Source organism: Mobula hypostoma, chromosome 12, assembly GCF_963921235.1.
Source record: "Mobula hypostoma chromosome 12, sMobHyp1.1, whole genome shotgun sequence".
NCBI lineage: Eukaryota > Metazoa > Chordata > Chondrichthyes > Myliobatiformes > Myliobatidae > Mobula > Mobula hypostoma.
The window spans coordinates 60,176,102-60,303,633 of record NC_086108.1 but is presented as its reverse complement, the minus strand read 5'-3'; the positions used below and the strand labels follow the sequence as shown (position 1 = coordinate 60,303,633).

Sequence of the window (127,532 nt, the reverse complement as noted above, 5' to 3'; positions counted from 1 at the left end):
CTACAACCTATGGACTCATTTTCAAGGACTTACCTCATGTTCTCAATATTTATTGCTTATTTATTTATTATTTTTCTTTTTGTATCTGTGGTTTGTTGTCTTTTGCATATTGGTTATCTGACCATCCTGCTGGGTGTGATCTTTAATTGATTCTATTGTGTTTCTTGGATTTACAGTGAACACCCGCAAGAAAATAAATTTCAGGGTTATATGTAGTGACATATACATTATGTGCAATACTTGCATAATAAATTTACTTCAGACTTAGTACTGGATGTATATTTTACTGTTGTCTAGGTGCTCATAAATCTTATTTCTAAGAATTTTCTCCTGTAGCTTCCCAACCACCGATGAGACTCAGTGGTCGAGATTTTTCAGGATTATTCACAACTCACTCCTTAAATAATGAAGCAACATTAACTACTCACCAGTCCTCTAGGACCTCACCTGTGGCTAGAGAACATGAAGATATTGGTCAAGACCCCAGCAGTATTGTTTCTTGCCTCTCTCAATAATCTGGGTATATCCCACCAGGCCCTAAGGGCTAGCTAGCTTAATATTGTGTGCAATTTTGGTCCCCTAATCTGAGGAAAGACATTCTTGCCAGAGAGGGAGTACAAAGAAGGTTCACCAGATTGATTCCTGGGATGGCAGGACTTTCATATGATGAAAGACTGGATCGACTAGGCTTATACTTGCTGGAATTTAGAAGATTGAGGGGGGGATCTCATTGAAACATATACAATTCTAAAGGGATTGGACAGGCTAGATGTAGGAAGATTGTTCCCGATGTTGGGGAAGTCCAGAATGAGGGGTCACAGTTTGAGGATAAAGGGGAAGCCTTTTAGGACCGAGATGAGGAAAAACTTCTTCACACAGAGAGTGGTGAATCTGTGGAATTCTCTGCCACAGGAAACAGTTGAGGCCAGTTCATTGGCTATATTTAAGAGGGAGTTAGATATGGCCCTTGTGGCTAAAGGGATCAGGGGGTATGGTGGGGTAAGGCTGGTACAGGGTTCTGAGTTGGATGATCAGCCATGATCATACTGAATGGCGGTGCAGGCTCAAAGGGCCGAATGGCCTACTCCTGCACCATTTTCTATGTTTTTATGTTCTTTAAGACATTTCTTTGTTCTTCATCTCAAAATCCTCTAGCACATTAGGACACTCCACACTGATCTCTCTGTCCTCCACGGTAATACTGAGGCAAAATACTCATTTAGGTCCTCAACCATATCCTCTGTGATGAAACATTATATGTTCCTTCATTTATCCCTGAGAGGTCCTATCCACCCATAGTTATCTCCTTTGCTCTGATGTATATACAAAGTGCCCTGGGATTCTCTTTAATTCTACTTTCCACGGACTTTTCATGCCCCTCCCACCCCACACTCTCCCAATTCCTTCTTCAGTTCTCTTCTGGCTTTTTTTAAATAATCCTCAAGAGGTCCATTTGATATTAGCTTCCTAAACCGAACATAAGCATCCCTCTTCTCCTTGATGAAATTCTCTCTTGACATCCAAAGCTTCCTTACCTTGCCATCCTTGTCCGACTTTACTGTACCTGTCTGTACAGTTGCTCTTTAAACACCTCCACGTCGATACAAACTTGCTCGTGGTTCACAGTTCACTCTCCCTAGTTCCTGCCTAATGCCCTTGTAATTTGTCCAGCTCCAAGGTCCACACTTATTCTTATCTATTTAAGAACTTGTGATCACTGACTGTTCTCCCACTGAAAGATCAGTAACCTAGACATGCTTATTACCAACGTCCGATCCAGAATGATCCCTCCTCTTGTAGGTTTATCCACATATTGATTTTTAACAAACCTTCCTGGGAGCACCTAACAATATCCATCCCATTTAAGGCTCTTACATCAAGGAGATCCCAGTTTATATTAGTGAAGTTGAAGCAACAACCTTGTTGTTTTTACACCTTTCCTTAATCTGCCTGCATATCTATTCCTCAATGTATCAGTGGCTATTGGGAAGGGGTGGGGTGGGGTGCATTGCATGTCAGTGATGTTGTGGGGATGGAACTGGACTCTCTCACGGTGGTGTCTGAAAAGAGGATGCTGTCTAAGTTGCATGCCATCTTGGTCAATGTCTCCCATCCACTACATAATGCACTGGGTGGGCACAGGAGTACATTCAGCCAGAGACTCATTCCACCGGGATGCAGCACAGAGCGTCATAGGAAGTCATTCCTGCCTGTGGCCATCAAACTTTACAACTCCTCCTTTGGAGGGTCAGACACCCTGAGCCAATAGGCTGGTCCTGGACTTATTTCATAATTTACATATTACTATTTAACTATTTATGGTTCTATTACTATTTATTATTTATGGTGCAACTGTAATGAAAACCAATTTCCCCCGGGATCAATAAAGTATGACTATGACTATGACTATGTAGTACAGTCTCATCAAGGTGATTGCATCTTTCATATTGTTCAGTTCTACCTATACAGGATCAGTGGATGAACCCTCTATTATGTCATCTGACTGCAGCTATGATTAATAGCACAACTCCCTGTATCCCCTTTCTCCCACTACTTCTCTATTTTCTCTAAGACATCAAAACCTTAGAACATTTAAACATCCATTTCTGTCTTTCTTTCAACCAAGTCTCTGTTATGACTGCTATGGAAAATTAAATCAATGCCCAACTAATGAAAAAATATTAATCTACTAATTCATTAATATATTGTACATCAGTAACCAATTTGCATAAACATTCTCACAGCACATTTTCAGATTAATAATATTATGGTCAAGCTGTATTTTTTGTTAGATCAAAGAATGAGCAAATTTAAATAGAATTTATTAGAATAGCTTTCATTTGTGTGTCCAATATAATGCAGGAAATCCTCTAGTGTTCATGATGGTTCACTTAAACACGAACGAACACCAGCAAGATATTTTTAAAAAAACATGCAACACAGATGTTTTACAATCTTGAAAGTAAAAAGATTGCCACTTTGCTCAACTGCATCAATGAAACCTATCATCGAAGTCATGATTTCAACATAAAAGTTTAATTGTGAGGCAACAATTCTTATATTTACTTAAACAATATAAAATGGCTTGTAAATGAGTTTAAAGGTTCACCCATGTCATATCTGCCACATTTAACTGATTATTGGACTTTGAATCAGGATACATGGAGGATGTTGAGGGTGTGTTTCTATTGAATAGCTTTCTCACTTACATCCAAAAAAATTTCATCAGAAGAATTCATAAAGGCAAAAGGCAGATAAAATATTTAAAAAGTTGCACTGCCAAACTTGATCTTTGGCTGTCAACTGCTTGAATCAGGGCCTCCAAGGAGCAATTTCAATGAATGACTGCTTCAGTGGAGCTTATTGTCAACCCACACCTTCCTTTTGTAACAGGCACAAACAGCTGTTTCACTCTGGTCAAATTCAGAACCATCATATTAACAGCTTAGAAGCTTTGAAACAGAGAAGCAAAAGGATCTCAAAAGCAATTAAGTTGGCAAAACACTGAGAAGTATTTCTAGGGATCTGAATTCTAAGCAGTGAAGAAGGGCCTTGATCAGGCCACACTGATGAATTAAACATAGAAGAGATAAACTGAACACAGAAATGACATTAATGAAAATAAATAGGAAAGATTGAATGAATTAGTGGTTTATTTTCAGAGGAAAGAGAACATTTTGAGATGGCTAAATGGAGAACTAAAAATGGTGAAAGTGTTCATCGATTTAGAAATGGGATTCTATGTTTACGTCTCCTGGCTTAAGATTAATCCTCTTTCAGAAAAACTCAGAACCACGAGCCACAAATATATAATCACGACTGGATTTATAATATTAGAGAGTGAGAGAGAGAGATTGCGTCTTGTCATGTCCTAGGTATTTTCAAAAGGAAAATAGACCAACATTACGAAATAAGGATGAAAAATTGGTGCAGAAGACTGAAAAGAGTTGGTTGGAATGGAAAGGCACTTGTGTGAAATGAAAGCACCTACACTGAATTCCTGTACTATATCTTCTACGTAAATCAGTGCCATTTCCCAATTTCCAAGGATAGATCACATCAGTACCAAAATGCTGTGCAAAACTATGCAGGAAGTGTAATATTTACTATAAATGAAACAATCAATAGCTATCAAAACTGATGCAAAAGGAGAATCCTACTTGACAAACCAAAGTGGAATGTGCCAGAGCTTAGTGCTGATGTCCTTCTGGTTCTTAATTTCAGTAAATGCCTTTGATTTAGCAGACAAATTTAATAGTGTTTCCAGATGCCAAAGCAGGAGGTATCAAATATAAATTACGGGATGAATCGGTTTGTATGTAGACAGGTCATTAGCAGATGAGATTTATTACTTAAGTTACAAAGCACAAGACATACAAAGGAAAAGTAAGCTTCCTGTGACAGTCATGGGTGAAGCTGAACAAGCCTTGTGAATATTTTCAATCAATGAGGAGCAACAATCAATAAAATAGTATATTGAGATATTTAGACAATACAAAACACAGGCTGGATGTGATTAACTTTTATAATATTCTGGTCAGATATCATAATTTAATTCTACACCAGCTCTGGAGAGTTGCAAGAAACATACAGCTTTAGGAGGCAAAATAGAAGAGGATCAAGATATACAGATATAGTAGGGATGCCAGAAACATAACATAATCTTTGCAGCTCTCTCAATTCAGAAATCTAAATTTACCTCTTGATGTAGGCAAACTGCAGGTGTAACTCCATTCCTTAAGAAACTTGTGAGGGGGAGAAAAAACAGTAAATTATTCAACTGTTAATCTAATTTCTATTATGGATAAATTATAAGAATATATAATTGAGAACAAAGCACTTGAAGAGAAATACAAGTAGCTTAATATTAGCCAAAGAATTTTTAATAAGGGTGGATGCTTCTAATAGATGAATTTATTGTACAAGTAGGTAAAATAATTGAGGATAATATCTTTTGGAAGTAGTATACAGAGCCTTTTAAGGGTTACTTATTAAAGTTGTTCTGAAGTAGCTGTTACCCTTAAAATTTTAAAAGTATTATTGAAAGATGGATTTCAATGCAGGCAACACACAATCATCTGTTGTGGACCAGGTATACAGAGGAATTAAATAACTGGTATTGCACTTCCCAAGAATATTGTTTATTTGATTGCTTTGTGTTAAAGAAAATAATAGCATAGATGTTACAAACATTTTCTGTTCTAAGTACAGATGACCCCTAAAATGAGAGAAAACTTTAGAGATGACGACAAAGATTTCATCACATGATTGAAAGTATGGGTTCTATTTTCAAAGTAATTAGATCTGAGTTTGAAAGAGCTTTGTTCCCCTTGGATATAAAATGCTATGGAGCCAAGACCAGATGGACAGATTTATGACGTAGTTTAGTCAGAAAACAACATTGACACCGCTGACCATGAATCTACAAATGATCATCCCATTGCTTCCTAGACAGTTAGCGACCTCATTTCTTCAGATCTTCCCTCCCAAGTTTTAGCCTTATGGTCTGCAAATGTAACTTTTACTTCCTTTTTAAGATCCACAAAGAGAATTATGCTAGTAGCCCCAAAGTGTCAGTTTGTTCCTTTCGCACAAAATTTCTTCCTTCTTGACTATTTGTTCCCCCTTTCTCCAGTCCCTTCACATTTATATCCACAACACCGCTGATTATTTCCACTTTCCTGGTCCTCACTGTGCCAAATCAGGATAGCATCGAGGTTCACACATTTTTTCCCTTGATCTCTAAATCACAACTGTAAACTCGACAATTCCTTTCATCCTACAGATGTTGCTCGAACCACTTGAGTTCCCCCAACAGATTATTGATAGTTTAATCACCTTTGGTGTCAATTTCCTCGTTGGTCTCACAGTCATCTGCTCCGTTTCCCACTGACTATCCTTTCGAATTCACCTCAGGGTTCGGCCTTCCATGAAGCAACCCAGACACCTCAACAACATCTTCTTATATCCGATTTCCTTGCTGACCCCTGGAGTTCTATCAACCGCAGGATTTGTTTTGCCGGAGACAAAGTTGAAGCTACAAACTCTGACAGACAAACAACACTTCCGCCAACCAGCTTCCCTTCCGTCTTCTTCCACCACCCGGAGCTCGCGCGCTCTTAGCACGTCACACCGTCGCTGCATTTCTGACGTAACCCGAGCACTGGCCAACGAGGGGATCCGATGTAACGGGGTGGTGCCGTGTTACTGTTTGGGACGGTATCTGCGGGTTCCTTCTCTCCTCTCTCCTTCCTTCGTTTCACCAACTTCTGTCACCCTGTCTCCTGGGTTATATGTTCACTTACGAACCGCTGCAAGCTGGAGAGCAAGCACGCGCAGCTGGATGTGCAGTATAAAGCGGCGACCCCGCAGAAGAAAATGAAGAAACGGAAGGAGCTGAATGCGCTCATCGGTCTCACCGGCGACGGCAAGAAAAAGAAGTCGAAGAAAAGCTCCGGGCACCAACTGCTGCTGAGGACCGAGCCCACGGCCTCGGAATCAGAATCGTCCTCCGATTTCGACGAGTTCGCTGAACCGGCCTCCGGCTCCTTCTTCGCAAAGTAAGAATGAGCGCAGGATAAGGCCCTTTAACTCAAACTGCGTTTGAGATGTTCCGGTTTGGGAACGAAACGGCGTCGTGTGGTTCTCTGGCATGTAGTTGAAGCAGTATATTAAAATACGACTTGCTACGATGACCCAGTTACTTGACTTTGGCAGATTTTGCAAATTTTCTGCTATGAAGCAGTAACCACAAGAAATTCTTCCGATGTTGGAACTCGTGAGCAGCACACACAAAACGCTGAAGGAATCCAGGCTGTTAGGCATCTATGGAGGGGAATGAACAGTCGACTTTTCGGACCGAGACCCTGACTTCCTGGGTTCCTCTAGCATTTTATGTGCGTTGTTACGAGAGTAGTGCTTTAACCCCACCTTCCTTAAAAACTGGCTCGTCACTATCTTTAACCAAAGCATGTGGGATGCATTCTGTCCCGCACCGTGTCCTTTTATTCCTCCATGTAGACTTGCACTGACTGCACAGTACCTAATTCCGAAATATCCATTTCAAAGTTCTCCGTGGCCATGACCCTTTGCATTTTCAGTCTGTTTAAGACCTGTATCCAAGTTTCTCCTGGGCATTGGTTATCGATTACTGTTTACGGTAGCTTCACCTAAGATTTACAATTTTAACTAAGCTTTTGTTAATTTCAATTACTAACGTTTTAATTCAATATGCCTTCTGCTCTTTTAAACTATGTATGGACGTTTTTGCCATACTTTCATCACATATGAGAATTCTTGAGTTTATGGTGTGTAATTTAAGTTTGACAATGTATAAGGCCCTTTTATTTCAAAGAAGACAGCCCATTTTAATAGACATCAAAAGTAATTAATTTCAATATTTTGTCGTGATTTGTTCCGTGTAACTGGAGAGCATGTTCAAATTGATCGCCAAAAACAGATGGGAGAAAAAAAAGTGAATCCAGAATTGATAATAAATTCTACCATATTATGGAGGGAAAATCTGAGGAAATGTTCTTAGTGGCTACCTGTTTTAGGTGTGGGGTAGGTGTAATAGGATGAAATATTGCATTTTAGCACAAAATCGGATGACGCTCTCGTATAGATTGTTTCCTTGTACAGTGGTTGTCATTTCCGCAGGCTCTTAGAATGCAAAAGTGTGCACAATTTTAAGAATCAATCTATAGAATACAACTTTAACTGGATATTTTTATCACTGAAGTAATACTTTTCAAATGTTAGGTGTATATTTTATTTATTGCCAATAAAATTAATAGCAATAGAATTGTGGAGTTAACATTGTTGTCCTTACTTTAGTTTATTCCGATATCGTATAAACTAAATGGATCAAAACTTCAGTTATTTTGTTTGAAGTTTCCCGATTATCCGTATGCATTTCAATCTTTGCCTTTTGTTCTTTTGCAGGGCAGGCTATGTGAAATGCTGCAAGATTTGTTATCCACTGTGCGCATTTGTTATGCTTGCTGCTTGTGTAGTAGCTTGTGTTGGTTTGGTCTGGATGCAGGTTGCTCTCAAAGAAGATTTGGATGCACTGAAGGAAAAGTTTAGAACATGTAAGTAGAATTGGAATATGCACGTACAATCAGTCATAAAGAAGTGTTTTTTTTAATGTGTAGTTTGGGATATCTTGCACAGAGGCCAACTAGGTCATACTGGATCTGGTGTTGGTCAGTTGATAGTCTTCTTGATGGCATTTTGGAGATATTGAACACAACTCCCTGACCTATTACATACCTATGGACAAGGTTAGGAGCAGACACTAAGGGAAAGTATTTAACTAGGTGGGAGGGATCATTACAATGTTAAGAAACTTGAGAACATAAATAGAGAAAACTTGATCTCAGGGAAATGCACAGCAGAAATGTGGAGATTGTTTTGGGACCACTTGCATGGGGTTTTGTATAAGTTTGACCCACTGAGATAGTGAAAGAATGACAGGGTAAAGAACCCATGGTTAATAAGAGAGGTGGAATATCTAGTCAAGAGGAAGAATGAAGCATACTTAAGGTTTAGGAAGCAAAAATCGGGCAGGGCTCTTGAGAATTATAAGGTAGCCAGGAAGGCACCTAAGTTGTGACTGGAGAGCTAGAAGGGCCCGTGAGAAGGCCTAACTTGTAGGATTAAGGAAAACCCCAAGACATTCCACACAAAGAACAAGGGGATGACAAGAGTGGTAGGAGAGCTTGGGAATTAAGGGGGAAATGTACCCAGAGCTGAGGAGGTAGGAGAAGTTCTCAATAAATACTTTGCTTCAGTGTTCATCAGGAAGAGGGACTTTGTACGTACCTGAGGTCAGTGTGGAACAGGCTAATGTGCTGGAAGAGATGGTGTTGGAGCTTCTGAAAAATATTATGATGGGTAAGTCCATGGGGCAGGTTGGGATATACTGCAAGTTACTTTAGGAAATGAGGGAAGAGAGTTTTGAGGTATTGGCGAGGTGATAATCATTGTGTTCTTGGCCACAGGAGTAGTATCAGAGGATTGGAGGGTGACAGATGTTGTTCCGTTGTTCAGGAAAGGTAACAGGGATAATCATGGGAACTGTACACCATTGAAACTTGAGTCGGTGGTGGGCTGACTGTTGGAGAGAATTCTTAGGGGCATGATTTAAAAGCATTGAGAAGCATGGGGATAGTCAGCATAGCTTTGTAAAGGGCAGGTAGTGCCTCATGAACCTAAGTGACTTTCTCAAGTGACAAGACAAAGTTTCAAAGGTAGAGTAGTAGATATATAGATTTTAGTAAGGCATTTGACAAGGCTCCCCATTTTGGGCTCATCCAGAAATTCATGAGGCCTGTGATCCATGGAAACATGGCTTCATGGATTTGAAATTGGATTGCCCACAGAAAGGAGGGTAGTAGTAGATGGAGCAACTCAGCTTGGCATTTGGTGATCAGTGGTGTTCCACAGGGATCTCTCCTTGGAACCTTGCTGTTTGTGATTTTTACAGATGATTGGCTGAGGGAGTAGAGGGCCGCTTTAGTAATTTTACAGATGCTATGAAGGTTCCAGGTGTTGTGGATAGTGTAGAAAGTTGCTGTGCGTTACAAAAGGATTTAGACTGGCTGCAGAGTTGGCAGAGAAATGGAGTTCAATCCAGAAAGTGAAATGATATACGTACTTTGGAAGATTGAACTTGAAAGCAGAGTACAAGGTTAATTACAGAACTTTTGGGAGTGTGGAGGAACAGAGTCGGGTCTAAGTCCATTGATCCCTCAAAGCTGCCAGGCAAGTCCCTTAGGGTGGTTACGAAGGCATATGGTGTGTTGGAATTCATTAGTTGGAGAATTGTGTTCAAGAGCTGCGAGGTCATTTTGCAGGTATCAGTAAGACTGATTAGAGAACACGGAATATTGTGTTCAATTCTGGTGGTTTCCTCATTGTAGGAATGATGTGGAAGCTTTAAAGATGGTGCAGAGCAAATTTATCAGGGTGCTGCCTAGATCAGAGGACATGTCTTATGAAGAAAGATTGAATAAGCTAGTACTGAAACACAGTGCTCATATCTCAAAACACATGGAGTTTCTGTATTGATCACTTGTATATCCTGATGAGCAATAGTCCAAAGTTGGTGTTGTGAAAACTACAGAGGTACTTTCAGCCCATAAGTAGTGACTTCATTCAGACTTCAAGACTTCATTCTAAATGTTGCGGGGTAGTACCTAAGTTGCAGCAGTACTAAGAATTTGATTTAGAATGGGGAAAAGGCTACCAGGTTCATATTGTTGCATGCTTCCCTAGAGATGTTGTGTATAGCCCAAGGTTATTCCTGTTCAAAGTAAATTTATTATCAAAGTATGTATATGTTACCATATACCACCTTGAGATTCAGTTTTATTGTGGGCATTTACAGGAAAAATGAGTCTGGAGGTTATAAAATCAGCTCCTCATTGTGGTGAGTGAAGTTATCCTCTCCAATTCAGGAGCCTATTGTTATAGGGTAATAACTGTCCCTGAACCTGCTGTTGTGGATCCTAAGGCTTGTGTACCTCTTGCCTGATGGTAGTAGTGAGACGCAGGCTTGGCCTGGTTGGTGGGAATCTTTAATGATTGTTGCTCCTTTCTTGTGGCAGCACTCCATGTAATGTACTCTATGTTGGGGAGGGCTTTGCCTGTGATGGACTAGGCTGCATTCACCACTTTCTGTAGCCTTTTCTGTTGAGGGCATTGGTGGTTCCATAGCAGGCTGTGATACTCTGCATTGTACATCTATAGAGGTTTGTCAAAGTTTTTGGTGACAAGCTAAGTTTGCAGAAACTTCTAAGAAAGTGTTCTTAGAAGATGTTGTCATGCCTTCTTTGTGATTGTTCTGGGATGGATCCTCTGATCTGTTAACATCAAGGAATTTGAAGCTACTCATCCTCTTCATCTCCATTCCCCGAATGAGGACTGGCTCGTGAACCTCTGGATTCTTCCTCCTGTAGTTGATAATCAGCTCTTTGGTTTTGTTGATGTTGAGTGAGAGGTGGTTGTTGTGGCACCACTCAACTGGATTTTTAATCTCTTCCTATGTGCTGATTCATCATCACCTTAGATTTGGCAAAATACAGTGGTGTTTGTTGTCAGCTAACTTAAGTAGAGCTTTGGAGCTGTACTTATCCTCACAGTCATAAATACAGAGTGATTAGAGCAGAACACAGCCCTGTGATGCACCTGTGCTGATGATGAGTATAAAGGAGATGTTATTACTAATCCATACGAACTGGATTCTGCCAGTGAGGAAATTGAGGATCCAGTTACACAGAGGTACAGAAACCCAGGTTTTGCAGCTTAGTGGTAAGTTTTGAGGGGATGATAGAGTTGAATGTCAAAAACTAAAATAAAAGCCTGTAGGGAAATTAAGATATTAAATTCCAGATAGGTAGACTAAAGTGGTGAGTTTCTTCAGAAGTAAACCCTGCTAAACTTTTTCACAAACGAGAAAATCTGCAGATGCTGAAAATCCAAGCAATGCACATAAAATGCTGGAGGAACTCAGCAGGCCACGCCATCTATGGAAAAGAGTAAATAATCGACCTTTCAGGCCTGAAGAAGGGTCTTGGACCGAAATGTCAACTGTTTACTCTTTTCCATATATGCTGCTTGGCTTGCTGAGTTCCTGCTGAACTTTTATTTAAATATTATTTTGACTAGAATATTAATTTTAGTTCAAGCTTTCTAATTACAGGCTGTATAGTCAATGGGTTTATGGTAAGTTTTGAAGTTAGCTACAGATAAGGATAAGTATGGACCTTGCGGGAGAGTATTATCTTGGAGCAGGGCAAATTATGAGTGTACTTGGCAGGAACTAGGGAAGATTTAATTGGAAACAAATGATTTGGGGCAAATCCACATCGGACGTGTGGAGGGTGTTAAAGTACCACAGCACAGAGTACAGGACAGGTATGTTCCAGTCAGAAGGAAGGACAAGGATAGTAAGGTAAGAGAACCTTGGATGTCGAGGGAGGTGATGAAGTTAATCCAGAATTTAAAAAAAAAGAAAAGTGTGTAACGCTTCAGAAACCAGAATCAAATGGAGCCCTTGAGGATTATAAAGAAGTCAGAAAAGAACTGAAGGGAATTATGTGTCAGGAGGGTCATGTAATGTCCTTGGGAAGTAGGATTATAGAGAATTCTATACACGTATCAAGAGGAAGCAAATAAGTACGGAGAGGGTAGGACCACTCAAGGATAAAGTGGGGGGGGGAGAAACATGTCTTGGATGTGGGTGAGGTCCTTAATGAGTACTTTATATCAATATTTACCAAGGCAAAGGATGTGGCAGGTAGGGAGATCAGTGCCGAGCGTATTGATATGCTAGGGCGTTTTAAGGTAAAGAAGGAGATAGTTTTGGGTCCATTATAGAATATTAAGGTGGATAAGCTCCCAAGGCCTGATAGGATATACATCTGGTTATTGAGAAGGCAAGAGAAAAGATTTCTGGGGCTTTGATAAATTATCTTCATGTCCTCTAGCCACAGACAAGGTCCCGGAGGACTGGCAAGTAGCTAATATTGTTTCATTATTCAAGAAGGGAACCAGCGATAATCCTGGAAACTAAACTCGTGAATCTCGTGTCTGTGGTTGGGAAGTTTCTGGAGAGAATCTTAGGGATATGAGCATTTGAAAAACTATGCCTTAATTGGGGAGAGTCAGCATGACATTGTATTGTGTCTTACTAATTTGATTGAGTCTTATTGACGAGGTGACAAAAGTGATGGGTAAACAACATCCACCGCTCTATCTTTGTCTACATGGATTTTAGTAAGGCGTTTGACAAGGTTCATCCAGAAAATTAAGATGCAAGGGATCAATGCTGAATCAGCCATTTGGATTTAGAGTTGGCTTACTCAATGAAGACAGAGAGTGCTGGTTGCAGGGACTTGTTCGAACTGGAGGTCTGTGATTAGTGCTGTTCCATAGGGATCTGTACTAGGTCCTCTGCTGTCTGTGATGTATATAAAACATCTGGTTGAAAATACAGATGGGTGGATAAATTTGCCGATTATATGAAGATTTGTGTTATGGATAACTTAGACTGGCAAAGAATAAAACAGGATATGAATTGTTTGCAGATATGGGCAGATGAGTTTAACCTGAACAAATGTGCTATTTTGCATCTTGGCAGATCAAATGTAAAGAGAGAGTACACTGTTAAGGGTAAGACCCTTAGCAGTATTGATGAGCAGAGGGATCTTGTGGTCTACGTTCATAGCTCTCTGAAAGTGGCTACACAGGTTGATAGGGTGGTTAAGAAGACATATGGCATGCTTGAGGCATTGAGTGCAAAGGGCAGAAAGTTATATTGTAGCTTTATAAAACTCTGGCGAAGCCACATCTGGAGTATTGCATATGGTTCTGGTTGCCCCATTAGAGAAGGATGTTGAGGCTTTGGGGAAGGTGCAGAGGCGGTTTACCAGGATGCTGTCTGGATTAGTGGGCATGTGCTATAAAAAGAGGTAGGACAGATTTGGGTTCTTTACTGTAAAGTGATGGAGGGACGTTCTGATAGAGGTTTATAAGATTATGAGAGGCATAGATGGACAAGATAGTATCTATTTTCCAGTTCTGAAATATCTGATACTAGAGGGTAATTTCAAAGAAGATGTGAGGGGCAAGATTTTTACACAACACAGTGATGGTTTCCTGGAATGCACTGCCTGGGTGGTGGTGGAGGTAGATATACTAGGGACTTCTAGGCATATGAATGTGAGGAAAATGAAAGGATATGAACATTATGTAGGCAGAAGGGATTAGTTTAGTTGGCCATTTAATGAATTGAATTGATTTGCACAACATTGTGGGCTGAAGAGTCTGTTCCTGTGCTGTACTGTTCTATGTAGAAGGATTATACAGGGGGATGAATATAAAGATTTCCAGCTAAGTGGCATAGATTTGGAACTTGAAATGGGGTTGATGGTTGAGGTCCAAACCCTCTAATACACTGGAAATTCAGAGTCTTGAATTAATGAGCTGCAGATACATTCAAATTATGTCCATGGCAGCTGGATGTTCTACATTCAGTTAATGAAATGAGCATGGAATAAAATGCTGTAAAAACCCCATGTAGTTCTTCAGAGAAGTAAATCTGCCATTTTACCCATGTTTTAACAGTCCATGGAAATGGTGAACTTTTCACCTTCTCCAAGGAAGTGCGATTATCTTAAAACTGAACAGACCACCATTGACCTAAATACTTAATTTGGAGAAGGCAGGCACACTAACCTGGGCGATCCTGCTGAACCACTTCATTACCATTGGGAATGTGACAAGAATAGCTAGTGTTGTTCCACAGTTCAGACAAACAAGAGGCTAAGCTGTCAGTTGTGTCGAAATATCCTTTTCAGCAATAATTGTCCTTGGTTGATGGGGTCTTCCAGTCCCATTAGATTGACAAGTAAAAGGGACAGCATGCATGTTTCGTTGTCCATACACATAAGCTTTCAGAATTGACACTGGATCTCAGCATTTTTTTGTTCTGTCATGTTAAAAAAAAGTTAAGGTATCCTCCAGATTGCCATCTACTTCAAGCTTATCAGCTAGAGACAGTAATCCTCTATATTGAGCATCAGTTGGTAGAAATACTGAAAGCATTAAGATAAGGAATAGGTCTGTAGCTAGATTAGATTCTCCAGCCTGTGGGAGAAAAAAATTGCACCTCCGTAGGTCAGCTGTTGCAGCACCAGCTACTCGGGTTCAATTCTGCCGCTGTCTGCAAGGAGTATACATGTTCCCCTGTGACAGTATGGGCTTCCCCGGGTACTCGGGCTTCCTCTGGTACTCCACAGACAAGTGGGCTGATTGGTCACATGAGTGTAATTGGATGGCACTGGCTTGTTGGGCCAGGAGGGCCTGTTACCATGTTGTATCTCTACATAAAAGCAATAATATGTGATAGTGGCGTAGTTTTACACAAATTACCTGTGCTGCCGGGCAGCTCCGGCAGCCTGGTTAAATCATCAAATTTTGTGATTGCATGGGTTTCTCCAACATGCTGTGGTTTTCTCCCACAGCTTCAGGATGTGCTAAGGGTCTCAGCCCGAAATGTCAACTGTACTTTTTTCCATAGATGCTGCCTGGCTTGTTGAGTTCCTCCACAGCGTTGTGTGTGTGTGTGTGTGTTGGTCAATTGGCTGATTTTAATAATCCAGGGAGCAGGTGGGTGGTAGAATCAGGTAGATTTGATTGTCAAATGAGAAGGGTTAGGTTAGATGGAAATAACTAGGGGAATGAGATTTCTGAGAGCCGCTATAGATGCAATGGTATGAATGGCCTACTTTCTGGAATAACAAATGAGGTGAGCAAAAATGGCTAGGAAATTCATGATTAATAGGATACTTAAAAGTATGGAGAATCAGTGGGAATCTATAGTGCAAGTTCACAAATATTTGAAAGTAGTGGGAAAGGTAGATGGGTAGTTAAGGCCTGTAGCATGCTAGCCTTTATTGGTTGAAGTACAGGACATGAGCATGGACATCATAGTATAAAAACATTAACTTTGACTTCAGTTTGTATCATGTTTGTATGTGTACTGTTTTGGACACCATATTACACAAATACATTAGTATTGGAGGAGTTCAGAGGACCTATGAAGGTGCTACTGAGGTCGGAGAATTATTGTTATGAGGGGAAACTAGGCTGTGGTGTTTTTCTCTGAATGAGCGAAATGGAAGGAACGTTTGGTCATGGTTAAAGGAAAACTATTTCCTTGATATGCTAATCAAAACCTAATTGTCCTAAACACATGAGATTCTGCAGTTGCTGGAAATCTGGAATAACACACACAAAATAGTGGAAGAGCTCAGCGAGTCAGGTGGCATCTATGGAGGGGAATAAATTGTCTATGTTTTGGGCCTGTTTCAGGATTGTAGAGGAAGGGGGCAGAAGCCAAATAAAGAAGGTGGGGGGAAGGGAAGCAGGCAGGTGATAGGTGAGACCAAATGAGGGGAAAGGTGGGTGGATGGGGCAAGGAGGGATGAAATAAGAAACTGGGAGGGGGGATAGGTGGAAGTGGCTCAGGGAAGAAATGGAAAGAGGAAGGAACCAGAAAGTGTGATGGGCAGCTGAGGAGAAGAGGGTAACCAGAATGATGAATGGAAAAAGAGAAGGATGGAGGAGGAGCAATACAGTAAGTTAGAGAACTTGTTATTCATGTCGTCAAAGTTCAAAGTAAATTTATTATCAAAGTACGTACTTGGAACAGCACAGGAACAGGCCCTTTGGCACACAATGTTGTGCCAAACCAAATAAATTACCCTAAATTCCGGTGTATAAGCTGAGAATTTGGCCCTAAGTTTTGGTCCTAAAATTAGGGGGTTGGCTTATGAAGAGGGTGCCAAGTTTGGAAAAACGAATACACGGAAGACAGGTCATATTTATTAGCTATTTTTGAGTCAAATTCGTTTCACTGTCGACGCATGAATTCTTTGAACGGTTTGTTTAAACTTGCATCTAGTGGCTGGAGCACGGACATCAAACCACCGGGGATGACTGCAGTGTCCGTATCTTCAGCTTTCAATGCTGCTTTTGTCTCACCTGACAAGTGCGGTTTGAACATGTCCCAGACAAGTAATGACTTTTCCTTTCCAAAACCTTCAGGACATTGACGCCACACCTTTTTAACCCACTTCAAGCAACCCGCTTTGTCCATCCAGCAGCGTTTTGGACGTAATCAACAGCATCCTGCGGGAATTCTCTGAGCAATCTTTGTTTTTTGTCTCAACACAAGATCACGTCTGTTCATAAATCGGGTGCACCAACTTTGCATAGCTTTGAAATTTTCACTAACCTCACGGTGTTTTTCGGCCCATTTCAAGGCTTAATCGCGAATCATTTCTCTGGTAACAACGTATCCAGACGATCGCTGGTGATTCACCCACTCTAAAAAATTTTTTCTTCCAGTTCTGGCCACTGGCATGTTTTCCCGCGGTTTGCACATTCGTCTTTGGCATTTCCCTCAGCGTGTCCTATGCCTTTCTCCACTCTCTCACTTGTTTCTCATTTACACTAAACTTCTTAGCAGCTGCAGAATTATTCTTTTCTTAGCAAAATCAACAACCTTCAGCTTGAAGCCAGCATCATATCACATTCGTTTTAATCTTTTGTACATGGTGGTTGTAAACTCAATACTGAGTACACGTACTGATCCCGTCACCCCGTGTTATGTTTTAACGAGATTACGATGGGCTCTAAATAGTTTCATGGGGCTCTAAATAGGGGTTACATTTCAGAGGATTCTTTACCATTGGAGACCTAATCCAAAATTTCACTCCCTGATTTATTTATTAAGAATTTGCTTATAACGCTCTACAATGTGTAGGCCTGTTTTCTTAGCAGGTACTGGTTCACAAAATTTCCAGGTTCTGGATCCGGCAAAGCTGAGTACCGGCATGTGAGATCTTGTGATCTTTTCTGGTTAAATCAGAATTGGTCAAGTGTTCAAGTCTCATTGCAGAGAATTGCATACAAAAACTAAGGCTTACATCCAGCATAACAGTTTGAGAATGATACTGTCCGAGCCTCCAGCTTTCACATAAGGCATTAAAATTTAAGGCCCTGCTCACCATCCTTAAATAAATTTGAATAATATGCTATTCCTAGTCTTAGTCAAGATTTATCCCATATTTAACATTTGCCTAAACGGATTGGCTGTTTGTTGTGTTGTTTGTTTTTGGGAACTTATGAATTGTACAAGCATATTTTATGGTCTGTTTAGAAATGTATTTTTTTATTCATCTGGTTCCTTCATTGAGGTTAAACTGTTGGTGTGAATACAGTGTCTGACTGGATAAATATGAAATCTGTTAATAAACATGTAGCATTTTGCCTCCGAGTCAAACGTCAGTGGGTTCGAGCCTCATTTTACAATAGTCTGAAGTTTCACTGCATTACAGTTGGATGCTGCATTGCAGTACTTAGAGAGTATTGTACAGTTAGGAAAGCCCATCTTTAGGCGCAACATTAAAGGTTCAAAGGACCAATTTAATGTCAGAGAAATGTATACAATATACATCCCGAAGTACTTAGCAAACATCCACAAAAACAGAGAAGTGCCCCAAAGAATGAACGACAGTTAAACGTGTGAACCCAAAAGTCCCCCCGCACGTAAGCAGCAGTGAGCAACAATCCCCCCCCCACCCCCTGTGAGGTCTTTTCTCCCCCACATGTGCATATTTTAAAATATTGCCTTAGGAATTTTAAAAATCATAATTATATGTGCTATATATGCTGTGTGCTGTGTATGACTGTTGGTATTGTGCATTGTACTTTGGTCCCAGAGGTACACTTGTTTCCTTTGGCTTTACTTCTGTGTGTGGTTCAGTGACAATTAAACATGATGAAAGTTGTGGGATGTGATTTTAAAGTCATGGCCAGCTTTTTTCAGAATCTCAAAATACAATTAAACAGTCATTATCAGACTTGCTGGTGGGAGCTTGCCTTGTGTGAATTGTCCATTATCTTGCCAGATTACAATAAACACACTATGAAAAGGGGTTATTGGTTTGCGGACACTTAATTATATTCAGAAGTTATGAAAAGCTTTTGTGATATTGGAGGGTGTACAGTTTTGTGATCCAAGTGTTATGTAATGTCTTTGTTATTATAAAATATGATAGTTATTACTTGGCCTTGACCAGGGAGTTGAACAGATTCCGTTGCTGGATACATTAAAAACATAGAAAACCTACAGCACAATACAGGCCCTTTAGCCCACAATGTTGTGCCAAACATGTACTTACTTTTGAAATTACATAGGGTTACCCATAGCCCTCTATTTTTCTAAGCTCCATGTACCTATCCAGGAGTCTCTTAAAAGACCCTATCGCATCTGCCTCCATTGCCAACAGTCCATTCCACGCACTCACCACCCTCTGCGTTTTTTTTTAATCTTAACCCTGACATCTCCTCTGTACCTACTTCCAAGCACCTTAAAACTGTGCCCTCTCGTGTTAGCCATTACAGTCCTGGGAAAAAGCCTCTGACTATCCACATGATCACTGTCTCTCAGCATCTTATACACATTAAATCACGAAACAAGCTAATTGGGGGTAGATATACAGTCAGTGGAGCAGTTTGTAGTATGTAGACAGTTACAAATAGAGAAGAATAATGAGGAAAAGATATTTTGGTTGCAGGGAATAAAAAGGATTGTAAATTGATAGACATGCTGAAAGAAAGCAGAGTAAAGCTGTGTTTTTGTTACTTGCTGAGAAAGGCAATTATTAGTTTAATATAATAGCTGTGCTGATTTTCACTATTTTCAGTCATTGAGCTGTGACACCATTTTATATTTTTAAAATTTGATCTGTTTGGAATATAAGAAAATCTCTTTGAAACTGTAATGATTCATTGCAGCAGTTGATCTATTTAGATACAAAATACAAAACTCAGTGCTTTACAAAAGTAACTGGACTAACTCTTTGCCTTCACAAATGGAAGCACTGATCAAATATTATATGTTTGTTACATTCCATTGTCATAACTGGCAAGATTCCAGTTTTGTTTGTCTCATGTAAATTGAAACATACACTGAAATGTGTCGTTTGGCATTAACAACCAGTACACTGAGGGTGTTGTCACACATTCCAGTGGCAATATAGCATGCGCACAATGCTTGGCAGAAGGACACAGAACACAACAAACAATAAGACAAAAACAGCAAAAACAACCCTGTTCCCATGCATAAACACAGTCCTTTAAACCCAGGACAGGCCTCTGGCCCCAAACCTTCAGTTTCCAGTGGACTCGGACTCAGATCTGCAAACATCAGGCTTCAGCCTCCTCATCCGACTTGCAGACTCAGCTCTGGCCAACAGGCCTTGACCTCCGGACTTCTGATTGATTCTTGGGTCTTAATTCTCAGCATCGATCCCAAGACACGCCAGTCACTGAATACTAGGTCTTGAACTCCAGACTCAATGATCCCAGGACCCTGAACCCTGTGACTCACTCTGTTCTTACTCATTTGTAAACCCAGAGGGGTCATTGGAACTCCTTACCTCTTTCTGCATGGAACTCTGACTCCAGAATCTGTCAACAACTCACTGACCCCGGGAAGGGGAGGGGGGAGCCTTTGTTCACTCACTTCTAGTCTGATGTCCCAAATCTGCATCCCTGGTTTTCAGACGTGGAGCGAAGACTTAGACTCCAGCCTGACCTTTAATTCGCCTATGTCCTTTTCCCTAAACCCTAACCTGACCCTAGTTTCCCTCTTCTGTCCCACAAAAGTTATATTTAAAAAAAATTAAGCAATTAGGAAAGCACAATCATAGTTGGGTGGTGATTACTTAGAATTGCTGAGGTTAAGTTGCACATCTGCTGATGGTAGGAACACAAGTACAACTGCTCTTTTAAATAATTTTTCAACTGTTTTTGTTCCAGCTAAATGGCTCTATTTACTGATTGCTGGCAGTAACTCTTGACTTCAACACATGTCTTCAATGTGATTTATGTGGTTGACTGATAAATTGTGAACCCTATCCTCCTCCTTTTACTTTCTGCCCTAAGTAATAATAGGCACATTCACAATATGAATGCCAATGTAAAGTGTCATGAGTGATTGCTGTATGTTTTGTTCGTACAGGGTTTTGCATTCAGCCTTCTATTACCTTTATTCTTCTGCAGTAACAAAGTTGTCAGAAGCAGCATTTATGGGAATGTATTTGCCCCTATTAACGAGTTTCCCTCCTGGTAATTCTGATTAAAGTAGGTTTTGTAATGTTCAGTTATTTTCTTGTATTTAGATGTAAAGTTTGTGCCATCAAAGCCTGCACTCAAATCACTACTGCTCTGGTTTTCCATTTCTTTCATGAATATATATTTGAGAGCATAGATATGGAGCAAATCAGCTTTTCCATTGGACTTGTGCTTTTCATTTGATCTTCCTTCAAATTTTAGTTTTAAGACTAAAACATGTTTTTGTCCTTGTAGTGGAATCTAGTCAAAAGGCCTCGTTTAGTGACATTCCAAAGTTAAATGAAGATCTTCTTGCAATCCAGAAGGATCTTACTAACCTAGATGCTGGTGACAAAGGAATTAGCAAAATATGGACCAACATCACAGAACTAAATAAACAAGTAAGCAAATGCGCGGTGTCTGCATAATGGAAAACATAATGGCTCAGAAGAAAACAAATAATTTATTGTAAATTTGGAATATGCCAAATACAGTTGCAAGAAAAAGTTTGTGAACCCTTTGCAGTTACCTGATTTTCTGCATTAATTACGCAAAATGTGGTCTGATATTTATCTATGTCACAATAATAGACAAACACAATCTGCCTAAACTAATACACAAACAGTTGTACTTTTCATGTCTTTATTGAAAACATTTAATCATTTATAGTCCGGGCTGGAAAAAGTTTGTGAATCCTGTATTTAATACCTCCATCTGTAGCTGCTGATCAGACTTGCACATTGGTGTGGAGGAATTTTAGACCATTCCTCCATACAAAACTATTGCAGTTCATCAATATATCTGGGATACTTTGCCTGAACAGACCTCTTCAGGTCATGCCACAGCATTTCAATTGGGTTAAGGTCTGGATTCTGACTTGGCCATTACAAAACATGAATTTTCTTCTTTTTAAACCGTTCTGTTGTTGATTTCCTCTTGTGTTTTAGACAATAGACAATAGGTGCAGGAGTAGGCCATTCGGCCCTTCGAGCCCGCACCGCCATTCACTGTGATCACAGCTGATCATCCACAATCAGTATCCAGTTCCTGCCTTATCCCCATAACCTTTGATTCCGCTATCTTTAAGAGCTCTATCCATCTCTTTTTTTGAAAGCATCCAGAGACTTGGCCTCCACGGCCTTCTGGGGCAGAGCATTCCATATATCCACCACTCTCAGGGTGAAAAAGTTTTTCCTCAACTCCATTCTAAATGGCCTACCCCTAATTCTTAAACTGTGGCCTCTGGTTCTGGACTCACCTATCAGTGGGAATATGCTTTCTGCCTCCAGCGTGTCCAATCCCTTAATAATCTTATATGTTTCAATAAGATCCCCTCTCAGCCTTCTAAATTCCAGAGTATACAAGCCCAGTTGCTCCAGTCTTTCGACATATGACAGTCCCGCCATCCCGGGAATTAACCTTGTGAACCTATGCTGCACTCCCTCAATAGCAAGAATGTCCTTCCTCAAATTTGGAGACCAAAACTGCACACAGTACTCCAGGTGTGGTCTCACCAGGGCCCTGTACAGCTGCAGAAGGACCTCTTTGCTCTTGTATTCAACTCCCCTTGTTATGAAGGCCAGCAAACCATTAGCTTTCTTCACTGCCTGCTGTACTTGCATGCTTGCTTTCAGTGACTGATGTACAAGAACACCTAGATCTCGTTGTGCTTCCCCTTTTCCTAACTTGACTCCATTTAGATAATAATCTGCCTTCCCATTCTTACCACCAAAGTGGATAACCTCACATTTATCCATATTAAACTGCATCTGCCCACTCACCCAGCCTGTCCAAGTCACCCTGCATTCTCATAACATCCTCCTCACATTTCACACTGCCACCCAGCTTTGTGTCATCGGCAAATTTGCTAATGTTACTTTTAATTCCCTCATCTAAATCGTTAATATATATTGTAAACAGCTGCAGTCCCAGCGCTGAACCCTGCGGTACCCCACTGGTCACCGCCTGCTATTCCGAAAGGGACCCGTTAATCGCTACTCTTCGTTTTCTGTCAGTCAGCCAGTTTTCAATCCATGTCAGTACTCTGCCCCCGATACCATGTGCCATAATTTTGCCCACTAATCTCCTATGTGGGACTTTATCAAATGCTTTCTGAAAGTCCTGGTACACTACATCCACTGGCTCTCCCTTGTCCATTTTCATAGTTACATCCTCAAAAAATTCCAGAAGATTAGTCAAGCACGATTTCCCCTTTGTAAATCTATGCTGACCCAGACCAATCCTGTTACTACTATCCAGATGTGTCGTAATTTCATCTTTTATAATTGACTCCAGCATCTTTCCCACCACTGATGTCAGGCTAACTGGTCTATAATTCCCTGTTTTCTCTCTTCCTCCCTTCTTGAAGAGAGGGACAACATTAGCCACCCTCCAATCCACAGGAACTGATCCTGAATCTATAGAACATTGGAAAATGATTACCAATGCGTCCATGATTTCTAAAGCCACCTCCTTAAGTACCCTGGGATGCAGACCATCAGGTCCCGGGGACTTAATCAGCCTTCAGACCCAACAGCCCATCCAACACCATTTCCTGCCTAATATAAATTTCCTTCAATTCATCCATTACCCTAGGTCCTATGGCCACTATTACATCTGGGAGATTATTTTTGTCTTCCCTAGTGAAGACAGATCCAAAGTACCTGTTCAACTCATCTGCCATTTCCTTGTTCCCCATAATGAATTCACCCACTTCTGTCTTCAAGGATCATTGTCTTGCATCATCCAGCTTCTATTAAGCTTCAAGTGATGGACCATTACCCTGACACTCTTCTGTAAAATGTCTTAATACAATTTAAAATTCATTGTTCCCTCAATGATTGCAAGCTGTCCAGGCCATGAGGCAGCAAAACAGACCCAAACCATGATGCTCCTTCACCATGCTTCACGGTTGGGTTAAGGTTTTGGTATTGGTGTACAGTACGCTTTTTCCTCAAAACATACCAGTGTGTATTTCTGCCAAAAAGTTGAACTTTTGTCTCATCTGTCCACAGAACATTCTCCCAGAAGTGTTGTGGAATATCCAGGTGGTTGTTTGCAAACTTGAGACGTGCAGCAATAGTTTTTCTTTTGGAGAGCAGTGGTTTCCTCTGTAGTGTCCTCCCACGAACACCATTCTTCTTTAGTGTTTTTCTTGTGGATAAATGAAAACTCATGAGCACTCATGTCTTTAGAAATGCTTTTGTGTCCTTTTCCAGCTGCTCCTTCTAAGGCCCTCTGAAAGTTGTTTTGATTGAGGTATGGTGCACATAAATTGATCTTCCTTGAGAAGAGCAGGCTCTGTCAGTAACCTGACTTCGTGTGTCTTTTTTTATATAGGGTAGGGCACCTCTACAATCCACACCTTCAGTCTCATTGATTGGAACACCTGACTCCCAGAGATTCACACTTTTTTGAACCTGGACTGTGAATGTTTAAGTGATGTACTCACTATTGATGAGTAGTAGTACAGCTGTTTGTGATATTAGTTTAGGCAGATTGTGTTCGCCTATTATTGTGACTTAGATAAAGATCAGGCCACATTTTATGAATTATTAATGCAGAAAAGCAGGTAATTGCAAAGGATTCACAAACTTTTTCTTGCAGCTGTGAATATTCATTTATTTGAGTATTGGTCAGTAAGGTGGCAATGAATATATAACCAGATGAAAATTGAAAGCTGGGGAGGGATCAGAGGATGGCAAGGAGCAAAAGAAATGATGAGAGCAAAAGGCTTTTAAAAATACCTGGAGAACACCATCCATAGTTAGTGATATTTTGTATATGGGCAGATCAGCAGGAAATGAATATTCAATTGGACAATTTCTGACTTTTTTTTCTAGATCACTCTATCTTCATTTCAGGTGACATACTATCTGCTGACATTTACGTTAAACCAACTGACACTCACACCTACCTTGATTAAACTGCCTTCCACTCAGCTTCTTGTAAAAATGCCATCCCTTTCTCCCAGTTTTTAAGCTGTCTATGCTGCATCTGTTTTTAAATTGAGCCTTTCCATTCCAGGATGTCTTGCAGAATCCTTTTTCAGGAAATATAGCTTCAACTCTTGTGGTTAATGGAGTTGTAATTTGCATTCCTCCATCTCCCATACTTCTGCTCTCACCCTACTTCCACCCAGACAGAACAGAGTCCCTTTGGTCCTGGTCTTTCACCCTACCAGACATGGGATCCAGCACCTCGTCCTTTGTCATTTCTGTGATAAGATCCCACCATGAATCACATTTTCTCCTGCGCACCATTTTCTGCTTTCTGCAGGGACCACTCTCACTGTAACCCTGTCTAGTTCATCTCCACCTGTTCACCCCCGCTCGTCCCCTACGGCACTTTTTCCTACAGCTCATCCCTTATCACCATCCAGGGACCTAGATAGCCCTTTCTACTGAAGAAGAGATTCACGTGCACTGCCTCCAACCTTGTCTACTGCATTCACTGCTCCAAATGTGGCCTCCTCTACAATGATGAGACAAGTGTAGACATCATTTGGCAGAACATGGGTGCTGTATCCACATTGGTCATCCTGATCACATTGCATTTCAGCTCCCCATTTCCACACCTACCTGTCTGTCCTCTATGTTTTCACTGCCAAAGTGAGACCAAATGTAAACTAGAAGACATTGTCTCTTATTCTGTCTCTGGTCTACAAACCAATGGTATGAACATGGGATTTTCCAATTTCAGGGAACCTGTGGTCTGTTCTCTCTCCTTCTGATCCACCTGGTTCCATCTGCCTATTACCTACACACACATTGAGTCTCCTCCAACTGGTTCCAACTGCCTATCATTCCTCCCTTATCACCTTCCTTCCTCATCAGATAGCAGCACTGTAATCTCTTGGGTCTCTACTTATCACCTTCCAGACTCTCTCTCCAGCTCTACCTCTCCTCACCCTACCTGGCTCTATCATCTCTCTTACCCCTCTTCTTATTTCTCTTCTGTGCTTTCAAGCCTGTTACAGTGACTCATTATGAGCTGTGGATATCTCCATAGATGCTGGCCGAAGGTACGTGGAACAGGTGACAGAGGAAATGATAGAGAGGGGTACAGTTGAAATGTTTAGAGTCATGGAACACTACAGCACAGAAGCTTATCAGGTCCATGCCAAACCATTAATCTGCCTGGACCCATCAACCTGCACCTGGGCCGTAACCTTTCATATCCTTCCCATCCACGTACCTATCCAAATATATTTTGAATGTTGAAATCAACCCTGCATCCACCACTTCTGCTGGCAGTACACTCCACGCTCTCACCACCCTCTGAATGAAGGAGTTCCCCCACATGTTCCTCTTAAACATTTCACCTTTCACCCTTGATCCATTATCTTTAGTTATAATCTCATTCAACCTCAGTGGGAAAAAGCCTGCTTGCATTTACCCTATCAATTTTGTATACCTCTATCAAATTGGCCCTCAATAAAGCCCAAACCTATTCAACCTTTTGCAAGTCCTCAAGTCCTAGCAACATCCTTGTAAATTTTCTCTATATTCTTTTCATCTTATTTACATCTTTCCTGTATGTAGGTGACCAAAACTGGACAGACACAGACCTCCAAATTAGGCCAGATTATTGATATAGATGACAAACAATAATAGACTCTGCTCCAATCCTGTGGCACACCACTAATCACGGAAATCCGATCAGAGAACTCAACCATCTAATGCCACTGTCTGGATTGTCCTGCAAAGCCAATGTCTAATCTCATTTACTACCTCATTTTGAATGCCGAGCGACTGAACGTTCTTGACCAACCTCCCACGGGAGTCCCTGTCAAGTAGACACGTCCATCCTGAAAAAAACTAAGATTAGTTCGACAAGATTTACCATGCACAAAGCCATGTTGACGATCCCGAATCAGTCCCTCTCTATCCAAATACTTGTATACCCCCTCCCTTGGAATACCTTCCAATAAATTTCCTATCACTGATGTCAGGCTCACCCTTCCCAGTATTTTTTTTAATATATTGTATGATACTTGGGGTTTTTAAAGTGCGATATTCCATTGTGAGCAAGCATGATTACTACTGAAATAGAACAATTGTTAAAATTCTGAGAAGTCTGTTTTGTTCTGATGCTTCCAGCTCTTATTTATAGCCCCACTTTATCTCTTCTACAGTAGCTTATCTTTGCTTCTCTGATCTTCAGCCCATTCTTTGCCTTTGTCTGTATAAGTGCCATGTTTCTGATGTTTCACTATTTTCATTACTTCCTAGCTAAGTCTAATGTTGAATCTGCCTGTTTTTGATATTCAAAAAACCTGATGAATGCTTTTAATTTATGCAATTTATTTGCTATGCCTGTTTAATATTATTTAAACTTTTGAAATTTGGTCAAATTTTCCATTGCTGCTCTCAAAATCTGCACATTGGCCAACTTCAGCAAAAGGTATTTATTTTTGGCTGAAGCCAACAATTTGCTGGAGTTAAAATATTACAAGCTGAAGATAATGTTTGTGTCTGATACTGGCACATAAGTGGAAGAGAGACTGATTGTAAGATTTTTGTTTGACTTCCAGCTTGTACTTAAATGTAACTCAATTCACATTTTTGTTTTCTACCAGATTAACCAACTGAATTCAGCTGTTGCTCATTTAAAAGCCAACGTCAAATCAGCATCTGATCTAATCAACCTTCCAGTCACTGTGGAAGAACTCCAGAAGGTTTCTGTACTTTTATTTGCTTGATGTAATTGACTGAAATCACTTGCGTCATTTTAAGTTTTTACATCAGATAAAGCAGTTTTTCTGTCATCAATGCAATTACTTGTTTTTTTTATGCATGATTGATTACAACAGTAAAATATATTTGATATCTCAGTTGGGATTTAAACCTAATAGGTTAAAGATAAAGGAAGATATTAAAAGCAGAAGAATATATTACAAAGGAGCTTTTTTATATATAGATACACACAATAGGCTGAGAATAGTTTTTTATATCACTTGGCTATCATTTGATCAAACTCTTGCAAAAACTGGTCTGCAGAGCATACATTGAATATATCCAATGTGGTCTTTGAAAATCAATTAAGAGATGGCCTAGCAAGATTCTGTGTTTTATTCTTGAGGAGGAATCCTAATATTTCAACTATATGTGAGTGAAAAACAGAAAATAGGTGTACTTTGGCATGATTACACTAGGGCAGTTTGCAGAGAAGAGTAGATCTGTGAAAACAAAATTAATATGTACACTTCAGAATTTTGATCCCTTTGGAGGCTGGTCACAGTGGGAGTGTTAGGTAAAAATCATTTATGTGGGGTTCCAGAAGAATAGGACTTGTGTTGGATGCAACAGTGGACTTGGCTGTAAGGATGGTTTTGATAAACTGCCACAGTGAAAAACAAATTCAATATAAAAGCTGTACAAGGTATAAAATCCAATCTATCAGTTTAAAAATGCCTGTAACATGTAATTTGCTGATTTATAGATTGTTGAAATGACTCACTGAATAGACAAAATATGTAGACTCACTCCACTTGTACACGTTCTCCTATTGTAGGTATAGAATGTTTTGTTGGAGTTTAAACTAATCAAATTCTTTATCCAAGAGAATTGTGGGAGCATTTGGCCATTTGACTTGTTCTGTCTGAAGGAAACAGCCAATCATCACTTCTGAATAGCAATTTGGGTTGAACCATAAATGGATTACTATCATCCAGAAAATTGATATTTAAAAATGGTTATGCATATTAAACTCTGGTAATATTTGGGAACAAATGCTTCTGATTATAAAACTTTTCAAAAAAGCTGTAAAATATAAATATATGTGGGGAAAAACCTGAGTTCATTACATTGATCATTACAGAGTGTTGCCACAATTGGGAGCACGCTTACTAGTGTTCAGAATGATGTTGGTACTATAAAAGCAACCTTAGAAGATCAGAAGAAAAAAATGGAGACACTTCAGCAAAATGAGGTAAGGAATGCACTTGAAAGAAATGAGGATGAGAGTATTTCAAATCAAGTGATTTTATTTTTTTTCAGTGTCATGTAGAATACTCACTCACTCCCTATATCCTCCATTTTGTAATTTATTTGTCATACTGGAGTTGCAATAAAATAGGTTGCTTTGATGTAATGGTGTTCTATTTTTGCTGTTGACATTTCATCAAAATAATATCTGAAAGGAAGTAGAAGAATATTACTGAGATTTAACAGTAAATTCTTCAACTTTTCTATCAGTCATAAATTGTTAATTTAACAACTTCTATCAATATTGCTTAGTGATTAAACAGGCTAATCGTCAAAGTACTATTTGGAGATTTTACCTCAATTACCCTTTTGAATAATAAATCTGTTAGTTTCTGGTGTTGATAATGTAAACAAAACAGTCTAATTTGACAAATTAAAATTGTTCTGTATTTCTGTAGATGGGTACATTAAAAAGGGACAAAGGTTAATATGCAGGAAGCTGCCATATCATGATTTACCTGTAATAAGTTGGATCTGTGTATATGAGTTTAAAGAAAAGATAAACTTGTTGATTTACTAACTTTTTCACATATATTCTGTAAAACTGAATCTAATCCTGTTTCATAAATTTTTGAATAGTTATTTGTGAATTCTGCAAGAGTGTTTTTGTTACCTGAAAGGCTAACATTTACAATACAGGGGTCACCTGTCTTGTGTAGCATTATGTCATTCAGGAAAAGAAAATATCAGGTTCAATCTCCAGTCTGATTGGTTTAGTCTTCCAAACTTTTTCCGATAGGCTTCTCATCCCCACTGGCAATTGTTTTGTAGGATGGAATACTAAATGGATTGTCTTTGATGTTGAATAATAATGTGGATTTTTATGCTTGTAATATTGTTGACCAGTTGGATGCAAAATGGAAATTGACAAATTTTAAGCATAATTTTTCTTTGGTTAATTTAAAAATCCTTTCTTACCTGAATGCATTAAAAATAGCAATATTACCCTGAAATTGAGTAACGTTTTCTGTAGTTGGGGCATTCCATTTTCTCTGCCAGTATCAGATTTAAAACTGGGGGAAGCATCTTTATCCAGCTAAAGTTGACTGTCAGCTATGTACGTGGCATCCTGTTTTCCATTGGATTATGCTAACAATTTCTTTGCTCTTCCTCATTCTCTCTCTTACTTGCCACCATTCAGTTTAGCAGCTTAATACAGGCAATTCCCATTGAACTGCTGGCATTAGTCCACACAGTCTGACCTCCTAGGTCCTTTTCTTGAGAAAAAATGTGTGTATCTGGAAACCTTGCGTTCAAAATAGGCCTACCTTCTTTTGAGTATCTGAGAAACATTCCATTTCTGCTGACATCCTCTCCAATTCCTTTATGATGAAAATGTCACTGCTCCATTTTGTTTTCACTCTGATCTAGAGAGTTTTATCAGGTAAATGTTATCCTCTTGATTTTTGTAACCTGTCTTTCCTTCCCTTTTTGCATGCACTTTTCTAAATCTTCTAGGTCATCTAGATCCTGTGCTTTGTCTCTCACTTCCTACAAAGGCTGCACCCTTTGCTTTCCTCTTTGATGTATCTATACTAATCTATCTTTATTTTGTCTACACCTGGTTTCCTGAATCTTTGCTCTTACCATTCACTGTTTACATGTAGTAATTCCCCCAACCCCACAAGTCACTCCAGAATCCCAGTGTAATATACAGTTTCTATTTTATCCTGCCTGCTATTCAACACATCTGGAGTATTTGTGTTTACTTTTCCAATATCCCTTCTTTTACTTTAGTACTGTATGTTTTCAGTACAATTGCAATAGATATGGTGCTTGTCAATTCCATGCTAAAATGCTTTTCCATCTGGGATATCGATTTATGTGCCAAGCTGAAGCTACCATACAGTAAATACTGCTCCAGTGTGACCTCTAAAGAGGCCAAACACATGGATGACATCTTGGGTGAACATTCTGTTTACCTGAATGATTGAATTGATAGTACTTTTCCTTCTATTAGTCTCATTTTACCATTTGTTCCTCACTGTTCTATAAAAGACTGTTTTATTTTTCTGGCTTGTTTTTATTTGCTTCCTGCTCACTTTCGACACAGGAAAATGCACTCCAATGTAGGAATAGAAATAGGCTGTTAAATCCTTAAGATTCCTAATCCCAAGATACGGATACAGTGACTTTTGCTATGCCGTTTAATATCTTTTGATTAACAGAAGTCCATTAATCTCCGGGATCTTGGGGTCCCTATCCATAGATCCTTCGAAGTTGCTGCGCAATTTGATAGGGTGGCTATGAAGGCGTATGGTGTGTTGGTTTTCATTAGTCATGGATTGAGTTTAAGAGCCATGAGGTAATGTTGGAGCTCTATAAAAGTCTGGCTAGATCATACTTGGAATATTGTGTTCTAAGTGTGAGGACGTGAGATTCTGCAAATACTGGATATCTTGAGCAATGCTCATGAAATATCAAGGAACTCAGCAGGTCAGGAAGCATCTATGGAGGGAAATAAATAGTTGACATCTCAAGCCAAGACCCTTCATCAGGACTAGAAAAGAAGGGGGCAGAAGGCAGAATAAAATGTAGGGGGAGAGTGAGGAGTGTAAGCTGGCAAGTGATAGTTAAGCCCAGGTGACGGGGGAGGTAGGTGGGTGGTTCAGAGAAAATAGTCGAGTTTGTCCATTCTCACTTTATAGCAGGAGTTCCCAACCTGGGGTTCCAGGATCCCTTGCTTAACCGTTTTGGTCCATGGCATAAAGAAGGTTGGGAACCTCTGCTTTATAGTTAGTGTTCTCTAATCCAGTATCATTCATCCTGGTAAACCTCTTCAGCACCCTCTCAAAAGCCTTCCTGTAACATGGTGATCAGTACTGAACACAGTCCTACAAATATGTCCTAACCAAAAGTTTTATACAACTGTAACATGACTGACTTCTATACATAACATCCCTACATCTAAAGGTACAGACCTTCTTTACCACCATATTTCTTTTGTGTTGTATCTTTCAGAGAGGAATGGACCTGCACCCCAAGACTCCTCTGTATACCAGTGCCCCAAAGGGTCCTGCTTTTTATTGTGTACTTTTTTGCATTTGAGCTCCCAAAATGCAACACCTCACTTGTCTAGATTAAACTCCATCCGCAATTTCTTTACCCACATTTTCAACTGGTCTGAATCCTACTGAAGCCTTTAACTCTATCCAGAATTTCACCAATTTTTGTTACTATCTCCAAACTTATTAATCAGATCCCCTACATTCTTGTGTATATCACACACAAAACAAAACACATGAATTGCAAACATTTTATGGAGTACAAGGCCCATTCTGGTATGCTTTAGGGAAAGAGTGTCAAGGGGTTGGAACTTGGCCTTTTGAATGTCTACAACTGCAACCATCATCTGCATATTGCAGCTAGGCTATTGGAAGTTTGGATGACCTTGGCTCTTGTGTAGTCACAATGAGTTGAACAGTTTTTCATTAGTAAAGAAGATTAATAACACTGAGTTTATTTGATGTGGGTGCAAGTAAAGTACTGCCTTATTTGACTCTGACCTTAAGTAAGATTTGGCTCCGTTGAAGACTTTTTGACAACTGTTATAAATGAGAGATGAATCCTTGTGGGCAGCTGAATTCAAGGAGGATATTCCACAATTGTTTTTTGATTAATTGTTGCCATCCCTATCATATCTTTGAACATTTTCTAAGGAGAATAACACAGCCTTTCTAATCCAACGAAGCAAAATTTCCTCGTTCTTGGACATTCTTTACATTCTTGAGAAGCTTCACATTCTGGTGTATAGTGACTAGATTTGGACACACTACTCAAGCTTTAGCCTAACCAAAGTTGGGATGCTTGCATAACCTGTTTTATTTTCTGCTTCTGCTTATCTAACCCTGCATCTCATATGTTTTAATAAGTTTCAGTTTCAATGTGCTCTGCTGTCTTTGTAGGATTGACAGACATATCCATGCGGGTTGCTACTTTGACACACAAATTCTTCTGTAATATTAGTCTACAGTCTCTTTTTATTTTCTGCCAACATTCTTCATACACTAGTTCCTGTATGAAATTATTGGTATGTGTTTTCTTCATATCACTTGAGTGTTCTTTGCAGGTGTTAAAATCAATTTGTGTGGGATCATTACAAGCAAAGTGGAAAGTTTAGAACTATGTTGTAGTTGAACCTGCAATCTAAACTGTGATTATAATACAAATGAATTGTTAGAAAATGATCGCTGCTAAGAATTTTATTTTGTTTTATTTGCTGCATTTATTAAGTAATTTTTAAAAACTACTTAGCTTTGCTTAATTTCTCATGAGTTCCATTCATACTTTATGGTTTACTGGAAAAAGAAATGCCAATTTTAAACCCATTAAATGTTTTATGCCAAATTTTGAATTGGCATAAGCACATTCTACCATTTGTAACATTGTGGGCAGCTGACCAACATTTTGAAAGTTTTTGAAAGTACTGAAAATATAAGGAACTTGAGATTAAAACTAAAAAGGGTGTGTTTTTAATTGATCAGGTGTCTCCTCTGTAAAGATAAGTAGCTGGTGTTTCAGGATAATTACGTTGCATTATTTTAGATTTTGGATACAGGTTGAGTACATACCCCTTATGCGAAATGCTTGGGGCTGGAAGTGTTTCAGATTCCCGATGTTCTTGGATTTTATAATATAAAATGAGATAGCTTTGGATCACCATAATTTCCTGGATGAGTTCAAGGCCTGCTTCCCTTTCAGAACCTACAGGTTGCAACTTGGGTACATAAGGTCAGTTTGTTCAGCTTTCTACATCTGGAAAAGTTGTGGGAGTGATCCAGGCAGTAAACTGGGCCCTGCATGTTCTGCCTGACGCCGGCCCCCCCCCCCCCCCCAGGCCTGAGTCGACGTAGTAGTAGTAGTGCATGTTCTAGCCCATTGCTTTAATTGCTGCTATTTCGTTTTAATTTTTTTTCTAGATAAACCACTTGATAGTTTAAATGCAAATAAGAAAGTCAGATGCGATCACAAAAGATTGAAGCATAACCATTTGTTGAGAACATTCTGCACTTGGAGAGACAGGGTTTCAGGCAGAGTCGGCATGGCTGTATGGGAAGTTCCTGCTGAATAATTTTGAATTTTTCAAGGAGGTGTGTTGATGATAGCAGTTTAGTTGGCAGTCTGTATGAAATTCAACAAGGCCTTTGACCGTGTGCCATATGGGATCCAGGGCAAACTGGGAAATGAATTTCAAGCTGGCTTAGTACTGAGAGGTAGAGGGTTATTTTTACAATTGAAGACCTGAGACTTGATGTACCACAGCTATTGGGACCCTTGCTTATGAATGTGAATGTAGAAAGTATACCTAGTAAGTTCACAGATGCCATTGTGGATTTTGTCGATAGTGAGATGGCACCCAAGCCTAATCACGGAACAATTTACAATGACCAATTAACCTGCCAACCTGTACATCTTTGGGAGGAAACTGAAGCATCCGGAGGAAACCTGTACAGTCATGGGGAGAGCACAGACACCCCTCAGACAGGGGCAGGACATGAACCCGGGTTGCTGGAACTGTAAAGCATTGTGCTAACCACTGTGCTACTGATACTGTACTTTAGATTAAATAAGGACCAAGATGGCAGATGGAATATAATCCTGTAGAATATGAGCATTTTGGGAGGACTATGGCTAGGATGCAAACAATAAATAGTCGTATCTTAAGTACTGAGGAGCAGAGGGACAATGGTCTGAAGGCAGCAGCACAAATAGGTACGTATAGAAGGCATATAGAATACATTCCTTCATATTTGCTGTGGATAGGATACAGATGCTTACCGAATTGACAGATCGCTTTTAAAATTTGAATTACAGAACAGAATTGTGAAATAAATAAACAATTTTTTTCAACAAGTTTCTTGATGCACGTACTGGAAGGACGCAGAGAAGATACACCAGGATGTTGTCTCGGAGTAAGAGTTTCAATAATGAGATTTTGGTGCAGGGAAAACTGAGGGGTGATTTGATAGAGATATACAAAATTGATGGAGCAGTGATAGGAGGGAAAAGGTGAGAAACTTCTTCCATGAGCTGCAGTTTATATGTATAACCAGTGTGCATAGTTTTCAGGTAAGCAGTTGGAGATTTGGAGTGAATTTGTGGATTTTTTTTACCCAGAGGGCGCTTGAATTCTGAATTGCATTGCCTGAAGGGTGGTGTATGTTAGCATTTGAGCAGCTGAATGCCATTGCAAAGAATACTATGACTGAGTACTGGAAAATGGAATTGGTATAGATTGGTAGGGGCATGTTGGGCCTCAAGGCATGTTTCTGTGATGTGTGATTCTATTATGGAGTGTAAAAAAAAACTCAATAATCCAAAGAAAAAACCTTGCAGGAAAAAATACTACAGATTGAAAGTTATAAGTGAAAGTGAGTAATTAAAAGTTTAACATATTATCTTTGGAAATGTATATAAGAGATCTGTTTAAGTAGAGAAAGAAAGTGGTAATTTTGTTTGCTATTTATATAAAAAGCATGGAACTATTCAAGTATTGTCTAACTGTACTGTGTTTAGTGATTAAATCAATTTCTCTAATAGGTAGGAAGAAATGTATTGAGAATAAATTTCTTGGAAATTCCCAGGAACTACAATGAAGCCTATTCTTACGATATGCTTATCCTGCTTGCACACATTTGATTATATACTCCTAATACAGAGCAGTTTTCATTTCAACAGTTAACATTATTCACTTTTGCCAGTACAGTAAATTGTTAGGGTCAATGAAAGGAACCTGTTGTACAGATTGGGGTAAATTTATTTATGTAAATTCCAAGTGCTGTAATCTGTTGAGAGCAGAAAGGCTGCATAACTAACTAAGCAAATTCTGTTAGAACAGAGCATTTCACAACACATTCCATTACTCTTTTTCTTGAATGTTTAGAATAGAAAAAAACTTGTTTTGAAGTAGTTAAATAAGAGATTGAGATGAAAATTGGATTTCATTTTTGACAGACATAAATGCAGAAATGTTAGAGGCTTTTCTGAATAGCAATCCTACCATGAAAGGCTAGCCAAAAAAGAACAAATGCAATTTTGAAATAATTACTTACTTGTTTACATTGCTTACAAATTATTTAGATGTAGACTGAAAACTGCCAGACAAGATTATGCCTCATTTTTTAAACCCGCAGCAAATTCTCTTGAAGCGAATAATTATTTGAAGGCAAATCTCTCAAGATGTGACCAATCAAAGTGTTGATACTTGCATAATTGAAGTATTACTCAAGTAGTGGCTTTTGTCAGTTTGCTGTTGAAAGTTATTGTACCAGATATCTGCTACCATATAGGGGCAATTAGTGTGCCAGGTTCAGATACACGTTATTTTATAGAACATTTGGTTAGGTTGGGGCAGGCTTGTTGGACTGAAGGCAATGGATATTGGGAAACTTAAAACAGCCAATCTTCCGAATCATCACTTTAATAAGATTCATGCATTGAGAAAGAAACAATGGGAAGAGATTGAGCATTATTTAGTATTTTGGGTCAGGATAATTTATTAATATTATTGCACGTGCTCTTTGGCTCTAGCTGCCCATGCATTGTTATTTAAACCAGTCTTTTTTTTCCGCTTCTGTGTAAACTTTGCAAATTGAGTTGGGTTTGGGAAAATTACAGGTACCTGGACTGTGTTGGGTTTGGATTGGCTATTGTTTTAATTTGTGTTCTAACACCATTAGCAATTAAGCGTTTTTTTTTCATTTCAGGAAATCCTGGACGTGCAAGATGAATTAAATGAGTTGAATGCCACCCTTCTGTTTTACCACACCCGTAATGACCAAAGGCTGCAATATATTGATTTAAATGTTCGTAATCTGAGCCAGAGAGTTACCTTGCTGGAAAGGAATTTTCCAATTACTGATGGTGCTAAAATCAAGAGCATGAATAGCACTATGGTAAGTATACTTTTTAATTCAGTCAGTGCTTGATGATGGGTTCATCCAAATGAAGTGTAAACAATTTGAGTTTCTTGCATTTGATTGAAGAATGCACATGTATTACAAAAAAATTGAAGCGAACAAAAATACAGTAAAATAATTTGACACGCAAAGCTTGCTTTATTCTCAGTTAAAACTGTTGAAAGATATTGGATTGAGATTAATTACTTAATAATCATGTTAGTTGTGGTCTTAATCACACTATTAGAGTGCTAGCATTTTCACATGGAACATGTTGTTTGCCTTGTAACTGAATAATGAAATATAAAAGTTTCATATTTTAATCTCTTTGTGGGTTTACATTTGCTTATCCAAACTCCTCTAGTTCTACTGTGCTAGATTTTTTGTTTCTATGATTTCATCCGTTTGTCAGTTCCTGATTTTTTTTTTCTTCAAACCCACACTGGCAACTCTGCACATACTAATAAATAGCTTGCTGGTGCTCTTTGCTCTTTGTTTTGAATGAAAATCTATGGAGCAAAGCATAGGAATGAAAATTAATAAGCATATTTGGTAGTAAATTGGATCAGACATTGGCTTTGCGGGAGAAGCTAGTGAATGTTAGTAGGTGGTTGCCTCGCTGACTGGAGGCCTGTGAGTAGTGGAGTGCTGCAGGGATCAGTGCTGGGTGTGTTGTTGCTTGTTATCTACATCAATGATCTGAATGGTAAGGTGTATCACTGGATCTGCAATTTCGCGGCTGACACCAAGACTGGGGATGTAGTGGACAGCAAAGAAGACTATCGTGGCTTGCAAAAGGATCTGGACCAGCTGGAAAAAAAAAAATGGGCTGAAAAATGGCAGATAGAATTTAATGCAGACAAGCTTGAGGTCTTGCACTTCAGTAGGACCAACCAGGGTAGGTATTACACAGTGGACGGTAGGGCACTAGGAGTGCGGTAGAACAAAGGGATCTGGGAATACACGTCCATAATTCATTGAAAGTGGTGTCACACTTAGATAGGGTCGTAAAGAAAGCTTTTGGCACCTTGGCCTTCATAAAGCAAAATATTGAGTACAGGAAATGGGATGCTATGTTGAAGTTGTTTAAGACGTTGATGAGGCCTAATTTGGAGTATTGTGTGGGGTTCTGGTCACCTACTTACAGGAAAGATATCGATGAAATCAAAACAGCGCAGAGAAAATTTACAAGGATATTGCCAGAACTTGAAGACCTAAGTTATAAGGAAAGGTTGAATAGATTAGGACTCCATTCCCCAGAGCACAGGAGAATGAGGGGAGATTTGATAGAGATTTACAAAATTATGAAGAGAATAGATGGGATAAATACAAGCAGGCTTTTTTCACTGAGCTTGGGTGTGAGTAGAACGAGATATCATGGTTAAGGTTGAAAGGTGAAATGTTTAAGCAGAACATGAGGAACTCCCTCACTCAGAGGGTGCTGAGAGTGTGGAACAAGCTGCCAATGGAAGTGGTGGATGTGGGTTCGATTTAAACATTTAAAAGAAATTTGGATAGGCACATGGATGGGAGTGGTATGGAGGGCTATGGTCCGGATACAGGTTGATGGGACTAGGCGGATTAGTAGCTTGGCACTGATGAGATGAGCCAAAGTGTCTGTTTCTGTGCTGTAATGTTCTATGACATTATGACTCTAAAATTAATAACTTTTCTGTAAAGCAATTGTTTTAAGTTCTGAATAGAAAGAAAATAAAATGTTCAGTACAGCAATTTAAAGAATTTAAAGACAATTAACAGATAAATAAGATAAAACACAAAGCTTGACCTTAAAACTTGGACTATCTAGTGTGGTATTTCAATGTAAAACTTTTTTTTCATTTAATCAACTGTTTTTGTTAATAAATCAAATGCAGATCCTATCTGAATATTAGTGAAAAGAAAATTACATGAAAGAACAAAAATTTCTGCAGGTCAAATAACATTTGTCTTGAATGGTTCAAATCAAACTATAAATTGATATATTTAAAAATAACCATATGAATTGTCTAAGATTGTCCTTCTTGAGGCAATTTCATGCATATCTTACAAAGTTGTCATTGAAGTCATTTCAACTATAAAACGAATGGAACATCAAGAACAGATATCTTGACATTTATAAAAATACTATTTGAGGTGTGTTTTTCTGCTTCAGTTTATTGCAGAAAAAACATGAACGAGCAGTACAAATAGACACTTAATGGACTTTGGAAATGTCAAACTATGTAGCTAGTGGAGATGCTAATTAGCATGTTCGTACCTCATAAGGGGGAATTACTGCCAATAGTTGTTTCCACAAAGGCTTCCCAACTAGCTGACATTTATTGCTTGCCTAGCAGCAAAAGGCTGTTAGCTTTCAGATAGCTGTGCTGAAGGTCAAATACAAAATGAAACTCAATTTATTACACCACCTGCGCCTCTTAAATATCTCACAATTTGAGAATTAAAAGGTTTGACAGACAAGAAAAAAAAGAGCCTTGATGCTGACCGTAAGGACGTAAAGATTTCTATAGTCTTAAAATGTTTTACTTTTAGTGGATCTTGAAGCTTTAACGAGAAGTTTAAGGCTCGGTTCTCAATTGCCTTATCATGCTGATTATTCATGTACAAGTCTGGATAGTGATAGATAATTCAAGCTCAGCAGCATATGCATAAGATGAGCATATTCTTTGGTTCAATTGCCATCAGTGTGCCAAGATCTTCAATTAGGTGCTGCCTTAGCTCTTCGAGATATTCTACAAAAGGATCAGTGTTTGGTATTGTCCAATGTGGAGGAGTAGCAAATACATTAAATTGAAGGAATGCAAATTAAATGCAGTCTCGTGGAAAAATTGTTTTTGGTCCTGGAATTGAGAGAAGGGACAGGAAAGATGGGCAGATATTTTCTATGGTTATATGGAAAATGCCATTTCATGGGAGTGGTTTGTAAAGGTTATGATTTTCACTAAAAGGAAGTTGCAGAGAGAATCCAAATTCACTGTATTTTCTGGCTTTCCACTGGCCATTCTGCCATTTGCAGCCTTAGAGTACTGTACAGGTGCACATTCCTTTATCCGAAATTCTGAAATCCAAAAAGCTCCGAAAATCGAAGTTTTCTTCGCCAGCAGCTGACCTCACTTAGATGTGACGTGGCAGCACTAGCAGGGGCCGCCAGACGTCAGTTGTGGCTCAGCGCTCCTACTGGTTACATGTGCATTTGCTGTTCGCTGATATTTTGTGTTCAGTGTTGACTTCGTGTATAATTTCACTGTGAAAATGTCAAAAAGAGCTGCAGATACCCCTATAGGTAACAATGAGAAAAAGAGAAGGAAGCATCTATCATTATCAGTAACGCAGAAAGTGGAGTTATTGCAGAAGTTTGATTGTAGTGTGTCTGTGTGGCGTCTTACTGAAGAAAATAGTGTTGGATCTACCACTGTATATGATTTAAATAGACAGAAAGACAAATTACTGAAGTTTTATAGTGACAGTGATGTTCGACATTTATTCCAATAAGTCATTTACCATGTGTTTGATTCGGTTCGTTTGAAGCTGTATATTTTTATGTTTTATTGAACGTTTTTGTTGGAAATAAAATTTTTTCTTGTCATTATTCCCTAAACAATACAGTATAACAACTATTTGCATAGTATTTACTTTGTATTAGGTATTATAAGTAATCTAGAGATGATTTAAAGTATATGGGAGGATGTGCGTAGGTTTGGTACACCGCCGGGTTCTAAAGTCCACCGCACTGAGACAGGTTAAATAAGGGACTTGAGCGTACGTGTCTTTTGGTATCGGGGTGGGGTGGGGTGGGGGTCTGAAATCCGAAAAATTCTGAATGCCAAAATGCAACTGGCCCCAAGGATTTCGGATAAGGGATTGTGGACCTGTACTAAATTTGTCAAACATAATTTCTCTTCCAAAACTCATGTCAGTTCTGCCCAATCATGTCATAATTTTCTAATTGCCCTGTTATCACTGCTTTGCAACAGATTGAACATTTTCTCTGCCTCTCTGCCTCTCATAGGTGCCCACATTTTTGTTTCATGGTCATGACTAATTAGGGAGTATATTTGTGTTGTAATGCAATCTTGAGAGAATAAAACAATTTTTTCAGCTGTATTATTGCCAATTCATTTGTTTTAGCCTCAGTCTCTTCTAGGAACTTACGAACTCCATATTCAAATAATTTGATCGTAAAGTTTCATAGGTTTCCTACCGCTCAGGAGTTAGAATATCAAATATGCCTCGGGAATAGTCCTTATTCAGTATTTGAAAATATAAACAAATTCATCTGTTGTTCTTGAATCAGGTGGTAAAGATGTCGCATGATTTAATGAATTATTCAATTCCCTTTGCCGTAATTGTTGACAGGATGCACTCATTGTTGCTTTGACATCAGTAAATCTTCAGATTTAATGCCCTTTTTGTGGCCCCAAAAAAAGAGGCTACATCTTGTCCTTTCATACGCACCATATTTTTCACATGTGCAAGACCCCTAAAACCTTTTAATTGTGTTTAACGTTGAAGTGAGCTTTCTTACCAGTATAGTTTGAATTCCTTATTTCTCTATTTCTGATCATTCCTGATCTTAAATAATTATTTTCAATACTTCTTTTCTTTCAGCAAAATGACAACATTCAAGTGCCAAATTTTAGGGAAAGGTTGAAGGTTATGGTCAATGCTCTCGCCAACAAATCAGCTAATCTAGGTAATACAAGTGTAGTCAACAATCAAGGTAAGCTAATTTAAAGATAGGAAACGCTGCTTGTGGATTTGATGTATTAAGAAAATGCTATTCATTTAAAAAAAATTCTCCCTGTAAAAGATAATGTTAGCATCTGTTTGGTTCCTTCATAGTTAAAGTACAACATAGTTAAACAACCATAAGGATGTTCATCATTATGGATTTCTGATCTACAGTATCAGAACAGATTAAAAATCAATTATTCATATTCTTCCCTAATAATACAATATTTAAAGTTTGCACATTTGAGTTATCATATGTGATAAACTAGAAAGAATTTTGTTATATCTAAATTACATTGCGAATCTCCATGTTGATATTCTTATAATCAGGTTACCGTGTTTCCCTGTCCCTCTCCCCGTTAGCATATGCCGCATTACCCTACCTCTTTGATTAATGTTCTTGTTGTAATTCAATGTCAAATTTTGTTTATTAGCACTATGTGAATAGTCTTAAAAGTTCAAAGTACTTCAAAACTTTGAACTTTGTCTCCGTACTTTTAATGTCATAGAACATTCACTAAATTCCATTATATTACATAGAAAATGGATTATATGGAATGTACCTTGAAAAATATCTTGAGGCTGCAAGGAAGAGAAACTGAATCCTGAAGCAAACCAAGAGATGTACTTTCAGGAAGGCACAAGGCGAAGAGAGTTATAAGCTTAGTGGAATTGAGTGTTTAAAAGGATAATGCTTCATTAATTAAGTAGGAAATTGGAAGAATAGTATTTTAAAATTTTAACTTGCCTTGATTAAGGAAATAATAGATATAAGTAAGATTTGTACCTACAATTATGGTATAAATAGCTGGATTTTGCTGATTCCTGCCCTGTGTTTTTTGTGAACTGAGGTATTTCAGACCAAGGGTCACAATCTGAAAATAAGGGTTATGCATTCAGGCTGGGCTGAGGTGAGATTTCTTCAGCTGGTATGCTGAAACATCAGGTATCACTACCCAAGAGAGCTGTGAAGGCTCATTCACTGAGTATGTGTAAGAAAGTGGCAGCAAAATAGAAGAATGCAGTTCTGTGTGTGCGTGTGTTGTTTTATCTCTAGAAATTTCTCTATTATCACTAGTTTTACCAATTGTTTTGGGGGCAGGTCTTTCTGCATTTTCTGAAGTCCGGTCATTATTCGGACCATTTGCAGTAATATATTTAGTTAAGTTTTACTGCTGATAGGTTAGAGGGGTTAGCTATTGTATGATCAAATGATAAAGTGTGTAAATAAAATCTAATTAACTTGTATTCTTGTTGATTGGAAAATTGGTAATACTTAAACAAATTTGAGGATTTCACCCTTTTAGACATGCACCATCTTATCTATATTAATTCTTATGATGTCCTAGGATTCATGAAGCCAGTGAATTAGATGTGACATGAGAGTTTAGCACTTTTTAAAATTTTTGATAAGGAAATTGACCAGAAAGGGCAAAGGGAAGTAAAGAACGAGCGGAAGGAGAAAACTAGATGTGTTTGTGTGAATGGAGTGAGAAATTGAAGACTCAACTACATGTTCAATAATTACCAGCAGATGTCAGTGGTGATATACTTCTGAATTTCGGTTGCTAACTTGTTCTGCTTTGTCTGTTTAATACTGCTAAGCACTTGTTGTTTCATTCCAGTTTGTCTTTGAGGGGATGTGGGTATCACTAGCTAGGCTGACAGTTCTGCTGCTCTCTAAAAGGTCTTTGAAGGGGATGGATAACGACTGCCTTGACCTGCTACATCTTTTCTGGAAGTGAGTTAAAGCAACAATACAGGACAGGCAATATTTCTTGCATTAGGATGGTATGTGACTTGGGGGGATACATTGTATGTGGTGATATTCCCATTTTTATGTTGCCTTTGTCCTCCTTGGCAGGAGTGGTCAGGAGGTTGGAAAATTCTGTAGCAAAAGCTGAAGTGGGTAATTGTCTTTTTAAATTCTTTTGAGACAAAGGTTCAAAATAAAATGGAAGGTGCAAGAAGCTAACTTCACAGAAAATTCGTTCCATTTAATAGTTTAAAAACTAGGTATTTCTAGGAGTTGTTCCTCATCCATGAACTGTCCAGTAAGTCTGCAATATTCCTAATCGGTTTGTCATTGTCACGTGTACTGAGGTACAGTGGGAAAACTTTTACATGCCATTCATACAGATAATTTCATCGTTATCAGTACATCAAGGTAATATGAGGAAAAAAAAATGCAGAATATAGTGTTTTTTTTTGTTACAGAAAAAATGCAGTCCAGGCAGGCAATAAGGTGCAAGGCCATGATGAGGTGGATTGTAGATTTAAGTTGAGTTCATCTTTTTGTACAAGAGGTCCATTTGTTAGTCTTATGACAGTGGGGTAGAAACTGTCCTTAAGTGTGGTGGTACATTTGGTCTACGTGCTTTCAGGCTTTTGTATCTTGCGCATTATAGGAGGTGGGAGAAGAGAATACATTTGGGTTGGGAGAGGGCTTTGATTATGCTTGGCTATTTTACTGAGGCAGCACGAAGTTGGACAGAGTCCATGAAGGGAAGGTTGGCTCACATGATGTTCTGAGCTGTGCCCACAACTTTGTAGTTTCTTGTGGTTTCTGGAGAGGAATCAGCTGGACTGGAAGGTAACTTGTTGTTTCTGGACAGATACAGAGGTTGTGGTGAGGAATAAACTGCACCAACAAGTAAGTGAAGGTGTCTGGTAGAGCCTCTCCATTGGAATTCTGTCTCACATGCTTTGTAGGGTTGGGTCTTTGATTCTGTTGGGCCTTGATGTTGGGTGCTCTTGTAGGTCAGGCATCAAGACTTGACTGCTGGAGCTTCTGTTGATTGGGCCTCCAATCACAGTGCCCTAAGAGTGGGTTGGATCTCAGCTCCTGCAGGTCAGGCATTCTGCTGGGATCCAGGAGTTGAATCTTGGCAACAGTTCTGTCAGGTTGGATCTGCACTCTATACAAGCTGCTGCGTAGATGGGACCATTCTAGGGCTTGCTATTTGGTTCCATGTGGTTTGTAGAGTTGGGTTGGCGGTTCATTTGCTCAGATCGCTAGAATATCACCAAACCCGTAAATAAACTTAAGAGCATTATTAGTTATTTTTAAGAGACTTAGAATTTTAGTTTTAAGAGTAGAATGATTGTAATAGAAGTAATGAATAGTTTTACACAGAGCAGCTTGCATTGAGTTGCCATATTCTGCTCCCATCTTGCTAGTCTTTATTTCATCAAGTTATTTTTTTTCATATACCTATCAAGTGTGAGAGTTCCAACCATTCTTTGAAAATAATGGCTCAAGTCTTCCTTATAAAAGCTGGCAATTTCATTTGGAACTGTCAGCATTTACCCTCATTACTAGAAATTTCAGCCATCTGTACAGATATAGATGTTTTGAACTTTCCCACTGCTTTAAAATGTATTAAACGTAAGAGATTCTGCAGTTGCTGGAAATCCAGAGTAATATATTCAAAGTACTGGAGGAACTTAGCAGGTCATGCAGAACGTATGGAAACTAGAAAAAGAAGGTGGGGGTGAGGGGTACAAGCTCGAAGGTGATGTGTGATGCCGGTTGAGTGGGGAGGAGGATGAAGTAAGAAGCTGGGATGTGATAGGTGAAAAAGTAAAGGGTGAGAAAAGAAGGAATCTGATAGGAGAGGGGAGTGGATCGTGGGAGAAAGAGAAGGAGGGGACACCTTGGGGAGTTAATACGCAGGTGAGGCAAAGAAGACTCTATGAGACAGCTCCATGCAGCAGCTCTGTTCCAGACCCAGTCACTATTACTGCTGGGAATGAGTGTTTTACCGAGTGCACCATGTACCGTCCATAGTTAGTGACGGGCCTTTGTCACATTACCACCCTCCTCTCCTGCAGCAGCAATGTTTGGCAGTCTTGACAGGAAGTCCGCTGTGATGTTCTCCTTGCCTGCTTTGTGCCACACACAGAACCTGAAAGGTTGAAGTTCCAGGTACCACCTAGTCACCCTGGCATTCTGGTCCTTTATTGTCTGGATCCAGGTCAGGGCTCTGTGGTCCATCTGGAGGTCAAACTCCCTCCCAAGAAGGTAGTACCTGAGGCTGTCCAACGCCCACTTGATTGCCAGACACTTCTTCTCGATTGTGGAGTACCGGGTTTCATGGGGCAGAAGTTTCCTGCTGAGATATAACACAGGACGTTCCTCACCTGGCTCTTCCTGAGCCAGTACTCCCCCGATGCCTACACCTGAGGCATCCACCTGCACCAGGCAGTGGCGTTCAAAGTCAGGACTCTGCAACACAGGGGAAGAGCATAATTTCTCCTTCAGGCCCTGGAAAGCACTTTCACACTCCTCACTCCATTCCACAGGATTACGGGCCAATTTGCAGGTGAGGTTGGTCAATGGGGCTGCCAGGGTTGAAAAGTGAGGGATGAACCGTCAGTACCAGCCCACTAGGCCAAGAAAAGACCGGACCTGGGTCTTGGTACGGGGCCTGGGGCTGTTCAGAATGGCCTCAACTTTATCCACCTGAGGCCGGACTTCACCTCTCCCCAACTGATACCCCAGGTACTGGGTTTCCTGCCTGGCCCACTCACATTTCTGCAGGTTGACCGTAAGTCCTGCCGCATTGATTGCACCCAGGACTCAACGAAGGTGCTCCAGATGTTCCTCCCAGGTCAGACTAAAAATGACCACATCATCCAAACAGGCAGTGCTGCAGTCCTCACAACCTGGCAGCACTCTGTCCATAAGCCTCTGGAATGTGGCTGGAGCACCATGCCTTATGAGAACAGGTTGAGTGAATTTGGCCTTTCTTCCTTGGAGCGACAGAGGATCAGAGGTGACCTGATAGAGGTGTATAAGATGATGAGAGGCATTGATCATGTGGATAGTCAGAGGCTTTTTCCCAGGGCTGAAATGGCTAGCAGAAGAGGGCACAGTTTTAAGGTGCTTGGAAGTAGGTACAGAGGAGGTGTCAGAGGTAAGTTTTTTCACGCAGAGAGTGGTGAGTACTTGGAATGGGCTGCCCGCGAAGGTGGTGGAGGCAGATATGATAGGGTCTTTTAAGAAAGGGGACACCTTGGGGAGTTGATAGGCAGGTGAGGCAAAGAAGACCATAGGAGCAAAATAGGAGCCCATTGACTCCGCTCCGTATTTCATCTTGGCTGATCTATTTTACCTTTTAGCTCCAATCTCCTGCCTTCTCCCTGTATCCCTTCGCCCCCTGACCAGTCAAGAATCTATCAACCTCTGCCTTCAGTATACTCAATGATACCCTCCACAGCCGCCTGTGGCAACGAATTACGACAGATTCACGACTCTGTCTAAAGAAATTCCTCCTTGTCTCCATTATAAAGGGATGCTCCTCTATTCTGATGCTGTATCCTCTGGTCTTAGACTCTCCCACCATAGGAAACGTCCTCTCCAATTCCACCCTGTTGAGGTCTTTCAACATTCGATAGGTTTCAGTGAGGTCCCCCCCCCCCCATTCTTCTGAATTCCAGTGAATACAGGCCCAGAGCCATCAAGCCCTCTTCATGTGATAAGCCATTCAATCCTGGAATCATTTTCATGAACCTCCTTTGACTCCTCTCCAGTTTCAGTACATTCTTTCTAAGTTAAGGAGCCCAAAACTGCTTACAATACTCCAAGTAAGGCCTCACTAGTACTTTATAAGGCATCAACATTACATCCTTGCTTTTATATTCTAGTCCTCTTGAAATGAATGCTAACATTGCATTTGCCTTCCTCACCACAGGCTCAACCTGCAAATTAACCTTTGGGGAATCCTGTACAAGGACTCTCAAGTCCCTTTGCGCCTCAGATTTTTGAATTTTCTCCTCTTTGGGAAATAGACTGCACCTTTATTTCTTTTACCAACGTGTATGACACTGTATTCCATCTGCCACTTTTCTGCCCATTCTCCCAATCTATCTGTCCTTCTGTAGCTTCTCTACTTCCTCAAAACTACCTGCCCCTCCACCTATCCTTGATTCATTTGTAAACGTTGCAACAAAACCATCAATTCTATCAGTTAGGTCATTTACATACAATGTGAAAAGAATTGGTCCCAACATAGACCCCTGTGGAAAACTACTAGTCACTGACAGCCGACCAGAAAAGGCTCTCTTTATTCCCACTCTTTGCTTCCTGCCAGTCAGCCATTGCTTTATCCATGCAAGTATCTTTCCTGTAATACCATGGTCTCTTAGCTTGTTAAGCAGCCTTGTGTGGCACCATAGCAAAGGCCTTCTGAAAATCCAAGTACACCAGATCCATCAATTCTCCTTTGTCTACCTGCTAGTTCAAAGAATTGCAACATATATGTCAGGCAAGGATTTCCCTTACGGAAACCATGCTAACTATGGCCTATTTTATCATTGCCTCCAAGTACACTGAATCCCAATAATCGACTCCAACATCTTCCCAACCACTGAGGTCAGACTAACTGGCCTATAATTTCCTTTCTTCTGCCTGAGTGGAGTGACATTCGTAATTTTCCAGTCTTCTGGAACCATTTCAGAATCTAGTGATCCTTGAAAGATCATTACTAATGCCTCCACAATCTCTTCAGCCACTTCTTTCTGAACCTTGGGATGTACACCATCTAGTCCAGGTGACTTATCTACCTTCAGATGTTTCAGTTTCCCAAGAACCTTCTCCCTGGTAATGGCAACTTCACACAGAGGTAAGAGGGAAGCCTGAGTGGGGAATGGAAGGAGAGGGGAGAGGGGAAAAATTATGGGAAAGATCAGTAAATCATTGCTGATGCCATCAGGTTGGAGGCTACCTAGACAGAATATGAGGTGTTGCTCTTCCAATCTGAGAGTGGCCTCATTGTAGCAGTAGAGGCGGTCTTGGACCAACATTTTGGAATGGGAATGTATTTAAGATGTATTTCTATATTTTCTGGTTCGTGTATTCGGGAGGGTTAAAGGTAGAGGAGAAAGAAGATTCTGTAATATAGCAGGAGTACAGGTTTCCCCCGCCATCAGAAGATAGAGCGTTCCTATGAAACAGTTCGTAAGCCAGAATGTTGTAAAGCGAAGAAGCAATTACTATTTATTTATATGGGGAAAATTTGTGAGCATTCGCAGACCCAAAAAATAACCTACCAAATCATGCCAAATAACACATAAAACCTAAAATAACAGTAACATATAGTAAAAGCAGGAATGATATGATAAATACACAGCCTATATAAAGTAGAAATACTTTTCTACAATCATTGCCGTACTGTTCTCCGTAGCGAAAATCTCATGCAAGCGCTCTCGGCAAAAACATTCTCCAGTAACCTTTAAGCTATGAAACTGCCAAATCTACCAAATAACACATAAAAATACACAGCCTATATAAAGTAGAAATAATATATGTACAGTGTAGTATCACTTACTGGAATTGGGAAGACAGTGCCGAGCGCACTGATGATGGTGTGTTGAGCTGAGTCGTTGGAGGTTGGGGTGGTGCAGTGGTCCCCAGCCTTCAGGCTGCCGACCGATACCGATCCGCGAAGCATGCAGGGGTATAGCGATAGCTGGGATGCACCCAGCACATCTTTAAGAAAAAACCGAAATAAACAAGCTAATTAATTAGGTGCCGCCCGGCACATAAATGTTGGCCCAGATCAGAGGCAATAGCCGATTGTGTCGCCTCTGATCTGGGCCAACATTTACGTGCCGGGCGGCACCTAATTAATTAGCTTGTTTATTTTGGCTTTTTTCTTAAAGATATGTTGGGTGTGTCCTGGCTACCGCTGCATTCTTCGCGGCAAAGTATCAGTCCACGGCCTGGGGGTTGGGGTGGTAGGACACTGGGGTGTCATCTCATTGTCGTCTGTTTCCATCAGAGCAGGCGGGTCATCTTCTTCTATGTCTGCCTGTGGCTGATGTGGAAGGCTTGAGAAACAACGGTATGCTTGACTGCTTAGCCTCGCGCATTTTTCTATCATATAGTTCTTTGTAAGCACTCAAACCATCTTGAAAATATGCCCTAAACCGACGTACTCTTTCAAAATGAAAGTCGTAGTTTTCTGCAATCATTGAAGCGAAAATCTCACGCCGTTGCTTCACGTTCAGTTCCTGGACGACTTCACTTTCAGTCTGTTCGCTACTGCATTTGGTTTCGATTGTTATCCTTTCCTCTTCCAATTGCATCAGCTCTTCATTTATCAGTTCTTAGTCATGGGATGCCAAAACCTCTTCAACATCATCTTCGTCAACTTCCACAAGCCAAACTCACTTTGTCCTTACTTCGTTCACCACGATCGAAACGCTTAATTATGTCTAGTTTTACGCAAAGTGTAACACCCTTATGAGCTCTTTTAGGCTTTTCCGATACCTTAGAACTCATCTTGCTAACAGCTGCTCACAGGCACGTGTTTAAACTATGCTGGCTAGAAAGCAGTTCAGGGGGAGGAGCTTGGTTGTTCGGGGGGCGCGCTGCCTATTTTTGTAACAGTGAAAACACCTACTGTTTGGGAAAACAGGTAACTAATGTAGGTCTTTCATAACAGCAAGTTTTCGTAAAGCGAACGTTCCAAAAGTGGGGGACACCTGTATAATTTCTCTAACTATGCCCTCCTCTTGTATTTCTGTCTCTTCATCGTTGAAGCTTTTCTTCCGAACTTTTCAATTAAGTCAGGTGAATAACTAATGAAATCCTTTGTATTTCTGAGGTGACCTCTTCTGTGTTATGCAAATTATAAGCATAGAATGGAGAAGAATCCGAGGAATGAAACAACCATGCAATGCAAATAAAATGGCAAAATAATAAATACTCAAAACTTTGATGTAGTGTTTTAAATGTCTATATATCTTTAGGACTATACTGTGCTTTGAGTTTTATTGCAAAGTAATAAGTGACTCAACATGAAAATTGTAGTATGTTGAAAGACATGCCCCCAAGTGCAATAGTGTGTAACATAAAACATTGAATTATGTTAAATCAATGTTGGAACACTTTGGGGCTTATGTTTAATTCAGATGATTAGTTAATTGACATTTTTAGCACAAGAAACTTGAAATTAAGTAGTTTGCATATAAAATTAGTGTTTCTTATGAGATTTGAACCAAGGACCGCCATGGATCATAATACTCATTTAAAACACATTGCTCATTGGTAACATTACTTGCAAATTAAGAGCAAGTAGAAAGTTCAGAACCATGGCAGAAGTGATGTTGTGTCATTTCTTTAAATAGTTGAACCCAGGTTTGGGCTAAATTAGCTGCCAGCCAAAAAGAGGTAGCAGTATTTGATTTGAAATTCATTATAACTATAAATTTGGATAACAAATTTTCTTGGAAAAAAAAATTGCAAAGCTCTCATGTTTGTTGAAATTACCATAATTTTTGCTTGAATGGTTTTGGAGATTTCGATGCCAGATATGTTTTCATTTGACCACAATCTGGTTTGTGCACTAGTTCATAGTAATGCAGATTATTACCGTTGTGTGCAAGTGCATGAGCAATCTCAAAGATACTTCCTGCTAATTAATCTGTACGAAATGTACAGATAGACCTTTTAATAATTTCCCTAGAGGCTACTGATATAAAGAAACTAAAATGAACTTTTCTAGGGCATTATTATGTTTCTCTTTCCCCAGGAACATTCTTCTGTTTTACCAACAGCAAAAAAAGTGCAAACTTTAAAAAAAGTGAGCCCTCCAACATCTTATAATAGTTGAAATATTTGCCTTCAAATTTCCCGGATCATTTACCTCAAGGCACACACCATTTTAAATTGCTTTTTTGGTGTTAGCTGTGTTTTGGTGTTGCCCAATAGATTTCAATGCAAAACCTAAAATAGATGGGAACCTTCCTTCCTGAGCAAAATGTTTCTGTTCCAGCTGGCTATCTACACAGCTATTTTGGAGATCTTCATTTCTCAGATTTGCATATGTCATGTAGTTTCTTCCAGTTTAGTTTATGAAGCTATACTGCCTGAGATTGTCAAATTTGTATGTGAAAGTGGGGCCAAGGTGCCACTAAAGCTGGAAAAGGAACTGAGGGAATCTACTTATAATAGATATCTGGAATATGTAGAATATTGGCCTCAAATGAGGAAGAGATGTAAGTTTGTTTTAACGTTGTCCAAAATTAAATAACCTTTGGATTTCGCACAAGATTGCGAATGATGAATGCATCTGTGCACTGAATACCAACTGATGTTGATGAAGCAGTGGTGGCATAGATTTGCAAGATGTTATTATGAACTAAATTTACTGTCTGATAAGCTGTTTCCAAAATAAGAGAGAATAGAATTGAATGGCATACTGTTATTTTCAGAAAGTCATCAATAGTTGAATTTAAAAAGGTTTAATTAAAATTTAGTAAAAGTGATTGTGATTGTCAAGGAGAATCTTTTTTTTGTAGAAAGTTTTCTGAAATAGCATGAGTTTTATTCTCTCTAAGAAATTATTGTGTATATAATATTAATCATTTTTGACATTTGTTTAAAAGTGGGTAAAATTAATCTTGCCTGAAAGCCAGTATTGCTGTATACTTTGAAGAATGATATCACAAATATGTTGAAATTAGAGCTGATCAATGACGTGTAACTTGATGGCAAATTTAATTATGTTGAGTGTGGTGCTTGGAAATCACGGTTGGGGTGGTCAGTTTGTTGTTTCTGAGAATACTTGTAGAATTAGTATGGAGTAAGCCATGTGTTATATCGCTCTTGTGCATTCACAGTTACTCAACATCCCTTTTGTTAAAATATGTTTAATCCAATATTTAACATATAGAGGGAAATGCTACTAGAATTGGAAAATCAAGGAAGGATTAGATAGGCCTATGTTGTTTTCTTTGGAACAGAAAAGGATGGGATTTAGGTGAATAAAATTGAGGGGCACAGACAGCTAAAAGGATGGGTCTAATTTCTCTAGCAGTGAAAGAAGCAGAGCATAGATTTGAAGTAATTGAATATAGTAGTGTAGAGATGGGTATTTTTGTCAATGTAATAGGGGTCTGGAACTCCAGGGAAGTAGTAGAGACAAAAACATGTAATACATTTAATTAATATATAGTTGTGTACTTAAGTCATGACCTGCAAGAATATGAACCTGGAGCTGGAAGGTGAGATTAGGCTGTTTGTCCTTTGGCAGAGGCATGATGAGCACCTTTGTTGTAAATTTTGTGAAGAGAAAATAAACCAAAGATGAAAAAAGGCAGAAGAGGTTATGATTTCCAAGATGAAAGGATGAATAAATGATGTAAATTCATTAATCCTCATTAGATAATTTTTCATGGAAAGATTATGGGCACAGATGCATCTTGAAATGGAATGATGCATTGCTTACTGTCAGCATGATTTCCTGTTGGAAGCATGATTTTAGATATTTATTTTTTTTTAGCTTGAATGACATTGAAGAAAAGACAAATTGGTATATGCATATTTAGATATAAAATCAAAATCAATGTTCATTTTAGCTGTTGTTTGAGAGAATAGTCAGTCAATTTTGTTGCAGACTTTTGTCCTGCTACAGGATGGAAACAGTTCGTGAAGTTTTTAAACTTCTTTAGTTGTACTTTATGGCTTGTTTAAAGTTTTCTTCCAATATATGAACATCTGAATTTGGGGTAGAAGAACTCACTTGGGCCCTCATGCTTGTTCCTCATTTAGTAATGTCATGGCAGAAGAATGATATGCCAGATCAGCAGACATCCCACCTCTCCCGGAAGTTCCAGGAGTCTCCCACATATTGATAGTGGCTCCAGGATGCCCGGAAATTATATACAATATCCCGGAAATTGATTTTTTTTGAGAGGGAGAGCGAGCATCCTGATTGGTCTCTCTTCATGCTAAGAGTGGTCCCCAACCACCGGGCTGCAAGGAAACGATATTAAACAACATGAGTCAGCTGCACCTTTCCTCATTCCTTGTCACACACTGCTGAACTTGAACGCACATGAGGTCATTACGCACGCGACATCCATGTCAGCGCGAGAAGAGACTCAACTCCTCAAGCTTGCAAATGATGACGGGCTCAAAAGTACATTTGACATAACATCTCTGCCGGCATTCTGGATCAAAGTCAAGGCTAAATATCCTGAGATAGCCATGGAAGCACTGAAAACGTTGCTTCAATTTCCAACATATCTCTGCAAAGCGGAGTTCTCTGCAATGAATGCAACGAAAACTAAATTGTGGAATAGACTGGACATAAGGAACCCCCTTCGAGTATCGCTGTCTCCCATCACCCCTCGATGGCACCGTCTTGTTGCAGGAAAACAAGCCCAGGGCTCCCGCTGATTCAGCGATATTGGTGTGTTGCAATGATTTTATATGTTCATACGAGGAAAATATGCTCTGTGTGTTTAATATTAAATTCGTTAGATAAACCCTTTTAGAAACGAAATTGAGTGTATTAGCTATTTATAACTGACATAGTCGACTTATCACCAATATTCCAGTCGTGATTAAAACCCCCGCCCCCGGTCGGCTGGTCCGCAAGAATATTGTCAATATTAAACCGGTCCGCGGTGCAAAAAAGGTTGGGGACCCCTGCTAAGCAAACCTATCAGTTTTCTCTGTTGGCGGGCTTTACAGTCAACCTCAAAAATAATGACAGTGTTGCTCGCTGCACTATTTGCAACAGTGACTTTTCTATTGCCCATGGTGAGTTAAAATGTAAAAGACATGTTGAGGTGAGTTTAACAGGTGTCATTCATTCATTAGCATAGCTAATGTTATTTAAACTAGCTGGCTGGCTGCTAAGGAACTACGCTATTGATGTCCTACGTGATGAGGCCAAACTCCCTGTAGACTTAAAGTTGTAATAGAATAAATATGATAATATAATATAAGTACATATTTTAATGTCACATTTTCTGCATATACCCAACTCGGTTTACAGATTAGACAAAATCACTAAACGAAGTATTACATTCACCCTTGGAGGTCGACCGGGCGGGGGTGGGGGTGGATATGGGGTTGTGGGGGTGGGGGGGCGTGGGGGTGCTACCTCCCTGAAGTGAGTTTTTGCAGGGTGGGATGTCTGGATCAGACTAATCTCAACTCTACATTCCCTCCAAGTATAATGACCTTTTTGCATTCTTGCTGATCAAGAATGTATTTGCCTCTTCCTTAAAAATATTCAGACTCTGCTTACACTGTTTTTTGAGAGACCATTTTGGAGACTGTCAGCCCTTAGAAAACATTTTGCACCATTTGTATTGAACCCTAGTTCTAGCTTTTCTTACAAGATAAAACGTCCTCACTAATACACAGGCTCTTGTTTCAATCTAGTTCTCTCACTCTAAACTTCAGGCACTACAACATTAATTTATCCTCAGATAACCAGCACATTCCAGGTATTAGCTTAATAACCCTTCTAAGAACTTGATTTCAGTGTATTTATATCTTAAAACTACATAGTACTCCACATGATCTCAATGCCTTATATACAGTAACTAAACTTTAATACCGTACTTATATCCTTAGTTCCCAGAACGGTAAACGAAAGTTTTTTGTTAGCTTTATTTTAGCTAGAGTATAGATTATTGTGAATGATGCATCATCAGATCCCTTTGCATTTTATGGCTCTGCAATTTGCCATCGTTTATGTAATGTCCTTTTTACCCTTGCCAAAATGGAAAGTACCTAATTTTTCCACAATATTTTTCAGATCTCTGCCTACTCACTTCACCTAATGTGTATTTTTGTAGCTTGCTAATGTGCCTCACAACTTGCTATTTTTGGTCATAAACAAATTTAGCAATTGTATTTGTTGGTACCTTCATTGGTACCTTCACTTAAGACAAGCCCTGACTTGTGTAACTTGGGGAAGAGCTGTAAATTGTAAAAAGTTCAGCCCCCAACATGATCCCTGATGTCAGTAAATAGTTTGCAACCTGAAAAAAAAACATTCCTGCCTACTTTGTTTCCTACTAGCCAATCAATCTTGTGTTCATGGTAATGTGTTACCTTTTTTAAATTATGAGTTTCATTTTCTACAATATGGTTTTCTGGAATCAAATGCTTGAAATATAAATACAGTACATCCATTAGTTTCCTACATCTATATCTCAGATCACTGAAAAGAGCTATAATCAATTACAGTAGTGAAATATGGCCACTATAGTAAATATGAAAAGAAAAATTTGCCTGAATACTCTGAACTTCAGCGCTGAAGCATATCTGGCCTCTTGTTGCCTTTTCATTGAAAACATTGTGCAATTTTACTACAGGTTGATCAGAATATCAAAAAAGTTAGTACAATATTTATACACAGATAATGGTTATGATTGAATAATCTCGAAGAAAGCTGAACTTATTCTGAACCATTTTGGGACTTTGGCAAAGATGTGTCAGCCATTGGAGTTGTTGGAAGAAAATAGTAATGTGTGAAATATTCGGAATGCCTTCAGTGAGGTATTGTATGAAGAGTTATTGGTAAAGCTAGAGGCATAAGGAGTCAGGGACCAGATACAGAATGGATTGAAAGATGGTTAATAGATTGAAAATAGATGCTTAGTTTAAGGGAAGTGTCTTACGAAATGTGATCCATAGGAATTTGTGCTAAAACAGTCATTGTTATTCACATAATAGAACTGGAGCTGTGATGTTAAATCATTATACGAAATTGGAGATGAGAGGTTGATTACAATGTAATTAACTAGAACAAAAAGCATATGCATGAATCTTGGGCGAATTTATCATTTCAAACATGAGAATGCTTCCCTATAAAATAAAGAAAGAGGCCACTTGTTTCTTTTTTGGAAGCTGAGTAACTAAATAGGATAAATGAGCAATGAGATCTGGAATTGGGTACACATATTACTGAAGCTGGAAAGTACAAGCCGAGGGGTGCAGTTAATTTCTGGAAGAAGGGGAAAAAGTATTTGAAATAATAAATTTATGTAGACTTTTTGTTGGGTCACACAAGAGAAGTGAATAAAGTGCAGAAACTATTTTCAAGGATGACAAAATTGAGTGTTGTAATAACAGAAGTTTAAGGCTCTTGAAAAGAGAACATTCTGGAAGTTGTAGGTTTTTGGAATTGTGCAGTAATTTGTTAAGATGGATATGGAAAATCTATTAAACATAAGCTAGTAAAACAAAGGTATAAATGACAACTAGCAGATCAAAAAAAAACTCAGATCACTTTCTATGTTGTAAAAATGCAGATGTAGTCTGCCACATGGGTAATAGAAAAAGCATGGACATATTTTAAAGAAGGCTTGATTCAAGTATGAGAGAGAAGAGGAAGTACAAAGGCAGGGTGACAAAGTAATTGATGTGGCAGAGCAATTACAAGTAAAGCAGCTCTACAATATGGCCTGATTCTATGCTCTAGAATCCATGCTTGCTTTCCCTAAAGTCTGGAATGTAAGCAGTAAGTGAATAGATAATTATTTGCAGCTGTACTTTTGTTTTACAGCTAACACAAGCTCAACTTCTACAGTGAATCCCTTAATTTCTCCAAGAATTCCAGTAAAAGCAACAGCTAATAAAAACAGTAAAAGGAATGTCAAATTAAAACACCTATCATTACCTGGGATTAATAGTTTAAAAGGTGAGTTTTACAGCTAGAGCATTCTGCGTTCTTCACATCCAATGTACATTATTTATAATTTTATTTGGACTTTAAAGATCAGTGCATAGGATCTCAGCTTAATCGGTGGTGATATCTGGAATAATTTGAAGGTTATATAGGTATAATCTTGCACCTTTTGGTATAGATCAATAAGTTGGATTTGATTAAACAATAAGGAAGCCCCAGATTCATAAATGATACCAACTTTGTAAGTTGTTCATTGTGAGTAAGAGAGTTGTGAGCAAAATAGATTGCTCAGTGAGCCAAAAATGTACCAAATGGTATTCATTGTGGAAATATGAGTGGCAATACATATATTGCCACTCATATAGAGAGGGCAAATGTGGCAACAGGATAAACAATAGAGGTAGAATACTGAAAAGAGCAAGAAATAATATCTCAGTGTGAGTCAGCAGATTCTTAAAAGTAATGAGGCAGCAGATTAGCACAAAAGCAAATGAAGAAACTTAACTGAAGCATAGAAAGCAAGAGTAGGAATGTATTTCTAGAATTGCATAGAATACCAGACAGGCTACAGCTGAAGTACTGTACACTGTTGGGTCCCCAGAAGAATGTGATGGCATGTGACGGTGCTGAAGAGATATAGCTGATTGTTGTCAAGATTAGAGAATTTTAGTTTCAAGAGAGTATTGTCTGGGATTCAGTTACTTTCTTTCAGGGTGAAATAAAGTGAAGGGGAAATTAGCAAATATGTATAAAATTGAGACTTTTCCCTTAGCAGATGGGTCATTTACTGACAAGTAAAAAAAAAATTGATAGTAGGATGGTGAAAGAAGAAATGTATTAAAAGATTTTTTAAGTACCTGAATGAATTGCTGCTTTCTGCAAGGCCATGAAGCTCAGTAGTAAGAATCAAGAGAAACTAGTAAAGCAATTTAGGACTAAATCTATAGTTAATTTGATCAACATACAAGGTACCATGCTAGCTTTATTAGGAGAAATAACTTAAAATTGAGAAACAGTTGGACACTTAAACGGGGGTGGGGAGGCGTTGAGAGGGCTCTATGAATAAACTGATGAAAACTGAATGGCCTTATCTATAAATAGATATCAATATTCTCTAGAATGACAGTACAATTATGGAAATTCATTATCTAGGACTTCCTTCTGGATTTGCAAAAGCTGTGGCTAAAATCTTAATTTACATTAAACTAAGCATTGAAATTTATTTGTACATGATTTTACCTCTGTCTTTGGATGCATCATAATTAGTATCAGATCACTGAATCTCCCTTAAGAGATTCTTTGTTCATCAGTCACTATTTGATCAATATTATTCCTGCTGTTACAGGATATGAAACTTATTTATCTTCATTAAAAAGATGTGATTTTGGAGTATTAAGCCTTTTTTACGTATGTCTGCATGCAACTTCACAACCAGTTTGCTGATATACACAATGTAAATAAAGTGTTTAACTGATGTTCAGATTAATAAGTTGATTAATTTTGTAACGGTATCATAGTTGATCTCCAATCTATGCCACTGAGAAATCCTCTTGGGTTTTTGTTTGGGTAAACTGCACACTTCTTCACTACAAGTAAAAATTTACTTAATAATGGGTCTGGATACCTTTGTTACAGTTGAAAGACGGGGATTAGTTGAATCTGTGCAGCTTGCCAACAATAGCACTGTGCAACTGTAGCGTAGTGTTTAGCATGTGTTGGAGTTCAATTCCAGTGTCGTCTAAACAATTTGTACCTTCTCCCCATGACTATGTACAAACATTTGTAGGTTTCCTCTGGGTGCTCTGGTTTCCTTCTGCAGTCCAAAGATGTACTGGTTAATTGGTCATTGTAAATTGTCCTGTGATTTGGAGGGTTACGTAGGTGAGATTATATATATCTCCTATTTCCACAATCATCCTGACTCCTTTGAAAATAATTGGGCTAATAACATTTTTACCATATGTAGCAAACTAAAAGTATTGTTTTCATGTTTTAAGTTTTTAGTACTGCCAGTTCTAAAACTTAATGCTATTCATGATTAGAAAAAGGCCCTTTGACCTGCATGTCCCTGCCTTAACTTCTTCCTCTGTCAGCGTCAGCTCCTTCTATATATGGTCTATCCTCGGAGTGAAGAAGTTGCCCCACAGATTAAGTCTCTTCTTCTCTCCCTCCCCCCCCACCTAAATGTATCCCCTCTAGTTCTTAATTCCCCAATCCTCGGAAACGAACTATATATTCATAAACAAGAGATTCTGCAGATGCTGGAAATCTTGAACAACACACAAAATGCTGTAAGAACTCTTAAGTCAGGCTGCATCTATGGAGGGGAATAAATAGTTGATGTTCAGGGCAGTGACCCTTCAAGTCTGGAGAGGAAAGGATAGAATAAGAAAGTGGGGGGTGGGGGAAGAGTACAACCTGGCAGGTGATAAGAGAGGCCAGGTGAGGGGGAAGATGGGTGGATAGGGAAAGGAGCGGGGGATGAAGTAAGAAGCTGGGAGGTGATAGCTAGAAGAGATAAAGGGCTGGTAGGAGTTTGATAGAGAGGACCATGAAAGAAAGGGAAGGAAGAGGGGCATCAGAGGGTCGTGATGGGCAGGTGAAAAGAGATGAGAGGGCAGCCTGAATGAAGAATGGAAAAAGAAAGAAGGACAAAGGGGGAGATATTAGAGAAATCAATGTTCATGCCAATAGTTGAAAGTTACCCAGACAATATGATGTTGCTTCCCCAATCTTAGTGTGGTCTCATTGTGGTGGTAGTGAGATTATGGGCCAACACGTCAAAATGGGAATGGGAGGTCGATGAAGAGAAAGTGCTCAACAAAGTGGTCCCCCAATATATGTTGGGTCTCACCAATGTAGAGCAGTGAGCACCAAATATAGTTGATAACCCTGACACACTTGCAATGGAAGACTTTCACCTGGAAGGACTATTTGGGGGCCTTGAATAGTGGCGAGGGAGGTGTAGGGGCTGATGTAGCCCTTGACATACTTGCAGGGATAAGTGCCAGGAAGGGGATCATGGGAGCGACAAGTGGACAAGAGAGTCACGTAGAGAGAGAGACCCCTCCAGAAAGTGGAAGGATCGGGGAAAGACGTGCTTAGTGGTAGAACCTTGTTACAGATTGTGGATGTTAGGGCAAATAATGTGCTGGATTGAGGCTTGTGTGATGGCAGGTAAAGACAAGGTGAACCCTATCCTGTTATATATATCAAAGTTGCTGGTGAACACAGCAGGCCAAGCAGCATCTATAGGAAGAGATGCAGTCGATGTTTCAGGCCGAGACCCTGGGTCGCGGCCTGAAACGTCGACTGCACCTCTTCCTATAGATGCTGCTTGGCCTGCTGCGTTCACCAGCAACTTTGATGTATATTGCTTGAATTTCCAGCATCTGCAGAATTCCTGTTGTTTCCTATCCTGTTACGATGGCTTGAGGGTGGGGTGAGGGCAGATATGTGGGAAATGGAGGAGATCCAGATAAAGACAGTATCAGTGGTTGTGGAAAGGAAACCTTGTGTTTTGAAAAGAGATAATTCTATTCTAGAATGGTGAGCATCATCCTGAGAACAGATGCTGAGGTGGAGGAACTTAAAAAAAGGGAATAGCATTTTTACAAGTGACAACGTGGAAAGAGTCAACAGCATTCATCCTATTTATGCCTCATAATTTCATACAGTTCTACAAGGTCATTCTTTGTATGTCTTGTTCACCCATATCATAATATTCCACTTCTATACTTAATGCCCTGACTGATGAAGAGCAATGTGCCAAAAATCTTCCTCACTGCCGTCTATCTGGAAACTGTGTACTTGTGCTACCACGCCTTTCTGTTCTACAACTGCAATTTTGTTTTAAATGTTACAGCTCTGCAGGACCTGTTCCTTCACTCTTCTGATGGCCAACTTTCTTACCAAGAACTTTACAAATTATTTGGTACGCAAACCCCTGATCCTGAAGAACTTCGACAGTTTGATGCTAATGAAGATGGAAGGTTCTCCCAAACAGAACTCATCAATGCAATTGGTTCATAGGAAACTGAACAAACTTCTATTTGGACTGGTGGAATTTTTTTTAACAATTGAAGTACTGACTTGTGATTGCTACAATTGCACTTTTTAAACAGTGTTTCATTATTATGTTTAGGATACTTAGAATAAATATTCCTAACTTTAGCTTTGGACTTGCCCAGACAGTGTTTTAATGAAACAGACAGCATTGAATTGAGATACCTGAGCAAGGGTTCAATCATTCAAGATAAATTCTTTTCGTTTAAAATTTCACTCTAAGAATAAACTGGCTTATTACACTATACAAAATCAAACTACTGGGAGAAGATTAAAGTAAATTAATTCATATTTTGAACCTTCCACTGGTGCTGAAAGAAGGAAGTTTGCCAGTGTGAGCTCACATTTGTGTCTGCACCAGCAACCTGCACTGCCCCCCCCCCACCCCAACCTCGCGCCTGCCCTACATAACTATCCAGTACTTTCAGAAATTTTTCTCATTTTAAATGGGAAGATTACTTTTTAGTCAGCTTTGAGAACTGGAATAATTTGTGACTGCTTTTCTTGAGGTTTACATTTCCTGATCTACATAGCATTGCCATCTTAGAAAATTTTCAAAGATCAGCAAGTGTCCCATATGTAAATGGAACTACTTTTGTGCAGGTAATTAAAATGGCCATCATTTTAGTTTTGTGACTTAATGCTTGCAATTCACAATGTGCAGATTATAAGCAGTTACCAGCAAAATTAAACTTGCGGAATTTACTTATACTGGCTACTTGGAAGGTGCGTTAAAAGGCTTGCCTTCATGAATGTGACAAGTTTCCTTGAGGTTTCTGCTCTCAGTTTGAGTCTCATAGTACATTGACACAATTCAAAACTAGTGTAAAGTGTTGTAAACAAATGCTGCATTTTGTCTTTGTTTTTATTAATTTACAGATTTACTTTTAAATCATTCTCTAGTTTAAAAATGTGTGCATCTTTAACTTAAGTCTCTGACATGAGTCTCTCTCCTAGTTGCTGTAGTTCAGTCATAAATTTATTTAACTGCAGAGCTAACAAGTACACTTAGTGGTTTGCAGGACTATAGAGTTTGTACAAAGTTTTCTTTGACTTGAATAATTTTTCACAGTTTATTTTAAGGTGACAAAATAATTGTAAAATATAAATGTAGATAGTCAACAATATATTTCTAATGTTGAAATTAAAATCAGCAACTGATGTCCCTAGCATATGCTTAGCAATAAAGTAACATTTTGGCTAAGAGATTTCATTTGATATTGATTTTTGATTCCAAGATAACATAATATTCTGAATGAAAGCTCACCTCCAATACAATTCACAAATGCAAAAATTAAGTTGACAACTGTGGAAGAGTTTTAACTGTTGGTATAAGAATACAGGATTTCCCAATTCTCATTGATTCCTGGACACGGGCTTTATTATTGAATCATAGTATTTTATGGACAGGTTTTTAATCAGAATTTTAACTTTATTGTAAACTATTAGATCTTGTCCAATAATGGCCTCTTTAATTATACTAGCAATAAGATCAACCTTTCCAGTATTTGTGTTATTCAGTTTTGCAGAGGTTTGTAGAAAGGTTGGTCTAATTTTGTAAACTGGGTACAGGGAGAAAATGCAATTCATGTTGTTTGCACTGTTAGTTGTTGGCTAAATTATATACATATTATAAACACAATGCTGGTGGTGATGCCTAAGGCTGAATGCTAGGCAAATGCTTTGAATAAAACTGCTTCGGAGCTGGGACATTTTGGAACTACTGTTTGTATGGTAGTCCATAATTATCTTGTGAAATTTAAAATATTTAAATACTCCTTTAATTGTATACAATGTACCAAAATATATTTTTGAAATGTTATTCCTACAATAAAAGGGTTAGTTGTATTAAAGTAATAACCATTGTCTTGATGCCTTGTGTTTTGCATGTTTTATATCATGTCATGATCAAAATATTTATAATTTGTCAAGCAATAAAAACCTTATTCCAATTTCAGTTCAACTTTGTGATAAATGTTCCATTGGTGTTGTGGATCTGTCATGATTCTTAATATTTCACCATTAATAGAATTCTTGTGATTAGAAATATTAGGTCCAGAAGTACACACGAATTAATGCTATTTACCTTATTAAAACTAAGTTTCTGTAACACCATCTGTTGTATTTGCTTGATCAGTGGAAGATTATGCAAGGTTTTTTGGCACTTTGTTTCTTCCCCCATTTGTAAGAGCCCATGCTCATTTAGAGTTTGGATAAAGTTTAGCTGCCATTGAATTTAAAACTCTCACTATTATTTTCATAGTATTGCAGTTACTAATTTAGTAATAAAGTGGTTACAGGTCAAGATAAAGCTAGTACATATGAAGCCATAGTTTTCATTTGAATCAATTCCTTTAGAATTAATACTGTATTCAAACTCCTCAAACTTTCAGAGGATTTCTCAGGGCAAATAATTAATGAGCAGTTTTACATATATTCTTGTGAGCTGGTATGTATTAAACTGCACATGATTAAAGTCAAGACAACTGTGGTAAAGAAATTTTACACATCCTCTGAAATTTGAAGAAGTAATAAGAAAATGAGTCCAGTTCCAATGGTGTGTATTTCACTCAAGTTATAGGTATGGTTTTTTTTCCTCTTCAGCCCTTGAGGCCAACTAGTCGGTCTCTCATAACTGAATCTGTCTAAATCAGGTAGCATCATTTTTTTAAATTTCAAAATATACTTTATTCAAAAATAAATATATACAATAAACCATTCAATAACTTTTCATCCTTTACATACGTTTCCATTATACACAGTGGTAGCATCATGTCCAGAAGCTGTTTGCCCTGAGCAGATCCCCTGAACCTTTAAGATTGGTGGACCTCTCTTAGTCTGGCCTCTACCCTTTGTTTGACATGGGTGATACTACCAAGAGCCAAAGCATAAAGCCCAGACTCCAGCCAGCATAGCTCTCTGGGTCATTAAGGCATATAAGTCTCTAAACCAGGGATGTCAAACTACCAACCCGCGGGATGATTTGGAGAAAGAAAAATATATTCGCGACTATTTATTATGTATCTGTACAGCAGCCACTCTCTCTCCCACCGCTGTCTGTGCTGCCTGCTGTGCCGGCAGCTTGTTGTGTGTACTTAGAAAACAATAGGTGGCAGTCAACCACCCGCTGTGCATAAGCACCTACCACCCTGCACTGAAGACCACTGGGGCCCCACTTACGTCGTCAGACACAGAATAAACACACAGAGTACTCAGGTAAGTAACACCTGTAGCAAGGCTGAGACTGTTCAGTCATAGTCAGAGTCATACTTTATCAATCCCGAGGGAAATTGGTTTTTGTTACAGCTGCACCATAAATAATTAATTAGTAATATGTAAATTATGCCAGGAAATAAGTCCAGGACCAGCCTATTGGCTCAGGGTGTCTGACCCTCCAAGGGAGGAGTTGTAAAGTTTGATGGTCACAGGCAGGAATGACTTCCTATGACGCTCAGTGTTGCACCTCGATGAAATAAGTCTCTGGCTGAATGTGCCCAACCAGTCCATTATGTAGTGGATGGGAGACATTGTCCAAGATGGCATGCAACTTGGACAGCATCCTCTTTTCAGACACCACCGTGACAGTCCAGTTCCATCCCCACAACATCAATGGCCTTACGAATGAGTTTGTTGATTCTGTTGGTGTCTGCTACCCTCAGCCTGCTGCCCCAGCACACAACAGCAAACATGATCGCACTGGCCACCACAGACTCGTAGAATATACTCAGCATCGTCCGACAGATGTTAAAGGACCTCAGTCTCCTCAGGAAATAGAGATGGCTCTGACCCTTCTTGTAGACAGCCTCAGTGTTCTTTGACCAGTCCAGTTTATTGTCAATTCGTATCCCCAGGTATTTGTAATCCTCCACCATGTCCACACTAACCCCCTGGATGGAAACAGGGGTCACCTTAGCCCTCCTCAGGTCCACCACCAGCTCTTTAGTCTTTTTCACATTAAGCTGCAGATAATTCTGCTCACACCATGTGATAAAGTTTCCTACCATTGCCCTGTACTCAGCTTCATCTCCCTTGCTGATGCATCCAACTATGGCAGAGTCATCAGAAAACTTCTGAAGATGACAAGACTCTGTGCAGTAGTGAAGTCCAAGGTGTAAATTGTGATGAGAAAGGGAGACAAGACAGTCCCCTGTGGAGCCCCAGTGCTGCTGATCACTCTGTCAGACACACACAGTGTTTCAAGCACACGTACTGTGGTCTGCCAGTCAGGTAATCAAGAATCCATGACACCAGGAAAGCATCGAGCTGCATCGCTGTCAGCTTCTCCCCCAGCAGAGCAGGGCGGATGGTGTTGAACGCACTGGAGAAGTCAAAAAACATGACCCTCACAGTACTCGCTGGCTTGTCCAGGTGGGCATAGACACAGTTCAGCAGGTAGACGATGGCATCCTCAACTCCTAGTCAGGGCTGGTAGGCGAACTGGAGGGGATCTAAGTGTGGCCTGACCATAGGCCGGAGCAGCTCCAGAACAAGTCTCTCCAGGGTCTTCATGATGTGGGAGGTCAATGCCACCGGTCTGTAGTCATTGAGGCCACAGGGACGAGGCATGACATCTTCCACAACACAAGAACCCTCTGGAGACTCAGGCTCATGGTGAAGTACTCCACATAGCTGAGGGGAACAGGCTTTGAGCACCCTGGTACTGACACCATCTGGGCCTGCAGCCTTGCTTGGGTTGAGACGTTTCAACTGTCTTCTCACCTGTTCAGCTGTGAAGCCCACTGTGGTGGTTTCGTGTGAGGAAGGGGTATAGTCATGAGAGCAGGGTGGGGGACTGTGAGGAGGGATAGGAGGAGTGGAATATGTGTTGGTTGGGGGCCGACAACAGATGAATCGTGGGGGATGGGCAGGGGCCACACTGTCAAATCTATTAAAGAACAGGTTAAGTTCATTGGCCCTGTCCACACTGCCTTCAGTTCCTCTGTTACTAGTTTGCCAGAACCCAGTGATGGTCCTCATCCCCCTCCAGACCTCTCTCATGTTGTTCTGCTGGAGTTTCCACTCAAGCTTCCTCCTATACCCGTCTTTAGCCTCCCTGATCCTTGCTTTCAGGTCCTTCTGTATTGCCCTCAGCTCCTCCCTATTTCCATCTCTAAACACTCTCTTTTTAGCATTCAGGATGTCTGTAATGTCCTTTGTTACCCATGGCTTGTTATTTGAATAACAAAGGACAGTCCACACAGAAGTTGATATAACCAGTGATGCACTCTGTGAGCCCATCAATATCCTCTCCATGTGGCTCACAGAGTGCCTGCCAGTCTGTCACCTCAAAACAACCCTGGAACGCCTCATAAGCCTCCGACTATTTCCTCACTGTCCTCGAGGTTGCAGGTTTACTCTTTACCAGAGGCACGTAGCAGGGTTTTAGATGCACCAGGTTGTGATCTGACCTTCCCAATGGGGGGAGGGGAGAGGAGCTGTATGCATTGTCAACGTTAGCGTACATCAAATCCAGAGTCCTCTCCCCTCTGGTTGTACAGCTCACATACTGCGTGAAGTTGGGCAGTGTTCTAGCCATGGTAACCTGGTTGAAGTCACCCGAGATGGTAATGAGGGCACTCGGATGCTGGGTTTGTAATCTGACTATGACGGTGTTTGCTGCTGTAGTTCAAAATGCTTTCCAAGAAAAGAACAGTTGACATCGAAGGTCGGATATTCAACGATAATTGGAAAGATATTTTTTCTTCTGTGAGGTCAACGGCAAACCTGTGTGTCTGATATGCTCGCAACAATTGGCTGTGGCAAAAGAGTACAATATCAAACGACACTATGAGACGTCACATGGCGAAAAATATGACAAGTATGCAGGACGACTCAGAACGCAAAAGGTAAATGAGCTTGAAGCAGCTCTGAAAAAGACAGCAATCAGTGTTCACCAAAAGTCGAGAGACTCATGATACAGCTGTCAAGGCCAGCTATATTATAGCCAACAAAATAGCTGCTGTGTCGAAGCCATACTCAGAGGGGGAATTCATCAAAGCATGCGTGCTGACGGCGGCTGAGCTGGTGTGCCCTGAGAGGTCTTTGGTAATAACAGCTTGTCAAGAAATACTGTGGCAGAGAGAATCGGGGACCTGGCAGGAGATTTGAACAGTCAATTAAAAGACAAAGTGGGGTCACTTAACACACATAAAAGTTGCTGGTGAACGCAGCAGGCCAGGCAGCATCTCTAGGAAGAGGTACAGTCGACATTTTGGGCCAAGACCCTTCGTCAGGACTAACTGAAAGAAGAGCTAGTAAGAGATTTGAAAGTGGGAGGGGGAGGGAGAGATCCAAAATGATAGGAGATGGGGAGCAGTGAGAGATGGTTTCACTGAACTCCCATCGAAGAGAAGATTTAAACTTCTTCAGAGTAGGCATCACTGGAAGAGGCTTTGCAGTAAGTGAAGTCATTTATGGCCTTCTCTATTGCAATTGATGAGAGCACAGATGTAACTGATGTAGCTCAATTGGGAATATTTATTTGTGGTGTTGATGCATCTTTGACCATCACCGAGGGGTTTGTGGAGATGGTGCCCATGACAAACACCACAACGGCGAACAACATTTTCTCCAGCCTCGTCGAGGCCTTCGACAGACTGGGGGTTGACTGGAGTCACGCTGTCAGCATGGCAACAGATGGCGCACTGTCCTTGGTCGGGGAAAGGCAAGTGTTGTGAAACTCAGAAAGTTCAGATAGAGAATGCAGAGCAGGAATTCTGGAATTTTCTTTGTATTATACACCAAGAGGTGTTATGTAGCAGGAGCATGAAAATGGACAATGTCATGGATGTAGTAATCAAAATGGTCAATTTTATTAGTTCCAAGGGACTCAACCATCGGCAATTTGACACTCTTTTGTCCGAAAATAATATTGGACACGGCCTACCCTACCACACTGAAGTGCACTGGTTGAGCAGAGGGGTTGTGCTCAAACGTTGTTTTTCAATTACGTGCAGAAATTGGACTATTCATGAACGAGAAAGGGAAGCCAGTGGCAGAGTTGGATGACCCAGACTGGCTTCATGATCTTGGATTTTTGGTGGATATAACAGAGCACTTAAGTGTGCTTAATGTTAACATGCAAGGCCGCAACCAACTTGTTACGGAATACGACGACAGCATTTGTGCCTTGCAAATTAACTTAGGCCTGTGGGAGATGCAACTATCCCGGAGCAACCCAGCTCATTTGCCCTCTTTGCAGTCTGTGTGTGTCGCTCATGGGAATAATGACAACATGGACAGGTACAAGGACAAAATATCACGGCTGAAAAGTGAGTTTCAGAACCGTTTCCAAGTCTTCACTCAGCTCGAGAAGGAATTCTCACTATTTTGTTCGCCGTTTGCTGTCAACGCAGCATCAGATGTGCCGGAGGAACTCCAAATGGACCTAATTGAAATTCAGTGTAACTCGGCTTTGAAATATAAATTTGAGACTGTGGATCTGGACTCATTCTATCAATACCTGGGACCGATGTACCCCAAGGTAACAGACTTTGCCTCAAAGATCCTTTGCATGTTCAGGACAACGTATCTCTGTGAGCAGGCATTCTCCATAATGAACATTAACAAATCCAACCTGCACTTGCAGCTGACACACAGACATCTAAATGACATTATGAAAATCACAACTGCCCAGAAACTGGTCCCTGATGTTGACAGGCTGGTTAAAACCAAGAAATGTCAGGTGTCTGGAAGCAGCAAGTGAAAAATGAGTGACACTGTTTGGTGCACTGCGACATGTAAGCAAAATGCATTATGAAATATTGAGTGTCATAATATTGTGATTCATTCATTTTCTGACTATTCTATTATTGTAAATGTGATCACTTCAATAAAAATTAGAGGCTAACTGTGTTCATTGAGTTTGATTGCTGGAAGCAGGCTAATAAAAATTAGGTGCAGTTGTGTAGCCTACATTTACAATTTGTTTCATTAGGTCTACATTTGTGTCTGCTAATGTTCGATTTTAAATGGTTTATTGAAAAGGTGTGGCTCCCAAAACAATCTTAGCCAAAATAGCATTATTTTTTCTCTCTCTCATCACAACTTTCTTGTAGCCTGTGACTGTAAGTTAATACCAATCATAAAAATAATGCTTGCTCGGCAATCTTCTTCATAAGAAACAAAATTTGTTAGGTGAAATACTTTGTGGTTATAGCAGACACTGAGACACATGAGAGCAGGTTGAAAAACGAAGGCAACGAAAGCTGTGGGAGCAGGCGTGCACAACTGATCCGGCCCACATGAAGTCGTATTTTACCCAATCTAGCCCGTGACCTAAAATGAGTTTGATACCCCTGCTCTAAACCTTGACGACAAGCCCTTTTGGCTCAATTTAGTAACCCCATTTGCCGATATTAGGATTGTATCCTTTGTCTTGCCTATTTAAGTGTTTAAATTTTTATTAAAATTTTGGGATTTTATCTGATTCCGCCACCTCCTCTGGCAGCTTGTGGAGGAAAAGGGTTAATAAATTATGTGACTAGGGACATTGGAGACTGCCAAGCAAACACCCTTGTGTGCAAATAGAGAACAGAATGTGTAACCCTTGCGAGATAAGTTACGAGTCTAATCTGCTGCGCCCACAGAAACTGGTGTACTGAGCTCAGCAGGATAGTAACTGCTCCTTTCAGTCGAACTTTTTTTTCAGTGAACGGTAACATGTTGTTAGTGTGGTAATATTTCTATACAATGATTGTATATATTTAAGTCTCCTGTTGCTATGCTGAACTGTATAAAAGGGTCCTATTGTAACAGGAGAGCAGAGTCGGGTGCTGGTGGAGACCAGCTCTCTTCTCCTTGGTACCAAGTAAAATAAAGGTCCCGAAACAAGACTCAGGAGTTGAGTATTATTTTCACCTGACTAAGGTCAAATTTCCACGACACAGCTTGTTCTAGATATCAACGACTTCAAAAAAAATTATCCCTCAGATACTTTAAAGTTTCTTATATCTTACCATAAACTATGCCTCTTTTTTTTAGGTACAGCCAAAATGAGCAAAAGATTTTGCCCTATGTTTCTTATAATCTTATATACTTCTGGGCATGGGAGGTGGGGGTTGGTCATCCCTCAGCCTCTTTCACTGCAGTGAAAACAAGCCCAACCTTTCCAAGATCTATGTTCTGAAATTCCCCTGAGCTAAACTCCCCCAATCTGGGCAACATCCTGGTGAATCTTCTCTGCACTCATCCAGAATGGTAGCCAGAACTGCTCACAATACTCCAAGTGCAACCTGAAGGTAAAGATGTAATATTCTGTTCTTTGGCTTGTGAAGGCATGCATGCCATATACGAGGGGTGATTAATAAGTTTGTGGCCTAAGGTAGAAGGGGTCAATTTTAGAAAACCTAGCACATTTATTTTTCAACATAGTCCCCTCCTACATGTACACACTTAGTCCAGCGGTCGTGGAGCATACGGATCCCTTCTTTGTAGAAGTGGTCCACAGCAGGGGTGATTGATAAATTTGTGGCCTAAGGTAGAAGGAGATGAGTTATTAACTTGAAACTTGCTGCATTATCACTCAAAGAGTTACACTGCACATGCATTTAACGAGAGCATCTTGGACCTCCAGGTGGTCCACAGCAGGGGTGATTGATAAGTTTGTGGCCTAAGGTAGAAGGAGTTGAATTATTCAGCTCTTGTTACATGTATGTGCAGTTCAACTCTTTGAGTGAAACTGCAGAAAGTTTGAAGTTAATAACTCATCTCTTTCTACATTAGGCCTTGAACTTATCAATCACCCCTGCTGTGGACCACTTCTGGAGGTCAAAGACGCCGACTTCTACAAAGAAGGGATCCGTATGCTCCACGACCGCTGGACTAAGTGTGTAAACGTAGGAAAAATAAATGTGCTAGGTTTTCTAAAATTGACTCCTTCTACCTTAGGCCACAAACTTATCAATCACCCCTTGTATCTTTTTCACCACCCTATCTACCTTTGTGACCATTTTCAGGGAACTATGGACATGGTTCATTAACATTCCTTAGTGCCATACCACTTACCTTAACACGAATAGTGAAAGTAGTTAGAATCTGAGTGCAATTTTGAATTCCTTCCTCAGAACATTAGCGTACTGAGCAAATTGCACATAGTTTAACAATAGAAATATGCAGAAACATTAATTTTAATTAACTGATTAATAAGGAGCAGGATAAAGTAGATGTAAGCTGTTACTTAGAATGTGAAAGAAGAGTTAGGAGAGAAGTGCTAAGTTAATCAGGTCAAGCAGGCCACAAATACACTATCTTTTGCCACAGAAAAATGTTGCCAGAATTTGCATCACCTAGTATGAAGTATCATATTTAGCTGTAATAGTCACAACATAAACATAATTCTAATCAAGATCAATAGATTGAACCCTATTTAACTACCAATACGGTCCTATACATGTGTCACATTGCCTAATGTACCTCCAATTCTGAAGAACAATGATATATTGACATATTTTATATTTATTTAACTCCAAGTATTTTAAACCTCCAACATTGCCATCTTGCCAAAAATGGAAATGGTTGCTTCATTGATGGATAGATAAACACAGATTACTGTGTTGATCCCAAAGGAAATTACGGTGTCACAGTAGCATTACAAGTGCACAGATATACAAATATTAGAATAAGAATAAGAAAGAATTAAAAATATGTTACCTCAAACAGCTTAACAGAAGGGAGTCATCACTTCCCCAGCTATTGGCTGACTCACTATAGTGCCTAATAGCTGAGGGTAAGAATGATCTCATATAGCACTCTTTGGAGCAGTGCAGTTGTCTTAGTCTATCACCAAAAGTGCTCCTCTGTTCAGCCAAGGTAGCATGCAGAGGGTGAGAAACATTGTCCAGAATTGCCAGGATTTTCTGTGGGGTCCTTTTTTCTACCACAGCCTCCTGTGTGTCCAGTTTAACTCCTATGACAGAGCCAGCCTTTCTGATCACTTTACTGAGCCTGTTGCATCACCCATGTTGATGCCATTGCCCCAGCACACCACTGCATAGAAGACTGATCACATTAATTGCTTTTAGGTCAACATAATATTGAATTAGAATCATGGCCCAATGATGGCTCAGTATTCAACCAACCGCTACGTTTACTTCAATGATTCATCTTCAGTTTCATCCATTCCAAACTGTCAATGGAGTTTTTATACTGAATTTCTAATAGTTAGGTAATTTGTCTTTTTTATAATTTCCTGGCACTGTGCATACTTTCCTATGTTCACCTAATAGTTAGGTAATTTGTCTTCCTTTTATAATTCTCTGGCATAGTGCATACCTTCCTATATTCACCTAATAGGAAATTTGTCTTCCTTTTATAATTTCCTGGCACTGTGCGTACCTTCCTATATTCACCTATTATTTCCTCAGTGCTTGATGATGTAATGTCACTATTCAATTAAACCTTCAGTAATATCTTTATAGAGTCATGGAGGAATACGGGCCCAGCAGGTCCACACGGACCAGCTTGTCCCATTTTCCTATATTTGGCCCATATTCCTAAACTCCACCACACCAAGTGCTTCTTAAATGATACTATTGTACTTGCCTCAACCACTTCTTCAGGCAGCTCTGTGTAAAAAACTTGCCCCTCAGGTCCCTTTTAAATATTTGCCCTTTCACCCTAAATGTATTGCCTCAGTTTTGTGCTCCCCTACCCTGGGGAAGAGACATTTACCATCCACCCTAGCTATGCCTCTCATAATTTTCAACATTTCTCTGAAGTTATCCCTCATTCCCCAACATTTCCAAGAACAACGACCTAGCCAAACCAACCTCTCCCGATATCTCAGGCCCTCCAGTCCTGGAAACATCCTTTACTGCACTCTTTTCAGTTTAACCAGGTCATAATTGGATGACCAAAACTGTACACTATGCTCCAACCATGGCCTCACCCCATGACTTACACATCTGCAATATGCCCCAGCTCCTGCACTCAGTGCCCTCAGTGATGAAGACTAGTGTGCTAAATACCTTTCTCACCACCCTGTTTAACTGTGATGCTGCTTTCAATAAACTATGCACTTGTTCTCCTAGGTCCCTCTGTTCCATTCCACTTCCTCATGCCTTACCATTCATTGTAGTCCCTCTGCTGGTTTGACTTTCAAAAATGTATCACCTCACCCTTATCTATATTGAAATCCATTTGCCACTCCTTGGGCCACTCCTCTAAATGATCAAGATCCTCCTGGAAACTACGATAATCTTCACCATCAGCAACACCTTCCAACTTCAAATCATTCACAGATTTACTAACCAAGCCTTGTGTAGTTACATTTAAGTCATAACAAAGCTTCCAACAATGGACCTGCAGCACACCACTAGTCACCAGTCTCCATTCCTTCAACTACCACCCTCTGCTTCTTCTTCTATTTCTGGCAGTTTAGACGTATCTAGGCGTATTACTGCCCTCTGCAGGATGTATAATTAATTATAGAATTTCAAGGAACTGAAATTCTCGAGCATAACCTAGTCTCATGTATAAACTGTCACGTGGTTTCCAAATAATTGCATTGCCTCAAATCACATTAATTTCATTTGAATCATTTGTAAAAGTAAAAGCTTCTTGTTTGAGAATATTCATTATCGCATGCTTAGCATTTAAAATTGCTGTTTTCCAAGTCTATCTGCTATTTCCAAGTCTTCCTTTTCTTGAATCAAAGCTAGTAGTTGTTTATTGAGATCTTGAAGTTCTTCCTCAGTTATTTCCATGTTTCCATTTTATAATCCGAATGTAGATAATTCACTTTGCAACAAATTCCTTTTTCCCTTTGTAACTTTGGAATAAGTTCCTCCATTTTTAATCTGTTTTCCATGTCACTGAATTTTGACAACAAGCATCTTTTCAGAAACCGTCTCCTTTAAATGCAGTACTGTTTTGTCCAATCTCTTTCCAACTCACAGTTTTCTTATTGAGTACTTCTATTTGTTGATGGAATTCTGCACATTTACCCTGGGTTTCAACCATGTTTCTTGTAAACATAAAACCTGAGGTTTTCCCCTTAAATTCTGGTACATACTTCATAAATGCTTGATCATTTGCGATAAGACTCCTTGCATTCCTTTGTGATAAATATATATACAGCCACTAATTTACTGCCTTTCCTGCCTGTGAACTGTTTGATCCTCCATTCAGCGTGTCTTTGACTGCTTCCCACCTAAGCCCTGTAATACCAAGATATTTTACTGCAGACTTGACTATAATTTTAATTTTTTCGGTTCTTTTGTCTGTTTGCGCTGAACAGTTAATTGCATCTACCATAAACAGTACGAAATCCTTCTTACTCATTATTAATGTATCCTTATTTGTCATATTACAGCCCTCACAATTCACCGGTTTATTATTCTCTGAATTTGTTTGCGTGATAGCCTTCTCTTCTCCAGCAAATACTTTCACTGCCTCTATGTAACTGATTCCTTGAGTTACTTTTACATATTGTATCTCAGCTTCTGTCTTGCTAATAACACACCCTTGATAAGCTAAACTGTGTTCCTCGCCACAATTGCAGCATTTCAGCCTAGCTCCCGCCTCACATTTCCCGTATTCATGTTCTCCAGTGCATCTTCCACATCTTTGTTTTGCTCTGCAGACCGCCGCAATATGCCCTAATTTCTGACATTTAAAGCATCTTAAAGGCAGTGGTATGTATATTCTGACCTTATAACACATATACCCTAAATAAACTTTAGTCAGTAATCTCTCTTCATCAAATTTAATCATAACCGATAAACTATCACACTTTATCCCTTTTCTTGTAGCTTTCAAACGTTTGGCCTCAACAATTTTTGCTCCTTTTATTGTTCTGTTTAATCTCATCCAGAGTAACTTTTGTTGGTATCCCCAAAATAACACCTCTAGTCCACTTGCTATTGTTGGGTACTGAGCATTGTACTTTTTTGCCATTTATTTTATTTAATCATATCACTTTGCCTTGTTGAGCACTATCCCGACAAATCACTAATAACGATCCATTTCGTAAAATCTTTGCACTTTTGACTTCACCCATAAGTTTGTTGATTATCTTCGTCAAATGAATCGGGTTCCATTCACCAAAAGACGCTCCGTCTTCGCTCAGTTTTTTTAATCTCATCTTCTTTCCGTTGTTTTGCTATCCTATTTTGTTTGTCCCCTGGCTCCTCAGAGTTCGACATCTCATACCTCTGTTTTCTTTTCTTACTCTTTCCACTCCATTCCTCTTTCTCGCCAACGTCCATCTCTAACTCACTTCCACTATCCGTCGACCAGCAGTTCATCCTGCGGGATATTCTCTTTATCAACTCAGCAGATGTGGCCTCCTTACTCATCTACTCTTCAGCAGTTCCGCCCACGATCGGCACTCCGGTCTGGCTTGAATCGGTGATGAAAACAAGCGACATTGTCGCCCTCCGTTCCTTGCTGCCCGCAACGTGCAGGCTCGGTACTCCACAATTCGGTTCTATTCGTTGGATTCGCCTCTCCCCAATCCGGCCTCAACTCTCTCTTATTTCAACTCCACACTCCGCTTCTGACTGCAAAGACAAATTTGAACCCACCTGACTAAGTCTCCCAGGATTCTGTGGAACTTAACCTTTCAGAGCCGCCTATCCTACAAGACCTTGTTGATTTCCTTGCTAAAGAACAAATAGACAATATCCACTTCAGTTTCATTTTTAAAAATCCAAGAAACTAATAAAACTTTCATAAGAAGAATTTTTAATTCATACCAAATCAAAAATTTCAAGTAACTTTTTAATCTTGTATGAATTTGGGAATATTTATGTTTTAATTTGCTGTGAACCATCATTCAAAACACCTCAGAGCAACTAATCAAATGCTACAGAAATAATGGGATGGGTGAGAGCACATATTTTGCTGAGAATAAAGACCAAGTGCTAAGAAAAATTAAAAATTATTAACTATACCCTGAAAGCTTGAGTCTGGATGTAAAGCAGATCTTTACCTTCAGTATCATGAAATGTCATGAAACCATGTTCTTCCTCATACTGATAAATTTTTCTTATCGGAATGAAATAAAAATAGAAACAGAAGAGGCTGCAAATACTGGAATCTGGAGAACCAAACAACCTGCTGCAGGAACTCAGCTGGTAAAAGACGAATCAATGGGAGGAAAGGAAAACTCTAAAGCAAGATCGCAACCCGATACATCCACAATTTTCCTGCCCAGTTCTGCTAGCAGATTGTTCATTGAGATACAAAAAGACAACAGAGAGATTAGCCCATTCAACCAGGATGCTGTTCCAGTCTAATTCCTTCTCTCTACACATCAAGCACATAGTGTAGGCCACACATTTTGAACTACACCCATTGATAATGACTGCCAGACCCACAAACTATGGAAACAGTCTCTTTGGTCCATCAAGTCCCCATTGATCAACTCACACCTATTTACACTAATCCTATTCACTGTTGCCTATTATTACAGTAAACTTGTCCAATTTCCATTGATTAGTTGCTGAATAGTTAGTATTCCTGAACTAGCATAACTATCTTAACAGTCTACATTAATAAATTCGCAATAAATAGTTAAAATATTGAAGAATTTTAGAATGAGTGTTATAATGGCACTGGAGAGAGGTGACACTCTGCTGGCAGCTAACAGCAACATAATTTCATATTCAAGGTATGCTTTAAATGCATGTTTTTCTTGTGAACATGTTCCTGTTGTTGCTTGTGTATTTTGGCTGTGTGTTATTCCACTCACTGAATACTGTTGGCACTCTATGCTGGTGCCAGATTTTGTGGGGACACTTGCAGGCTACCCCCAGCACATCCTCAGATTGTGCTGGTTAGAAACACAAATGATGCATTTCGCTGTATGTTTCGATGTACATGTGATAAATAAATCTAAATCTCATATGGTTCCATGAGTATGTCTATCATTACTCCTGTGCATATGGCAATAAACTCTATTTAAACTTTCTCTTTTGAAAACATTAAAAACAAAAAATGCAGGAAAAACTGAGCAGGCTAGGCAGGATATGTGAGAAAGATACAGTTAATGTTTTAAGTCAAAGATCTTTCATCAGATTTAAGAAAATGAAATCAAAATGGTTTTAAGTTGCAGAGAGGGAGAGGCAGAGCATGAAGTGAATATCTCTAGGATGAGGCCAGATAGATAAACTGTTAGTAAGTCTGGTCGGAGACCAATAATACAAATAAAAGAAACATGTAAAATTTGTGAAATGCAGAGTTGTAGGAAGTGCTCAGCAAATCGGGTCATATAGCGAAGAAAGGAAAACAGTTAGTTTTACAAGGGATGGCTAATGATTAAAGATTTATTTTATTTGTCAAGTGTACATTGAAAATACAAAAACATACAGTGAAGTGTGTCGTTTGTGACATTTCAAATCAGCAAGGATTGAGCTGGAGACAGCCCACAAGTATCGCCATGCTTCTGGCGCCAACATAGGATACCTACAACTTCCTAACTCTAACTACATCTTTGAAGTGTGGGAGAAAACCAGAGCACCTGGAGAAACCCCATGCAGTCATGGGGAGAACATATGAACTCCTTACAAATCGAATCCTGATCGGCACAGAGTCTGGCCCTGTGGACTCTATAACTAGGGGGTTAGACAGGCGATTCTGTAGATGCAGGAAAGAAAAACTGATGGTAGTTTGCTGCCCAGGTGCCAGGGTCTGGGATGTTTCTGATCGAGTCCATGATATCCTGAAGTGGGAAGGAGAACAGACAGAGGTCATGGTACATATTGGTACCAATGACATAGGTAGGAAAAGGGAGGAAGTCCTGAAAGCAGACTACAGGGAGTTAAGAAGGAAGTTGAGAAGCAGGACCTCAAAGGTAGTAATCTCGGGATTACTGCCTGTGCCACGTGACAGTGAATACAGGAATAGAATGAGGTGGAGGATAAATGCGTGGCTGAGGGATTGGAGCAGGGGGCAGGGATTTAGATTTCTGGATCATTGGGACCTCTTTTGGGGCAGGTGTGACCTGTACAGAAAGGACGAGTTGCACTTGAATCTGAGAGGGACCAATATCCCGGTGGGGAGGCTTGCTACAGCTATTGGGGTGAGTTTGAACTAGAATTGCTGGGGGGTGGGAACCGAACTGAAGAGACGGAGGAAGAGGAAGTTGGCTCACAAATGGAAAAAGCTTGTAGATAGTGTGAAGGGGAGGATAGGCAGGTGATAGAGAAGGGACGCGCTCAGACCGATGGTTTGAGATGTGTCTATTTTAATGCAAGGAGTATTATGAACAAAGAGGATGAGCTTGGAGTGTGGATTACTACTTGGAGCTATGATATTGTGGCCATTACAGAGACTTAGATGGCTCAGGGGCAGGAATGGTTACTTAGAGTGCCAGGCTTTAGATGTTTCAGAAAGGACAGGGAGGGAGGCAAAAGAGGTGGGGATATGGCACCGCCGATCAGAGTGTCATGGCTGCAGAAAAGGAGGAAGTCATGGAGGGGTTGTCTACTGAGTCTCTGTGGGTGAAAGTTAAGAACAGGAAGGGGTCAATAACTCTACTGGGTGTTTTTTATCAACCACCCAATAGTAACAGGGACATCGATGAGCAGATAGGGAGACAGATTCTGGAAAGATGTAATAATAACAGGGTTGTCATGGTGGGAGATTTTAATTTCCCAAATATTGATTGGCATCTCCCTAGAATGAAGGGTTTAGATGGGGTTAGGTGTGTTCAGGAAGGTTTCCTGAAACAATATGTAGAAAAGCCTACAAGAGGAGAGGCTGTACTTGATCTGGTATTGGGAATTGAACCTGGTTAGGTGTCAGATCTCTCAGTGGGAGAGCATTTTGGAGATAGTGATCACAGTTCTATCTCCTTTACCGTAGCATTGGAGAGGGATAGGAACAGATAAGTTAGGGAAGCGTTTAATTGGAGTAAGGGAAAATAGGAGGCCATCAGGCAGGAACTTAGAAGCATAAATTGGGAACAAATGTTCGCAGGGAAATGTACGGCAGAAATGTGGCAAATGTCCAGGGGATATTTGCGTGGAGTTCTGTATAGGTACGTTCTAATGAGACAGGGAAAGGATGGTAGAGTACAAGAACTGTAGCTGTTGTAAGTCTAGTCAAAAAGAAAAGCTTACGAGGTTTTGAAAAACTAGGTAATGATAGAGATCTTGAAGATCATAAGGCCAGCAGGAGCTTAAGAATGAAATTAGGAGAGCCAGAAGGGGCCATGAGAAGGCCTTGGCGGACAGGATTAAGGAAAACCCCAAGGTATTCTACAAGTATGTGAAGAGCAAGAGAATAAGACATGAGAGAATAGGACCAATTGTGACAGTAGAAAAGCATGTATGGGACTGGAGGAGATAGCAGAGGTATTTAATTAATACTTTGCCTACAGAAAAGGATCTTGGCAATTGTAAGGATGACTTCCAGTGGACTGAAAAGCTTGAGCATATAGATATTAAAAAAAGTGATGTCTTGGAGCTTTGGAAAGCATCAAGTTGGATAAGTCAACAGGACCAGACAAGATGTACCTCAGGCTACTGTAGGAGGCAAAGGAGGAAATTGCTGAGCCTCTGGCAATGATCTTTGCATCAAAAATGGGGATGGGAGAGGTTCTGGAGGATTGGAGGGTTGCGGATGTTGTTCCCATATTCAAGAAAGGGAGTAGAGATAGCCCAGGAAATTATAGACCGGAGAGTCTTATTTTAGTGGTCGGTAAGTTGATGGAAAAGATCCCAAGCCTATATTGGTATCTGTCCCCCACTTTTTCTTCGCTATATCGATGACTGCATTGGCGCTGCTTCCTGCACACATGCTGAGCTCGTTAACTTCATTAACTTTGCCTCCAACTTTCACCCTGCCCTCAAGTTTACCTGGTCCATTTCCAACACCTCCCTCCCCTTTCTTAATCTTTCTGTCTCTATCTCTGGAGACAGATTATCTACTGATGTCTACCATAAGCCTATGGACTCTCACAGCTACCTGGACTATTCCTCTTCCCACCCTGTCTCTTGCAAAAATGCCATCCCCTTCTCGCAATTCCTCTGTCTCCGCCGCATCTGCTCTCAGGATGAGGCTTTTCATTCCAGGACGAAGGAGATGTCCTCCTTTTTTAAAGAAAGGGGCTTCCCTTCCTCCACCATCAACTCTGCTCTCAAATGCATCTCTCCCATTTCACGCACATCTGCTCTCACCCCATCCTCCCGCCACCCCACTAGGAATAGGGTTCACCTTGTCCTCACCTACCACTCCACCAGCCTCTGGGTCTAACATATAATTCTCTGTGACTTCCGCCACCTCCAACGGGATCCCACCAATAAGCACGTCTTTCCCTGCCCCCCTCTGCTTACTACGCGACTCCCTTGTCCATTCGTCACCCCCATCCCTTCCCACCGATCTCCTTCCTGGCACTTATCCTTGTAAGAGGAACAAGTGCTACACATGCCCTTACACTTCCTCCCTTACCACCATTCAGGGCCCCAAACAGTCATTCCAGGTGAGGCGACACTTCACCCATGAGTAGGCTGGGGTGGTATACTGCATCCGGTGCTCCCGATGCCGCCTTCTATATATTGGCGAGACCCGACACAGACTGGGAGACCATTTCGCTGAACACCTGTGCTCTGTCTGCCAGACAAAGCAGGAACTCCCAGTGGCCACACTTTTTAATTCCACGTCCCATTCCTATTCTGATATGTCTATCCACGGCCTCCTCTACTGTAAAGATGAAGCCACACTCAGGTTGGAGGAACACAACTTATATTCCATCTGGATAGCCTCCAACCTGATGGCATGAACAGTGACTTCTCTAACTTCCGTTAATGCCCCACCTCCCCTTCGTACCCCATCCATTATTTATTTATTTATTATTAATTATTTCTCTCTCTCTCTCTCTCTCTCTCTCTCTCTCTCTCTCCCCTTTTTCTGCCTCTGTCCATCTCAATATACTCCTTGCCCATCCTCTGGGCTTCCCCCCTCCCCTTTTCTTTCTCCCTAGGCCTCCCGTCCCATGATCCTCTCCCCTCTCCAGCCTTGTATCCCTTTTGCCAATCACCTGTCCAGCTCTTGGCTCCATCCCTCCCCTTCCTGTCTTCTCCTATCATTTCAGATCTCCCCCTCCCCCTCCCACTTTCAAATCTCTTACTATCTCTTCTTTCAGTTAGTCCTGACGAAGGTTCTCGGCCCGAAACATTGACTGTACCTCCTCCTATAGATGCTGCCTGGCCTGCTGCATTCACCAGCATTTTTTGTGTGTGTTGCTGGAAAAGATCCTGAGAGGCAGGATGTACGAACATTTGGAGAGACATAATATGATTAGGATTAGTCAGCACAGCTTTGTCAAAGGCAGGTCGTGCCTTACAAGCCTGACTGAGTTTTTTGAGGATGTGACTAAACACATTGATGAAGATAGAGCAGTAGGTGTAGTATATATGGATTTCAGCAAGGCATTTGATAAGGTATCCCATGCAAGGCTTATTGAGAAAGTAAGGAGACATGGGATCCAAGGGGACATTGCTTTCTGGATCCAGAACTGGCTTGCCCACAGAAGGCAAAGAGTGATTGTAGACAGGTCATATTCTGCATGGAGTTCAGTCACCAGTGGTGTGCCTCAGGGATCTGTTCTGGAACCCTTACTCTTTGTGATTTTTATAAATGATCTGGATGAGGAAGTGGAGGGTGGGGTTAGTAAATTTTCTGATGACACAAAGGTTGAGGGGGTTGTGGATAGTGTGGAGGACTGTCAGAGGTTACAGCGGGACATTAATAGGATGCAAAACTGGGCTGAGAAGTGGCAGATGGAGTTCAGCCCAGATAAGTGTGGGGTGGTTCATTTTGGTAGGTCAAATATGATGGCAGAATATAGTATTATTAGTCATAGTCATAGTCATAGTCATAGTCATAGTCATAGTCATAGTCATAGTCATACTTTATTGATCCCGGGGGAAATTGGTTTTCATTACAGTTGCACCATAAATAATTAAATAGTAATAAAACCATAAATAGTGAAATAGTAATATGTAAATTATGCCAGGAAATAAGTCCAGGACCAGCCTATTGGCTCAGGGTGTCTGACCCTCCAAGGGAGGAGTTGTAAAGTTTGATGGCCACAGGCAGGAATGACTTCCTATGACGCTCTGTGTTCTATTTCAGTGGAATGAGTCTCTGGCTGAATCTACTCCTGTGCCCAACCAGTACATTATGTAGTGGAGGGGAGACATTGTCCAAGATGGCATGCAACTTGGACAGCATCCTCTTTTCAGACACCACCGTCAGACAGTCCAGTTCTATCCCCACAACATCACTGGCCTTACGAATGAATTTGTTGATTCTGTTGGTGTCTGCTATCCTCAGCCTGCTGCCCCAGCACACAACAGCAAACATGATCGCACTGGCCACCACAGACTCGTAGAATATCCTCAGCATCATCTGGCAGATGTTAAAGGACCTCAGTCTCCTCAGGAAATAGAGATGGCTCTGATGCTTCTTGTAGACCGCCTCAGTGTTCTTTGACCAGTCCAGTTTATTGTCAATTCGTATTCCCAGGTATTTGTAATCCTCCACCATGTCCACACTGACCCCCTGGATGGAAACAGGGGTCACCGGTGCCTTAGCCCTCCTCAGGTTCACCACCAGCTCCTTAGTCTTTTCCACATTAAGCTGCAGATAATTCTGCTCACACCATGTGACAAAGTTTCCTACCGTAGGCCTGTACTCAGCCTCATCTCCCTTGCTGATGCATCCAACTATGGCAGAGTCATCAGAAAACTTCTGAAGATGACAAGACTCTGTGCAGTAGTGAAGTCCAAGGTGTAAATTGTGATGAGAAAGGGAGACAAGACAGTCCCCTGTGGAGCCCCAGTGCTGCTGATCACTCTGTCAGACACACACAGTGTTTCAAGCACACGTACTGTGGTCTGCCAGTCAGGTAATCGAGAATACATGACACGAGGAAAGCATCCACCTGCATCGCTGTCAGCTTCTCCCCCAGCAGAGCAGGGCAGATGGTGTTGAATGCACTGGAGAAGTCAAAAAACATGACCCTCACAGTGCTCGCTGGCTTGTCCAGGTGGGCGTAGACACGGTTCAGCAGGTGGACGATGGCATCCTCAACTCCTAGTCGGGGTTGGTAGGCGAATTGGAGGGGATCTAAGTGTGGCCTGACCATAGGCCGGAGCAGCTCCAGAACAAGTCTCTCCAGGGTCTTCATGATGTGGGAGGTCAATGCCACCGGTCTGTAGTCATTGCGGCCGCTGGGGTGCGGCATCTTCGGCGCAGGGACGAGGCAGGACGTCTTCCACAGCACAGGAACCCTCCGGAGCCTCAGGCTCATGTTGAATACAGGGCGAAGTACTCCACATAGCTGAGGGGAACAGGCTTTGAGCACCCTGGTACTGACACCATCCGGTCCTGCAGCCTTGCTTGGGTTGAGACGTTTCAGCTGTCTTCTCACCTGTTCAGCTGTGAAGCCCACTGTGGTGGTTTCGTGTGGGGAAGGGGTAAAGTCATGAGAGCAGGGTGGGGGACTGTGAGGAGGGGTGGGAGGGGAGAGTAGAAAGGTGAGACTCTTGGTGGTGTGGTGGATCAGAGGTATCTTGGGGTCCGAGTCCATAGGACACTCAAAGCTGCTTCACAGGTTGACTCTGTGGTGCTTTGGCCTTCAACAACCGTGGGATTGAGTTTAGGAGTAAGAGGTAATGTTGCAGCTATATGGGACCCTGGTCAGACCCCACTTGGAGTACTGTGCTCAGTTCTGGTCCCCTCACTATATGAAGGATGTGAAAACCATAGAAAGAGTGCAGAGGAGATTTACAAGGATGTTGCCTGGATTAGGGAGCATGTCCTATGAGAATAGACTGAGTGAACTCGGCCTTTTCTCCTTGGAGCGACGGAGGATGAGAGCTGACCTGATAGAGGTGTATAAGATGATGAGAGGCATTGATCGTGTGGATAGTCAGAGGCTTTTTCCCAGAGCTGAACTGATTAACACGAGAGCGCACAGTTTTAAGGTGCTTGGAAGTAGGTACCGAGGAGATGGTAGTGGTGAGTTGTTTACGTAGAGAGTGGTGAGTGTGTGGAATGGGCTGCCTGCGACGGTGGTGGAGGCAGATATGACTGGGTCTTTTAAGGGACTTCTGGATAGGTACATGGAGCTCAGAAAAATAGAGGGCCATGTGTAACCCTGGATAATTTCTAAAGTAAGGACATGTACAGCATAGTTTTGTGGGCTGAAGGGCCAGTATGTGCTGTAGGAGTTCCAAGCTTCTAGTATTGAGTTCCGTATGTGTGCAGAAAGATGCATTGATACAGTCACTAATGTACCAAATGATGGATTGAGAATAGAACTGAAACATGGACTGTTCCATGTATTGTACAAAAAGACAGGCATAACTTGGACATCATCATAGCTAAAACTCTTTGCAAAAAGGATGAATGGAGTTGAAAGAGAAGTTGTTCAATGGGAGAATGAAATCATACAGGCAAATAAATGTGTTGGTGACAGGGAGCTATTTAAATCTCTCTTCAGGGAATGCAAAAACTGAGGTCCCTCAAACCATCTTGGTGTGGGATGGAGGTGTGGAGCCAGCATGGTGAAGATGAGCCAGATGGAATCAATGAATTGGAAACTGTCAAATATGATGGCCAATGCACTTGGGAAGAGACTGGTCCATGTGAGAAAGGATGAAATCATGGTAAGAAACAAGTTCTGTAGGAGAGTCTCCACAGAAGTGAAGTCCCCGGTGCTTTATCTCATCGCCTTATCAAGTTTGCCATTTATTTCATCAGATCTGAAACCTTTAACTTGTAAATAAGATGGAATCTTACCACTAGATAGATTCTGTAACAATTAAAATTACAATCCGTTTTGGAAGATAAGTGTGTGAAATTTATTTTGGGTAATTAAAAAAAATTAAACACATTTTTGTGATCCAATGATAATTGAAATCAGCATTTTGCTCATTCACAACCCATTACTACTGGGAATAGCTTCAACAAATTTGCAAACATATAAATACTCCACATTTTCCTCAAGTGGAATGCAAATTATATTTTACACATGCTCCCATGGTTAGAATTGTGTTCCTCCTACGCAGACCTTACAGCCAACTAGCTAAAAAGTCAGAGGTACAGTTTGCAGCTCATTCTTCAAGTAGTCATTGTTTTCACTTTCATCTCTGCTCAGGCAAGTAATTAAAAATAACCCCCCCCCCACCAATATTTCTACCCATTCAATGTTTTTTTTAATCTGAGTTGACCCTCTTGTGGTCCTCACAGTCCTAATCTCTTGAAAACCAAAATATATCTATGACTTCTTTTCCATACTATCCAATATATCAAAAATAAATAGAAAATGTATATTAGCAATGGAAAGTGAAATAGTTAATAAAATACACCTTTGAGAAAACTGACTGGGATTGTAAGTGGACAAGCAATGAGATGGTCTATGACCAGATCATGTCTTGAAATACTATTAAAATAAATCAGTTGAGATCAGGTATGAGTCAGTCACTGTAAGAGGCACATTCTGCAATCCCAACCGTCTTGAAGTACTGTGGCTAAATAATGGTAGAGTGGAGGGAAAGAAAGGTTGTGAAGATGTCAGGTGTTACAAGGAGCCAAGTGCAGTAACATGCATAGAGAATAAAGAGAGACAACAGAAGTAAATCTAATGCACTTGCATTGCACTGGAGGAGGAGTATGGAGCTTATTGTAGCCAAGGAGACAGCATTTCAATAGAGGGAGGGATTGTTATCAGCAGATGCTTTAAGTAATGCTTTGAAGAAGGAAAACCTCAAAGAGATAAGATGGATGTAGAATTCAAGAGCAGAAACTAAAGGAAAAAATGCAATAGTGAAAAATGTTTTTATTGTAAAAGAACACATCTTCTTAAGATCAAGCAAAACAAAACCAATTCAACTTCAGGAGCTACTGAAATTTAAAAAAGAGATAGGTGTTTCTACCAGAAGTCACATTTCAAGCCCATTATTAATTCACTTCACGTTTTTTGTTCAAACATGTGTTGTCTTTCTGATGAGGTTGCTTAAACCATTTACAAGTTCAAGGTCACCATGCCATTCCTGGTCCTGGATTCAGCCCTTGTAGGTATAATTCCCACACTGGGAAGTCATCAGACTTTCCACCCCAAAATTTCCATTAGAGTAAATATATCTCACTTAATATTATCCTGTTGGCAGCCCTACGCATTAATAATGACAACATGAGGAGAACAGTGCAGTTAGCAGCACATGGTAACTGGAGATCAAATCACTGACTAGGGCCAGTTATAGCAAAGCATTTAAGTTTTTTTTTAGCCTTACATTCAATTTCTGAGGTCCTGAATCTCATCATCAGCTAACATAATTAACCATTCTCACAATCTCTTAAAGGAGGGGAGCTTGCGTTACTAGTCAGGGAAACTATCACAGCAGTGCTCAGTGAGGACAGACTGGAGAACCCATCTAGTGAGGCATTATGGGTGAAACTGAAAAATAAGAAAGGTATGACCACATTAATGGGGTATATTACAGACCACCCAACAGTCCGAAGGATTTAGAGTAATAAATTTGTAAAGGGATTGCAGACTGTTGCAAGAAACATAAGGTTATTATATTAGGTGTTTTTAACTTTCTACATACTGACTGGGACACCCATACTGTAAAAGGAATAGATGGGATAGAGTTCGTCAAGCGTGTTCAGGAAAGTTTCCTTAATCAGTAAGTAGAAGTCCCAATGAGAGAATGTCAGATACTTGATCTCCTATTATAGGGCAGGTCACAGAAGCTTGTGTAGGGGAACACTTTGCATCTGGTGATCACAATGCCATTAGTTTCACAGTAACTATGCAAACAGATAGATCTGATCTGCGGATTGAGATTCTAAATTGGAGAAAGGCCATTTTTGATGGTATCAGTAAGAACCTGGCAAGTGTGGATTGGGACAGGCTGTTTTCTGGCAAAGGTGTATTTAGTAAGTGAGAAGCCTTCAAAAGTGAAATTTTGCAAGTACAAAGTTTGTATATGCCTGTCAAAATAAAAGGTAAGGATAACAAGTGTAGGGAACCTGGGTTTTCAAGAAATATTGAGGCCCTGGTTAAGAAAAGGAGGTACATAGCAGATAGAGGCAGGCAGGAACAAATGAGGTGCTTATGGAGCATAAGAAATGCAAGAGGACACTTAAGAAAGAAAGCAGGAGAGCTAAAAGAGGTGTGAGGTTTCCCTAGCAGACAAAGTAAAGGAGAATCCGAAGGGATTATACAAATATGTAAGAGCAAAGTTAGTCCCTTGGAAGACCAGAATGGTAATCCATGTATGGAGCCAAATGAGATGGGGGTGGGGGAAGATCTTAAATAATTTCATTGCATTTGTACTTACTCAGGAGACAGACACGGAGTCTATAGAAGTGAGGCAAAGTGGCACATTATAGAAGAGGAGGTGTTTGCTGCCCCAAGGCAAATTAGAATGGATAAATCTTAGGGCCTGACAAGATGTTCCTTCAGACCCTACGGGAGGCAAGTGCAGAAATTGCTGGGGCTCTAGCAAAGATAATTAAGTCATCTTTAGTAACAGGTTTGATACCAGAGGAATGGAGGTTAGGCAGTGTTATTCCGCTGTTCAAGAAAAACTCTAAACAGAAACCAGGAAATGATAGGCCAGTGAGCCTGACATCAGTAGTGATAAAGTTATTGGAAGGTATTCTGAGGGACCGGATTCATACTGTAAGTATTTGGATAGTCAGCATGGCTCCATACATGGCAGGTCATGTCTAACCAATATTATAGAGTTTTTCAGGGAAGTTACCAGGAAAGTGGATGAAGGCAAGGCAGTGGATGTTGTCTATATAGACTTTAGCAAGGTATTTGACAAGGTCCTGCATGGGAAATTGGTTAAGGAGGTTCATTTTCTCAGCATTCAAGATGAGTTAGTAAATTGGATTAGACATTGGCTTTGTGGGAGAAGCTAGAGAGTGGTAGTAGATGGTTGCTTCTCTGACTGGAGGCCTGTGACTAGTGGAGTGCTGCAGGTATCCATTGCTGTTTGCCATCTATATCAATGATCTGGATTACCCTATACAGGCCCCCCCAATTACATTACCCTATGCGGGCCCCCCAGAATTCACTAAAACCGACATTGTGAGCCTGTCTGGAGCTGAGATGAGCTGCCCAGCTCAGGTCCTGTGTTCTATAGGTGGAGGAATAGCAGGTGCCTCTGGCTCGTCCAGAGGTGCATTAACACACACATGGTCATGTTATGATGTCGGGGGGACGGCAGTGGAATACTCCAAATCTTGGTGGGCCTCTTTAAGGCAATCGACCAAAATGCATTCAGGTTTACCCCTCTTATCTATGATAAAAGTCTTTTTCCCTGTCCCAAAACACAGAACAGCTGCCCATATACCAACTCAGCCGTAGATGACTGCAGGTCCTCTTTTGTGAGTTATTCTGAGCCCTGGGATCCATGGGAGATGATAATGCCAACACTCACTGTTCAGGGAAGCCCTCAGAGCAGCCTTTAAGGAATGGTGGAACTGCTCGCATTGGCCATTGGACTGCAGGTGATACACCATGGTGTGATGTAGCCTAATGCTGGGGTTCTGGGCCATCACACCCGAGAGGTCAGGTATGAATTGGGGACCACGGTCAGAAGAAGTGTCAGATGGGGTGCCAAACCGAGCGACCCAGGTGCTGATGAAGCATCGATGCTAGAGGGATGATTTCTGGCCAATTGGTGGTACGGTCTGCTATGGTAAGAAGGTGCGTGAAACCACGGGAGGGGGTAAGAGGGCCAACAAGCTCCACATTGACATGGTCAAACCATCACTTAGGGACCTCAAAGGGTGCCAATGGCGCCTGAACATCAAGGTTAATTTTTGCCCACTGGCACTCCACACAAGCTGCAGTTCAATCACGCACTGAGGCGGTGCTCAACAAACCTTAGTTCAACCACTTTCTGTGAGGCCTTCCGGCTCAGGTGGGCGAGGCTATGTATGGAGTCAAAAACAGTCTGTCTCCAGTTTGCAGGCACGATGGGGCAAGGGCGACCAGTTGAAACATGGCACAGGAGAGAAACCCCAGCTTCCCTGAACTTAATGTCAGCCGTCCGCAGGCCCGTGACTGCTGCTCGGTAAGCCTGGACCTCTGGGTCAGTAACTTGGTCGGCTGCCATGCCAGCATAGTCAACCCCATGTGTACAGCCTCCGTGGCTGGCTGAGCCACAGCATCACCCGCTCCCCAGTGGTAAATAGCCATTACTGCAGATGCCTTAGACTATGCTATGGGTACTGTGCACGAACCATGCTTCTCTGTCTCTATCTGGCTCTCTGCTGTCTTTGTTTTCTTCTCAATTTCACAATGGTCATTGACCACAAACTCCCTCATGCACGCAATGGGCAAAATATCAGACCCTTGGTCTACACAGCAGCAACACTACCTGGCCTACATATCCGAGTTCACAACTGATATACAACATATCAAGGGGAAAAATAATGCTGTGGCAGATTGTCTCTCACAGCATGTGCAGAAACTCAGAGGCAAAATGGGGTTATCACAGCTGTTTTGGGAATGTCCTCCAATCACACAGGCACCTGATAGTAGCCCTAACTAGACTGACTTTGGAAAAAATTAACTTTCTAGCTAAACGTGCTGAAAAGGTTTTGGATATGTGGGACCGGGCAACGATTGGGGGTGGTAGCTTCATTAAGATGTTGGTAAACACCACATGACTGGCAACCACCATCGGACTTAGGGACTATATGGAGGGGTCACTCGACCGACGTACAATGCCAGGTATGGCCATGTTGGCAAACTCAGCCTCCACACCTTTTCTGGGTCCAGTCTAGGCACACGGGCATGGATTAGGGGATCAGTTGTGGGAATGTGGTGGTTGGCCCCTGTTTTGTGACTGTAGTGGAGAACGTGGGCTTGGTGAGGTCTGGAAATTCACCCGGCGTCGAGTAAATTCACATGCATTGGTGCACATGCTTGACATTGTCGTTGTGGGGAACTTACTGAGGGAGCAGGTTAATGACTTAAAGTCCTTGACATCCAGGAGCCAGCAGCTCTTAAGATCAACTAATCGTCCTTGGGCACACAGGAAACCTGCACCCTGCAGAGGTCTAGGCACTTTAGCCGGGATGAAGTCCCATGTGTAGCATCACTCACTGAAGCAGACTGTCACCTGTCATGTCCTGTATGTCTGGCTCGTGCTGCCTCTGGTGGCCTCCAGCGAGTTTCGTTGCTCTTTACCTTCTCACCAATAGATGATGCTGGTGACACACTCACTGGAGCACCCCTGTCACACAGAAAACACCGCCCTGAAAAGGTGTCCATGATGTATAGTAGATGTCCCTGGCAGCTGGAACCCAGGGTGATCACAGACCTCTGATGTCCTGATGTGCTGGCACTGTTTAAGCTGCAAGGCTGTCGGCTATTTCCTCAGATACTAGTGTAAGGTCTACAGCAGAAATCGTATTATTAAATAGATTTATCCTTGAACTCCCTCCATCATTCAAGCTCACCAAACGTATTTCTTCCTGTGAGATTTCCACCATCCACATTTGTGTCACTACAACCCCACTTAGTACAATGAGCATCAAAATCCCCACTCCATATGAGCTTTCTTTTCCCTATTTCTAACCAAAATTTCCAGTATATCAGGTGTTAACCTTTCACAGGGGTTATAAAAATTATTATCTGTAATTTACTATTACTTCCCCAAATTTCAACCACAATTGACTTATAAACAGCTACAATTTTCAAAACTCTGTGGTGTTCCATCTTTAACAAAGTAGGCTCTCTTCCTCCATTACCCATTTTATGATTGTATCTTAAAGTACATCAAAAAACTTTGTATCTTACAACATAGATAAGGTTTCAAGGTTTCCTGTACACATATAATATCAGGCTTATTTGGTAAATCTTCAACAAATTTTTAAAATTCCTGACCATTGGCTAACAAATTTCTAGCATTCCATTGTAAGATTAGAAAAAACATTATCAGCCCTCCTTTGAACTCTGTTTATTTACTTCAGAGTTAATCTTTATCTCTAGATGTTTTGTCCAGCTTTTAATATAATTTTATTTTTTCTCTGTCCTACTTTTAGTTAGCGCTGTACAATATATCACATCCGTCAAGAAAGTGAGAAACTTTAGTTTATCAATAATCAACGAATCCTATGTTATAAAATCATGCACTTTATACACTCTTTAAACTACCTGTATTCTGGATATTAATAGGTCCCATTGACACAGCCTTCTATACTTTCTGCTGAGCCTCTGCATATGAAATGCCCATTTCCATCTGAACACACTGCACTTCCACAGCTTTCTTATACACAGGACACCTTGCATAAGCAGAGGTGATCCTCTCCATAATTGCTACATTGCATAATGCCTTTTCACAATTACCATAATCATGTTCTCCACCATACTTACCACACTGCTTTTTACCCTTACACACAGCTGCTATATGACCAAATTTCTGGCACTGAAAACATCTCAGTGGGGGTGGCACATAGACTCGAACAAAATAACTTGTATAACCTGAATTAACTGCAATGTTTTTCCATCAAATTTGCTCCTTGGAGTTAAAGGACTGCAGTGCAGAAGAGCCACCAAGAACATTCTGGAGGCTGCTGAAAAGGCTTCGCTGTGGCTGTGGATCCGGAGGTGGGATCTGTGGATTAGTGCGCCACTTGGACACTAGTCGGGGGCTGATCTCCCCTGGCTGGGTCGTCCGGTCGAGGTTGTCTGATGATTAAAGATCTGAAATGTCCTATGTCCCTGGGTTCATCACTTAAGACATGTCCAAGTAGAACCAGAAGGTGTATTCTATAATCTATAACGATCACCACTGATAAGCTATCCACTTTGAAACCCTTTGAAATGTTTAGCATCTACAACTTTTCCCTAGACTAAACTATTTTTAACTTGGTCAATGGATACACCTCGAAGCAATCCTGTTATGATTTCCCAAAGTCACTGTCATTGAATATAACTCCCTCTGTTACTTCCTTTCTCCCACAGCTTTAAACCCTAAAGCTTTCTCACTTTGCTTACTATCTTTACAAAATGTGATGAATGCCCCATCTTTTAAAGGTCTCACACCCACAATATCTTCTAACGTTTGTTTTTTGAAATCCTTGGTTAATCTAATCATATTGATATCAGAAATAGGTTCACATTCAAAACTCAGCAAAACCTTAAATTCTTCCATCCTTCTTTTATTTAAATCCTGTCTAATACCTTCTTCACTGGACAATCCTCAACTCACAGTTTATTTTTCCATTTCCTAGAGACCTGCTATTTTCCTTCCTCCATACAACTCCTATCAATACCACCTTCTCTTCACTACCTCTGACTTCTTCGTTACATCCTGCCATTTCTACCCTAACCCTGCCTGAGGGCAACCCCAACAACAGGCTTGGTCCCCTTGCTTCCCAGAAGCCACAAGGTATCTTGAAGGAATACAGACTGGTTTTAAGCAGTTTTAGTTAAGCTAGTTTTTATTTTAATTAACCAGTTTTATTGGTCCCTTGGTACTATGTCCAGCAAATCTACTGCATGTCACTGGTTGTGTGAGGAAATTATTTAAATGACAAAACAGCATGAAATTACTGTTAATGATAATTAAAATCTGAAGAAATGAGACTCCATGCTTGTAAAAGTTAATTTGCAGGTCAGAGAGGCTGCTTGGTAGTAATTAAGAATTATCACGCTATTTAAATTCACTTAGACTTCAATGGACAAATCTTAACTTTTTCTGATGTATTTAGTGTATTTATAGCCAGCATATAACACAACTGAAAACTCTTCCCAGCTATTTCAAAGCTGGGTCTCGCAGCAAGACAGTTTCAACAGCAGTTCCTTGATTCTTATGTAAGACTACTCAAGTGTGCTTGTTAGAAAGGAGGTGCTGATGCCCCTGACTGGTATCTTAACTGATGCCCCTGACTGGTATCTTAACCATAGAATCCTCGTATGCATAGCATAGTAAAACATAGTAACTGCAGCCTTAGTTAATACTAAGAAAGAACAAATGAAGGCAGCCACTCTTGCATTTGACAGCCATCCTGCCAGTCACATCAGTGATGAAGTTGAAACATGCCAGACAAAAGCTGAGCTTAGCAAGAACTGACAGTCCCCAGGATAATTTCGAGACAGCAAGTGTGAAACTTCAGGAGTTCATTTTAATGAGGGATAGTTTTCAATGTTTGTTTAAGACAGGTAGTCACTAAAGAAGGAGATGCTGTGTAGTCATGTAGAATTCACGTAATGTCAGTTTTCATTAATTATCGTTAATTATTTTCATGGCTCTATCAAAACTTATATTACCATGGTTTATTTTGGAATGTAGAATTTAGTACAAAGTCTACAGAAACACACAATTTCCCAATCTCATGAAGATGGCTCCATTCTGTTACACACAAATTGTGGAGTGAATTGTCTGGTGGAATCTTCTGCCCTCTGCAGGTCCATGGAATTGATAGGGACACTCTCAGGAGTAGTTACAGAATGAAACAAGGAAAGGATAGAGTGAAATGTAAACACGAGAGATTCTGCAGATGTGGGGAATCCAGAGTAACACACACAAATTGCTGGAGGAACTCAGCAGGTCAGTTAGCCTCTGTGGAGATGAATAAACAGTTGAGACCCTTCATCAGGACCATTTCTCCAGTGAAATGTGTCAGGGATTATTCTGGAGTTATGACATTATGGATATCATAATTATGGATTAACTAAAATAAGAACTGGTCTTCAAGAAATAAAACTGTACATAATCTAATGGGGCATTCAGATTCTGTCCCAATGAAACTACATATGGGAAGACAATAGATGAATATTCCTACTGATAGCACATTGTTAAAGGGGTATTCCAACCACTTAGTGCAGGTCAGATACTTTTTGTCTCTTAACTTTTTGGGTTAGTTGTATATTCATAGAGTCATCCTTCTACATTGTGACAAAAGGGATATATTTTGGGTGTCTGGCCTTTGGAACAGACACCAGTATTGAATATTCAAAGAGCTTCTACTGGTTGGAATGTGCTACAATTTTACAAAGTATAAAGTTCAAAGTAAATTTATTATCAAAATACATAAATGTCACCATATACAACCCTGAGATTAATTTCTTCTTGTGGGCATACACAGTATATCCAAGAAACACAATAGAAACAATGAAAGACCACACCCAATAGGATGGACAAACAACCAATGTGCAAAAGGCAACAAACTTGCAAATACAGAAGGGAAAATAATAGTAATAATAAGAAATAAATAAGCAATAAATATTGAGAACATAAGATGAAGAGTCCTTGTAAGTGAGCCAATAGATTGTGGGAATAATTCAGTGATGGGATGAGTGTAGTTGAGTGAAGTTATCCCCTCTGGATCCTGAACCTGGTGGATAATGAGATCAGTGTGGGAATTGTGGACTCTTCCACAGATGAGGTAGATAGTAGCCATTGGTGTAAGCTGGTCTGTATCCTGTGAGTTATTATGGTTCTTTTGCTATTTATATAGAGTTTCTGCATGGCCTTGAGATTCTCAAATCATCCTGAATACTCCTCCTCTAGATTAAGGAGTCACGGACCAGGGATTCCCTGGAATCAGTGGGAATGTTGAATTTATGGTTTTGAGCATAATCTTTTCCTCTGTCCACCTGTTAGTTTCTTCCAGAGTGTTGGGAGTTTGTTGCCAGGTTTATGATCAACATAACCTGCTTGATGCAGCCAATTGAGTGTAACTAGGACCTCATTGCTGTTAATGTTGGAAACAGTGCCAGTGGTACTTTCCCACTGCTTTGAGGTACATGTGAGGTAATTCAGGTGTCATAAGCACATAGGGTGACAAGCAAAATCGTGAAACATTCCATATTTTCTGGGCTCCATGGTAGCGTAGTGCTTAGCACTGCTTGGGACATTCCGGAGTTTCAAAGTTCAATTCCTGTACTGTTCTATAAGGAGTCTCTATATGTCCTCCCCATGGAATGCATGGGTTTTTTCCGGGTCCTCTGGTTTCTTCCCACAGTCTAAGGACGTACCTCATAGGTTAATTGGTAATTGTAAATTGTCCCGTGATTAAGTTAGGGTTAATCAAGTTTGTCAGGATTGCTGGAACAGCGTGGCTTGAAGGGCCAGAAGGGCCTGCTCCCCACTATATCTCAAAAATAAAATAATGCAATCAGAGGATATTGGTCACTGGTGTCTGTGGACCATAATGGGACCAGAGTCTGGATCTGCAAAGAGCCTTTTAGTCACTTGACCTTCAGCTGTGCTAGTGGATAAAAGCTGGTGGTAAATATATCATCAGTGTTGCCAGGAGGTGGCTTCTGGAGTACGGAAAGTCCACTAGATGCTGATGACCTGATACCTGCCCTTGTATATTTCTGAGACCTGGATATGCTGGTATTTCAAGACAATAGACAAATGCCAGGAGCACTAGTGTCACAAAATTTTCCATTTACTGGAAGAAGAAGGGAACCAATGTCAATATCTTCTTCCAAGCCAATATCCACAGTCCTGGACTCTGTCATCGGATGAGGTTAGAGGTAGATATGAATCCTACGAAACAGTGGCCTATGACTGCTCGAAGTGTTATAGGATTGCACAGCGATACAATACAGAAACAAACCATCAAGCCTGCAATGCCCACTCAACCATCATTTATGCAAATTTTAAATAAAGCCCATTTTTTTGTTCTCCCCACATTCTCATCGACCCCTCCAGATTCTGCTACTTACCTGTGCACCGTGAGCAATTTACAATGGCAATTAACATACCAACCCGTAGGTCTTTAAGACGTGGGAAGAAACAGAAACCAAAGTCACAGGGAGAACATGCAAACTCCACACTGACAGCACCTGAACTTGGGAGTAATCAGAATCCATGGAACTACGAGGCAACATCTTTACTACCTGTTGCCACTATGTCGCCCCTGTAGAAATGAAACACTCGGAATGGGATTCCAGACCTTGAGTCCATGCATCTGAAGCACATAGATACCCCCTGAAAATGGCAGAAGAAATGCACCACCTCACAAACTACCAACCTGCCACCCCTTTAGCCAACTCCTGCCACGTTACTGAAGAATCTCTGGTTCCTTCCCGCGTTGTCCTTATCAGTCACCAGGGAAACCTCAAACTAAAAGGTTACCCAACAAGACGTTAAAGATATAGGACAAAATGCTTAGAGCAGAGCAATGGGTTGGAAGTAGCATCAGAAAGTCTACTTTACTGTGAATATCCATGAGAGATCTTATGGAAACATATAAAATTATGAAAGGGATAGATAAGATCGAGGCATTTCCATTGGTAGGTGAGACTAGAACTAGGGGACATAGCCTCAAGGTTCGGGAAAGTAGATTTAGACAGAGGTGGGGGGAGCTGCTTTTCCCAGAGAGTGGTGAATCTATGGAATTCTCTGCCCAGTGAAGCAGTGGAGGCTACCTCAGTAAATATATCTGAGACAAGGTTGGATAGATTATTGCATAGTAGAGGAATTAAGTGAGAAGGCAGGTAGGTGGAGATGAGTCCATGGCCAGATCAGCCATGATCTTATTAAATGGCGGAGCTTGCTTGACAAGCCAGATGGCCTTCTCCTGCTCCTATTTCTTATGTTCTTATGTTTGCAGTTTTGCAAAGACATTGAAATAATTGCATTATCATTTGCATTAATCTGAGAAAGATAAAAAGAAAATGTTAAAAATCAACAAAGTAAAAAGTAGCAGAAATTCCAAGTTCTAGTTGAGTGTTATTCATCTAAACGTACTTATTATTCACTACATGTCAATGAATATTTATTTATGCAAATCTAATTAGTAGTGTTTCATGAGTGGAATTGCAGAAATGCCTATCAGGAAGAACATCCATTATTGTTTCTGTAATTTATCAATCGACCCAACGTGTTCTTCCTGAAGGGCAAATGGATTATTTTTGAATATTAAAGGTGTTTCTGGAGATGTTTCAATACCCTGAACATCCCACAAAAATTAGCTCCCCCATCCTCACCTATGTTACCAAGTGAAAACCAAACTTGCCCTAGTTATTCTGCAGCATTAAATTATTTTGTGTTTATTAATTTAGAGATTTACTGTAGGTGGTGTTTCCTAACTCTGCCTGTTTACTTTAACTTACCCCCAACATACAGGATGGCCTCCAAGTTAGAAGCACTGAGTTATGCACTTCCTTCCTTATGAACGGGCTCCCATAATATTATTAAATTCAAACATTTTGTTTCTATGAAAGGCAAAAGTAATTTCCTTTCTCTTTTTTCACTTTCAGTAATTGTTTTTTCTTATCAATCTTATGTGCTTCTGATGCCATTCATGACAATACTGTGGATGTATAGTAATCATATCTAGTGATTTTCCTGTATTTTCTGAATTACAGATAACACTGACTTATGAATGTCTGTATAGACTATAAGACCATAAAATAAAGGAGCAGAATTAGGTCATTTGTCCCATAAAGTCAACTACGTAATTCAATCAAAGCTGAGTTTTTCATATCTAGTGATACCTAATAGTGCTAATCCCTAGAGAAAATGAATTGTATTATTTCAGGGCTGGAGTGGGAGCAAACCAAATAGTTAACATACACCCATGTTTCACTCAATCTTTAACAACCCTGAAAAATGCAAATTATATTGCATTCACTCAGTATTACAGTTTATTTTAGCAGCTTTCGCTCAGATCCACACAATACCTGAATAGGCAATACAATAAGGAAGCATTTGGCAAATGCATTGAACTCAAGTGCCTATATGCTCACTATACTGAAGTGGAGAGAGAAATGCAGCTAGTATAATGCTCGAATGAAGGTCATAAATGTAATTACAGTCGGAAATAAAAAAGGCTAGTCTCTGCAACAAAACTGTGACATTACTCATTCAATTGGCAATACATATTTCAGGATAATACTGTATCTATTTCTTTACAGTTTGTCCTATCAGCTATAAAATGCATGTGATCAGTACTGTAAAAACATTTTAATAACCCACCAGTACAAATATCAAGTGATAAATCAGTAGCTGGATTAACCTGAACAGGTATAACACAAAATTGTCATGTTCCACATGAAATAACAATCAATAAACTAGCTTATTGATTCAAACTTTGTCATTTGTACCTATAATTAATATATAGTGTGGTAGCAACCTAGCTATTGGGATTTTCAATCCATTTTATGATAGACGGATGCTGTTCCGGGAGATACATCTTTCCCTCTATCTTCATTAATTCTAACCTTGGAGGCTGGAAGATCTGAAACTGGTCACATTGCTGATATAAGGAGAATGACGGCTTTTCCCCCCAGAGGTAAGATCTCCAACATAAAAATAATTGTTTCGGGTGCTACCTGTAAATATCCTAGAAACCTGGTTCTGCTTTTCTTATAATTGAAGCCTCAGCAACAGTAAATGTCAGATGCAAGATTTGAATCAAATGTATCATATAAATAATTCCAATTTCATCTCCTTAATGTTGTTATTTTGTGAGCTTTATCGTGATATTATTAGTTAATTTAAAATCGCATCTTTTTAATCTGATTGCATCTTTGTCTAATTGACAGCTGAAGTTGCATTGCCAATTGCTTTAGAAGACTCATCAGTCTGAAGCCACTGACCCCAAAAAAAAATTCATTGGATTGAAAATTAAATTTCTTGCATTTCAATTTCTTATAAACACCGGATCAACCTGATTTGTGTAATCATGTCTATTTTTAGAATGATGAAAAATCTGTTATCTATAAATGTCAGGGGTCTCTGGAATCATATGATAAATGTATGAGACAAATATTTGTGTTGTGAGCACTCTGAATACTCAATTATTATTTTCCATTCCATAACTCTTCCGCTAAAAGGTGAGTTAAATGCCACTGCACTAATGCATGACCATGGGGATTCCACTGGTCCTCTATGAATTTTATGTCTGTCACTGCAATTCACACTGTCTTTGAAATTTTGCTTTTCCACTTCTTTTTTCTCACCCAAATCAATATTTCTGGGGTAGAATATCTTGCTATTTCACCTGAACCATATCTTTTCAGGCTTGTAAATCTCTGCATTGGAGTTTTCATATCAGTCCGTGATGCAGCAGTCAGAATGCCTCCCACTGTACATCTGTAACAGTTTATCAAAAGCTTTTCAGAATCTTTGATGTCATGCCAAATCTCATTAAACTTTTCAGAAAGTTAATGATGCTAGCACACCATCTTCATAGTTGCGACTGGGATGTGAGAATTGACATTGATGACAATGGGCGCAAAGAAACAGGAAGCCTCCAACATCTGCCTGCAACCAGAGCTCTTTGTCAGCAGCTCATTCAAGAGTATGTCAGGTGATCAATCTTTGTTCCCCGGTTTTGACTGTCCACAGTCTCTCTCAGCTCTTGTAGTGTTCAGCCAGTTACATCTGTTCAAGGAGAATCCTGCCAAATTCTCATACCCATAGCCTCTCTGCAAGAATGATCTAAATGGGCAGATTGAGGGCTTGTAAGCATATTGGACAGTTCTGTATTTGGTGAATAAACAAGTGAAAAATAGCCCTGGGATCAGAATGCCCGCTTTAGAAATGCCAGATCAGAAATGCCAACTTTAAAGACCAGCTTAAATTGAAAAAAAATACTACTTTCAAGACAATTTCATCTCTGTTGAGTTGAAACAAGCCGTCTTTGTTGGGGTGCAGAGCAGGTTTTTCATGGATTGTGTGTCCACTGATGTAAGATTTCAGCAAGCTGCTGTCTATCATGGTGTGCAAGGTCACCTTCATGGATGCCACACCTCTCTCTTACAGCTTTGATCAAAGCTCGAACAGGACTTGGGCCTCTCCATCTGTTCTGGCATTGAAAGATTTGAGAAAGTCATTGATTGGAGACTTCAAAGTGCAGATATTATCAAAGTATGTATACTATATACAGCTTTGAGAACCATCTCCTTCCAGGCAGCCATAAAACAAAGAAACCAATAGAGCCCATTAAAAAAAGACCATCAAACACCCAGTGTGCAGAAAAAGGAGCAAACCATGCAAACAATAAAAAAACAAGTAACATTCAGAACTGAAGTCTACAGAAGTGAGTCCACAGCCTTAAAGACAGTCACAGCCAATCCAAGCACCCTTTAGTGGAGGCCACAGCCTCAGTTCAGCGCAGAGATTAGTAAACCTTGCCAAGCAATGAGCTGAACACCAGCCTGTCCCCCACCTCATTCTTTCAATCTGACCCAGTGCTTAAACCAGCCAAACAGCGGGTCGTGCCACACTCTTGGACTCAGGCCCTGCCACGTCGATACGCTCTCAGGCCCAAGCCCCTCTGCCTCAATTCCCCCAATACTGGACCTTTCCAGTTGGACCCGGCACTTAAATTTGTCAAAGCTCGGCTGTCTCCAGCTCTTGGGCCCAAGCCCCGCTGCCTCGATTCAGACCATACACACCGTGCTGCAACCACCCTGCACTTGTGAGACTTCAGTTCACACCGCAAGAATTCAAGGTTGTCAGGTGGTTTAAAAGCTCAAATCCAAAAGGGAGATTACAGAGTGGAAGCAGATCCATCCTGTCTACTATCCCCTAATTAGTGAGGGTGATGAGGTGTGTGGGAAAGACAGTGGTATATGCTCAGTAATCTGTGTTCTCTTTCAGAAGGGTGGCATGACTCCACCTTCAAACACAAATGCTGCCATGAAACCTGAGCTTCCAGAGCCACACCTGGCACCTCAGAAACTCTCACCTGAACATCGGCAGCCTTTCACTGCTCAAGCTGAAGTCACGGCCAGTGCATTTTGAATGAACAGAGGTGTAGGTAAAGAGATAGATTAAGGCAGACACCATAGGCTGACATTCAGGAGCTAATCAGTGTGTAGGCTTTTAAGAAAGAATACAATTATAAAACTTTCTGAAATACTTTGTGCTGTTTTTTTTTTCTGAGAGTCTATAGTGACTCCACAATGACAACTTGGACGGCAGTGGTGGCCTTTTGACAGATGTAACTGGCAGAACACTGCAAGAGCTGAGAGAGACTGTGGACAGTTAATACCGGGGAACAAAGATTGATCACCTGACATACTCTTGAATGAGCTGCTGACAAAGAGCTCTGGTTGCAGGCAGAAGTTGGAGGCTTCCTGTTTCTTTGCGCCCATTGTCATCAATGTTGATTCTCTCATCCCACAGATGACTGCTGCCATTGACAGCTAATTGTGTCATCCTCTTCCAAGGCAAAATCAGGCAGCTTACAGAAATACACCATTATATGGGCTGTTTTGAAGAAAACCACCAGATACACTGCTTTAGAAATGTAAATGTCTGCTTCAAAAACAGCTTTCCCAGCCATGTATCTGGTATCTGGTCTTAGCAAGATGCTGTAAAAAGTGTGGATTCATTGTGAATGGCTGAATCATGTACACAAAGCAACTACTTCTGATGAAAAACAGCACAGAAGCATTCCAAACCCACCATCAAGCCCACATTATCACTAATCCTATTTTCATTCTTCCCACATCCCATCAACTCAACCCAAGTGTAACCACTCACCTACACAGGGAAAATGAGCAACCTCCACCCGGATGAAAACAGAGGGCAGGATTGAACCCGGGTCACAGAAGCTTTGAGGAACCAGTGTGGCGATGTGCTACACACAGCGCTAGAATAACCACACGGAGTCGGTGAGTTAGAGTTGCGATGAAAGAGATTTATTCAAACTTCGCGGCCTGCTTTAAAGCCTTCCCGTTCCCGCCCTCCCTGGGCAGGACTACTGTGGGGAATGTATATTCCCAGACCCTTTCTGCGCGCGGGATTTTCCCCCTGCTGGTGAAGATGGCCTGGCGCCCTTTTTGCTGCCGGCCCTCTGCCTACGCGCGCTGTTGTGAGCCGGTTCGTGTGTGCCAGAAAGTGGGTCGCCACACCAGCTCTATTAGCCGTGCCACTGTATCATTTGACCTTCTCTGACCACAGATACGACTGGACTTGCCGAATTTTACCAGCATTTTCTGCCTGATTATGTGTGGGACAAAGAGGATGGTAGTTTACAAAACTGAATTATCAATGTAGCTGTCAGGAGAGCTGAACTGAATTCAATGGACTTTATTTCTTACTTCCATTACATACCCGAGGTGTAAAAATCTTTACGTTATTCTCCGTCTAAATGAGCAATGTGCAATTTATGGTAATTTGTAATAAATAGTATATACAACAGGACAGTCAATATAGCATGGAAATACAATTGTGTCAGCGTGAATTAATCAGTCTGATGGCCTGGTGGAATAAGCTGTCCTGGAGTCTGTTGCTCCTGGCTTTCATGCTGTGGTACCATTTCCCAGATGGTAGCAGCTGGAACAGTTTGTGGTTGGGGTGACTCGGGTCCCCAATGATCCTTCGGGCCCTTTTTACACACCTGTCTCTGTAAATGTCCTGAACAGTGGGAAGTTCACATCTACAGATGTGCTGGGCAGTCCACACCACTCTTTGCAGAGTCCTGCGATTGAGGGAAGTACAGTTCCCATACCAGGCAGTGATGCAGCCAGTCAGGATGCTCTCAATTGTGCCCCTGTAGAAAGTCCTTAGGAATTTGGGGCCCATGCCAGACTTCCTCAACCATGTGAGGTGAAAGAGGAACTGTTGTGCTTTTTTCACCCCACAGCTGATATGTACTGACCATGTGAGAGCCTCGGTGATGTGTATCCCTCGAAACTTAAAGCTGTTGACCCTCTCAACCCCAGATCCATTGATGTAAGTAGGGGTTAGCCTGTCTCCATTCCTCCTGTAGTCCACAACCAGCTCCTTTGTTTTTGCAATATTGAGGGAGAGGCTGTTCTCTTGACACCACTGTGTCAGGATGATGACTTCTCTGTAGGCTGCCTCGTTATTATTTGAGATTAGGCCAATCAATGTAGTGTCGTCAGCAAATTTAATTAGCAGGTTAGAGCTGTGGCTGCAGTGCTGAGGTCACACACACCATGAGGACTTTTGGCATTCATGAAGGTAGTTGGCTTTTAAAGAGACAAGCCTGTGGCTCGATGCATTGGACTCGAAGAGAACCCACTCAGACGTGGCAGTTCTGTTTCAGTCCTGCTCCCCTGACCTGGAACATCTGGTATGCAAGTGTCATCCAGGTTTCCCTCCAAGGAACTTCTGTGTTGTTATACTGATTGCAGTGTACGTCCCACCCCAGGCAAGCTGGCACTGGAAGAATTGGAAATTGTGATTAATAAGCATGAAATAGTGCACACAATGGCTTCCCCATCATCACCTAATGAGCTGCCCTGAAGAAGCCTCTGCTGAACCATCACCCAGCATGACACCTGTAACACCAGAGGACCCAACATATTTGACCACTTTTGCACCACTTACAATCACACCCACTCTTCGGGAAATCTGACCGCCTGCCCGCTGCACCTTCCAATTCCCACTGCTCCATCCTGTCTACTTTTCCCTAGGTTGGTGGAGGTGATGAGGAGGGTGGGAGAAATTGAGGAGCACAGCCCTAGCTGGTGGGAGCTCAGAGGTATGCTTATGGAAGGGAGAAGGATATATACAGGATTGCTTTGAATCAGAAGTGTGGACCATATTCAGGAACTCATCGGATCTGAGTAAGTATTTTACTATGGTCATTACCAATTCGTGCTCACAAAAACATACCGAGCCAGGAGCTCTGGATGACCCAGGAGATTCGTAGTCTACTGAGGGCTAGATCCGTGGCATTCAGGACTGGCAATCCAACAACCTGCCGTAAGTCCAGGTAAGATCTCCAGAAGGCTATCGTAGAATAAAAAGGCAATTCTGGATGAAGCTAGAGATACAAATGGATGCTAGACAGCTATGGCAGAATTGACACATCATCACTCCCTGTGAAGTGAGAATGACTAATATATGTGAATTGCAATGACTCATCACTCTCTGATTAGCTTAATGCCTTTTTTTGTACCTGTTGAGAGGGAAAATAATGGCACACCTGCACAGGTCCCCACACCATCTGCTGACCCTGTTATCTCAGTCTCAGAACTTGACATTCTCCAGGAAGGTGAACCCTCACAAGGCTTCAGGACTTGGCGGTGTACGTGGTGGAGTGCTAAAACTTGCGCTGACAAACTGGCTGATGTGCTCAGAGCAATCTTCAACCTCTCACTTCTGGGGCTGAAGTCTCTCACCTGCTTCGAGATAGCACTGATTGTGAAGGGGCCCAAGAAGAGCAGAGTGACTTGCCTCAACGACTACAGTCTGGTAGCAGTTACATGCAACATAATGAATTGCTATGAGAAGTTAGTTATTGCTCAAGTCAGCTCCTGCCTCAGCAAGATCCTGCACCTGCTTCAATTAACCTATCACCACAACAATGGTGTAGCAGGTGCTATCTCACTGGCTCTCCACTCTGCCCTGACCATCTGGACAACCAGAACATTTATCTATTAGTCATTTATATCAAACTGCTATTCATTGACTATAGCTCAGTTTTGAACAACATCATCCCCTCAAAACCTGCCAATCTCCAAGACCTGGGCAATTAGACCTCTTCAATTGGATCCTCAACTATCTCATTGGGAAATGACAATACATGTGGATCAGATACACAACTTCTTCACTGTCCATCACCACAGGCTCACCTCAGGGCTTAGCCCCTTCTCTGCTATCTCTATAATGTATGCCTAAACATAGCTCGAACACTATCTACAAATTTGCCAATGACACCATTGCTGTTGGCAGAATCATGGATGGTGTCAAGGAGGCGTACAGGAATTAGATAGGACAGGTTGAATGGTATCATAACAGCAATCTTGTGCTCAGTGTCAGCAAAGCCAAGAACTGATTGTGGACTTTAGCAAGGGGAATCCAGTGATCAGCGATCAGCAGTCCTCATTAAAAGGTCTGCAGTGGAAAGCAACGTCAAATTCTTGGGTGCCAACATCTCAGAGAGTCCATCTTGGCAACAACACACAGTCACAACTATGAAGAAGGTCACATCCCACAGACGACTATTGCCATTGACATGGGTATGAATCTGGGTTTCATCATGATCAGAATCAATGATCCTGGTCTAATGATCTCCACTAGTTCCTCTGTTATCTGAATTGGCCTTCCTTGGTTCTGGTCCTCTTTTGGTAATTGCAAGTCAGGCCATCTGCAAAACAAAACAAAGAGATTTAGTGTGTCGTTGGACTGTCATCTCTGAGGAGCAGATATGGTGTGCTACGTGACAGGAAACAGGAATGAATTTTCAGAAGCAAGTGAATGTTAAAGTATTCAGCAGGGGACTGAATTCTTTGCAGCTACTATCAGGAAGAAAAGCAAAACGCTCTCAGTTTCTGTCATAAATACAGAAGTAATTGAGCACATTGGAATGCGCAGAAGAGTTAATGGCTGTGTCTTTTGTGATTGGACAAGAAGCAGTTGGAGCAGGAAGGAAATACTCATATTTAAGTTGAGTTAGGGAACATGGTCTGTAAAAACTCAGAGAGGAAAAATATTATATCGGTATCTGAGTTTGGTCATTGAAGCGTTCATGCGTTTATCATGTTGTGGGAGTGATGTGGAGGCGTATATATCGGCCAGCAGCTGCCTGCAGGCAAGCTGCATGTATCCTCCCACCTCTTCTGTCCCTGGGGAACAGGAACAGCTCGTATTCTCTCACCTGTTCCATCAAAATCTACACCATTGTTGGATTGAATCCAAGAGCTTGTGACTGTGATATCCTACCGATGGAACCATATACATTTTGTGTAGTATTATCAGGAGAGTAAAAGGACACTTTGCTTTAATTTGTGCAAACAGGTTATAAATAAATGCTGGTCTGTCAAAGAGTTCAACCCTTATTATCTCTACAGTTCTTCAAATACTGAAAAGATCTGGAAAAATCTGTTGACATCAATTAGATCAGCTAAATATAAAATGCAGCAAGTAGAAAGAGAATAACGGAGAAGCATTGCAAGGCAATCAGCATTTTTAAAGATAAATGAAATGTGTTTTTGATGCATACTTTTGCCATTTTTTATGTCTTATGTACATTAAGTTTTGGGCTAAGATGGTCAATAATCAAGGTTCTGCAAAAAGCTTAGCCCTCATCAAACGGCTGCAGGTTTGAGTCATGCTATTAATAATCTAGGAATGAAAAATGATTATCTGCCTTCAATCTTTGTTATACAGTCATGGATTTTTCATAACCTGGGTTTATTTCTAAGTATCAAATAAGAACGACTGTAATTTGTTACAGTTGCATTTCAAGTAATATAGTGACCCAGCTTTTAAACCACTTGACTAGCATATAAATGGTCACTGCCTATGAAATGCATGCAAATTTGACTTTTCCCCCTATAAACATCGAGAATATGTATCTAATTTGCATTCAAATAGACTTGAATGCAATTAAACGAACAGAGGTAGTGGAATTGGGATTTTGAAAATGTATATATGAATATGTTTTGCATTTTAATTTGCATATGCGTGGATTTGATTATACAATAATTTGAGCAATTATTGACAAGAATTTGATTCAGAACACCCTCTACCAAAAAAGTAATAATTAAGTGAAACCTATAATTAAAAAATGGACTTTTCCAATTTATAATAAAGAATTGTAATATATCCTGAGAGAATGCTGGAAACTGTTATTACAATTTATCTATGTCGTGTGCAATGGTTATATCATCACAAGTGAAAGTGCATTGATAATCATTTCAGTATGACTTATACACCTTTAAAATGTGTTGCAATTATGTATACCTTTCATGGCCTCACCGTCATCCCAAGGCATTGGAGTATTTTTGAAATTCAGATGTTGTTTTAACATGGGAATTTCTCAACCAATACACATACGGTAAGATCTCACAAAAAGCAATGTGATAATAACCAATTAATCTGTTTGTTTTAGTGATGCTGTTTTGGGAGATGAATATGCTCAAGACATGAAGGATAATTTCTCTGTTGTTGAGTGCAATGAAATCTTTTACAGCCCATCTGAGAGAGGAGATTAGATTAGATTAGATTAGATTCAACTTTATTGTCATTGTGCCAAGTACAGAGACAAAGCCAATGAAATGCAGTTAGCATCTAACCAGAAATGCAAAGAATAGTGTTAATTACAAAATAACTGCGAATAAAAAGTAAGTGCTACAGCACACAAGTATGAAAGTTCTGAGACAGTAAAATGTGGGTGCAATACTACTTAGCGCTGTGATGTGAGGTTCAGCAGGATCACAGCCACAGGGAAGAAACTCTTCCTGAGCCTACTGGTGCAGGAGTGGAGGCTTCTGTACCGCCTACCAGATGGGAGGAGAGTAAAAAGTCCATGGTTAGGGTGAGATGCATCCTTGATAATGCTTTTCGCCCTGCCCAGGCAGCATTTATGGTAGATGTTCTCAAAGGTGGGCAATTGGGTGCCGATAGTCTGCTGGGCAGTTTTCACCACACGTTGGAGTGCTAATCTAATTTGTTCAGTTAAATGTCTTCATAAGATAGCAACTTGGTATACCTCTCCCTCAGTACTGTACTGGAATATCAGCCTAGTGTCAGCTCAAGTGTCTTGTGTTGATCCTTTCAAACTTACTCTAAGATAAATCTAACCACTCTCACATAGCTCTCCATTTTTCTTTCATCCATGTGCCAATCTAAGAGTCGCTTAAGTGTCCCTAATGAGTCTGCCTTTACTACCACCCCTGGCAGTGCATTCCATGCACCTTCCACTCTGTATGTACTCTTATCTCTGATATCTCCACTAGCATCTAATGGCCCAGCCCTCCAGTGAAAAATGAAATCGTATCCGTTAAATAGGGGCCGTGGACAATTCTGATTTGATGGAGATGGACGTGAAAGCACAGAGGAACATCTGGAAAATTTCTGAAACGCTCGTTCGCTGCTGTCGTTACTGCGCAGTCGGGAATCTTTCGGAGGGAAGGCCTCAAAATCCCTGACTTTGCCTGCTGTTGGCGACCAAGGTGGAGATCGTATCGTTCGGATAGAGATGGCGCTCAGTACCTGGTGTCGGAAAGCTGATCAGAGCTCGAAGTTTTCGGATGACTCAGAGTCGGATTGTGGTTGGGTATGGCAGGGAGAGTTTTTCTTCCTTTTCCTGGCTGCGTGAGATGTGGGACATTTGAGAGACTTTGAACTTTTACTGTGTTCATGGACTTCTTCATCAAGTTATGGTATTGTTGCACTGTTTGTAACTATATGTTATAATTATGTGGTTTTGTCAGTTTTTTCAGTCTTGGTCTGTCCTGTGTTTTGTGATATCCCACCGGAGGAAATATTGTATCATTTCTTAATGCATGTATTACTAAATGACAATAAAAGAGGATTGTGTGTCTTCATAATCTATCCATCTAATTATGCCTCCTCATATTAGCTATTTCTGCTCTGGGAAAAAAGTCTCTTGGCTGTCCAATTCAACTATGCCTATTATCATCTTAAATACTCTATCAATCACATTTCATCCTCCTTCGCTCCAAAGAGAAAGCCCTAGCTTGTCCAGCCTATCCACATAAGACATGCACGCTAATCCAGGCAGCAGCCTGGTAAATCTCCTTTGCATCCTCATTAAAACTTTTACATCCTTTCCACAATGACGAGATCAGAAATGAACACAATACTCTGAGTTTGTTCTCAGTAGAGTTTTGCAGAGATGATATTTCCTTGGAGTTATTATTTCAGAGGACCCAGCACATAAGTGCAATTATGAAAAAAAAGCACAGCAGCACATCTACTTCCTTAGAAGTTTGCAAAGAATCGACACAACATCTAAAACTTTGATGAACTTCTATACATGTGTGATGGACAGTATATTGATTGGTTGCATCACGGCTTAGTATGGAAACACCAATGTCCTTGAATGGAAAATCCTATGGAAAGTAATAGATATAACTCATTCCATCATGGGGTAAAGCCCTCCAAACCACCGAGCACATCTGCACGGAGCACTGTTGCAGCAAAGTAGCATCCATGATTAAGGATGCTCACCACCCAGGACATGCACTCTCAGGAAGAATGTACAGGAGCCTCAGAACCCACTCCACCAGGTTCAGAAACAGTTAATACCCTTCAACTATCAGGCTCTTGAACCAGAGGGGGATAACTTCACTCTACTTCTCTTGCCCCATCACTGGGCTCTTCCCACAACTTATGGGCTCACTTTCAAGGAGTCTTCCTCTCATGATTTTGATATTTATCGCATATTTATTTATTATTATTTTGTTTTTGTATTTGCACAGTTTGTTGTCTTTTGCACATTGGTTATTTGTCCGTCCTGTTGGGTGCGGTCTTTCATTGAATCTATTGTGTTTCTTGGATTTACTGTGTATGCCCACAAGAAAAAAAATGAATCTCAGGGTTGTATATGGTAACATATATGTACTTTGATAATAACTTAATTTGAACTTTGAACCTGGACTTTGAACATTACTTTGCAATCCTGAGCTCAATCCCCTGAATACTTGAGATGGCGTAGTATTGCAGTGGTTAGCACAATACTTTACAGTTCAGGCACCCCAGGTTTAACTCCCACCATTGCCTGTAAGGAGTTTCTCCTGGGTTTCCTCTGGGTGCTCCAGTTTCCTCCGAAATTCCAAAGATGTACCGGTTAATAGGTTAAATTGGTCATTGTAAATTGTCCCGTGATTAGGTTAGGGTTAACTCAGGAGTTGCTGGGTGGAGTGGCTTGAAGGGTCAGAAGGGCCTGTTTTGTGCTGTATCTCAATAAAAAGAAGAATGAAGACTAATGCACCATACACCTTCTTAACCACCTATGAACTTGTGCATCAGCTTTGAAGGATGTATGGAAGTAGACCCCAAGATTTCTCTGTTCCTCCACACTGCTGAGAATTCTGTTGTTAACCCTGTAATTTGCTTTCAAATTTGACCTTCCAAAGTGTACAACTTCACACTTTTTAAGATTGAATTCCATCTGTGATTTCTTGGCTTATCTCTGCATCCTGTCAATGTCTTCTTCTAATCTATGGGAACTTTCTACACTCTCCACAACTCCACCAACCTTTGTGAAAGTTCTACCACATCCTCTTCCTTAAGCTCAACATGTTCCAGTCTATTAGCATGTTCTACACTGACCTCATATTTGTCAAGGTCTCTCTCACAGGCGAATACTGAAGTGAATTATTAATTAAGGACCTCCCCTACTTCTCTGACTCCAAGCATGTGTTTCCTCTTGTATTCTTGATTGGTCCTAGTCATTCCTCTGTTCTTCATGTACGTGTAGAACACCTTTGGGTTTTTCTTAATCCTATTCGTAAAGGCCTTCTCAGGTTCACTTCTAGCTCTTGTAAGCCCATTCTTCAGATCCTTCCTGGCTAACTTGTAATTTTCTAGAGCATGTCTGATCTTTTTTCTTAAACCTTAAGGATGGTTCTATTAATTCATCTGTTAATCGTGTGCTTCAGCAGGGAAAATGCATAACAGTCTCTCGAGGACCAAATCCAGCCTGCGTGTGATCCTTGATCCCTATGTGCCCCAGACCCCAGCTCTGCTTCCCTAACCATCTCTGGAAATTTTAAAATAAAACAAAAATTAAATTTTGCAATCCAGACCATGATCCAAAATCAGGCAGCAATTGCCATATTATCTTGACCTTACTGTGCATCCCTGGGGTTCCTTCTTTGGGTCACTGACAAACAAAGCTGGTTTCATGGAATAAATTGAATAAAAAAAAGAAAAAACATATTCTTCACATATCAATGAATTCAAATTGGGTTTAATGCACAGGTTTGATTGACAGTTCTAATGTACATGCTTATGCAGAGTGTTTATAAGATAACTCAATGTCACAGAAGCAAAATACCAGATGCTGGAAATCTGAAATAAAACAGAAAATACTAAGAATATTCAGCAGCCTGGAAAGCAGCTGTGAAGAAACAATTAATTAATATGATCTTTCCTCCTCATTTTAATTATTTTCTATTTTAAGTTAAAATGTTGTGGAGGTCTTAATAAACAAAATGGACTGTGAGCCACACAGGGACCATGAGTCAAAAGCTCTGTTTGAGACGAAGCAGTTAGCAGCAGAGAGGTGTAAAGTTTTGAGAGAGGGAGAGGTGAATGTACCACTGGCAAAGGGCGAGTAATTAAATCTTAGGTTGAACAAATAGCTTTAATTGGAGGAGCCCAGATGAGTTGTAAAGCATAATCATGGAGGAAATGAAAACAAGGGTAAACATTTAAATTTCCTAAATGAGCTCATTAACAGAAACATTTGCACAACAATTGATGTAAATGTGTCATAAGTAGTTAAAATACAGATTTCTGAGCAAGCTTTTATAATTTGCAAACCTCTTCAGCAGCTCTTCATTTTTAGATGACTTTACTGCATGCTTGACAAATATTTTACTTAAAGGAACGATGACAGCTCAGACATAAGGAAATCTGCAGATGCTGGAAATTCAAGCAACACACACAAAATGCTGGTGGAATGCAGCAGGCCAGGCAGCATCTATAGGAAGAAGCCCAGTCAACGTTTCAGGCCGAGACCCTTCGTCAGGACTAACCGAAAGAAGAGGTAGTAAGAGATTTGAAAGTGGGAGGGAGAGGGGGAGATCCGAAATGATAGGAGAAGACAGGAGAGGGAGAGATGGAGCCAAGAGCTGGAAAGTTGATTGGCAAAAGGGATACAAAGTTGGAGAAGGGAGAGGATCATGGGACGGGAGGACTAGGGAGAAAGAAAGGGGGAGGGGAGCACCAGAGGAAGATGGAGAGCAGGCAAGGAGTTATTGTGAGAGGGACAGAGAGAGAAAAAAAGGAAATAAACAAACAAACAAATAAATAAATAAGGAATGGGGTAAGAACATGAGGAGGGGCATTAACGGAAGTTAGAGGAGTCAATGTTCATGCCATCAGGTTGGAGGCTACCCAGATGGAATATAAGGTGTTGTTCCTCCAACCTGAGTGTATTCGGAAGACTGAACCGTGATGCAGATCTCCAAGCCTTCAGCTTGAGACTGAAAGGAGGAAGCATTGTTTCCTGTGTGTAGCCAGCATGTCCACTCCTGTTGATTTGAGGCAGATAGCACTGCCTCCATGAGCAAGCTCACTCAATGTCAGAGTTGCAGAGAGTGTGACAAGAAGTTCAATGATCTCACCAGGGCTGGGAAAGTAACACATCAAACATACCATACACTTGATTTAGACAAGGCAAAGCCATTTTCTGCTCAGGTGACTTTACAAATTCCCCTCAAAAACAGTTTGAGATTGATATCATACACAGGAGTCCTACAGTATAATCAAACCTGATGTACGAGGGGTGACTGATAAGTTCATGGCCTAATGTAGAAGGAGTCAATTTTAGAAAACCTAGCACATTTATTTTTCAACATAGTCCGCTCTTACATTTACACACTTAGTCCAGCGGTTGTGGAGCATATGGATCTTGGACCTCCAGAAAGTGTCTACAGCAGGGGTGATTGGTAAGTTCGTGGCCTAAGGCAGAAGGAGATGAGTTGTACAGCTCTCGTAACATGCATATGCAGTTCAGCTCTTTGAGTGATGATGCAGAAAGTTTGAAGTTAATAACTCATCTCCTTCTACCTTAAGCCACAAACTTATCAATCACCCCTGATGAGTTATTAACTGATGAATTATTAACTTCAAACTTTCCGCATAGATCAATACGTAGTGCTAAGGCGGGGGGCGGGGAGGGTGGGTCATTGTGCTAAAAGAAATAGATTCATAGATTACACTTCCTCCCCTTTTAGATTAATGCAACATAATGCTGCATATGTACAAAGCATTCAATTTCCCTTTCATAAATCCATATTCCAAATAAACGTGCTTTCATAATAACAGTCCATAACTAACTTAACAGCTCTAAAGGTTCAGTCTTTTGGTGGTGCTCTGTTTCTTTTTCGATAGTGCCTCTTGGCTTGTTGAGTGGTATCAGGTTTGGTAGGTGTCTTGTCTAAGACAACGTTCTCGGTTTCCGGTGTCACATTACTGTCAGTAACATGATCATCACAAAGAGAACAGTCCGGTGGCTGTGAAGTGTCCGTCTTGTTGGATGCAATTGGCTCCGGTGTGTTCTTCGGTTGAGCATCCAGTAGCTGGTCCACATGACGTCTCCATGTCTGATCTCCAACATCCACTGTGTACATCAGTGGTCCATTTCTTGTAGCTATCCTACTGAGGGCCTACTTGTCTTCTTGGTAATCACGCACTAGGACTTCTGGTCGAATTCCGAAGTTCCTTGCTGATTCACTTGGCAACTGGTTGAACTGTTTATTCTGTATTTCCTTCCAGAGGTCTGGTTTCAGGAAGTCTATGCGAGGTCACAGATTCCTGTTCATGAGCAGCAATACTGATCTGTGAATTGTCGTTGCGTGATCAAAATTCCAATACACATAAAGGAAGTGGTCTATCTTGTGCTGTAAAGAAATGTCCACCTTGTCCATCGCTTTAATTGACTTTTTGAGATTTGGATAACCCATTCGTTTCAGCTAACCTATTTGCTGCTGGGTGGTGAGGAGCTGACCTGAAATATCTGATGCCATTTTTCTTCAAGAACAGTTGGATTTTCTTCCGACGTGAATTGTGGTCCATTGTCACTCACAAGTTGCTTGGGTAAGACATTGCTGGTGAAGGTAGTTCTTAGAACGGAAACAGTCTTTTCTGAGCTGGTTGACTACATGGTATAACCTCTGGCCACTTCAAATGAGCATTCATAGCAATCAGGAACATGTAGTCCATGAATGACCCAGCAAAGTCAATATGTACTCTTTGCGATGGTGATGATGGTCACTTCCATGGGTATGACGATGCCTATGAGGATGCATTTTGAACTTTTTGGCATCCTGAACAGCTGGACAAGTCTTCAATCTGATTATCTATTCCCGGCCACCACACATAGCTCTGGGTGAGACTCTTCAGCTTGACCGTAACCAAGTGTCTTTCATGCAGATTTTCCGTCATTCTGGGAACCTCAACATGAGATCCATACATCAGCGTTCTTTGACATAGCAACAGTTGGTCTCGCCGAGAAATCTGATAACATTAGGTTACCATTGGCAGGCCATCCTTGCATGTTGATTTCATAGACTCTTGACAATGTTGGGACGTTCCTTGTTTCTGTTTGTATTTTAGAATTTGTTACCAAGAACTGGTCCACCAGTGCAGTGTGGACCACTTCTGCTGGGTCACAATATGAAGACTTTTCTTCTTTAGTTGTCAGTAGTGGAAGGCATGACAAGACATCAGCATTGCTGTGTTGTTTGATACCCTTGAACTCTATGTCATAAGAGTGGGCTCCTAGGGCAGCAGTCATCACTGGAATTCCCTCCCTGGGATTGAAAATGTACACAAGGGGCTGGTGTCCGTAGAGGTAGTGAAGAAACTTCTTCATTTCCCATACTAGATTAAGGGCCTCTCAGTCAATCTGCATGTAGTTGCATTCTGTGCTCATCAGTGATCTTGAAGCAAATGCAATCAGGCGTTCAGATCCATCTTTCATAATGTGTGACACAATGGCTCCAATGCCATAAGGGAACACTTCGTATACCAGTCTGATGGGCAGGGATGCATCATAATGGGTGAGCAGTTCATTGGATGTTATTAGTCTCTTTGCTTCCTTGAATGCTCTTTTACATCTTTCTGACCATTCCCACTTTGCTCCTGTCTGTACAGTGCAGTCACTGTAGCAATGTTTGGGAAAAAAAGATGATAGTCGTTTACAAAGCTCAAGAATGACCTGAGTTGTGACATATTTTCTGATTTGGGTGGCTGTAGCACTGCTTCAATCTTCCATTGTGACTTATGTAAGCCCTGCTTGTCAATGCATGTCCACAATATCAGATTTCCTTCTTGAAAAACTCACATTTTTCTCTCTTTGCATGCAGACCATACTCACTCAGCCTGGTAAGCACTTTATTGAGTTTCAGGAGGTGCTTTTCATCATTTTTGCCAGTCAGGATGATGTCATCAAGGTAACATTGTGTTCCTGGGATATCTTGGATCACTTGGTCCATTGCTCTTTGCCAAACTGCTGGAGCTGATGCGATGCCAAAGATAAGACTTTAGGGAGGAGAAGATGGCAGCGCGACGCAGCTGGCAGCGGCCACTCCAGTGGTGATGTCTGTTATTTGTCAGGTAGGGGTGCTGTGCACAATCCTGATTTGATGGAGACAGACGTGACAGCACAGAGGAACATCTGATGAAACTTCTGAAAAGCCTGCTTCGCTGCTGCTGTTACTGTATGGTCCAGAATCTCCGGAGGGGAAGGCCCCAAGTCCTCGGCTTTGCTTGTTGCTCGGCAGCTGGGGTGGGGTTGAAGCTCTTGGCAGAGGATGGTGCTCAGAGAGGCTGTGTTGGAGGGGCTGGTAGGAAGCTCGAAGTTTTCGGACGGACTCAGAGTCCGCAGTGGTCAGGTGCTTCCAATGGTTCTGCATCAGCAAGTTTGAGGCGCTTGGAGGTTCATGGCGGGGAGAGTTTCTCCTTTCTACCGCCTGCGTGAGATGATGAGGCTATCGGGACTTTGAGACTTTTTTTTACCATGCCCATGGTCTGCTCTTTATCAAATTATGGTTTTGCTTTGCACTGTTGTAACTGTATGTTATAATCATGTGGTTTTGTAAGTTTTACTCTTAGTTTGTCCTGTGTTTTCTTGTGATATCATTCTGGAGGAATGCTTTATCATTTTTTAATGCGTGCATTTCTAAATGACAATAGACGAGGACTGAATGTCCTCATAATATAATCTAATCTAAGACTATTATACTGGAACAGTCCCTTGTGAGTGTTGATTGTGAGGAACTTCCTGCTTGACTCCTCAATCTCCATTTCCAGATAGGCTTGTGACAAGTCAATCTTTGAAAACCTTTCCCCACCTGCCAAAGATGCAAAACTGTCGTCTATTTGGGGCAGGGGATACTGCACAGTATGCAGCACCAGGGTGATGCTCATGTTGAAATTTCAGCATATGTGAACAGCTCCGGGCCTTTCCTTCCTTGATCACCAGAACAATGGGCATGGCTCAGTCACTCCACTTAATCTGAGAGAAATCCAGATGCCTCCAAGCTCTGCAATTCAACATCACTTTAGGACGTAGTGCAGAAGGCACTGGATGCGCTTTACGGAATCTTGGTGTTGCAATTCTAGCCTTCATGCCTTTGAGTTTGCCAATCCCTTTCTCAAACACCTTCTCATTAACGTTAAGCAGCTGTGACAGTCTCCGATTAATGTTACCATTTGGGCTGCCATTGCCTGTTGATGCCACATTGAGAGATTTGAATGAGAGCGGGTCTAGTTGGATTTTTCTCAACCATTCACATCTGAAAAGTGCTGGCCCTTCACTTTTCAATACATAATGTTCTAACTGTTGTGTTTGGCCTTCCCAGATCACAGTTACTTTCAGTTTGCCTTTGGGAGCCACTTTTTCACCTGTGTAAGCCTTCAGCATCACTGAGGTCTTCTTTAATGGTATCTGAGAAAACAGACAGTAGTAGTTAGTCTCTGGAATTATGAACAAAACTGACCATGTATCCAGCTCCATTTTCAGTTTTACACCAGACGCATCTAGTGATCCAGTTGATTTTGTGATTTGCCTCAGTTATACTACGCAGTTCTAGGCATGACAGTTCAGCCTTTTCAGACTCTATATAGTCTGATTCTGTTTTAAATTCGGTAACTTTATGCATTTGCTTAGTTTTGTGTTTGCGACTTTTCACTCGGTTGTGTTTTTCGTTTGCCTTGAACATTCTCTGTATGTGACCTTGTCTGTGACACTATCTGCAGACTTTTTCTTTGAACCAATAATCATCTGCATCATGGGAGGAGTTGCGACATCGATAATAAGTTTGGCTTTTTGCACCATTCAGGGTCATTTTATGCATTTCACATTCTAACCTCCTTTTCTATAGTTCTTTGCTGCAGTCTCTAATGATATTGCAACAGTCAATGCCTGTTCTAAGGTTAGGTCTCTTTTGAACAATAGCCTCTTTTGAGCTTGTATGCCACATACAAGCCTATCCCTTAATGCATCAGAAGGTCCACCTCTAAAATCACAATACTGGGAAACTTTGTGCAGTTCTGCAATGTATTCTGAAATGCATTCCTCTTTTGACTGGTTCCTTTTGTAAAATCTAAACTCTCAGCTATTACCAGTGGTTTAGGGCTCAAGTGATTTTTGTAAAATTTTAACAATTTTGTCGAACATCTTACTTGCTGGCTTTTAAGGGGTATATGTGCATTCTTGGACCCATTAAGCCAAGAAGTGTAGGGGCTCTCTTTTGCTCCTCCACATTCTTCTTGTTACAATATCGTTCTTCTCTCTCAATATATGACTCCCAGCCTTTATTAGGACTATCAAATTCATCATCTTTCCCAACTGAAGTCACCGCCACATTATTTTCACTTTAACTTCAGTGTGATTTTCGCTGTTACTAAGCACTGTACTCATGCCTTTGTTAGCCTTCATGACAGCCTTCTCTATACTATTTAACTCTCGCTGTTTGTCCCATAATTGTCCTGTAAACGTCAGTGCAGTTCATGATATTTTCTGACATTCAGGTTCATACTCGTCGCCAATTTGTTGTGTCTGCACAACTACATATTTACTAAATAAAAGCATAGACTATGGAGATGGCTTTAACTGGTGTATTCACATCGCAGTGAGGGAGCGAGAGAGCAAGCAATGTGCATGCGTAGAGAACAGGGCATGCACAGACAACAAATCAATACGTAGTGCTGATGGGGTGGGAGGTCATTGCTCTAAAAGAAATAGATTCATACATTTCAAACAGGTCAGACAGCAATTGTGAAGAGAGAAACAAGAGTTATTATTTATCTAAGAGCAGATACATCAGCTTAAACATCTCTAATGGACAACGGACCATCAACAGCAGCAGAAATGCACAACTTCACAGTGAGTCACCTGCTGGGTGTACACTCCCTTCACTCTATCATTGCCACCAAACAAGGAAACAATTCAAGATCAATGAGGAATGCTGAGGGACAACCTGGGAGCAACACCAGCCAGACTTAAAATGAAGTACCAATATAGTAAAGCTACAACATGGGACTACTTTCATACCAAGAAACAAAAATAGTGTGCAATAGACTGAGCTAATTCATCTCATGGCTAACAAAGCTGATCAAAGTTTGTCAGTGTTCCCTCATTTAACTCTGAATCATAACAACTAAAAAGTGGAAGAGGTTTCAAGGATATCCTCATCCATAATAATGGCTGGGTCCAGTGTGCGAAAATTAAAGAGAAAGATATGTACCTACAATCTCAATCTGCTGAATTTGCTGGGTGGATAATTCATTTTGGCTTCCTCCAATGCTCCCGCTATTGCCAAAGCAAATCTTCAGCTAATATTACATGGTATTATAAACAGCTGAGAGCAATGTTTACAGAAAAGGCAATGGAACCAGATAATATCCCAGCTAAAACAGCTATGCTTCAGAACAAGCCATAATTCAAGCTAAGTTGTTTTGGTACTGTTGCAAGGCACCTAAATGATAATGTTTAAAAATTGTGCAGGACATTTTGTCTGTAAAAAGCAGGACTAATCAAATCCAACTATTCACTGTATACTGTAATCTCATTTCATTCATCAGCAAAGTGATGGGAAGTTTTATGACAGTGGCATGAGTGGTACTTTCTCACCAATAACCTGATCATCAATGTCTAGTTTGGGCATTGCCAAGACAGCTCAACTTTTGATCTTATTACAGTAGATGTCCAGACATGAACCTTGGAACTGAATTCCAGAAATGAAAGGATAATCACTGTCCTCGATATTGTTATAGAAACATAGAAACATAGAAAATAGGTGCAGGAGTAGGCCATTCGGCCCTTCGAGCCTGCACCGCCATTTATTATGATCATGGCTGATCATCCAACTCAGAACCCAGCCTTCCCTCCATACCCCCTGACCCCTGTAGCCACAAGGGCCATATCTAACTTCCTTTTAAACATAGCTAATGAACTGGCCTCAACAGTTTGCTGTGGCAGAGAATTCCACAGATTCACCACTCTCTGTGTGAAGAAGTTTTTCCTAATCTCGGTCCTAAAAGGCTTCCCCTCTATCCTCAAACTGTGACCCCTCGTTCTGAACCTCCCCAACATCGGGAACAATCTTCCCGCATCTAGCCTGTCCAATCCCTTTAGGATCTTATACGTTTCAATCAGATCCCCCCTCAATCTTCTAAATTCCAACGAGTACAAGCCCAGTTCATCCAGTCTTTCTTCATATGAAAGACCTGCCATCCCAGGAATCAATCTGGTGAACCTTCTTTGTACTCCCTCTATGGCAAAGATGTCTTTCCTCAGATTAGGGGACCAAAACTGCACACAATACTCCAGGTGTGGTCTCACCAAGGCCTTGTACAACTGCAGTAGTACCTCCCTGCTCCTGTACTCGAATCCTCTCGCTATAAATGCCAGCATACCGTTCGCCTTTTTCACCGCCTGCTGTACCTGCATGCCCACTTTCAATGACTGGTGTATAATGACACCCAGGTCTCATTGCACCTCCCCTTTTCCTAATCGGCCACCATTCAGATAATAATCTGTTTTCCTATTTTTGCCACCAAAGTGGATAACTTCACATTTATCCACATTAAATTGCATCTGCCATGAGTTTGCCCACTCACCCAACCTATCCAAGTCACCCTGCATCCTCTTAGCATCCTCCTCACTGCTAACACTGCCACCCAGCTTCGTGTCATCCGCAAACTTGGAGATGCTGCATTTAATTCCCTCATCCAAGTCATTAATATATATTGTAAACAACTGGGGTCCCAGCACTGAGCCTTGCGGTACCCCACTAGTCACCGCCTGCCATTCTGAAAAGGTCCCGTTTATTCCCACTCTTTGCTTCCTGTCTGCTAACCAATTCTCCACGCACACCAATACCTTACCCCCAATACCGTGTGCTTTAAGTTTGCACACTAATCTCCTGTGTGGGACCTTGTCAAAAGCCTTTTGAAAATCCAAATATACCACATCCACTGGTTCTCCCCTATCCACTCTACTAGTTACATCCTCAAAAAATTCTATGAGATTCGTCAGACATGATTTTCCTTTCACAAATCCATGCTGACTTTGTCCGATCATTTCACCGCTTTCCAAATGTGCTGTTATCACATCCTTGATAACTGACTCCAGCAGTTTCCCCACCACCGACGTTAGGCTAACGGGCCTATAATTCCCCGGTTTCTCTCTCCCTCCTTTTTTAAAAAGTGGGGTTACATTAGCCACCCTCCAATCCTCAGGAACTAGTCCAGAATCTAACGAGTTTTGAAAAATTATCACTAATGCATCCACTATTTCTTGGGCTACTTCCTTAAGCACTCTGGGATGCAGACCATCTGGCCCTGGGGATTTATCTGCCTTCAATCCCTTCAATTTACCTAACACCACTTCCCTACTAACATGTATTTCACTCAGTTCCTCCATCTCACTGGACCCTCTGTCCCTTACTATTTCTGGAAGATTATTTATGTCCTCCTTAGTGAAGACAGAACCAAAGTAATTATTCAATTGGTCTGCCATGTCCTTGCTCCCCATAATCAATTCACCTGTTTCTGTCTGCAGGGGACCTACATTTGTCTTTATCAGTCTTTTCCTTTTTACATATCTATAAAAGCTTTTACAGTCCGTTTTTATGTTCTCTGCCAGTTTTCTCTCATAATCTTTTTTCCCCTTCCTAATTAAGCCCTTTGTCCTCCTCTGCTGAACTCTGAATTTCTCCCAGTCCTCAGGTGAGCCACTTTCTCTGGCTAATTTGTATGCTACTTCTTTGGAATTGATACTATCCCTAATTTCTCTTGTCAGCCACGGGTGCACTACCTTCCTTGATTTATTCTTTTGCCAAACTGGGATGAACAATTGTTGTAGTTCATCCATGCAACCTTTAAATGCCTGCCATTGCATATCCACCGTCAATCCTTTAAGTGTCATTTGCCAGTCTATCTTAGCTAATTCACGACTCATACCTTCAAAGTTACCCCTCTTTAAGTTCAGAACCTTTGTTTCTGAATTAGCTATGTCACTCTCCATGTTAATGAAGAATTCCACCATATTATGGTCACTCTTACCCAAGGGGCCTCTCACGACAAGATTGCTAATTAACCCTTCCTCATTGCTCAAAACCCAGTCCAGAATAGCCTGCTCTCTAGTTGGTTCCTCGACATGTTGGTTCAAAAAACCATCCCGCATACATTCCAAGAAATCCTCTTCCTCAGCACCTTTACCAATTTGGTTCACCCAATCTACATGTAGATTGAAGTCACCCATTATAACTGCTGTTCCTTTATTGCACACATTTCTAATTTCCTGTTTAATACCATCTCCGACTTCACTACTACTGTTAGGTGGCCTGTACACAACTCCCACCAGCGTCTTCTGCCCCTTAGTGTTACGCAGCTCTACTCATATCGATTCCACATCTTCCCGGCTTATGTCCTTCCTTTCTATTGCGTTAATCTCTTTTTTAACCAGCAACGCCACCCCACCTCCCCTTCCTTCATGTCTATCCCTCCTGAATATTGAATATCCCTGAACGTTGAGCTCCCATCCCTGGTCACCCTGGAGCCATGTCTCTGTGATCCCAACTATATCATAATCATTAATAACAATCTGCACTTTCAATTCATCCACCTTATTACGAATGCTCCTTGCATTGACACATAAAGCCTTCAGGCGCTCTTTTACAACTCTCTTAGCCCTTTTTAATGCTTGCCCTGGATTTGTCGGCCTGCCACTTTTACTTTTCCCCTTTGTACTTTTTGCTTCTATGCTCACTTTACACCCCACTGTCTCTCTGCACTGGTTCCCATCCCTCTGTTGTGAACTAACCTCCTCACACCTAGCCTCTTTAATTTGATTCCCACCCCCCAACCATTCTAGTTTAAAGTACCTCATAACGGGTTAAAGAACTAGCAGAAATGGAACACACCTGGAGTCTGCTTTGATGTTAACTAACACTACCTTATTAGTAACTATGCAATACAGTAACATATAACTAGAAAAATTGAACAGGTTAGCAGAGTTTATGCATATATAGGTGTGGAAATATAAAACCCAAACTTCTTCAAACTTAGGTGGTAATTGATATGGTCTTAAGATGCAAAGGTTGGTTAATGTGAGATGTTTGTAATCCAAAGGCGAATGTTGTGAGAAGGCAATTACATCGATATTCCACAGATTCCACGACAGCAGTACAAAATAACAATAGTAGTAGATTTTATCTCCAAAGTTGTTCCAATCCACACACGAAATATCACCGACAGTGATCTTCAACGAATATCCTTTCAACACAAGTGGTACCACACCCGAATTCAGCTACGGGACATCTCAAAGTGGTGGCCACAGGATACTCCAACAGAATCCACGTATGGATTATCACCAACAGTAGCTTATCACAAAGGGGACTCTCTTCAAGGGAACCAGCACCCAGGCAAGGGTCGACACACCGGTAGATTCCACAAGATTATCCCAGACAAACAATGTGATAGCCACTTATCCAATTCCATGACATAGGAAATAACTCCAACAGTGATTTGCCACAGGGATGCCTTTCTTCCGTGAACTACCACACCCAGACAAAGGGTAAATGCATACATGTTATTTACAAAGGTTTTCCCCTCACTAGGGAACCCACTCCTGTGGATTAACTAAGTGACAATCACACTTTCGTAGTTGAATGGAAACAAACTGACCCTCACAGGCTACTGAGTCCAAACAGTGATCTCTTTGTCACCAGGCTTCTTCTGTTTCAAACTTATCTGTCCTCTCTTCTCTTCCTGCAAACTTGTTCTAGTTGCAGAAAACTTGTGACAGTCATTTATCAATACTCAGGATCGATCTCAACTTACCCTTTTTGGGCTACTGAAAGCTTAAACCAGCGATCGACTCACTGGTGTCTTCCATTGACTGAATGCATCTTGACTCTAACTGTGTGTGTCTGTGTGTCCTTGTATATTCAAAACAAGCTGCGGAGAAACCATAACATCGATTGTCCATCAAATAACTCCACTCCCTCCTCTCTGGAGCAGCTCAAATAGTGTCCAAAAGTCAGTCTCATTCTCCCGACATTTTAAAGTGACAGTCCACAGAAAATATGAACCTTGTGGGTACATTACAGATATCAAGTCAATTTGAGTTAGTGTGGCTTCAAGGTACCATGATGTTACTGAAGTTAACAGTTATGAAAGGAACAACACTCTATAGTTTGAAGATATACCTTACATCTGGGAAGTTAGTTATGGTTGCTGGATCTTAATTACTTCAGCTATAGAACATCACTGCAGAAATTCCTCAGGTCAATATCCTGAACCTAAACATCTTCAGCTGCTTCATCAATGACCTCCTGTCCATCATAAGTGGTTAGGAGTGTCATGAGGTGAATCATTTGTTGCAAATTACTTAACATCTGACCTGCTCTTGTAGACAATGTTTATTTGACTCCTCCAACAGTTTCCTGCCAGGCTATGGATGGTGAAGAACTTGCTGATGGTAATGTCATTGAATCTGCTCCAACAATGGGGAGCAAACTTGAAGGAATTTATGAGGATGTTTTGGTGAACTTTGTTCTGGATGATGATGGGCAGGGAGATGAAGGCCATTTCATTCCTAGTTTCCCATTTCCTGGTTCATATTATTCTGGTTACATTCTCCCCAGTGTACCAGCTTGAAACTACTTGCTCCTGCTTACACATCAGCTCATGAAGTTTCACGTAGAGCAGGGCTATGTACAAAGGGAGGCATTCAAAGGCCTGGATCATAGGAAATGTTGTAGCTCCTTCCAGTAGAGGGTGTCAATGTGGTAAAGTTTAGTTCAGAGTTAAAGGACCCATAACTTGCGGGTGTGCCAGAAGTGACAAGTTGTCCATGAATTACACCACAAATAAAAATTAATTTACAATGAATTTTATGACTTAAATGCAGATTTCTAAAATTATCAGAAAAAAATTTCATTCACTACTTCTTAACTACAAAGTAGTAAATTACTTTCAAAGGTCTATATCAGGGTTTCTCAACTGGTGTTCAGTAGAACCCTTGGGTTCTGTGAGAAGTCATGAGGGATTCCGTGAGAGATTGTGATTAATAAATAAATAAATATCATTTTTTTTAACTTCATGCAAAGCGTGATGCTAGCTTCCAGTGGTGGGCGGTGAATGAGTAGTCCCATCAGAGGGCTCTTCAGCGCTGTATGGCAGTGTGCAGTCGGACCTTGTTTAGTTGGTTGAGTTCATTCTCAGTTTTTGATGGAAAATAGGGGAGGCAGTTGATAATTGATGAACACTGTATTGCCCGGAGGGGAGGACAGTAGGCTGTTGAGGAGAATGAAGTGCGTTTTCTGAGCATTGAATGGAATTGCTCAACTTGGGCTATGATGTCAGCCTCTTCCTCCTGAATGACCTCCCCCACCTTCCCCTTACACGCCGCTGACTCACTTATGGGAGTGAACAAACTGCCAGCATAGTAGAAACTTGGAGGGAAATTTCCATTCTAAAGACAGCCCAGTGTGGCAGTTTTTGAAAAGGAAGTGTGAGATGGAAGAGGACGCTTCTAGGCCTAGGCCTACAGACATTTCTGGTAAGGTTAATGCAGAAGAATTATAGCGTTCTGAATCACTTCACTGCACTAGTGTAACAACGGAAACAAAAAAGTCTGTCTTTACAATGAAAGCTATTTATCAATGGGTTTTACATGGACTGGTGATTCAAGTTGTCCTAGTGGCAAACAACCTACAAATACAGCAATGGCTCCAGCAAAATTGAAAAGACAAGAATCTTAACTACAAATCACAGCCATGTGACACACGAAAGTGTGGATTATTTTAAATGACTATTGGAATCTCAAAACAGGTTAAAGCTTTTGAAAGTAAAGTCGCAGTCAGGAAGATCAGGAAGCAAGTTATTTAGTAACTTTAAGTCCATTTCAGTTGAGAATGTGTGAAAACCTGGACAAAGAGCATACCAGTCCCCTGCTTCAGAAAGTAATCTGACGGCTAAGCAGAGGAAGAGTCCTCAACAGGGTGTTTGAGCTAAAAGGTGAATTACAGGAGTACTTTCAAGAAAATAGTAGGCCAGATTTTGCTAAGCACTTTGAAGATGAAGAATGGCTGCAGAAGATAGTCTATTGAACAGATATTTTTCATTATATGAACCAGTTGAACAAGACTCTGCAAAGCCCTGGAGAAAATGCATTGACTGCAAGTGACAAGATTCTTGGATTTAAAAGGAAACTGAATCTTTGGAAAAATCATGTTGCAATAGGAAATCTTGAAACGTTTCCACTGCTGCTTGGTCTTGAGAGTGAGGAAGGATTGTTATAAATCAACAGCAACAGAGATGAATTTGAGTTGAGTTTTCATAAAATAAACAATGACATTTATTAACCTCTGCTCAAAACATCGAAAAGTAAACGAACGACTAACTTAACTGGAAGTTAACAGGCGACTATATCGAACAAACAGTCAAACTTATAAACTGTTCTTAATGAGTTCTCATCCAAGCACAGACATAAAATGGTAAATTCAAAAGTCCATGTAATTTATACAGTCATTAAGGAGGGACTTCCCCGAAACAACGATTCCTTCGAAGTAATGACGAATCTGCTGATCACAGCTGAGAGATGCCTTGTCTGAAGGAATCATGAAGAAATAAAGGAACTGACCTTTTGGCTGGAGGGTGGTCACTGCACAAATCTTCCCGACCTTGCAGGGGTTTAACTCAAATGTGCAAGCCACAATTCCCGAACGAATTCAAAAAGGTCAGTCATTCCCAAGACACTGAACGACATTAACTTTACCCAATCCTTTGCTTGGATAACTCTGGTAAAGTCTTCACTCTCCGATATTGGACTGTAAGGGAAAAATAAATGCGCAACAAACAAAACCAGTGGTGTCTCCAAACATCCGACCGGCAATGACAACTTTGCACTACAAATAAAAATGAGAACTGCATCACATTGGCGGGCTTTGTTTAAATACTTTTTGGAACATGCCATCGCATAACATAACATCACCCCACAGTCATGAGACAATTACATCATGCCCATCACTAGATAATGACATAATGCTCACAAGATAATTACATCATGCTCACGGGATATGTAACAGGATATCAGAAAGTCTTGAGTTATTGAAAACTACGTAGAAGAACTGCAGAACAAAATTGAACAGCATTTTTCCTCCCATTCAACGCAAGTGTATGACTGGGTGAGGGACCCTTTCTTTGAATCTTCTGCTCAGCCTGAGAACTTCACTTTGAGAGAAGAGGAAGAACTTTGTGAGCTGCACTCTGAGCATGCACTCACGATGAGATTTACTGACCTGTCCCTGGGCAACTTCTAGATTTCTGTGAAAGAAAAGTATCTTGCCATTCATAGGAATGAAATGAACATACTGTTGCTTTCAACTTCTTACATGTGTGAGCAAGCTTTTTCTTGTTTAACAAGCATCAAGAGTAAGGATAGAAATTGTCTCATTTCAGTTGAAGGTGTAATCTATGTGTGCTGATCTCAAGTTCAACTCAGAATTGACAAATTATGTTTGCCTTAGGAGTTTTTAAAATTTATGAAAGGGAAAGAAAGAGGTTAATTCCAAAAAAGGTAAGGCAAACTTAACTACCTGTTTTTTTTTCAGAAAGATTGGCTAAAAATTCATTCCCTACTCAAAAAAAAATGAACAATTTTTTTTGGATTATTATATCTACAACTTGCTGATCACGCTAATGTACCGTGAGCTGTAGATATAATAATTTTTATGCAGAGGTTCCCCGAGACCTGAAAATTATTTTTAGGGTTCCTCCAGGGCAAAAGGGTTGAGAACGGCTGGTCGAGATACTAGAGTGGATCTAGTAATTGGGTAACTGGCAATGGCAATTACAGCAGTACTTGGTCAATATTCTTTTGAGTGGCTCAAGTATGTTTAATTTTAAGCAGTATTAAATGAATATGTTTTGTCAAATGCAATACATCGAGACAATAACCTCAATTGTAATTATCTCTTGCTTCTAGCTACATTTATACTTTATAGACTCCTACATTCCTATTAACTTATTATAGTTCTAGCATTTATTTAAGCTGAAAAATTATTTTTCTGTATATAAATTTTAGTTGATGTGTTGTATTATGGTTAACCTAATCTTTGACTTTGAAGTAGATGTCGATGTGAAAGATTAAAGTTAATTGGGAACTGAGAAATCCAGAATGCAGCTCTTTATTTCCTAATTGCTTGGTATGTTAGGATTTGGCTAAAGAAGATTATGAAATATATTGAATTAGCATAAATATCTTCCGAAGGTATGTAACATATTTTGCTTATGATTTGTCCATGAAAATGGTAATAATTATATTCCAATTTAGTTATTTTTTAATCAATAATAACACAAATCAGCTTGACGTCCAAGGGTATATCCTTTACATATTGGAATGTTACCAAAAATGACCATCTAAATATATAAAGAGCTCTACTTACATTTTCAAATATTTCATAAACCTATTGTAACCTGCTTCTCTTTGCTGATTATAATTCAGAATATAAAACTCGGGCCTAATAATATCCAAACTTGCAGACATACTTTGATTCATTCGACAGGTTAATGGCACTAATTAATGATGGGTGAAGTAGAAGGGAGTATAAAAATTGGTGGGGATAGAGAGAGGAAAGTTGGAATAGGGATCATTTTTGGGAGTTCCACATATTCTTTGGAGAAGAGACCATTATTTGGAGAGGAATGCATTAATTTGACTATGTTTTGCAATGAGCAGACAAGCAGGTGGGAGGGAGTGTTTTGGGATAATAGAAGTGGAAGGAAAGATAACATTGTGAGCTAGTTGAGCAGGTAGTTGAGTGAAAAAAGAAAGAATGTGAA

At 40.6% G+C, this 127,532-nt stretch overlaps 1 protein-coding gene across 1 annotated transcript; it reads left to right on the top strand.

The window, feature by feature from the left end:
• Positions 1 to 6,173: 6,173 nt before the first annotated feature.
• On the top strand, positions 6,174 to 62,679 carry efcab14 (EF-hand calcium binding domain 14). Its single transcript, XM_063064227.1, has 9 exons — positions 6,174 to 6,560; positions 7,945 to 8,093; positions 20,950 to 21,095; positions 27,275 to 27,373; positions 28,516 to 28,626; positions 36,389 to 36,577; positions 41,189 to 41,300; positions 56,632 to 56,766; positions 60,620 to 62,679. The coding sequence occupies exons 1-9, from the start codon at positions 6,379 to 6,381 to the stop codon at positions 60,784 to 60,786; spliced, it is 1,290 nt and encodes a 429-aa protein (XP_062920297.1). The 5' UTR covers positions 6,174 to 6,378; the 3' UTR covers positions 60,787 to 62,679.
• The last annotated feature ends 64,853 nt before the right edge of the window (positions 62,680 to 127,532 follow it).

Bases quoted from the DNA above. Each gene is read 5' to 3' on its own strand.
- efcab14 (XM_063064227.1), top strand. From the start codon at position 6,379: ATGAAGAAACGGAAGGAGCTGAATGCGCTCATCGGTCTCACCGGCGAC. The intron at 8,094-20,949 runs GTAAGTAGAATT...TTGTCCTTGTAG, and splicing joins GAAGGAAAAGTTTAGAACAT to TGGAATCTAGTCAAAAGGCC. The intron at 27,374-28,515 runs GTTTCTGTACTT...TGATCATTACAG, and splicing joins CTGTGGAAGAACTCCAGAAG to AGTGTTGCCACAATTGGGAG.